The sequence below is a fragment of the Spea bombifrons genome, chromosome 7 (genome assembly GCF_027358695.1).
Source record: "Spea bombifrons isolate aSpeBom1 chromosome 7, aSpeBom1.2.pri, whole genome shotgun sequence".
Taxonomy (NCBI): domain Eukaryota; kingdom Metazoa; phylum Chordata; class Amphibia; order Anura; family Pelobatidae; genus Spea; species Spea bombifrons.
The window spans coordinates 9,471,521-9,615,699 of record NC_071093.1 but is presented as its reverse complement, the minus strand read 5'-3'; the positions used below and the strand labels follow the sequence as shown (position 1 = coordinate 9,615,699).

Genomic DNA, 144,179 nt, shown 5'->3' with positions numbered 1-144,179 from the left:
ATCTTTTCACTTGAAACATATTAAAAACGTGGCTTTAGATTATATGAAGTGCTATGCTTACAAGCTGCCTTCTTTTTCATGATGTGCATTTTTTATTTAGAATGCTCGTGCACACGGCAAGAAAAGTTACAAGGGATTCATTTGAAAGAGTGGCTCCCGCATTCTTTTGTGGAAGCAAATTAAGAAAAACAGAATTTGTATTAAAGATCTCTGATACTTGAACAAAGAAGCAAATGGATCATTTTCATAGCTTAATGCCTTAAGATAATTATGACGGTTTCACTGCTCTCTGTTGATTAAAGACATATTTTAATGATTGGTGATTGTAAGACTTTTATTTGAAGTGTGATTAATGTGATCTCCCAGGGGCTAACTCTAGGAGGCAGAGCTGACCCATTCTGAGCTTTGGGAATTGGAGGAGGGGGAGCAACACATTGTTGAGTGTTGCGTTGCATTGAAACTATGCAGAATGTGGTCTATTTAGTGTCTTAAACACTTAAATGTTTTTTTTTTTTTTTTAACGTATGAAAATGGAATATGTGAAATATTCTTCTGCGTATATTTTATTTGTTTGTTATGTGCTTGAGTAGAACAATGATACAAACTAAAATATTCTCCATTAAAGATTAATAGAATAGACATTTCATTCACAAAATGCATATTGTAGTTACAAATGTAATTTGAAAAAAAAGTGCTTTATTTCCTCTTAAATAGCATATAGCACTTGTTATTTTTTTTCTGGTATATTGTTAATGTCATCATTAAATCTGGTGATACTATTCATTTTTGTGTGTCAGGCCCCATATGGGATTATAGTGGTTGATTCTAAACCTCATATTCTCCTAAACATTTGTATAGTTACCATCTCAAAATAGTTCTGTCTGCTAAATATATTGCAGTCAGCCGATGTGTATCTTATTTGGTGGGATGCCCGCTGGAGCTGGTATCCCGGGTTGTCTGTTATTAATTTTTATTTATATAGTGCCAATAATTTATCAACTGATACATTAGATAAAGAGGGATTTGTTCTCAAGCTTCAGAGGAACTTTACAGGGTAGGCTACCTGTAAATCTCCATCTTCTGCAAGAGTTGCTTTATGAAAGAGTTTGGATAGCTGCTTGTTGCAAGTCTCCACTGGGACCATCTATAACAGGGTGCGAAGTAACAGTTTAGTAGCAGTACTTCTCAAACTGTTTTAGATGGGCTTCCGTCCAGAATGCTGGCGGCTGCATGGAACTTAAAATGCTGTAATGCAGAATTTTAGGCAGGCAGGGTTAGGTCCCCAGAAGCTCAGATATTGGTGCTGCAGGAAGGTTACCCTAATTGTCTAATTTTATTTCCTATTTGTGCCCCCTTATTACCTATCATATTTATTCAGATTCATCTAATTTTAGTCTATACTAATAATAGTTTTGTCTTTTTTGTCTTTGTTTTTCCTTTTGTTTTGGCACAGTGTTTATATAGGATTCAGTTTCTCTATTTCCAAATACTGGTTCAAAATTATTTAGAAAGGGCCCTTCCGTCTTGGACCAGACCGGTCTGGGTCGGAAGGGCCCTTTCTAAACTATTTTGAACTGGTACTGGGAGACACAAGCGGATTAGGGTCACTTGACCCGCCATGAAACCGAGGCTGCCAGCACAGTTTTTGAGCATGGATGTGTAATTGTGTGTGTGAGCATGGCTGTATAATTGTGTGTGTGTGAGAGAGCATAGATGTGTGTGTGTGAGCATGGATGTTTTCTTTCCACTATGTGAAATACAATCTCAATCATTAAAACAGCCAAAAACAAACAAGTTGTTCCATTCTGATTCTTATGAAATAAACTCAGTAAGGATAATTAACGACTAATTAATTTTACGTGAAGCACAGATTTTCCTGAGGCATCACAAATAGGATTCGGTTAGACTGTAAGTGTTACCATGTACAGTGCTGCATGCAACAGTTATAATTATATCAGCAAGGCATGCATTATTCTGAACAGCAGGAAAAGTGCTGTCTAAACATTGGAACATTTGCCTATCTTACTTTACATCCATGCGTCTACCTGGTGTTTTCCCACTGGGAGGTTTTTTTCACATATCAGTAAATCCCAGCATCAACATTATTTGCTAGTGAAGTGCAAATAAGGAAACATTAACATGATGAATGACAAACATTAGGCACTACAATATGTTTGACGCCTTTGAATATACCTACAAATTAAGATTTTTTTTTTGAACAATACATGAATAAAAAGCAAGGAGAAGGTAACTGACAAATAATACTGGCCTGTTATGGATGGTGTGATATGGTTGAAAGCTTTCAATCATAGCAGATGATGAATTAATTTACATTAACAGCTTAAGAATGTGATGTAAGAAAGAGAGAGAGAGCTGAAACAGATGGAGTGAAACAGCTGTTTCCAAATACCTTTTAAAAGACTTCAAATTAAGACCTCACAACAGTATTTTAGGTAAAAATGAGTTTATTCGGCAGTATGTAGGAAATACACCATTAGCTTTTGATAAATAATTGCAACGCATTATTATCCTCATGTTCTCTTCTTGTTTTTATCTATTTGTTTATTGAAGAAGACTTATTTTATTATTTTTTTTTTAATTGGTTCTATTTGCTTTGAAGTGGTTTACAATTATGTTTCGATGAACCCCAGCAGGTAAGTGACATAAAGTGATAGAGCATAATATGTAACATATCAATGTTCGAGTTATGATTTAATTTTTACAGTAAAATAGATATGTTAACTAACAGTGTTGATCGATTTTAAGATATACTGTAAAAATGCTATGAATGCAATATTCCGGTTATAGTTTTTTTGTAAACCATTGTTCCAAATCTCCGGACAAAGACAAAATGACCACAAAATAGCGTTTTTGTACTTGTGACGGTTCCCTATTTATACTTTGTTCACGCACAGGCAGAACCTGCAGGACAGAGTATGGTAATGAAATCAAATTAATTTATAAGCTGTTTTACAGACGCGAAGTGATAAATAGAGATTATTACTAATAAACACATTAGTTTGCCATATATTAATCAGAAAAGCACAATTCTCTTTCAGAATGCCAGCCAGAATACTAATGTGTTGAAAGGCTACAAAACACGCTATTTTAGTCAGTTTCCAAGAAGAGTTCATTAGCCTTCTCTATACAGTGTAAGAAGGATAGGAAGAGAGAGTGGAGTTATTCATTGTCTTATGACTCAATTCTAATCATTTCAGTCAGAGTGACTGACAGAGAAATGCTTTCCACTGTGATTGAGAGTATTGATTTCTCAACCCCTTTTGGGGCAAACTGGAGATACACAATCACACAACCTTCACTTTCAAAAAACCTCTTCATCTGCCTTAATCATCTGATCGATAATCAGCATTAGGACTTTGGATCTTGAGAAAAGCCTCATCCAATGTCTTTATTTTCACTCCAGCACCGGGTTACACATATGCCGAGCCAATGAGATCTGAAGAGATAAAAAAATGATTGACATATAAAACCATCGCAGGTATTCATATTTTATGAGAGTAGATTTATATGATTTTGTTTTCAATTTGTTTTAGAAACTTTGCTGACATTTTTTATTTTGTATACATTTGAAAAACAAAATAACCTTTATTCTAAATTTTATTCTATAATTATTTTTTTATTTTTGATATCTCCCATGTATTGATTATTTTTTTATTTAAATAGTGCTTTGCAAAATATATTTTTTTCTTTGTGATCAATACAGTTTAAAATGTATATAAAATTAAAAAAATACAAAATACAAGCATTTTCTCTATATTGTCAGAATTTTCTGTTACCGGATAAGTATTCCAGCACTATTTTCCAAAGCAATTTCTTTTCTTATGGAAGAATAGCAGTAACCTCGGAGAGAATTTGTATCTCGCAAGTGTGAAGTGTTTCCAATTAAAATTTCTTGGTGTTTAGCCAGTTTTGCAATTGAATTAGAGAAAGCATAAAAACATATAATCTAATGTACACTCTTGGAAGACTGAAGCCTTTATTCTTCTGGATTCAGAAGAGTCATTCAGTATAATCGCTGCATTCATCCCAATTAGAAGAGGAACATTCTGTGGACATCGTGTAGGTTCTCCATTCCGATGTCAAGAAACTCGGTGTAAAACACTAATTCTCAAGTAAGAGAAGTAATAGTTTCCCAGTGCAGCTTCTTGATTTAAATTACAGAGAACATTTAACATGCTCCTTTTCCTTTTAGCTGTGAAATACCATAGTACAGTAGTTTTGTTCTGACCCTTTCTCCAAAGCCCTTCCTTAAAGTGTGACTAATATAGCGGTAGATGACAGCTAACTTCAACATCAGACAACACAAAAATTGAAGACACTTTTTATCCTCTTACCAATCTGAGAGTGTCTGAATAAGCCTCGTCAACTTCATTACAAACTCATCATCTCTTGTGTAGATAATGATAGCCTAGACTGGTGGAGAACTCAGTTACGTGTTGTTTTTACTGACTCGTTCTGCCTTCAGGCCAGGCATCTGTGGGGATAATGAATAGACTCATTCTTTTGGCACAAAACAAAGGACCCTTAGGGTGAGGAAAGGCCTATGGCGTCAGTCTAGCTTTAACTCTCAGAGCCAAAAATTCTTTGTTATAAATTTGCTCTTGGAAAATAGTTTTGCAGTAACTAAGGAACTTAAAGACAGAGTAACTTCTGTCCTGTGGCATTAGTGGTTAGTATATTCAGCCGCTGTGTGTGTGTCACATTCTGCCTTTAGACCTGATTGGGCATTCTTTTTTAGTAGGAATTTTAAAGAATTCTTGTTTAAAAAAACACTCTGTGTAGGGTTTTGGTGCTTGCAAATTTTACAGGGATAACGGATGGATAAGTAATGGGATATGGGATATAGGATAAGTAATAAATCATTGTTTCAAATTATTTCGTTATAAATCTTAGATAAACTATAAAGCTGCATGCAATTAGTGAATATAGATACTTGTGTTCAACATTAGTGTTACCATGAATATAAACTAGTTTACTTACTGAATGTAATGCTTAATTGTGTGTCCTGTGTTCGGAAACCTGAAAGGATGATCCATGATCTTAATTATTAATTAAATACATTGAAATTATTGACAGCAGCTGCTTAGGTCAATAGAGTCACACCCAACCAGGGCAAGACCTGATGGACAACCTACAGCTACAATTCTACACGTGTCCCACCTCTGAAGAATAAGGAGATTATATCAATGTCAAACACAACACTGTAAATAGCTTCGGGTGTTAAAACGAGAAAATAATTGCTCGGAAAAGATGGTGTCCTTGCTACTGTAGTAGTCCTGCATTTTGGAAACATTGCTTTTTTCCACTCTATCATGGCATAGATCCATGATCTAAGAGATGGACTTGAAGTTCTGCTGGTGTAGTGATAGAGAATAGGACATATGTTCAAAAAAATCAAATTTGCAATGGAAAGGTTTTCAGGAAGCATCCTAAAAAATACAAAGTACAAATATGTACGTTTTACAGTATAGATATTCTATGTGAGGGGTGAGGTATTTTGGGCCATAAACAAAACAAATATTAGGTATCCATATGTAAGAACATACTAAAAATAGTATTAATGAGCACACATATATAAATAAATACATGACAGTGCTACATCCTTATCCATGATCTTTGTCAGGGTTGTCCATCCTTTGTAGCTGCAATAGGGTTCCTTAGATAATGTCCTTATATGATAGTGCTTCTTATCTTCCATGTTCTTAGACACATCATCATTGGATTTGGTTTGGAGGTTATTAAACAGAAGATTTTCATTGAAATTCGATATGTTTGATTGCCAAACAAAAATATATCCAAGGTTATGGAGTTTTCAGTAGAAATCTTCGTTCCAACAACTGTGCAAAGTAACTCATGATTACTTTAAATATTAAGTTCAGTCAAGTGGAATTTACTGTCAAAGGAGAATGAGATGGTAGATTCAGTAGATATTTTTCATACCTGTCATCTTCTGGAACAAAGAAATGTTTTTTCCAATAATATAAAAGAATTACACAATTTCATTAATAAACTTATTCTGCAGCATGTTTTGCACTTTAAGGATCCCTTGTGTAAAAATGCTTTAATTTGGACTTTTTGTCTGTTTTTTTCCCTAAGTGACTACCCTATTATAAGCATTAAACACCAATTGAATCAAACAAGATTACAATGTATCATCCAGGATAAACTGGATGGATATATGTATCCCGCTCCACCTCATTAATTTTGTTCTTACCCTTTGTTGAATTGGACACATGAAATTGTTTGCACTTAACAATAGATAGGATTCTTCAAGCCAATGACTTTAATAAGATCACAGATTAATAGGGTATAGAAATAGTCTAAATTTGCTAGGAGACGCTCCTCAACTGAAGTATTAGAATGGATACTGCGCCACTTGTAACCCACTCAGGGTCTGGCAAAGGCTAAATGTCTCCTTCAAAATACTTCATCGGTCTAGTTTTTAGTAAATAACAGTCTGCCCTCTAACAGGGTGTTGAAACACAGTTTTGCTTCCTTGTGTTGAAGGTATTCCTTCATTTGTTGCCCTCGTGATGTGTTTTCCCTACTTGATGATGAGTGTTGGAAGCAGATAAGAGGCAGAGATAAATGATACCTAGTGTTGGACACTGACGATGTCCTGGCCCATTTATTTAATCCTCATTCACCTCTATATTCTGTGCCCTCCTGCAATTATGGCTACATTTCTATCGTATTTCAGGATAAACGATCCAGGATCAAATGCAACTGATTTTCACCAATCTGGTGTAGCCATTTCTAAGTAGGCATCATTTAGAAGGCAGTGTCCCATTTACCACCTAAGGCCATGTTTCAGGTGTATCCACATCTGTGTAACGCTCAGGTCGCTCGGCAGGCAGCGGAAGGAGAGTACATGGGACAGCCTAGTGTCTCAGGCAACCTTCTCAACAATTAAAGTTCTTTAATACGCATTCTTCAACCAGTAGGAATACAAATAAACATGACTTGCTCCTAAACATCCCTGCATGGTGCCATTTATGTGCCACTGTTTTTAACTCCATGGTTCAGATTTTGTGTAATAATAAGCATCAAGAAAACACTGTCATTGAAATCATTGCACATGTGCACAGGGGGTCTTTTCAGATACCGTGCCGGAGCTCTCGCCAAGCCAGCTCTGAAGCTTACTGGCAGTGAGTACTCACCGCTGGCTCGGCAAGAGCTCCGGCATGGTATCTAAAAAGACCCCCTGTGCACATGTGCAATGATTTTAATGACAGTGTTTTCTTGACACTTAATATTACACAAAATCTGAACCATGGAGTTGTTCAGCACATCTCCTTTAAGCCAAGTACCTACAGGCTGGGGAAAAAGTCAAATGCATAGGGGAAGATTCTGCAGCATTTCTCCATTTATTTTCAACGGGGGTCTACACAAATTTTTAAAGGGACCACATAACCTAAAACTGAAACCTAAACTGTCATCAGTTATTGATACATTGTATCTATTTATTTTTTGATTAAATGTTTTAATAGGTATGAAGATTTGTAATTTTTTTCTAAAACAATACAATTTTTTAAGGTCCTCATTGAACCGTATTTGCCTATATTTCAGATTATGTACCCCAAGCATTTAAACTGTATTACTGGATTTTGCCGTCTGATCTCTGGGTGCTTGTATCATAACTTGCAGTATTTTTGTGTTAGGTAGTTACAAAAAAAAAAGAAATAACCTAATTGTTACGTTTATAGAATATTGTGCAAAATTAATATCTTATTCTGTGTTAGGTTTATAGAATATTGTCCCGAAATAAAATCTTATTCTACTGTCACAATTATATGACACATTTGAGTCTTTTTCTTAATTTTTAGACTGGTGTTCGTGTTTTCTCTAATTAAACAGTAAATGGTGCACTTTATTCAGAGGCCAAGCATGCGGTGTCTACAAACTGAACAGATTAATGTAATGTTGTGTTACCTTTGACCTTGCATCCTTGAGACACTAGATTTTGTGTCACCAAGCAATGCTGTGTAATAGAGTTGAGGTCTAGCTAATAGCCTGTCCTATTCTGACTGTCATGTTCCATCACGGTAACTTACTGCATAAAGGTCTCCAAAGTGGTCACAGTTTCTTTCTCTCACACATTCCGAATAATCTATACAGATAAAGAAATGATCTTTGCAGCAGAAATTCCTTAATAACATCCTATGTTTTTTGTTTTGTTTTTTCTTTAATTAACTTTTTAATCGAACAACTCAATATCTCTGTATTTCTTTTACAATAAATAAGATTTACAGGTATAACGATAACAGCATTTTTGCAACTGATAGACCAGCATTAGCATCATTTGTCTATACTGATCAAGAAAACCACTCTCCACACATTCTCATCCACTCTCCTTCCCAGTTATCACACTTTCAATGTTTAACTAGCCTTGTCCCAGCCATACGTCCATCAGTAGATGGAAGCTCTCTGGGTAGATGATAGTGGATAGTGGGAGTATCCTTCCAGCAGAAGTGGCACATGTCAGATCAATGAGGGAATTTAAGCCATTGTGGGATAGACTAAGACCCAAGTAAGAGTTGAGTTCTTATAGCCGGTACATGCATTGGCCGACCAATAGGCCAAATGGCTCATATCGGCGGTGAAATTGTAGGTTTCTATGTTTCTTCAACCTCTACAATGATTTGAGCAGTTTTTTTGGATGAAGTATAGTGATATATAATAAACACTCTACAACATGCAATTCCTTTTTGGTTTGGAATCTTTAATTTGGCATCATTTTCCAATTTCAGCTGTTGTAATACACAAAAGTTAATGTATATAATATCCTTTCCAAAGACCGTCTACAACCCAACACATGCACTATGACCCCCGCTTATTGTATCAAGACCTGTGCTTTTATTTCTCTTATTAAACTAGTTTATGTCATGTTTCAGTTTAAATTTAAAAAAGAAAAAAAAAAGAAATAGTATTTTTCTCCAGCCAACATAACACGAAAACCCTGTCTGCGCAGGTATACATATGATTTAAACAGACAATTCTGCCGTGACACCGCTTCTAATTCAGAACACCGCTTAGTCTTGGGTAGCAGAAATGTATCGCATCTGTATTCAGTGGGAAAAATGCTCTGTTCTTCCTGGCTCCATGTTCAATCAGCCTTCGGTTAATGGAAGCCCGTCAGTGCTAAGCAATAAACAAACATAGGTGGGCAAATAGTCTAAAATCAAATCTTCTATATGATGTGGACAATACATAGTTAGTTCCATTACAAGACTCTCGCTTGGGAAATGGAGCTGCTCCTGTACGCTTCTCATTACAAGCCAGAACCATCTATAGCCAGACAGAACCTTATTTGGGGATATATAAAGTACATGAAAAAAAATAAAGACTCCGAGAATCCTATTTAAAGTTTACATTTTGCTGGTGAAAGACCATTTGGTTCTAGTCTCTGCAAACAGTAGGGCTCATCACTCACAATGAAGTAAGCATGTAATACGGATTACATCAGAGCAGGGAGATTGAAGGTAATTGCTCGTTTCTACAGGGATACGTCCAGTGTGAGTACAGCCACACAAAGTTACGCACCGATTAACCAGCATACTTCTATCACACGGCAAATCACTGTCACATTCTAACACTGCATATACTAAATCATTCTGCTCCTATGTACTAGAATTAAACAAGTGGAACATACAGAGTTTGAAACGTTCAGGCTCTATTTCACTTCTTAAAACCTAAGGACCCCACATTTATTATTGGCAGAGCAAAGCAAGGCTTTCTTCTTTTTCCTAGACTCTCACCCCAAGTCATTTTGTCTAAATGCACCCTCAGCTTGGCCAGTGGGCATATGTGTGGTCCCAGGGCAAATTCCCACTGGTTTAAGAATTTGGAACCACCAGGTATTTTTTTTTTTAAACTGCAGTTGTTCAAATGGCCAACAGGGGCATATTTTTTTTACCCTGCATTAAGTGCTTTAGGCTACCTTTCCACCATGACTAGATCCTATTCTGCAATCTTTTTATTTCAGTCCTTTCATTGATGAGCTTGCTAGGACAGGGACATTTGCATCGATCTTGATGATAATATTATAGACCTCTTGTCAGTAGAAGATGTCATTTTCCGTTTGATAAATGCATTCTGTATGTAATAGTCCAGCTTGGAGCCTGACTCAGGGCAGAGCCCCAGCCTCAGAGCGCACTCCCCTCCATGCCGCCACTCTTTTTTTGCTGACATATGGGTTTTGCTCTATAGCAGGGAATTTTCCAATCCAACCCATAGTTTCATAGCATAGCACCAAATTAATGATGTAATAGGCTTTCTGCGTCTTTCTGCTTCTATATTACTATTCATTAACACAAGAAGTGTTTAACACGGTTAGGGGAAATAGTTTAAATGTTTACATACATTTTTAAAAATGTTTAATTTCTTTAATTGCATCGAATGCTTCTTTAATTATACCCTCTTGTTCTGGGGTGTAACACAGGCCCCGGCAGCCCTTGGGGTTCAGGGAGTCCCCCCAAGTCACAGGGCTCAAAGGCTTCTTGGCGCATAAGTGGATCCTTTGATGCTGGTACTAAGAACATTCGCTGCTAATTATTTTTGCAATTATTTATTTTTAGAATAAAGTGCCAGGTTTTGTCGTTATATTACTAACTTATTTCTATGAATAAATGGCATTTTTGGTGTTCTTGGCTCCATAATATAACTGCACATATTCAAGGACACAGGCATTCAAATCCATTATGCCATTGCCAGGAGGAGAGGAGACCCTTCAGAGCAGCTTGCGGGGGGGGGGGGCAGCATTTTGTGTTATGCCTCAGCTCCTACTAATATATTTTACCTGAATCAATACACATATACTAATATTTATTTTACATATTTTAAAATCATTACATTCTAATCGAGCTCTGCCAAAAATAGTCACATTATCGGTGCAGACTTTATGCAGCTCCTATTGCGCTTGTTCTAGTTACATCTATAGATGCAGTGAAACGCCTTTAGCATAGCCTCAGGTCTTTAATTCCCCCTGCCTTTACGTTATTGTTCTGATTCTACTAGGGGCAGATACATTATTAAAACATATATTAGCAATTTGTATCATGAAATAATCAACAGATAATCCTCCGATGACTTTCGGCTCCTAAAAAAAACTATGAGTAGTATCAGTAATGTTAAGATATGGACTCTGGCTATTTCAGGGCAAAAATATATATATTTTACAGGTTTTAAAAGAATTTTATTGTACCAAGCTAATTTGTTTGGGGTAGAAAATTATCTGCTTTTTTATATTTTTATTATGATATATAACACCTTTAGGTGGCAGAAGGATGTACAAAATGCTCATAGCCTGTTGGGTTTTAAAGAATATTGTATTTATTTTCAACCATATTGTATACAGAATTTCTCTTTTCAAAAATATTTAGATGATAAAATTTTATTTCGAGAACTAGTTTTTTTTTTTCCGTTGGAACTTTCATACAGATCCCATGTAACACACTTTAACACTTACTGTCACCATTCAAATGTCTTATAGGTAGGAAAACTCTCAAGAATAAAACATGAATATTACTGTGCGGCTTGTAAAAAAAAAAAAGAAAAGAAAAAAAAAAAAAAAGAAAAAGAAGACTATTATAATATATAATAACACGAGGGGACCATTTAGAGCACTACTCTAAATACATCATTTAATTACAATGGAGACATTACTTCATGTTTCTACTGATGTAAGTAATATTAGAATTCATGATATTCGAGGGCTACAGTGGGCCATTACATTGGCCATAAGCTATTGTATAAGATTTACTACTAAAGACCCGCAAGGGTATTTGAACATTCATGGATTCTGTGGCAATAGGCTTTTATCTAAGACACATAAGTGAGGGACAACTTAGTTATTATCTGTAAGAAACATAGCTTAATATTTGGGATTCTAAAGGTTAAAGTACTATAAATCCTGAATGACTCTCAGATATCACATAGAAAGACATTTTTATTTTATTCTACTCTTCTTTTTGCCTCTTAAAATATTTTATGATGTCAGTTTACCGAGTCCTACCATGTTGTTTACCTTTGGTCCCTAGATATACCAGAAGTACTGACGAGGCAGTTTTTTTTACGCCGTAATGTGACATAGGTTAAATGTATGCATGAAAACCTGAACATCCATTGGTAATTTCCATAGATTCTTGTTTCACCGGGCGATTAACCAGATCAATTACTTTGCTGTCTTTAGCTATCAACCAATCTATTACCCGAAGAGAATAAATATGGCACATTTGCAATATGCAAATAATTCTTAAAGCAATGTAGATTTTGCCTGTAATTGCATCAAAAAAAATGAATGGCTATGAATACAACGTGGTTACAATGCTATACTTCATGTTATACATTATTACACGGGCTGTTATTAGCTATTGTTTTAGCACAATGCATCTTGACTGATATTATGATAACTGAAGTTCACAGCAGCATCCTTATTCGTAGATAAGTGTTTCAATTATACACAAAAAATCTTAATTGCATGTTATGATATAATAATTCTAGGTTCTTGTTGTTTTAACCTTGTTTCTAGTGATATAATGACAATTTAGTGGATTTAAGAGGCAGGGTGTCCAAAGTATGACTATGTATGGGTTGTCCTACTCAAGGTTCTCCCTGATCTCCAACCCCCCACCCCAGAGTCGAATTAAAATGGTAGTAGACATTCTATTAGTTACCAGAAGCTAATCCAGTGGTGGAATCCAAGGGACTTAACTGACCCACTTGTTCCTAAATAAAGAGCCCCAAACAACATGCATGGGACAAGCCCAAGGACTGATGGATGGAGACTTTGAAGAAGGAACATGGCTTTTATTTGCCTTCACATACTATTGTTTCTATGCCAAACCTAGCAGGGTATGAAAAAGATCACAGGGCAATTCACATACAGTACGAATTTATGCCACCTACGTGGCATAAATCTCATTTTTTTTGGTATTTTGCCACCCCGCTCTTGCTTGCAGACAGCACCAGGTACAATATTGTATCTGCACACATTTTATGTTTTGCACCAGAATGTTTTTTTATTCAATACAACCCTACTGTATTTTGAGCAGTAGTAAAACAGCAAAAACATTAGGAGCTAGATGAAACAGATGCTAGAGGTCCCTACTTTTTACAAAGGGACTGGGCTACATTCATGCATTCAAGTTCAGTATTTTTTATTTTTTTCAATAGTTTGTGGTTTCTTCGGTTTCTCTAGTTTGTGGCATCTTCTCGAGTCCTATCTTGAGCTTAATTCAAGAGACATCCCAGCTGTTAAAAGAAACCATAGTAGAAACCTAGACAAGAAAAAGAAAACGTAATCTACAGCATTCATTTGAATTATCTGAAAAGCTACGCGATGTGCGAACATATTTTTTCGTATTTTGCGTGTCATAACAGTTCACTTTTGAAACATCCATTTGAAAGTTTATAAAGCAAGATTAACATTATAAACAGTAAATGCTTTGCACACAGATACAGTCATCTTATTTTATGTGGGAAAATTGCATCCACTTGGAATTAAACCAGAAGTCTGCGTATTATGTTTAGATAATATGCCGACTGTTCAAAAAACACTATCGCTAAATTGACACATCAAGACAAGCAATGGAGATGTCTCATTCAATGGACACAAATCCTTTCGGACTTTCACCTTTACAGAGCTGACTCAGAAATCTTATGTTAATGATGACACAGAAGCCGTAACCTCTGTAGACTGTATAAAATCACAGTATTGCATGTATAATGGTAAGAAGGCTTATGAAAGAACTCCATGTTTGTAATACTCTTCGGCAAGCAAAATAGATTGGCCAGATCCAAGATTACTATTTTAGAGCACAAATTTCTTGATTGTAAGCTCTTTTGAGCAAAGCTCTACTTATCTTTTGTTTCTGAAAATTGTTTGTTATCTCCTGTTTACCCATTGTACAGCACTGTGGAATATGATGGTGCTATATTAATCAAGAAACAATAAAAATAACAGGTGTACCATGGCTATTTCCAACTCTGAATACATTTTGTCAGGAATGGATCTTCCAATCCAAGTGCAGTCCAAGTGTAACACGTGAACACCAGAGCAACACTCTTTGGGAGGCAAAAGCTTAGTGGGGTCATATAATACAATCTACCATGAGAGGGAAATAAAGTCACCATCAGCATATCAAACCATCTCACAAGAGCAGTCTAGATCCTAAACACAAGGCATTTCAGGTTTTCCTTTCATCAGCATATGGGAAAACCACATGAAAAAGAGATTTAATCAATCAAAAAGAGATGAGAGAAGAACACTTATTGATGTGAATTAGAACTTCTCACCACTGACAGCAGACTAAATCCGCCAGGCCTCATCATAGACAGGCTTTGGACTCACCCTGCTGGTGTTACCTTTAAGCTTGATTTTGCCCATCATCCCAGCTTGGTCATTGCTAGTGTGGCAGTCCAAGAGGGAGTAATAAATAGAGACATGGGCTGCAGAAACATAGATCTCATGCATGTCTGCTATACATCAGATATGACAGTTGCAGAAGGTCAATGGTAGGTGAGGAATGCTTGGAAAGTAGATCTGTCTATAGGAAGTCACATTGCACGGTGCCCTAGGCCTGACACAGGACAGTCCCCCCAACCTCCACCTCAGCAGCCGCTGTCCTCACTGCTGAGCTTGATGATATGATGTCATATGCCAGCACACCATCTCTTAACCTCTAAAAGGACAATGGGCGGCCCCTAAACCCATTGAAAACAATGCATTTTGAGGGCTTTGTCATTAAGGGGGTTAAAGGTGTGCAGCATCAAGTACTGCATACTATCTGTCCCCAGTTTTGCAGCAGAGGGACTTGATGCCGTAGATCTAGGCCTAACCGGCCAACGCCAGAATACGTTGCTGACTATAGGGTATAGAGTAAATGCAGCTGGTCTATCTACCAAATGCATCAACAACATTTGGAAATAGTGAGCTGGTGGTCAGATGATGCTATGAATTTATTTTACCGTCACCACGTTCTATTTTTAAGGGAGATACCAAATACAAGAGTTATCCAGGGTTAACAAAACTTGCAATGTAAGTCTTTCATGATAAAATGTTAACTATGCACTAATAAAATGAATTAATCACTGCTAATAGAAGGACAAGGGAAAATAATATCAAAATATATCAGTCACCTCTAATAGACTCAGATCGTGGCATTTTGTCCTCAATGACACTTAAATGAACCAAATAATTATGATTACATAGAAACAGAGTCAATCAATTTGACATGTATTTGTCCGTCTAGAAATGATTTAATGCATTCTTTTCACAAGTGTGCATTATTTTTTTTTTTTTATCACACTGTCTACTGACTTATGAAAATAATTAAAAAATGTCTATTTTATGTTAGATGTGTTAGAACGGGGATTTTAGTCCCCCTGGCAGGGCAAGGTACAGCTTGAATCAACTTGGCCTGGGGAGACTAATGGCTTCAGCGTGAGTTAAAGGTCCATAAGAGTGACTATATTGGTCGCCACCAGGGGGCTTGCCTGGATCACCCAATGAAGAGCAGCTGCCCTTCATTGGTTAATGACGGAGGAGCCCCCTGCCGGCGACCAATAGAGTCGCTCTTACGAACTTTTTAAATCCTGGCGCCAAAGTTGCTGCTTATTTTTACCGCGTTAACAAGAACAGCGTACACAAATTTTCACCTAAATAGAACATGAGAATGGGCTAAATTCATGGTATACGAAGATTTTTTTTCCTATAGACAAACACAAAGACGAACACGAAGACTTGGCTGGTACCCAGGTATACTAATAAGCAAAGGTCCAGTATTTTACCGTACTCGTAAGAATCCATGACACCCACTTTGTTAAAAATCAAGGGGTTTGCATATACATCTCATCTGATTGATGAAATGTCTAATTATTCTTGTTATTCTTGAAATGTTTAACCCCTTCGAGACAAAGGCTGATTTTACTTTTTGTACCCTTTGTGACAATGGCCTTTTTAACATTTCTGCGCTGCTTGTGTTTAGCTGTAATTTTCTTCTTTCCCGTTTACTGAACCCACACACATTAGATATTGTTTTTTTCAGGACAAGAAGGGCTTTCTTTAGATGACATTGTTTTGATTGTATCATATTATTTACTATTAAAAAAATTATAAAATATGGTGAAAAATTTAGAAAAAAATGACTGTTTCTAACTTTTAGTTGAAAAATCTTTTACTCATCTATAAAAGGTAATGAAAAAACCTGCTAAATAGATTCTACTATTTGTCCTGAGTTTAGAAATACCCAATGTTTTTATGTTTTTTTGCTTTTTTCTACCCATTATGGGGCAATAAGTACAGGTAGCGTTTTGCTATTTCAAAGCCATTTTTTCCAAATCTGGTAATTCTTCCCCCCTTGTGCCATTTCGGGTATCTTTGAACCCGGCCAATGCAATTTACCCCATCAAGTCATATATTTTTGAAAACTAGACAGCCCAGGGTATTCCAAATGCTAGTATTTTAACTCTTTCCATGCACCATATCTACCACCAGTCTTTGTCAAACTTTATGGTAGTCATTTTTTTGCATTTGTTTTGTCATACACATTTTACTTCAGGTATGAATTAAAATGTTCTCGTTTATGTCACTATCACAAAACACCCCAATATGTGTTCAGCAACATCTCCTGAGCGCAGCGATACCCCACATGAATGATTTTGCCTGGCTGTTTGGGGGCAAAAGGGCCACATTTGGGGCATGCGCATTTTTCAATGTTGCACTTTGGCATTTGGGGATCCACTGCCCATGCCCTATTTGGTACATCTTTGAGCCGGGCCATTTCAGTGTGCCCAATAAACCCATATATTTTTGAAAACTAGACACCCCAGGGTATTTCAAATGCTAGTATTTTAACTCTTTCCATGCACCATATCTACCACCAGTCTTTGTCAAACTTTGTGGTAGTCATTTGTTTGCATTTGGTTTTCCACACACATTTTAATTCAGGTATGAATTAAAATGTTCTCGTATATGTCACTATCACAAAACACCCCAATATGTGTTCAGCAACATCTCCTGAGCGCAGCGATACCTCACATGAATGATTTTGCCTGGCTGTTTTGGGGCAAAAGGGCCACATTTGGGGCATGCGCTTTTTTCAATGTTGAACTTTGGCATTTGGGATCCACTGCCCATGCCCTATTTGGTACATCTTTGAGCCGGGCCATTTCAGTGTGCCCAACAAAACCATATATTTTTCAAAACTAGACACCACAGGGTATTTTAAATGCTGGTATTTTAACTCTTTGCATGCACACATTTTACCACCAGCATTTTTTCAAAGTTTGCAGTAATATTTTTGTGTGTGTATTTTTCCCACACACACCTACTTTATGTATGAATTTACAGCTCCTGGTATATGCCGCTGTCACACGACACTCCATAATGTGTTCAGCAACATCTCCTGAGTGCAGTGATACCCCACATGCATGGGTGTGTCATTTTTTGGGGGAACTAAAAGGCCACATTTGGTACGTGTGCATTTTTCTAATTGGAAATTAGATGTGTGGCCATCCTTCCCCCCGTGTTAATTGGGACGTTGTTGAACCTGGCCCATTCAATTTACCCCATCAAATCATACATTTTTTAAAAGTAGACACCCCACGGGCATTTAATATGCCAGTATTTTAACTCTTTCCATGCGAGAATTGTTTTAAGCTAATATGCTAATTTTAGGACTTGCTCACAAAAATATATTTTTTATATATATATTTTTTTTATTATTATTATTTTTTTAAAAAAAAATTTTAACATTTTTTTTCAACTTGGAGGTTCCCCTGATAGTGACATCAGTGGGAAATGATTTTTACATTTTACTGTTTTTTTACTATTTTTTTCTAATTATTATTAATTTTATTTTATTTTTTAATTTATTTTTACTAATCACACTGTGATTAGAAAGCTGGGCTCCATTGACTTGCATGGTGAATGCAGTACCTGTATTCAACCTGCAAGTGGAGCCAAAGTTCTCTAGATGGTCTGGACCATCTAGCGAACTTTTAAAATTTGTGGTTCCTGTTACAGGACGGCGGCCATCTTCCTTGATGGCGAAGATTGCCGGCAGCTGCGGCTGTGACCGCTCTCCGGAGCGGTCACAGCCCATCAAAAGGTTAGTGTTTGGTGTCGCTGGATGCCTCCTGATCGAGGCATTCCAGCGACACCATTTAAGTTTAGGAGGCGATCGTCGATCGCCTCCTAAACGCTTTTAAAACGGGCGTCCGCCGCCATACAAAGTATGGCGGATGTTGACGCCCCGTGGAGGGGCCAGAGATGGCCCCTTCGTGCCGATCGCGGCGTTGCTGAATGCCTCGAGGTCGAGGCATTCAGCAACGCTTTTTGGGTGCAGAAAGCGATAGCAGATCGCTTTCTGCACCCGTTTAAAGACGTGCCGGTCCTGGCACGTCAATTGTCGTAAAGCACATGCTTTTCCGTGCCGTGCCAGGACCGGCAATTGTCATTAAGGGGTTAAAAGAGAACATGTATCTCTACAGGCTGGTATTGGCCTGATTTGGGGACTCCTATATGTGAAATAACTTGCTGCATGAGTAAATCTTAAATATCTTAGCAAATTTGTTACATTTCTTTATTTTATTGTATTATTGCTGTTACTATGTTTTATTTCTCGAGTTTCGGTATTCTTACATTTTTTACAAAACTGCATCATATACAATGTGGCCAAACAAATAATCCCATGTATATTTTAACATTTACATTCCAAAAACTTAAAGTCTAAATAACATACAGAGCACCCAGGCTTTGGCTTGAGAACGACAGTGTTTATGTTATATTGTATATTAAAAAAAAGGAATCTAACCCTAATGTAAAATACAGAAAAAACAAAAAAAATCACGAGGATGACAAGGAAAAGAACTATAGGTAACTTGCAGCTTGTACTGAATGGGATATTAGCTTGATTTACCATTTGCAGAATTATTACCAATAATATGATGCATTTATTACCAGTAAAATCCATTAGTGGGTCATCTTGTTCAGTTCATCATATGTGTCTTGAGACACAATTTGGCGTCTCGCAGATTTTCATACATTGATGTCATGGAAAATAAGACTGTTTAAATCAGACTTTAATTGATTATTTCTTGCCAGACTACTTTGATTAAAACAGACTGTTCTACTTGCTTTCAATATTACATTTTGCACTTTAAATTTGAGTGCAGGAAAGACAAAATGCATTCTCGATTCCCCGCACCAGCCTCATTAGATGTGAATATTATATTCCTCGGTACACAAATATAAAAAAAAATTATTTTGATTTATTTTAAATCTCTCCAGGCAGAATTATATTCTTACGGTATTGTTTGTAAGGTCATTATATTGTTCTTACTGCGGCATTAAAGCTGCCCCACTGCATGATTATGACAGGTGTATCTTGAAGAATATTTATTATATGGAAGTATAAACAGTGCCACCATCTTCATATTATAAGTGAAATAAAAGTAAATGTGTTAATAAGTTTGTTCAGACCACCTATTTGCATTCTGCTTAGTTAAAAGGAAAATATTTTCTACTGTCAATATAGAAGCAAGGCCATCGTATTTGTTATAATATAATATTTCAGGCATTCCAATTATGGTTGATGTTCTAAGACATATATTGCTAGGAGGTGGCTAAAGGGTCTGAATCCATGAATTCTGCCAAACTTTAGAATATGTATGCAGAATGTGTAATGTATGTTTATGGAGTGTTTGATGGAGGGATGTATAAAACCCATGATTTTGTATGAGTTGGTAATGTTTTTTTGGGTAGGGTCATCTCACACACATGGTGGGCTAGGAAATGTCTATGTGTCCTGGAGAACAATGGCAGAAATGGTCACCAAGGTGTGGGGTTAAGCTTTGAATCTTCATTGAATCTTGCAACAAACGTGTTGTGTATGGCACAGTATGTTTTTTTTCTATAGTCGTTTGGATTCTGTCCCTATTGCTAATATATTTATACATAGTCAATTAAAACATGCATTGTATTAACCCTATAAATTCTAGTGCACTGCAAAGAATGTCTTAATCAACATTTCTATATTACATGATTGATTGTGTTTATTCAGACAGAACATATATATCATAGACCAGCCATGCTGTCACATACAGGCATAACGTTTGCGTCCAATCAATAATAAGTAAAACACAGTAGGCCTTAGACATCAAAACTTCATCCTTTTATTGGCACTATACTGTGTCACAGCATAGAACCAACCATGACTTGAACATAAAAGTATGATGTTATGTATGGAAGATTTGCTTTATTGAGAGGGTGGTAAATAAATGCAACAGCCCGTCAGCAAAAGTGGTAGAGGCTAATATGGTCAGAAAATGTAATCATGTATAGGATAGGCATAAAGCTATCCCGAATCTAAAATAAAACCACAGAGTGATTGAGTAAAAATGGGCAGACTAGATGGTTCTTATCTGCCATCAAATTCTACATAATGTTGATTTAAAACATAGTACTAAGAATCATGGCAACGGGAAAAATAGAATAGAATATTCATATTTTGTTAATTGATGCTTTATGGGTAAATATTTAACTTGCTGCATTATTAAACAGGTAACTGCACTTTATTATGTCCTTTTTTATGGTAAGTGGAAGGATTGCAGATTATAAAAGGAATCTATTTTGAAATCAACACAACTTTGGAACTGGCACTAAAACTAACCTTTACCAGTGATGATATAAACTTTGGGAATCATTTAGTTGCTACCAATTTGTATATATTTTCTCCTTTTGGGGATCTCTTGAACTTCTCCCCGAGAAGAACATGAGTCCAGCTGTGGAGCTCCTTTGTCACCAGTGCCTAAAGGAATGCTTGCTATACCCTACTGAAAAAGTTGAACTTAAATTGTGTAAAGAAAAGTTTATGGTTTTGATTCACTTGGTATTGAGAACAGAGCAGGTTTTAGTCCAGGACCGGCCCCTAGCTCTTCCAGTATTGGGTTTGTTCTTCCTCAGAGGAACAACATAACACGACCTTGGAATCCTGACAAATAAATGTCACACTAGGAGGTTCTAGGACAAATCCCAATATATTTGTATTATTGTTAAAGGCTATCACGCCTTGCAAATGAATACCAATAAATAATCAAGTCCTGTTATAAAATGTTGCTTTTTCTTACATTTTCCGATAAAGGCCCATGTAGAGCTCTAGAACACTATTTTGGCAAAGTGTGTCGATCTCAATATTTTGGCGTGATCATTCTGTCGGTTAACAATGAACACCCTATATAGATATGTTACATACTATATTTAATTTAGTAAATGAAGAAACCAATAATTATTGGAAATAATTGGTAGTGTATGGAATACCGCTGGATAGAATAATATAAGGATTTTAAGAAATTCTTGAGATTTAAGATTGAGTATAAGCTTTTAAATTGCAAGGAAAGTGGTAGATAAAATAAGTCTACGGTACTTTTACCCTCTGCTTTTCAATGCCTTGTTGAGATAATTGAAAATACTGCTGTAATCTTGAAACAAAGTTGTCCATAGAAAACAGTGTGGCTGAACGAAAGGGAGACAACAACCATTTTACTTTTTCTACTGAATACTTTGAATTATATTTTTCCCATAACTTGTAAAAATGTCTATGGGCATCTGTCTGAATGGTATGTAACTGTTACCCTACTTCCTACAACTCAAAATTATCAAATTATCTCAAATTATGCCCAAATTATCCTCCATGATAACCTTATTTACACCTCATTCGGGGTCTTCAGCTTCTTAGCCAAATATTTATTGAATTATTTTTGATACATTTATATGTCCTTTGTGTTTGGCCTATATATTTTCTTACACCTTCTCACTTTTTCTTGTTGAAAGTCCAAATGGTTATGTGATGCATAACTTGCTATGTCCTCTTTACTCACTGTACAGTGACATATAAACCATTAAATACTACAACAACTATTACTAATAATATGTTTTACTGGATGGAATCAGTGGCGGGAAACATAAAAAAAATGGCATTTTGTATTTTGGTGCATATCTTTAACACGGACAATCTGACAACTGGGTTTTCCCATCATTATTATTATTGTTGTTATTTTTAAACTTGAATCAACTAACACTTCACTCCATTGTGTTTATCGCCTGCAAACAAGAATATTTGCTGGAGAGAGTAGATGCTCATTATTTGTCATTCTTCCAATGTTTTATTGCTAATTCTTTGGTATTAGTTCAGATCCAAAGGACAAAGTTTTCTTGTGATCCTCAGTCTATGCTGTTATTAAAAACATGTTTTTGGTTCCAATGCAAATCCTTGACTAACATTGTCGTTAGATAAAATCACATTAATAGAAAATCCTTTAATTTAACCTTGTAAAACAACAGGCACTACACTACTAAGGTTGATTATGAGAGCAATACATTGGATGGTGTTTAAAAGATCTCATGGTACGACTTTAGTGAGTATTAGTGATTTTAAAACGCATGCTTTGTTACAAGCACAGAAATGATAAAACAATATAGAATATATGTTTTAAAGGTATGACTCATAAATAAATATATATATATATATATATATATATATATATACAACAGATGTATACAAAGGCAGTGTATGTGTATATGTGTTTGTAAAGGCAGGTGTGTGTAAGGGCAGTGTGTGTGTATATGTGTGTGTGTGTTTAAGGGCAGTGCACGTGTATATGTGTGTGTAAAGGCAGGTGTGTGTAAGGGCAGTGTACGTGTATATGTGTGCGTAAGGGAAGGGTATATGTGTGTGTAAGGGCAGTGTATGTGTATATGTGTGTGTAAGGGCAGTGCATGTGTGTTTATGAGCAGGTGTGTGTATGGGCAGTTGTGTGTAAGGACAGCGTATGTGTATATGTGTGTTTATTGGCAGGTGTGTGTAAAGGTAGTGTGAAAGGGTTCTGGGAGGGAGGATAACATTAGCCGTTTTTTTTAATTAAAAAAAGAATCTCTGCTGCTGCATTGTAAGGTGCAATTGCAATTGGCGAGAGAGATAAAAAAAAAGAAAAAAGTGTCCCTCTTTCACATTTTGAAATGTTGGGACTATGGTTTGGGTCCAGTCATATAGGAAACTAAGTCCCAGTGATAGATCTGCCTTATATTTTGGGTCTGGACCACCCTTGTGGACAGTTTCAAACTGATATCCCAATGGAGATTTTTTCCTCCAAGTGAGCTAAAACCCAAACAGGTATCAAGGTAGGGCAGGCTGTTCTTGGCTGAGGTTGTCTCATACATATTTGTACATACATGATTTATGGGAAACCTGAAAGGCTGCTGTATGCAGCATATGTGTTTATACAGACCAGTCTGGCATTGAAGTGACTTCCACACTTCTTATTGTTATTGACTGTTTTTTCAACATGATCCAGAACGGAATCTCAAACATGGACTTCTGTAGTTTCCTTCATTCTATTCACACTGAGAGCCAAACTTCAAAGCTACACGTCAGTATTTTATTCCCGAGGAAGAGAATGTGGTGAAATGTTAATGATATTGTATACAGCTTTTCATTCATCCCTCAAAATCATTCTGCATTCAACATATAACTTTAAAGGACAGTCCCAAAAGAGCCCTTCATGTCTAATACTGTGAAGTACTAACTATGGCTGTTCTGCATTGTATTGTATTGTATTGTAATGCCTACTGTAGTACATGATTTCCCTATTCAAGTCAAAGCGAAAGAAATAACAAGGCAAAATACAAGGACAGTTGAAGGAACGTGAATCAAGGTACACTGTCATATTCAGAATTCTCTTATTCTTCAGAGTATTAATATTTAATGAAAATTTTGATGTGTGACCACAATTGTAATAATACAAAGTACATATGTGTGTTTGAGAGTGCAAAATCTAATCTTAATGTGATCTAACTTCAGCATGTGCCAATCCGGCAAACACAACCAATGCCTCCCTGGGTCTATTCTTTGCATGGGTTTTTGGCTATATGTGTGCAGCAGTAAATCATATTTGCTAAACACAACTTGAGCCATGTTGAACAGTAGAAGCTAATCCTTAGCTTTGGTATTGATGAGACTTAATCCACACTGGTGTAGGCATTGGACCCAACATGGAAATTAATAAGGTAGAAGAACAAGGGAACCTATTTTCTTCTGTTCCCTAAACAACTCTTCCATCAAATCCCTGAGGCTAATGACCAGACAAAGCCAGGTTAAAGGAGCAGGGCCTTTAATTGCCTGACATTTATGAACATTTATGACATTTATACAAGTGCATACTTGTGTTGTCCGTTGACCAGAATAGAATTTCCATACTTATCTGTACTGCATATTTTTACCACCAGGTTCTGTTCATGATGGATAACTCTGAATATGAATCAGCAAGTGAATTTTAATATAAGTAATCATTTTCTATTCAAAAACATACTTTCATTTACATTTTGCTTAATTCTACATCTTAAAATATGGTCTCAAAAATATAAGCCAGTCATCATATTTAAATTATATGAATTTATTGGCTTCCTTATATCATTAACACTAAACTCTAAAGATTCCAGAATCACAAAGAATACATAACCTGTCTACTGATGATTGTTAAGAACTTCAACTACCACATCTGCATTTATTTGACGTATTAATTATTCACAACATCCATATTTTAACAAGATCATTATCATACAAGTCATTGTGTTTTTTTCTGACAAGTTATTATATATTTTGGTTCTCTATATTAAGCTGTCGTATATTATTTCAGATGTCAAAATTCGTTGTTCTCTAATAATTTATGGTACACATTAAAAGAAGAAAAAAAATATATCCCTTAGGTAATGTTCTATAATCTCATCTCATAGAACAAAATAGCTGAAAATTCTATGTTTCACTTCTGTTCACTATTAACATGTTTGAGTCAAGGATAACAGACAGAGCTAAAAATAAGACACAGCTGCCTTAGACCATAGAGTAGGTCATGATTTTAAATGATTCCATTATAGAGAACCTCTACTACAGCCTCCTTTGCTTCTGGCTAGAATGGTACGGAATGGTTTATATTTAATACAAATATGGGCATCTCACTCAATGGCTTAACACCTTCGGGGGCAGAAACGCTTGCAGTGCATAGCAAAATCCTGGAAGTCGTTGGTAACGATCTGCAGTGAATAACAAAATAATTGTGAGAAATCCCAGTTTGCTTAGTAAACGCGTATTAATGAATAAACATTAATTTCCATAGCAAATACAAAAAAGAATAGAAAAATATGTATACAGCAGAACATATAATAATAAGAAATAAAAATATATTATATATAAATATTATTTATATTATTTATATATATAAATAAATATAATCAGAAATATATATATCTAATATTGTACTGCACAGCATATGAGTATAATATTTTCATATATATATATATATATATATATATATATATATATATATATATATATATATATATATAGATCCCATGGTCAGTATATATATAGACTATATAGTATGTAAGAATAGTAATTATATATCTATATTATTATAGATAGATAATATCAATACCATATAATAATACAACACACCAATTATATTCTGCAGTGCTGTACTATATTACTTTATATGCACATATTGAAATATCCATTGATCTGCTTTGAACCCACCTCCCATTTTACAACTTTAATATGTTTCATATATATTTAATACATTATTGCTCTCTGTATGTATGTATATATATATATATATATATATATATATATATATATATATATACACTGTGTAAATTGTTGGTACTATATAAATAAAATATTATATATATATATATATATATATATATATATATACATTAAAAGCAAACAGAAACAAAGAAAAGAATTGTTTTCTGCTGCTGACAAATTAACATCTGTATTTTCTCTTGTGAATTTTGAATTTCTGTGGAAAATAATTGTTTCTGACATTATTTGACTTGCTTGATTCTTGCGGCCAGTAATTAGAGCCCTTAAGCTGTATTCTTTTGCCTGCATAAAGCCTGCATGTGTGGGAACTGGATGGTTAATTGCAAACAGATCTTGACAGGATATTCCTAAATTCACACCAGGACACAGCTGAGTAGTTTTATGATGTACTCTGAGGAACAGCATGGAAGAGATTGAGGGAACATATGTAACAGGGTTCATATGTTGTGAGTTAAAATGTAAAGAGAATGTGATAAAACATATGCCTACAACTACTGCTGAAATAACTGTTACATTAGTGTTTGATAAAGAATCCAAAAATATTGTCTTTATTAATTCGAGAATGGGAAATATTAAATAATACGGCAGAAGGTATGCTATTAGGATGGTGTGAAAGAAATTGTGTCATAGGGGATTTGTGAAGGGGTGGATCAGTTAGGGAGGAGTAAAAAGATGGTTTAGTTCTCAAAAAATTTAAGAAACAAAGGGTTAAAGGGTGTGATGCAATGGACAAAACAAAACAAAAATTAAACATGGAGGGAACTCAATATGTTTAAAGGAAAGCAAAAGGTTGGGTTCCCTAACAGGTCAAATGATTTCCCAGTCTGTAAACATTCCATGAAAAATACAGGAAAAATGCATACTAAAATAAGGTGAAGCCGAAAGGGGACAAAACTATAAATAATATAATTTTCTAGTCCTTGCATTTCTGTAAAAAAAAAATATTTTTGGAAGAGGGGACCCAATGATGTCTTCAAGGAGGGGTGGTGGCAAAAAGGTACAGACCACCCACTAACCGATAAGCTCAGTCTTTAGAGACCCAGCTCCACTGTGGTATTTTCTGTGTCAAAATACATTTATTAAGAAAACAAACAAAAACCAAACATGTACAAAACAACAAAAAAATTCCAATGAACCTTGTGAAATTGAGTGCCTCATTGGCCCCAGCCAGTAGCTGTTGTTAAATTGCTTCTTCTACCAATAGCCATACGCTAGGGCATATTTAATGAGGGAGAGCAGGTTTCAAGAGCCTGGGTACATTCTGGCATGCTTACCAACTCAAATCTCGTGCTGGAAAGTGCCTCTGCACAACACAAAAGGCACGTAAAGAATGCCCTAGCAGGCCAGACCAGGGGGCTCCAAAATGTACCCCGGGCTTCGTGAAACCTACTCGACCTCAAGGCCAAAGCATTGCCCATCTCAGAAGTTTGCATGCGATCTTAGCCAAAAACTACTACTTTTGTTATGGAGTGTGGGATGTTGAGAAGCAGTTCAAAACAGACTAGATAAGTTCATTGGGCATGGATGCCACCCATTAACACATATGGCTAATTATAGCCCACTATTCATGTAGGGAATTACTGTATTTATATCACCTTACCTGTGTTACATCATAGCATTTAAAAGGGAAGGTGGGCACATCATTAGGAATTACTGATGTCTGGGTGAAGTTAATGCTTCTTGTCTCTTGACCTTCCATAAAAATTCTGCCAGTTAAGTGTCCCACCATTGATCAACATCTTGAATTCTCCTGGCTATTGTCCGGTATTATTAAACGTTGCTCTGGAATTATTTACTACTACTAAAAATGTCAGGCTATTCGTGTTACCAATAATTTAATAGATTAACTAAAAGACACAGAACTGTATACAGTTTGTTTAAATTGAAAGCATTTTTGTTTTTTTAAGAACTGTTTCAAGTGAACGCTCAATGATTTCAAACAAATTGAAAATATTATTCTATGGTTATGTCAGGAGAGAAATAAACAATCAATCATCTTAACCCCTAGAAAACAATTTTAAATTGATCCTTGTTGATACAAATTTACAGTTAGGATTTTCAGCCAGTGACATATCCGGACCTAGGCCCACTAACTATGCCTAGGCCAAGAGCGGCGGTTTTGGCGGGGTGGCTTTCCCCCCTTCTCCAGTGTGCTTCTGTCCAATGGGCTGGTTACAGGGGAGATCTGTGATCTCCTCAACCGGCCCATTAACACTACGGAGGCTGAGCCGACTCAACACAGGCTCCACAGACTGCATTAAAAGATGTGCAGGGCCTTAAAGGCACGGATTGTCGGGATATGATTTTGATATGATTTTAAAGCAGTGAAGATGCCGGCAGCGTAGAGGGTGTCTAGAGATGCTGCTCTGGGTCGGGCCTAGGGCAAGCCAAAGGTAAATACATCACTGGTTTTAGCTACTGTACGGTGAATTTGTATTGGAAAAATAATAAAAAAAATAAGCAGATAACACCAGGGGCTTAATTCTGTTCAAAATCATGGGTCAAGCTCATTGCTTTTGATGACTCTCCCTGTAAATAATTGAATTAGCAAAATAAATGCAATACGTGTAATAAGAACCAGACGTTTCCTAAATTACTTTTTAGATTCATTGAGAGCGTAAGGATTGTATAGTTATCTTCTTTTTCACTGTTTGTCCATCTGATACACCATTTAGTCACTGATATCTGATTATCAAAATAAGGCATGCTACCGTAAATTATATCCTACAAATCAAACTTACAACCAGATGATATCATGGTCATGAAGATGGTATTCTAATAAGTTCAAATATAAGGTCAACACAATATTCAACCTACGTGAGTCTGTTGTGAAATACATAGTAGGCTTATATCATTCAAGGACATATGTATATTGATTATGCCCTGATTTATTTCTTAGTTCTACCTTTCTCCTGTAGGGTTCTGAATATCAAGGAAACCCATAACACTGACATTTCAAAGTGGATAATATTAAACTCTCATAAACCGAATGAATGATGAATGGAACTTAAGTTCACCTCCGTAAACATAATTCTTTGTTCCGTGTTCCTTTTGAATTTTCAAATTGAAAAGGAGCATTGATTCATGTCTTACACCATATGACACAAATTTGTTATAGCAGTGGGTAATTTCACCAGAAAACAAATGAAAACGGATTAATAAATACAAGGGCAAGCTTTAAGTAAAAAAATGATGCTTTTTAAACAACAAAAAACAAACGTATAAAACAGATAAAGTCAAACAATTATGAGACTAATTTAAGCAAGAACACACAGCCTAACACTGCACCCCTAGTCAGGAACATCCCAGAACTGGGTTCCTTGAAGCCCAAGGTACTTGCAGAGCCCCCCGGGGAGCACATTTTCTTTTTGCACTACTCACTGTATAGCACATAGACACTTAAATGCACCATATTTATATATATATATATATATATATATATATATATATATTCATTCCCTACTATGGTTGGTGAGTAGGGAAATGTTTTATGACACTAGCCACGGCACCCAACACATTTGCTTTTTTGTTTATTTTGTGCATGGGAGGTTTTGATTCTAGCTTTTTTTTTTACAGATTTGTTGTTCGCTGCAAAATGCCACAGAAGATCCGAATCATCGAAGATACGGCTTTTGGTGGGGGCGATTAGGGCTATGTCTTTTGGCTGCCATCCCCCGATGAAGATTTCAGTGGGTCCCTCTTCAGGAAGATTCAGCCCTTTCTAGGCTTCTGTCTTTGAGGGAAGAAAGAGGCACAGCCCTAGAAATAGAAGATTGTGAACCTGGTGTGGCCCGTCACTTTGGAGCACCTGTTCACCCTTTTTCCATCGATGACTAGAAAGCACGAGGCACCTCTGGTTTATGGGAAAAAAAATTGAAAAAATTTAAAACAAACTGGGGTAAAATCTACGGACTCATTTCTGGTGACATAATGAATGATCCATTGTAAAAACAAAAAAGGGGCTTAATCAGTGTTTTAAACCATAAAGGAAGACACAACTACTTAGAGGTCAATCTCTGCCTCATACACAAATGAAGAGAAACTCAGAAATATCATATTTATTCTCATTTTTATATGATTTATATGAGCCCCATTCTGCTTGCACAGCAGGCCCGTCTATGCAGTGTCTAGTTCTCACATTTACACCTCCTAACATACAAATAGCTCTGCTCTATAAATGCATCAGGGTTGGGTGTCATCTATGGATTAAAACCCACTGAGTGGAAAATACAATTTAATATTCATTCACCAGGGTTCACATTTTAAATAACCACCTACAACTCAAAACTCTGTGCCCAGCGAGAACCTATATTTATATTTCTTTCTAAGATCGGCTCCCATTTTTCAACTAAATTACTAAGCCCTTCAGACTTTCTAGTCAAAATATGACTTTAATTATGGGGATTTTAAAACTAATTACATAACTAAGGAGAAAGGTGGAAAGAAAGTTCTTAAATTGCTCTCTCAACTGAGATTTATTGTATGTTTGATTGACTGAACAAATGACTTTCAGTTGACATCTGAGCCAAGATGTTGGATGAAATAAAATTTTACTTAATACCTTAGCATCAATAATCTAAGCAAAGCTGCATTGATTAAGAAACGCTGATCAATACGGAATTACTGGCTGACTAACTGTAACATTGCCAGCCCTCTTTTGCTAATACTGATGACCTTCTTGAAATTGCATATAAAGCTTAGGATTTCCCTCCATTTAAAAAAAACCCAGATGTATTGACAGTTAATATATGTAAGCAATGGTCTAGGTGATACGCACCTCCAACTCTTAAAGGGACAGTCTAGTGTCCCAGGCGGAATTTACCAAAGAAGAATAGTTTCAAGCAGCTGGAGTAGCAATACAAACATAACTTCAGCTGCTTGGATTTATAACCATTATTGAAATTTGAAGGTAGGAGACAGCATAGAAAAGAGAGAGTGAAAAAGTGAAAAAACAAACAAAATGTAAATAAAAATTTGGCGCTCTTCGCTTCCTTTTTGGTTTTTTTTCATTGGGGTCTTTCCTCATTTTTGGACATTTTTGCCACATGATTTTTTTTTTCTAAATCTCAATGTACAAGTCTATTCTCTAATCCAGAAATTTGCCACACTGCTTTATTTTACTGGATTTTTTTCTCTTCTCCCATATCTTTGGTGATAACATCAAGATCTATCTCTCCTTTCCAGATCTATCTAGACTCTCTACACCAGTTCATTCTGCCTAAACCACGTTTTCCTAATCCCTAGAAATGTCAAGGGCGGATCCAGAGCCTTCGCACTAATACACACATCCAGACATACATGCTAACACACATGCACACAGACACTCAGTACTAACACACACACCCAGACACTAACACACACAGAGACTCAATACTAACACATGCACACATCCACCAGCACACACACACTCCCAGATACTCACACAAACATACCCAGACACACAAACTAACACAATCAGACACACAAACTAACATACCCAAAGACAAATGTTCACACACTAACATACCCAGAAAACCACACTAACATACCCACACACTTGAACAAATACAGACATACCCAGCCAAAGACACACATTAACAGACACACACAAAAACACATGTTTACACACTGAAATACTCACACATACATACTAACAAAACCAGGCATACACACTAACATAGCCAGACATACACATGTTCATACAGAACTAGACACACACTAACAAGAAAGTAATTTATCCCGTGAAGCCTTAGCCTGTCTTTCAAGCAGCTCACCACTCAACCCACCTACTCCAGGAAATTTGGGAGATAAAGAGGTATGTCCAGGTGTCGGGAGTTACCTCTTTATCTCCCAAATTTCCTGGAGTAGGTGGGGTAAAGATAACACCCTACTACCTGTCGTTTGTTATCCCTACTCCCTGAGCATCCCGACATTTATCTTGGTGGGGAGGCAAATGCCCCATTGCACCCCCAGATCTGCCAATGCTAAAAGTGAACTTTTGGTATCATATCTCCCTTTACCACAAGCCACAACATAGTATTTCACTTTTGGTTGGTATGTTATTGTTTGTTAAACAACTTCATAAATTATTCTTTTCTCAAAACATTGTATAAAATCAAGTTATGTTATTCATTATATCCTAGCTCAAATTCAGCTGCTGTAATTCCTTCTTCACTTTCCTTCCTTTCAACAACTTCCAAATTCTGCCTAAAATAAATCTAATCTAGCACGAGTATAGATTTATCACTATAAAAACTGATTTTTACTGTTTGGCTGAGCTTCTTATTTTGCATCAAACACCCCACAATTTACTTTAAACAACCAATTTGCACGGCACATGAGAGAATTCCGGTTTGGACTGAAGTTGTCTCTTAAAAATGTTTTCTTTATCTCCTGTAACTCCATATGTTTAACTACAAATCTTCTCGCAAAGCAATTTGCTTGAACTGCTATTAGCTGGACAGTTCTTACTGTTTTGTTATGATTTATGTGTAATTTTGCATTACTCCTAACACGATGCTAGTCCTTCCTGCTGTTGCCAGGGTAATGGTGATTATATAATGACACATACACGTTGATGTTGGACATATACAATGTCATTACATTCTCTGTGGTGGCCCTGTTGATTGGGACGTATGGTTTTGGACTTAGAAACGTATTATATTAAATTAATGGGATCCTCTCACTCTCTGTAATTCTACATTTTATAGCACATTATACTTAAAGAAACACTCCAACCCACATTTTATATAACCGTGCATATTGGTGTCCATATTGCCAGGACCCTAATGCATTTTACTGCATGGGTATCAGTCCGGTATGTTCCTTTACTAAGTCTCTTATTAGAAATAACCCATATTTCTGCCATGCACCCTGTACGTTATACAGAATCTGCAAAAGAAAAAAAGGATAGACTCCTCTTGGATATGCTTAAAAGGCTAAGAGAAACTAGAATGTACCCCGATATATTGGGCCTACTATTTTATTGATACGGCCAACCTTCACTCCTCACCATATTCTCTTGGTGAGGTATATCTCACTCCTCTAAATGAAGGTTATGTGTTTACCCGAACCCTTCAGTCCCTCTTTCCTCCTCTTTTGTAGAAGCTTCGAATGTTTGATGGGTATGTGGGTATCCTAGTGTTTTAAACAGCAAACAATAGCAATCAACAAGTCCCAAAGCATTGCCTCTGGCCATTTGCCACAGGGCTCCTCTATCGGTTGACCCATTGTGTTTAAATCTGGATGGAATCGCTTGTCTTATAGTCCATGTTTTATCAATAAATAATTTAAGTCCCCCATCATTCTCCCTCGTTGCTTTTCGCCAAATGTTTACTGTATTAAGGACTCTGTAAAACCCTAATTTTAATTATAGTGTTAAAGGTGGGTAAACCTGGATCAGGATATGCCACCCTGTATCACAGTTCAGTGTGACCGGAACAAACATACGCACACCTCAGGTTGTGATGTGACATTTAAAAATAAAATTATAGGTGCATAAATTAGCAATTTATCTATGGATGATTATGCATGTATTTTTGTGCATGTTTTTGCATATATAATTTCTGTTGATATACTTTCATTTCACCACAAATTTCAAAAGGTTAACTAATGTCAATTCACTGAATTAGCACAATTTTGTTTTTCTTACTCACTTTTCACACTCCGCTCCTTTTATTTACAAATTACAAAATATATTAATCTGCAAATATATATATATAAATATAAATATATATATATATATATATATATATAAGGCATCTAGAATGTTTTCACTCTTAAGTAATTATTTGGTTATTTGACAAATATATATTGTCTCTTATTAAATGTATCTTATTGTATGCTTTTTTGTATATAAGCTTTTAAGCTTTTATTGATATGAAAAGCTTTGAACTGAAGTAGCTGGTACTTGTTTAAATATTCTGTCTTTAAAACCAGAAGTGTGACTATAAACTATAGTATAAAATGTTATTAGTAGTTTTCTATTTAATTGGGTTCCTTTAATTATTTTTTATTGTTTTGTAGACTTATTCAAATGTCAAAGCAAGAAACAGTTTAATATCTCTGTTGTGGTTTGTAGTTGTGGTAATTGGTAAGTCGATTCTTGAGCTAGTCTGCACATTTAAGAGTTAATACATTATTATTATTTAATTTGTATATATATATATATATATATATATATATATATATATATATATATTATAAAACCAAATGTTTTACAGTCCTACATTTTTTTATGCCCCAAATAAATTTTAAGACACATGAACAGCTCCATAATTTTTGGAGACAGGAGCAGGTGCAGATGAGACAAACTGCAGATTAAGAGGGTCTACATTTTCTATTCCCTTGTTTCTGGTGGCCTAGTAGAAGACAGAAGAAAAACTACAATTTCTAGTAGTAATGACTGCTCATTTGCTAATCTATAAAAAGAGTTATATTATATTCTACCGTATTCTAAGCCCTCTGTTCACTCACATAAATAAATTGACTCTCAAAACTTTGCTTCCAGGTATCTCCACTTTTTGTTTCAAAAATGCCGTTTCAAATAAATATAACTCATCTCTGTCTTGTCTGGCTGTTGGGTCCTCATTCTTCTGGCCTTTTCCCTTCCCATCTGCCCGATCACAATCCCTTGGGCCAGTACCATAGCGTTAGCAGTCAGGAAAGTCAAGTTTATTTTCAGCTGACATATTTTGAAAAGGCTAATTTACAGAGGTGTCACCTATGTCAACATGATCTTCTAGAGGTGTTCTCAACACTTATTGCCTAACACCCATCTTGTTCCAGACTTGTATATGTTCTTTATCTTATGAAACAGCAAACATTTCCAAAGAGTTACGTAAATCTGTTATTCAACTTCTCCCAATGATTATTTTGTCAGTTTTACCCTTTCCAGATCACAATATTTTATTTTGATTACTATTAAAACATAGAAGCATCAAATGAACATCAATGCTGGTACCTTCTGGTTACCTTAAGCACTATGGATCTTCATAGATGCTAAATGTGTACTGAAATATATTTTGCATTTTATCTATACACATTTGGGGCTTTTCTGGGCTTTTTTTTAGAGATTTGAGAAGAATTTTAAAATTTCATGACATAATTATAATTTAACACATCTTATATATAAAAAATTCTCATACGTCTTTGGTTTTCTGCTCCTGGTGACCACTCCACCTGGGGAAACCATTTTAACTCCTGATGCCGTAACTCCACCTGGGGAAACCATTGATCTCCCCGCTCAAGGAGTTAAAGGTCTGTATGAGCGACTCTATTGCTCGCTGATGGACCTTTAACTCCTGGAGCGGGGAGACCAATGGTCTCCCCAGGCCGAGTTTCGGCACCAGGATTTTAAAAGTCTGTACGAGAGACTCTATTGGTCAAAGCAAGGGCTTTGTTTGGAAACCTTGATGTAGTTAAAAAAAGTGGCATATCTTACATCTATGCCTTTCAAATCTACTAAATAGATAGAGGCGTAAACTAAGAAACATAGAACTGGAAGGCAGATAAGAACCATCTAACATTAGCAGGTTACTAATCAGGAATAAATCTAGTTACATGGGGCATATGTCATTGACATTGTGGCTTTACCACTATATATAGAATGCAGCAGATACAATGATTTAAAATGCAGTGAATGAGGCGCTTGTGTAGCAATTATAATTATTAACCCTTTAAATAGTACAATTCTAAATGAAACACTGCTTATTATTGTCTTATTTCTATTTTAAATTTGAGTTGGAATGGTTCATTGGCCCACATTATTAGTAGTAAACCATAATAAATATTTTATTTTTAAAACCTTTGCAGAAGGCATCTAAAAGTTAATATATATATATATATATATTTAAGAAATATGGCTGCTAAAGACAGAAAACATTACCCATAAATACTAGTGTATTAATATTGACATTACAGAGCATAATGGTTTTACAATTGCAGGTATTTCATTTAAATAATGCTTTGGCATATTGACAGAGCAAAATTATCCTGTTAATGCTAACACCCATCTTAATTTTTTTTTGTGGATTGCACAGATGGAGCTGATGAAAGACAAAGCAATACATTTAATGATAATAAGCTCTTGTCTGGAAGAGAGGCAATCACTGATATGCAGAATTTATTTCAATGGTTACACTTGAATATTTAAAACAATCATGTCCTGTATAATTCAAAATGTTCATGATGAGCCTCGAAGAATGTCCTAAATGCTATATTAGTATAGTACACAAAGCATTTGCTTCCATTTCACAAAATGAATGTTCTTTCACTTTAGTAATTCTGAACTATATTCATTTTAATCACATTGTTCAAATCCGCCAGATAAAAAAGGAAATGTTTGAGTAGATGGCCAATATTATTGAAACATTCCATTGCACATAATATCCTGTGGACCAGATAAAAAGAAATATCATGGAATAAAATAATGATTAGGGGACCATAAATTTATATATCATTCACAGGAGTTTTTGCTTTTATTGCCTAAACACCATGGTTGACCTTTCGTTTCATCTCAAACACAACTGAGGTATGTTTAGTCTGTATCATATTGAGATCCTACAGCTATTCAAAGACATATTGGAGACCACACTTGGTTTAACAGGCATATTCACTCTCCAAGGAGATCCGGTGGAGCTCAATGTTGTGACTTCCTTGTTAGCTAAGGTATAAAGCAAACGAACACCACTTTGGAGAAAACTCTTGTGTGTAAGTACCTTTATGAGAAGTATGCACATGGGTGATATGCTTAATACCTGTATTCTTGTGAGATTTAATCGTCTGTAACAAAGTAATTATTTGTGTGACCGTCCTTAGGTCTGTGTTTTGTTCTGATAATCTCAACCTCAAGCTGCTCAGTTCTCTCCCCTTTTTAATCAGAATTCCTTCGTCCTTTTACAGTTGGCCTCTGTCCACCTGGAGTCGACATCACAAGCTTGACCTCCTTTCCTGGATGAGGTCATATCAATCTGAGAGCTATTCATTCGGCGGGTGATTCTGGAGTCAGGGATGGTGTTTACATGTGCTCTAGAAGAATATAGTTCAATATTACGAGCTTATTCCAGACTTCTTTCTCAGAGAGAAGACATGACTGCCCTTATTTTACCCAACCGTTGAGCTGTTAAATTGTAGATGTACTTGAAACCATGGGCAAGCAAGCTTTAATAGATGTTCCGTGATTGGTGTATTATTTAGCCAAGCATTACTACCCAACAGTTATTGTCTTTGGGTGATTTCCTTCTTAAATGTTCTTTATTTTTGTGCATGTGTGTGGTTTATTGGCACATCTAAGCTTTTCTTCAGATTCAAATGTATTTTGTTCTCTTCTTTTATCGTTTAAAGTAGCAAGCCACTTTGAATGATAAATGTACCATTATTAAGAAAAAAACATTCAGCTATCACATGGTTAATTAAGTGGAATAGAGTATATTCATTAAAATATTTGTTGCAAACAAATGTATTTAACATTCAGATACTATGCGGAATAGGGGACAATTGCTTATCTCCATGGAGATCAATAATGGGATTCAGATCATTGTGTAAAGAGTGCAAGTATAATGCAGATAGAATGTCATTATTATTTCTGTCTTAATGATGGTCATTATGCGCAAACACTGATTGAATTCCATTTGTTACCTGTGTTTGAGCTGAGAGGAATAATTACAATTTAAGTGTCTCCATTAAAATTCATACAAGAATATGAATGCAAAAATTATACTTGAAAATGACAAAATATACTCTGAGAATATAAATTGTATTTTCTAATCGACTTGTTAAAGTGTTAAAAATAGTTTTATTCTAATAAGAAACCATGGCACCATAAGCACCTTTATGTTAATTCCACTGCCATAGTACAAAAAGTACGGAACAGAGCTATAAGATGAAAATAACATAAATAACGTAATGTTACTGGTTTTCATCCTAAGGACTTATGACATTGGTAGAGCATTCACTAAATACCTATGTACAGCGTTGTTTTGTACATTGTATGTGTAGATATATAGAACTGTGTGGTTATAGAATATAGTCTTTGTGGTTTTCATTGTATATGTTGTCTTGGAATCTGCTTGTACGAACGTCTTTCAGTCTTGTCTTCAAAGATGTTCTTTACAGTCTTCCTCAAGATAGAACGCATAAGAAATATAATATATGCATCTCGTAGAAAAATATGCATTTTTACCAAGGTTAGTGCCATGTTGGTAGGGAAACAAGCACAATGTTCATTTTATAATTCAAGCGTTTCATGGCCTACAAGCACCAAGATATTCTGTCCATGTCAAGTCTACTGCATTTAGATACTCAGCTACAACAGCAACATCTCCTACGATATTTTTTATTATTATTAAAGCATTAAACTCCCTGTTTTTTTATTTTAGTTAACTTAACCTTTCATGCAAGCACTTACCTACCTGTGATCCTAATGGGCATCAAGTATGGGGCATCTGATGGTAGAAGCTCAGCAGATGGTAGAAGCTCCTCATTTACTCTGAAGTCTCTCTGAATAAGAAACCAAGGTCATACATTCAAAGCCCCAGGTAGGGTTTTCCAACACATTGCTTTACCTAACACCTACCTTCAAAGCATCACACACAAAAAATGGCGGAAGTGCCGCTTCATTCCAAAACCATCATATCACTCATAAGGAGCTTGGGCATTAAAACTCACTATTCCCCGCCCCCCCCCAAATGATCTGGGGTTTTTTTATCAAAATTCCATACCGAAGCAGCAATATGCATGTTTTTTTTGTAGCTCACAACTACAACGGCGGCGTACGTGAGGAGTTCGTGGAAATTGCAGAGAACCAAAAATTGCCTAGTGAGTGGAAACGGGGATCGAGCGAGGCCCAATCAATCACTGACAGATTACAGCTAAAGCCACTTCCATGCCCATTAAAGCAGGACAAATGCAGAATTGCAACTGAACAACTTCTAGTTTTCAGCCAACAGTGGGACTTCCTAGTTATTTATCAAAGTCATTGCTAGCAAGCAGCATGCTTCACTGCTCAATTGTACTTCACAGCACAGAGAGCGACTGATGCTTCAGCCATGAAAGAAGTGTTTATGCCCTCAGCTGTGGTTCTGTCAACCCTCTGGAATTTACTGTAAATCACGCTGCTTTTATTGCAAGATTTAGTAGCTTATCCTCTGTGGGTTCTATTCACTGCAAGCTTGTTACTATTTGGATATTAGCCTCAGTCCATAAAGGGACTTGCTACACATCATCAAACAGCGGCGAAAAACCAAAGGTTTCATTTTTCAATTTTCTAAACCCTAAACTCCTCAACAGTCATTGAATTTCATTGCGGAAAGTGGAAATCTACTTTATTATGGTACTCAATTTCCCCAGTGGAGTTATACACTAAGTTATAGCATTACTTTTATTTCCAGTGACAGGAACTCGCCATCTGTCCTGGTAGACGTTTCATAACACACCGAGTAGTTTTAACGATAAAGGAATTTCCCGACATTGCGCCGGGTTTGTGACAAATCTAAGACATAGGTATCAGTGACATCTTAACTATATTTAGCATTTACACGCGTTAGATACGTGTGATACCCTGGATACCCTGGAAAATATGGCGTTACTAAATTTAAAATGCTTGACTGTCGGAGACATGTGTATGGCAATATTTTTTAAAAATAATCTAGGAAAATATTAAATGGTTTTATAATTTAAAAAAAACAGCCTAATACGCTTTATTATTGAAATTATTATTATTAGTATTAACTATTCTTAAAGCTCCAACACATTTTTAAAGCTCTTCAAGGTAATGTCGGACCAGATCTCCTTCTTTGAGATATTTATCTCAAAAAATTTTGGTTAAAAAAATTCCCTGTCTGAAGGAAAAATATATTTTAAAACTGTCTGCATATATCCCTTTAATTTATACCATATTGCTTAATGAATTTAACCCTTAAATAATATATATGGCCACACTTATTCCCCCGATTGGAGGGAACTGGGTGTGAGGCTGTCCTTATGACTCCGCCCTTTTGCAGAAACTCATCTCTTTCTCTGCCAAATTGGGGAAATGGGCCGGTAGTGAAGTCTGAACACATGGGGACAAGCGGAAGACAGAAGACGGAAGGCGGAAGAAAGACATAACAAGAAGATACAAGAGAAGAAGCTGAGCCACAAGGAAATAGACAGGCGCATATAAGTGGTCTGCAGATAAGGTAGGGGGACATTGAAAATATCTAAACCCGATTATAGGCCGTGCCCCTAATTTAAAGCTCATAATTAGTGGGAAAAAGTGAGGCCTATAATCAGGACAATATAGAACGGAAAGGGTTTGAATGTAATGCTTACAATGCTACAATGCAATTAATGTTTGGCTTAAGTGAAATATACCCTTTAAATGTACAGAAGGGACGTATATAAGAAGGAGAAACGGCCAGAGGCCTTGCTTACCTCATTTGTCAGGGCTACCTCATCATGTTAAGTCTGGCCCTGCTTAGGGGTAAGGTAACAAACTATATCTTCACTTATAGAGTCGTACATAAGTGGAACGGTCTTCCAGCTAAAGTAGCAGAGGTTTATTGTGGAATAGGAATGTGGCTATCCTGAACATAAAAACAATGCCAAAAAACTAATAAAGTTTGAAATTTTATAGTAAATTTGAAAAAATTCGGCAGACTAGATGGCCGAACAGGACTTCTTTGCTGTGATCTATTTCTATGTTTCTGTATTTTAATTACCACAGAAGCAGCGGCTAAGATCTGTTCCTGTAATAACTATCTCGGTAGTTAGGTATGACTTTGTGCCAAACTTACTGTGAGTAATGAAAAGGTCGATTTAGCAAAATGTAAAAAAGGTTGATTTAGAATTTGCATTTAGCAATAATTGAAGTTTTGGATTAAAACCAGAAATCTTTCATAACCTCCAAAACATTTATTTTCTCTTAATTGACATAATTAATTTAGGCTGTCATTTAAACATGTTTTAGTCTGTTAGTCTACTGACACAGTCACAAAATGATCTAACCTTTACCTTAAATCTTTACAGACACTAAAACAGTCATACTATACTTTCAGCTTCATTTTATCAGACATTAGACATAATATATACAAAAAAACATCAAACGTAACAAAATAATATATCAATTCTACGCTACCATGTTGAGCCAGGGTTTATCAAGTTACAAGTAATATAAATAATAATATACATATAATACACAAGACATTTTGGCCTTATATTAAAGACCTTTATCAATGTAGTGTTGGGAGCCTGGAACTTCCAGAGCTCTCCTTCTTCTAGTTAAGTAGCTTTGCCCAGGACCTGGGCTGGAGGGGGAGAGTCAATTGAATAACATTTTATTTCTTTTTTGTTAATACGATTTCTTTTATTAATATTAAAATCATCCTTTTTTAACTTCAAAGCCCACCCTTGTGTTTCTTGTGCCCATCCAGGGCCGGCCCTACAATGGAGCCGAGTGGGGCAAATAAAACAACGACTAATAATAATAATACTACAGGAAAGAATGTGTTGGTTGCACCTACTACCACCTCAGCAATCTAGAGAGTCACCTATGTCACAGCGTTGGATAACGTGTCTGTCTGCTATATTTAAATAAGCTTTTTTATTTTTAAAAATCCAAAATCAAAAAGAAATTATTAAGGATCATATATTTATTAGGGACCATACCGAAAACATAGAGGCGTCAGGCCAATAAGAGACATACAAAAAGTCACATAATTAAAAGTCTTAAATTTGCTGCCTATAAGTTTGAGAACTGTTGAACTAAAATGTCTTTTGTAATTGAAATATCTTTTTTTTTCCCCGACACCTACAGCTATCCACTGAAAAATTCAATAGTCTTATACACTGTGAATGATAAGTGCTAATTATTGCTCATTTGACCTGATTATGCTCCGGGTCTAAAGCAATCAGGTTGAAATGAAAGTTTCCTCTTGTGTTTCTGCTTCTGATACATCTATGATTGTTGATAATATGTGTAGTGATACTTGTTCTCTTCCCTTAAACACTTTTGAAAATGGTATTATTAGTAGTGTGTTCTACAAAGATGTGTGAAAAGATTTAAGCCTCGAGGATCTATTATGATGGTCATCCATACGATCGTTCTGCATTTCTGCCTAGAGACATAAAAAAAAAATATCAAGTTAATTATGCCTTAAATTCTGAATATTTATGTGATTTTTTTTAAAAAAATCTACTTTGCTATAAGCGTAATACTGATAAAAGTATTCAATTTAAGGAAATTAAAAGTGCACATATATGTAACAGATACAATTGTATTACAAAATAATTTTAGCGAGATTCCAGCTGTCGTCTTGATTGGCCAAAGTGTATACAAACACGTTTCTTTTGATATAATTTCGGTAACTTTAGCCTTCGGATTTGTTAATAATAGCTACTTATGGACAAGGTTAAAGTTCAAAGAATCAAAACAAACATTTGAAAGGGTCAGCATTATTGTAAATATGCTTCTAATTATAAGGTGCCTGGACTTTAGAAGTAAAAGAGCAGAATTGGATGATGGAATGCGGTGGGGGTTTGTGATCTGTTCATTTAAGATGCATATGCTAAGAAAATGACCTTATATTTATTAGATAGTATAGATGGGTATCATAAAGTATCAATTAAAGAAGCAATATGTCCACATTTTGTTAGTATTTTTTTTTATTATGTATTGTTTACGATAATAATTTGGGATAATTGATGCTATTTATAAAGAAAAGTTTAAGTACTCGCTAGGTACTTAATCAGCCTTCCCTTTGCCAATAGACATGAATAAAAGCTGCAATTATTAATTTTACCGGACTAGTATTGAAGAACTACAATGGAAAAGAAATGTGTTCTATACAATTATTTAAAGAAAGTGACTATTAGTGAAATGTCTTAATTTCCAGCTATATACAAAAAGAAATGTAACTGAAATTAAATGTTGATTTGTATGCTACCTTATGCACCATGTATATAAATATATATATATATATATATATATATATATATATATATATATACTGTATAATAGATAGATAGATAGATAGATAGATAGATAGATAGATAGATACAATATATAAATATATATATATATATATATATATAAAGATACAGTAGATAGATAGATAGATAGATAGATAGATAGATAGATAGATAGATAGATAGAGTATATATCAGTTGTAGTGTGTTAGTTGGGGAAGATATTGTTACTGGCTAACCTAATTGCATTAGATTGCAGATTTTATAATCATTTTTGGATATATATAAAAATATCATATAGAGTGTAAGCATGTAGGAAGGTTCTCTTTACCTAATGTATCTGTTTGTCATAGCCCTTGGCTATACTTTATGTATTATATAAATAATAGATAATAATTATAGTTATTATCATAACATACCTGAAGAAGAGACCTAAGTAGTTTCAAAATCTTGTTAACCCATAAAAGTTATAATCTTTAGCGTATTCTGTATGCTAAGTGGGCGAAACAAAAATGGGTTAAGGCGGAACTAAAAAACACTTTTTCAAGGTTAGTAGATAACAATACACAATGATCCACAATCTTGTTAATGTTTTTTGTGTTCTGCAACAATCATATACCATGTTGCTTCAAAAGCCTAAAGAGTAAACAAAATTACTACGGTCACCTTATTTTGCTTTTTTCTATATATTTGTTGGCTAGGTGACGTCAAGCTTAAACACACTGCTCTGCTTAGATAAAACATGAATAATGCTCTCTGGTATCTATGTCAACATAGGGCCAGTTTTTGTGTCACATGGCAATTAAGACCCCCTCCAAAAAATACAATTGTAAAATTAAACATGTAAAATTGAACATTTAATTATTTTTTTGTGGGGGGGGGGGGGTTGCTAGGGTTTGGGTATTCAGTAGTACTAGGAGTAATGTTTTTAATGCTGCAATGAGTGCATAAGTGTTAAATTAAGCAGATAATCACACCTTTAAGTATAACACACGATTGCGAATGCTAACAAATTCACTGTTTGCAAAGTTGCTCACAGCTCTGCTGATTAGGGCCTGAGCACCTAATGATTTCTAAACATTAAAGTTATAGCCTACTGTCTCAAACCCCCTCGGCAATGATAAATGCCGAGTAAAAGTACTTAGTAATACTTTAATATCCATCCTTTACTGCCCCCTCGTCTCCTAGAGCCACGCAGTTTTGGCTATAAGAAGTAGCCAATCACTGGTCCATTAAAAATCAATGCCTACGGGGGGGGGTCTCAGTTGGAAACCTGGAAATATCCTGAAAGCTGTTGCGCTTATAGTAAATACATTCGGTAAAATGTATATCTCCTGCAAGCAAAGGAACATTCTTTAACGAGAGCGTGGTAGATAAGTGGAACAGCCTCCCATCAGAGGTAGCATACAGCTATTCTAAATCTAAGACGAGACCAATGACTGATTAAGGTCTGAGTCGCTACATGAGAAAAAAATGGGCATACTAGAGCGGGCCAAATGGGTCAATGCGCTTGCATGCAAAAGGTACAGGGTGGCATTCAGTTATAACAGGCATTGAAGTGCCTATGACGGCTGGAGTGTACTTTTAAACACCATATTCAGTGAAACGCATATGAACTCTTTACAGAAAACTAAAAGCAACCTATGATGTCATTTTCAGACGTTAATCCACTACAGTCAGTCACACTAAATAAACTCTTAAGCATTCAGAGCTGAAAATGAGATCTTAAAGGACCTTATTATCATGTCCTAAGGTCTCCTTGTAGGTTAATCTCAATAACATTCTCCCTGGAGTTAGACAAGAAGGTTGAAATTTGATTATATTAGAGGCAAATGTCACCATCGCTGTTTAGCGGGAATGTTTACGGTAATAAAGTCTTTACAAACATATATTTGTATACAGTAATATATATTGAAAATTAAATGTTATTGAAGGATCTCACTTCCTTCCTCCCATGTTAATGGTCAATGCCAGTAATACGAGTGTGGTATTTCTAAATAGCTATCATACAATGTCTGAAAACATTTAGCTCCTTTTCTTTATTAAATATATACTTTAAGATGGATGATCTAATATTTATTTGTGTAATTTTTTTTAACCCTTGTGTAAATAAAAAAAGCACAATACAGAAAGTCATCACACCCAGGCCCGGATTGACCATCTTGCACACTGGGCGTAAAGACGTAACATGTAGTCAGTCATACCCAGCCGCCGGCCGCCAGCCGCCAGCCACCAGCCCTGCTGACGTCACTAGGCGGCTGCTGACCTTAACGTGCTATGCCAGCCTCGTTATCCCGAGGTCCTGGTCACATCCTAAATAGTTTCACATATAAATCATGTTTTTTTTTTTAACTTAAAATGTCCTATCACTATCACTGGAACACTTCAGAAAAAAAATAAGCAAACCTTAGTTATATAAAAAGTACGGGTTTTTTTTACAATTGTTATGTTAAGCGATTGAATGTAAAAGAACCCTTGTTTATATACGGTGATCACTTCCTGCCGCCTGCTTTCTCTGCGCTCCAGAGTCGCCAACAATACAGACACTGATAGTCTCCATAATAACCGTCTGGACCCTCACGGTTGGAAGCAACGCAAATATAAATCTAAATAACCTAAAAAGAGGATATCATTGAATAAAAATAATAATAAAACAAGAGATTGCTGGCTTCAAATTTCTATAAACGTGTCTAAAATATGATTCCTTTTAATTTTCATGTTATAGAAAAGCAGGCAGTGATATGTTACTTCAATATAAACTGAAAGAGCTTCTTAAAAGTTTGTGTGATTTAATCAGAGCGAGGAATACAATGAGAGATCTGCTAAAGTTAATTTGATTGCCATACAGGAGAGGTCAAATAATATTTAGGCTAAGTGGAACAGCAGCTTTAAGATCATATAGCTAAGGCAAAATATATATATTTTTTATTTGTTTTTACTTTGGTAAATTTCCAGTCGGGAAACGTTGATACATGACCTCCTGTCATCCCATATGATTATCAGGCCAAGAATGTAAACTTCTTAATTACGCTGCTATGTATGATGGTTTTTATCTGAAACCGTGGAGTGAGTTAAACTTGACATTAATCATTAATGTGTAAAAAATGTCTATACGTTGTGTTAACATATTTTTACACACCATATGACTGATGACTGTGATTAAAGATTTTCACTTCTATTTCTCAATAAGTAGTTTAAAATATTTTATGACACCTTAAATGTGCTATATGATATTTTTTTAACATGATGTAGAGGAAATTTGGTATGCTCTTTGGATTGATATTGAGTTTATTTTTGGTGAAAAAACTTTGAATAGTCATCTCATCTCCAACCCTTAAAAAGAAAGAAAGGAATGTATTAGCAAACAGTACTCCGTGATACATTGTAATGGCTAAATTGGATTAAATAACCGTGAAATGTGCCCTCCATAACACTTGTCACCTGGATATGGAGGGACCAGGAGCCAGATCTAGTTTAACCAAGGGGCACATGAGCGGCCATTATGTAGTAGACTAACTGCCATAAACCTTGCTGCCTCTGCATTGATATGAGAGATGGACAATGTTAGCAGAAGGGATCCAGCTCTGCAGTACCCAGGCAGGGAGAGTCAGAGTGTGCCATAGAAAAGTAGCTGGACCAAAGAAATAAGGGTTTTTTTTAGTATAAATGCTCCATGGCCTTAAGCACCTTAATCTGCACAAACTGAAATGGAATGGGGTAGCCTACTGCTTGATATGGCCCAGGCCAAAAGCCGCTCGAAAGGCTGCATACATCCCAACTGTCCCATTTTTAGTGGGGCAGTCTTCATCGTCAGGTATTGTCCCACATAGCTGCTCCATTGTCCTGCGTTTTCACACAGTAAGGATCATGAACCTTTTGGGGATATCCTCTGATGTCCCGTGACAGGTTGCTTTAATGTGAAGCTCTGAAGCAGAGGGCCACAAGGTAGTTTTTTCAGTAAGACCCCCTTTTTAAGAATGAGGGTTTCCTACCTTTATGTGGAAGGCTACATGACTTAAAGTTCAAATTCACACAATCCTTCTGTTTGGTATGAGGTCCATGAACCTTTCTTCAAGAGTTTATAATCTATGCTGGCCAAAAATGGCTCAATCATTTCTACTGCTCAGAATCAGATACAAACGAGGACAATGGAATATGACGAGGCTTCTGTTCAGTAACCAAGACCTAGAAAGCAAAACCTGAAAATCATTCAGAACACAATCATTGACTCCATTGACAATTAACTTCAAAACGGCTCATTCAATCACAACACATTCTTTCTTTGCTATGAAGAGTTGTTAAGATGCTCTACTGACATTTTTCCATTGATGTATAAAGATAAATTATTTGAAAACATACAGGTTAGATTAAACTACATCAAAGTGTATTCACAGTATAAAAGAGTCATATGTATTCATTACACCACAGATTAGTTATGTATCTGAAATGTTAGATATATAAATATATCCATTAAACCCGACTTATGCTTTGAAAGATTAGATCACTCGTTTTGAAGCATGGAGATGGAAGAGAACAATGTACCGTGATCTTATATTCATCATTAATCAATACAGGACCTTAGAATCAATTTCAGGTGTTCGGTGGGAAAGAGCACTGTTGCCTCTGCAGACCACTTTACTTAATCTAGAGTAATAACAATTGTCAAATATTTTTGGGATGAAAACTTCATACATTACATCCTTTACACAGTAGAACGAGCAGAGAAGTGAAAAGTGAACTTTTGAGGAATAGAATTCTATTCAACCAGGAAGCTCAGCCAGTAGATAATGACCAGCTTGGAATGTGTCCAAAATGTGGACACAAGCTCTGACATTCTTCCATCTGGCCTAACTAATAGTTATAGCTCTGTTAAAATAGATGGCATGAATACAAGTGGAAAGAGAGAGGCCAAAAGAAGAATGGAATATTGTATTTTCTACATGATGCCGCAGTTCTATCTTGCAGAACGTTCTAATCCATTAAGGTTCATATTCTAGTCCCTTATCAAAAACTAGATATTTGTCAGAAGTGTCTCTGCTTGCACTCTCTTTATAAGTAATAAACCTAAAAAAATAAGGAGATGTTTTTATCTCTTTGCAGGTTTAACCATATGTTTTTTGAAATGTAATTTATTTCTTAGACCGTTATTGTGTCTGGATACAAATGACTAATGTATTTATTATGTATTTATTATTGTGCCTAACACCATCATTTCATTTTTTCCCTACTTTTTCATAATGTAATATTAAGGCTATCTAGATGCTAATTATGACTTAATTTCTTTCCAGAAATAAATGAATCAGTATCAGCATGATGATTATAATTAGTAAGGCTTATATCAGCTCCTCGCATCATATCCAATGCTCAGATTAAATCATTTATAAGCACTGTGTAGTACATGTTAATACACATGATACAATCTTTAAATAGTCAGATAGGATATGCGTATTTTAATTTACTTAACATGACACAGATGCAGAGTAAAATATGTATATTTAGTAAATATATATATATATAGGTTTTGAAATTTATATAATAATTATATCACTTAAATTATTATTAATTAATAATAATTATAATTAATAATAATTAATAATTATAAATTAATTATTATATAACTATATCACTTGTATTATACATTAAATCACTTACTTTTCTTTAAAAAATACTGTATGTACAAGTCAATAGCTGGAGACTATGAAATATTCCTTAATGCATCACTTTAAACAATATCTAGACAATGAATTCCCAATACACGTCAGTGGCATCATTCCGTGCTCGCGCTGGCTCTTGAATCGCAGTATCGTACTTGTCCTGACGTTAACCTTTATGATACAAACTTTTTCACCATTATTATTTTATTCTCCTTTCTAGATACCTTTTCTGAAATTTACAGGCTAAACAATATAAGAAAGTCTATGTTAATATTAATAATATTAAATTGTCATATGAATTTGCAATGAAGGATTCATAAAGTATTCTGCATTTGAAGGCACACATAATGTGTGCTTTACTTGCTAAGTCTATATATATAATATTAAGATCGACCTATTAGAATTCATATTGTTGGCTTACCTACATTTTTTATGAGAACATTTCTATACCGACATAACGATAGAAGAGATTGTTAGATAGGAATACTAAATAACATTACAATAATAATAAAAGAAATCTATCCTTAAAAGAATGTTTACTTTTAATCAATATATTATATTAAAATACTGAAGTCCCCCTCATTATTTCCTATGTTCTATACCTGGTGCATACACAATTCCAGACAAGCCTGATAAATGCTGTAACCAGATGCAAGGGAAGTTGAAAATGGTGGCGTATAAATGCATGATTCCTTTGCATGTGGATAGACACGGGCAACGAGAAAACATGCGCCAATCCCTGGGACTTCGATCTGGAGGCATCCACCAGGGAGTAACTGAGCAGCATGGAAACGGCGCTTATTGGACAAACTAGTTTACTTAAAGACACTTCAGCCATCATATGCGCTTTAATGAATGTGAGAGCTCAGAGGTCCTTGTAGATTTACGATTTTGCAGAATCTCCCCCATAAGCACCTGGCAACACTTTTCCGTTCAGATGTGTTCAGCTGAAGACATGTTCTGACACATATACCCACTGACTTCAATCTGAGCGCTTTCCTACTACTGATTGGCCGTGTCAAACCACCAATCAGTGGCGAGAATCGTCAGACCACAGAGGTGTAGCTTATCCCTATGTTAGGGGATTTTTTTTCCTTTTAAATAATGCATATTAAAGCACTTTAATATGCATTTTTCGGTGAGACTTTCTGGGACATTAAACTGTCCCTTTAACTAAAAGGACGGTTTGGACATGACTAATCAAATATATCCCAGATGAGTGACTTATATTTGAAACATTGTGACAACAGATCCACAAAGCTTAACTGAAGTTAGAAATTGTCAAGAAAGGCAAATTTACTTAACTCTAAAATATTTTCCTTTTTTGTGTGTTAGTCATTAACAAAGATTGTACAAGGCCATATTTAAAAGGTGTTTTTATTAACAAACCCACATTCTCATACCCTGTTCATGGATTATGAACACGAATGGGGAAGCCAATTATCAGAAACCATCAACAAACAAGATATCACTTTATAAATGGCTTAAATGGCTCTGCGTTTTGTTTTTTTAATGAGAAACAATCTTTTCAAGGATTTACTTGATACTCATATATATATAATTATATAATTGTACAAAGACAGGAATGCTGTTGGCTCACAATAGAAAAACAATTCTGTTTTAGCAATTCATTGGTATATGGAAAGCAGTCGTGACCCATCTAAAACAGTAAATGCTTTAGACATTAAAACATATTTCTTCTTCCTCATGATTGAGTCGAAGGAAGAGAAAAACTTGAACAATGAATTCCTTGATACTGTGCACAATGATTTACTTTTTCTAAATTGATTGAGGGATGACACAATGGTTTGGCTTGACTATAATGTAGCCATAATATTATTAAAGAAAGCTTTTCAGGACAATCAAAATGCAAGCATTGTGCTAATTTTACCATAAAAGCAATTCAGCTTTGAAGACGATCAATGCTGAGATATAGAATTATTGCTTAAAGCAGTCAGTGTCTGTGCGTAGAACAACCTTTGCCCATCCACATAACCTTTGGTTAGGATGGCGTTTGAAAACAATTGCAAATAAATCCCTATGTTGAAATTACAAGACATGCAAGTCCTGGAGAAGTGTGATGTCATCTCAAATTCTCTTTAAAAAATATAGTTCTTATTTCAAAATACCGTTTAAATGCCATGCGGTGAGAGTACAATCCACTGAATATCATCTTAAATCAATGATTTTTTTAAAGCAGTAAAATACATTAATTTTATGATTTAGTATGACAATTGTGTATGTCATCATCATTCTTAGAGCTACAACTTTATTAAAAATGACAGAACCACTTAATCTTTAATTCCCTTTTAAAATTTACATCCAAGTATTTGCATTTTTTTATTTAAAATACATATTGAAAAATATAGGTATATTAAAGGAATTTATGTACTGAATCCACAAATTCAATATTATCCTCTTACCTTTTTTCTGCCATTTCGCAAAGCTATACTTGGAGGGACGATTGCAATTTTGTAGCAAGACTTCAGACAGTTTCTGTTATTTAAGGAGAAGGCAAAAAAGGTCCTTCTTGACTCCAAAGGCAATATTTTTGATCAACAATAACTATGCTATAGTTAAATAATTCTAACCTTTTTAAAACATCATTAACTGAACCCACCCCAAATAATAGTTCTAGATGCAACTTTTCTCAGCGGTACATCTTTGAGGTCTTTAGGATGTATACAAATCATCAATTTAGAAAGCAGTCAATACCTTTGACATTACATTCATCAATAGAGTCACAGAATAAAGGTCAACGGCATAACAAGCAAGTTGTCAATCTAGCTTGTTTTTGATTCCTTGAGTTTGACCAGGCTAATCATTTTCAGGTAAATCATCCTGGACTTCTGCTGATAGCTGGCTATCCCATGGAAAACATCTATAATGGTGTTCATCCAAGGGAGGATGAGTATTTACTCGAAGTTGATAACATTTATAGGGCCAATGTAGATGGCGGTATAAATTATATAAAGAGTGGGTAATACCTGGTGCTTTAACTTTTCCACTAAAATCAAAGAGGTCCAGGAGTGTCTCTCAAATTTTTGTGAAATTCTCGTAACAGGATAGAACAAGTGTAATCACTTGACACGTTTTATAGACGATAAAACTATGTAACAAACATTCCTTATATGTTACCATAACTAAATTTCTAACAATTGATTCAAACCCCAAACAGAGTAACATATTGTTTGTGAATGAAGAAAGAGATTGAAAGCTCTCCCACTAATCAATGCATAATATGGGTGGGGTAGTCCAATACTAATAAAGAAAAGAACATGGGATAATATGAATAGTAAGCAGATTAATCAATATGGTATTTTGTCAGGGTTCATATGGCAAATGCTCAGTAATGAACCAACTGGCCCCGCCTGTAGAAACAATGTAATCCTCTAAAAATATAGGAGCAGTGTCTAGAGTCACAAAAACTTTTAGAACCAGGAAGGTCTCTTCTTGGTGGATGGTCATCGCCTCTGAGGTCACAAAAGCTTATGTGGCTCTTCATCTTTTTGTATGTAGGACAAAATATATCACCTTTGACTAAAGATGGCATAAGGCTAGCTAGACTGTTGCCTGGTGCAACAACTATTTCGGAGATACTGCCGGCTATAAAAAACTATATGGCCTAATGATAGCATCACTTATACTGGTTCTCATCTCTACACCATCTATAAATTATTTTATTTGACTTGTGTATTTTTTTTTCACTTAACCAGTGTCCTATGCCTGTTCTTCTTCATACATTGCTTAAAAATGTCACATCAATCAGGGATCTCACTCGGTGTTGTGCAAGTCTTTGTTTCCTTTTTACTTTGATGTAATAGGATGTGTATGACATTACAAATCCCGCGCATGCTGGGGTCAGGTATGGTGCTTATGGAAAGACAGTGATGTCTTTAAAACTCTTATTGCTGCAAACATGTTGTGGCTCTGTGCATTTGACCAACAAGACACCTTGCACCAGCTCTTCTGAGTCCCAAAATGTTGGCACCTCAATAAGGCTGGTTGATTGGATTATGCTTGTGAGTTTATTAGTACATAAGCATTTTTGCATTGGAAGATCGCTGAGCATGCCAGCCTCCAGTACCACAGGGTCAGGTTTCTTAAAGCTTAGAGTTCTTGAGATGCATTGTGGAATAAATCCTTTCTTGTATTTACTAGGCAAGGTTTTGAGTATGAATTTCAGGTAAATGAACATCCAAGTAATTGTGTTGTTTTGAGAATATTTTCATGAAAACCTCTGAATCATCTAAATCAATAAATATAATTATCACATTCATTAGAAACCAACTAGCCAGTATTGTGGTTAATGTGCACGGTACAAGAAGCATTTCCCTGAACTTTTTAATTTCACGTTCAAGTAAATTAACTGTGATTTTATATACAAATATCTATGGCAGGATAGCTATAAATGTGCATACTTCCAGTACAATTTTGTCTCCTCCAAATACCACAGAGGAGACGTAAAGCCTCCCAACCAACAGCAAATACAAACACAAAACGAGGGGTCCCCATACAAAGTATAAACATGGATAAGAAGAGGGCTATGGCTGGGGATGATGTTATTTCAGTTAGATTTTTAGGGTAAACACACACACCTTTAGCACCTGGAAGTCCTCTAAAGTCAGTTATGTATAGAACACCTGTTATAATATGTTTTACAGAGTCTTCAATTAAATTACTGGCTGAAGGCAGAGGAACCCAATACTCATGTTGAGTATACCAGGCATGTAGAGTGAACTCTGCTAAGGGCTCTAGATGTCCAGTACTTGGTGTTGGATGGAGGCTGCACCCATAAATTGTCACGTGGGAATCAGGGTATTGTAACTCCAAAAAGTTGTTGTGTATGTATGTCGACAGCCAGGTAGAAAATATCTAAAGTTGTATCTGGCCCTTTGTTGTTTTGGGGCCTTGCTACTTATAAACTTCCATGTTCCTGGTTTTTATTCAATTTGCGTTTTGGCTTCCAGCGTCTCTCTAATTTTTGGCTTATGCTTTTTTTTTTTACCTGTTCTACCTGCCCCAACCTATGGACTTTTTAATGTTGGATCATGGTTCTTCCTTTGGACTTTACATGGATTTAGCCTCTCCACATTTAATCTTTGTTCTAGTATATATTTTGGATTGCTGGTTTTCTACGTCTTTGCCATCGAGCCCAATGGGATTGTGATGGAATGCCGGGTATTAGTATCTACTCGGAAAGTCCGGAGCCCATGTGCTTAGAGCTTTGGAGGTCACACAAGCATTTCCTGTAAATTCTCTGTCTCTAGGGATAGATGAGATTTCTGCCATAAAGCAAAACAGAAAAATGTCACTTCCTGCCTCCTACAGAAATTCCTGTGAGAACATCTAAATTTCAGCATCTGGAAAATGTAATGTTTGTTAAAAAAGGAAATATACAAAATCATGTAAAGTTTTACACTTAATAATTTTCAGTAAGAAGGTGAATATTTACAATATCGATGCAAAAAATAGCTTTAAGTGAATAGTGAAGCCATATGTGTCATCTCTATACACGTCATCTCATCATTGAGCAGGTCTGGAGAAATCTGAGTAGAAGCACTAGATAGCTGCACATTGGGAGATTAATTTTAAGAGACAGAAATAGGTTCATCCATTAAGATCTATGGAAAATGTTAGTAGCCCAATCTAAAAATATAGGAGCCATGGCTATATTTGTCCAATCCGCGATTTAAACTGCCTAGCACAAGAGTCATAGAAGAAATCCTCGGTTTAATGCATTTGAATAGTTCTATAATTCAGGCTTTGAAGGTACATTCATAATCACCTGTGGAATCTCTTGATGAGCCTATTAACCCTGTCAACACCAATTCTCCCACGTACAGCACCCCTTGCAATGTGGTCTTTTCCTTATATGACTTATTTTCAGTTTACGACTGTAATAAAAAAATGACTTAAATCGGCTGAATCGAAGTGTTACAGTATGGAAAAACTGAGGAACAGTTGAAGTGACGGAGAGTGACCTTTTGGTTATCTGGATCTCTGGAAAGAGATCTTATTTCAAGAAGCATCTGGAGTCCTATAAAATGCCACTAAAATGGCAGGTGGAAGGTGAACTGTGTGCTGAAAACATTTAAGATCTGTACGTCTCTTGTTATATATGTACATGCCAGTTACATAGCAGGAGACAGTTGGCATTGGAGTCAGGTAAGCCTACATGGCAGAGATACATGATGCATATTTACCAGATGCGTAGTACACATTTTCAATAATTAGACTTTTGGGTGCAAAGCATTTGAATTACCTGATATGGAAAAGTCAGAATAAAAGGGTGCTAATTACCGTATTTTAAATATTTTAATTTAAATAGGTTTAGGAGATAAAAAATCAGGCTGTGATGGGTTAAGAGCAGGTTGGACAGGTTGTAGCCTCGGAGTGAGCAAGGTACCAAAGGGTAAGAGGGATAAGTTAAAAGACGAGGAGAAATTTAAGAAGGGGCAAGATTTCAAAGAGAACAGCAAAAACAGCTAGAGGCAAAATCGAAATGACTGTATATAAGGAAAGAAGGAGGCAACGCAGCAAACTGTGCATTACATAGAGCTAATAGAGCTTCTTAAACCACATAAGATTGTTACCCAAGAGCTCTACTCATAAAACACTGACTACAGAGCAGCTGAGTTGTGTTCCTATTATGCCTGGTTCACATGGATTACCCCAATATGCTCAATGGAGAAAGGACCCTGTTTCTAAAGTTATTAGGTAGGAACTTATGATCTTAGCAGCTCACAGCGCCATGTTGCAATTAACTCATCAGGAGTGACCCTGTTGCCGATACCCCCAATCTTCTCGACTAATCCCACTGTGGTTGCAGGCTGGTCCTGATTAGTAAAAAATAAAGATGAAATCATCACGGGAGGCAGTAAATAGCCAGCTCCGTTTTATTTAAAAGGTTCGGTACTAAAAGCAATTATGATGTGATTTTGGAGTAACTCCACAATTACATGATATGTATATTCACAGCACTGCAGAACACAAGCAGTATTTAATGGCGATGTCATTTGCAGTACTAATTAACCGTTTCATTTGAATTTATAAGTCCTTATGAGAGTGTCTCTCAGCTCTTAGATAATGTGAATAGCTATTTGTGATTTACAGTACTAAAACAGATGCTTTCTAAAGTACTATTTCCAATTATTTTACAGCAAAAAATGTCAAATTGTGGATTTTATAGACACTCTCTATATATGTGTTTAATATTTAACAATATTACATTGTTTAATATCCCGATTTATGTTACTGCATATAGTTAAGCATTCAAGTATTAACGTATGTATTTAGAGATTATCTGTGGTCCCTATTTTTAAAGGGTTAACCTGGTGCAAAGTTTAAACTGTTTTTATCACCATGGCAACTAAGCAGAACATTCCTACTAACTGACAAAAAAACATAAAGTCACCTATTCATGAATATATATATGTACATATAGCGAGGCTTTGACACAAGGAAGTCTTGATTTTGTAGTTTGAAAACATTTATCACCGTATTTATAATGTATCTATAATGCATCAACTATATCAATTATATTTACAATCAATATTTAAGTGTGGTGTAGGTTTATCCTGCTCTTTAAATCAAGAATGAGTAAGCTATCTATGATCACAACGTACTTTTCTTTTATTATTGTGTTGTGTGTTGTATATGTTATATGTGTTTTAGTTTGGATAAACATAACTTTGTAACATTTAACAAAAACTCTTCTACAAACCTTTTATGCTTAGCTTTCAAAACTTACCTTTCTGGCCATACCTTTAGCGTCTCCTTCGATGGAACTCGTTCCTCTCCTCTACCGCTATCTGTTCCTAAGGGCTCAGTTCTTGGGGATGTACTATTCTCCCTCTATACCTCTTCCCTTAGACAACTGGTATCCTCCTTTGGCTTCCAGTATCACCTTTATGTGGAGGACACCCTAATCTTCTAACGCACCTCTCTTCTAACGCACCTCAACAGCTGTCTTTCTGGAATTGCATCATGGATGGTGTCCCATTACCTCAAGCTCACCATCTTCAAGATTGAGTTTATGGTTGTTCCCGACATCTCTATCACTGTTCACAACTCCACTATCCACCCAACGGACCAAGTTTGCCGCCTTGGTATCACACTTGACTTTTCTCTCTCCTTCATCCCTAACATCCTATCACTAACCAAATAAGGTAACAACCAGAAACAATCAAAATATTAATCCACTCCTTTCTGATATCCTGTCTGGATTTTTGCATCTCTCTATTAACTGGTCCCCCCTTCTTCTGCCTTTCACCACTCCAAGCCATCCTCAACACTGTGGTTGGAACAACTTTCCTTTATCACTCCTTCATCTTCTGCCCCACTTCTCCATTGCCTCTAGGATCAAATTCACGCTCCTGACCTATAAACCCCGTAACAAACCTGCACCCCTACATCTCTACCCTCATATTAAAATATACCCCTAACCAGCCTCTTCAGCTCTCCCATGGCTTGCATCTATCTTCTACCGTCAGTACAAGAAGTACTTACACATTCAGTATTTCCCATGTGCTGTACCACTCACTAAAAATCTTGAAAAATTTACCATTTCGGAGGACTTATAACTGACCCACTGGGTAATAGCTAGTCACCTACCTACTAGTGATGACAATCACAGAAACTTTTAAGACACATCCTCAGTTTATATTGTAACAATCTATCAGTGCCTGTTTGTGCATCACATGAAAAATAAGTATTCTGAATGTGGCAAAATGTTACATGATTGTTACTGATTGAAAAAATTGGGAAAGTTTAAGGCATTTAACAGTACTTGAAATGATGTTTAAAATGCTGCATTTAGTTATGAATGCGCTACCTTCAAAAGAGTAAGTACATCAGTAGTTTTTAAAATTAGCTTTAAAGTTAAGAAAGTTCCATCCACCTAACATTTTTTCTGCACATTATGTCTTTTATTTTGTACATTTATACTTCTAGACTCACCTGACACCCCAACCTTTGCTTATCATGCAGCTCCAGTGACTATTAAAGAGAAAGGTCCCTGGAGGACCCCAATATCCACATAGAACTGGGACAGTTTATGCCCAGGGCTGGACGTCTGTCACTGGTCTATCAGTAAGGGGAGGAATTTCTAGAGGGCTAGAATGCCCTCGGTACTGGTTAGGATGACTTCAATGAAATAAATTCACTCATTTTGACAATTGGTTTCAAAACATCAACATTTTAAAGATGTTTCTACTAAAACAACAAAGGGATTACCTACTCTTAAACATACAATCTCTTCCTATCATAATTCTTCAGATTAAGCAAATTAGCAAAAAATCAAGAAACTAGTCAATTTACTTTTCCTGGCCTATCTCTTAGGAAGTAGATTCTGGGATGACCTTCTTGTAAAATGCTGTGTAATCTGGTGGATTGTTGGTATCACTAAAACCCTTGTTTAAATAACACAAGGCAAGCAACGTTATCACATGAGATATGATCTGATTTATTTGTAACTTGAGATAACAGCACTCACCCTACAACAGCAGCTGTACTCTAGAAAGTCAAGATGCCTGCCCCACGTAAACCTGATTTACAGGTTTTAATCATAAACACCACATTCTCTTTAATGGCACCCATCGCAATATCTAATAGGGTAACTATAATTGTAATTTTACCTCTATGAGTGCCATGTCAATCAGTGTGTTACCCCTCTGGCACTCACATGGTAAATCATTTTGGCAGACAATGAGTGTCAATTTGATAACCTAAAACCACTGCTGCTGCAGAGCTTCTTGTCAATCCCAGCTTCCTCAGAACTAACAGAACTGCTGCAATCAACAGCAAGGGTTTCAAATGAAGTTCTGCAGCAGCAAGGGGCACGTTCTATTTCACAAAAGAATATTGCTTCCCCTCCACAGTGAAATTGCATGGACCGGCACTGCTTGCTAATGGCTTGACCACTGAGCCAGCAGAAATCATATGATCCCTTACAAAAACAACTTGCCCCATCTTCCCATATTTACTGCAGGAAAGAAAGAGACAGGGGTAGGAGAGGGAGAGACAGAGAGAGAGATATTAAAGAGAAAGGAGAGAGAGAGAGAGAGATGAGAGAGAGATTAAAGAGAAAGGGGAGAGAGAGAGATATTAAAGAGAAAGGAGAGAGAGGGAGAGAGAGATTAAAGAGAAAGGAGAGAGAGAGGGAGAAAGAAAGAGAGAGAGAGAGAGAGAGAGAGAGAGAGAGAGAGAGTCTGAAGCCATCAATCAATACTGCTGTAAGCACCCCCTGCTGCATGTTGCCTGCCTCCTGTATATCTGCTGCCAGCAGTCTTTTCTCTCCCAGTAAATGGAGATCACAGGGAGAAATCCAGATATTCCCTCTCCCTGCACAATACACTGGCTGTGATAAATAGAGCTATAGCTGTGTGAGATGCAATGTGTGTGTGTGTGCATTAGCAGAAAAGAAGGAAGTGCTTCCAGACCATGCATACCCCAGGCAGTGCTGGAGAGAGGGGTAGGGACAAGGGGAGTGACCACATCACATTCATCAGACGCTAGCCTGATGATTCCACCAGTCCAACCCCCACCTACAAGGAAAACAAGATTGCCATTCTGCTGAAGGTCTATTCCAGAAACCAAAATTAAAACTTCAACCCTTTTTTTTTCTTCTTATTCTCAATTTCTTCATCTGCAATTGTTTCTTTTTTTTATATAAAAAAAATAAGGATCTGCAAGAAAAAAAAAAAACATTCCAGATTGTAGAGCAAGTGCCCTCCTTGCATTACAGCATGTGCATATAACTATCTGCTTTGAATCATGAACTGATGCCTTCACTTGAAGCGATCGCTCATTCATCAGCTAACACAGCAAATCGATGTTACTATCACCTATTGGAATCTTGTGCCAGGCATCCAGGTAAGTGCTGACTTCTGCTACCCTCCTCTCGAGGAGCTGCTACCGTTTCGACTCTAGACACATTGTAAATATTGACTTTATCTTAAATATAAATATTTATTATGTTATGAAAACAGACCATATGGTGCAGTGTTCCATGTCATTCTGTATCATTGCAGTATTCTATTCTCTCTGTGTTCTAACAGCTACAGCTTTTACACAGGGGTTGGTACCTATGGGCACCGACTTTAATCAACTTGTAATATGAATTTTAATACTACAAGAAAAAGCAGGTCTTGGGCTCAAATGTGACAACTAAGTTGCAAGTGACTCCAAAGTACACAGTATATCATTGCCACGAAAGTTGATCACTGGGATCTTCTTGTGATCTGCTAAAATGGGGGGGGGGGTCAGTATGCCTGGTTTACTGTTGCCTGTCATCAGGGGTATGGGGGTGATAATATTTAATCTAGTGATTGAATTACTATTCCCTTTGGAGATCTTGTTAGTTTCAATAGGACTGAAATTGACATAGACTTACACTGCATTTTTCCCCACTCCCCCCCCTCTTCTTTCCTTGTGATCTGAGATCTTTTTTGTTGATGTTGCTTTCTCCCTTAATTATATGCATGTAGGTTAAATGAATACCTGAAGAAAAAGGGCCTACATTTCAAGGCAGTGACATTTGATAGCTGAGTGGAAAAGTGACTTTAATGAAAAGCAACCCTTGGAATTCCTGCTTGTGAAAAATCCAAAATCTGCTTTTTTTGTGTGCTGCCTGCAAGCAATGATCAGCAGCAGTGTCTATGGTAGGTTAGTTTTTGGAATCTTTGTATGACTGTAATATAGTAATGACTCTTAAATTGCAAATGGAAAACTATTTAAGAACCAAGAGTGTTTAAAATCCAGGGATCTGTGTTATTAAGCGATAATAAATTGGTTGTTCTTTAATTTGTACACAAACTATTTTAATCTTTCGACTTTGACAACTTTTGCATCACAACTAAAATGTTAAAATAGAAGAAATTTGAGCTGTGCAGAAATAGTTAAAATCCTAGAATTATAATATGTTGGCTGCAGTAATTGGGCTAATATGCTATTTTTTTAAAAAAAAATCATGTTTTTTTCCCCTCTCTCGGTTCAGTTTAATTCTAACAATATAATTGGCAATTGTTTGCATAATACAAAAATACTTGCTGATCGATTGCTTACTGATTTGCTTGTCAAAGGTTATTTTTGAATGCTGCTTTCTTTTGATGTGTTTTATTAGCACTTTTTAATTGTAGTTTATAAGAATATAGGAACTGACATTTCTAACCTTATTTTCTTTTTTCTCACTGCCTATTCTCCACCTCTCTATACCAAAGGTCAGAGGAGATGGAGCACAGAGGATTTAAGGAGATTTTTGTTTTAGTAATTTACAGCATTCAGTTTGTGGGAAAATAAAATACAGGATAATAATGATAATAAAACCTAATTAACTTAGGACAGTATAAAACAAAATCTGCTTGTGGGGTTGAAGTATTAAGCTAAAGATGAGAAGTTGTCCAATTCTTTAATTATTGGTTTTATTTTTAATGTTGATTATAAAATAAAAAGAAGAAATTCAGTAAGCAGTGTTAGAATGCCTGTAAATATTTCTTGTTAATTCATAAGAGGCTATAAATGCACACTTGATTGCCTCTTGCATTTGTAACTTGTTGACTTGGATAAATCAATAAATAGACTGTTTATTTTGTATGCACGTAATCTGCACTGGGAAATGTTTTGTTGAGAGCAAACCTTTTCCCGGAGCTGTTGAAGCGAAATTTGATTGCCAGATGGAAGACTTTCCTCTGTGATCTTGAAGCTGTAATATATATCCACAGCAGATTGGGCTTCTGTTGGTGATGGGGAGGATATTACGTTAAAAAAAAATTAAAATCAGGGCAAATGACATTGTGGAATGGGTTAGTATTTGGTGCCCCTTGGACGGGAACATTTTACATTTTGGTAAATAAACACCCTCTTTTTATATTTTGCAAAAAATAAGTTTCACTTTTTTTGTAACCATATGGTTAACATTTACAGATGCAGCTGTCAGCATAAGCTTTTTTTTTTTTAAATGTATATATATTGCACTCTTTGGTTGACCATGCATTTTAACAATAATAGTCAAAAATACACATCATTCTTTCTAATATATTTAGGATTAAGGAAACTGAAGTTTCCCAAGGGTAAACAATTGTTGGAAAATGGACTGCAGGTTTGGTATTTTGTTTTGGGTGGAAAAGCAAGCAATTGAGGACTGTTTAAGACTCATGCCTGCTCTGCTGTTGCAAATTAAAAGTGTGTTGTGGTCAGGAAATGAAAGCTACAGTGTGTCTTTTGAACAAGTCGTTTATCAAGAGAAACATCTATCAAGCTGCGACTTGTCACTGTGATCCTCTAAAACTTGGCTCTAATGTGGACACCGCTTTGATGTTTTAATCCTAAATTTATAAAACAAGTTAAGAAAACACAATAAGGAATCTGTGTGATATGTTTAGAAAAGTATTTAACAGAAAGCACGCTGTGATTTACAACACAAGACAAAGTACAAAACTTTGAGAACATTTTTTAAGGCTTTTTTTGCTCAATTTTTTTTTTAATCTGAGCATATGGTGTGTTTTGTATATATTGGTTCAGTGTTTGCCTATAGATATGTCATGTTTGTTTGTGATTTACGCCATGCGTCATGTTAAGACCTTGTGTGTTTTTTATTTTATGTAAACAGTGATTTTTTTGTAATCACTGTCAGGTTTAATATTTTTTTTAGCTTTACGTAGTAGGTAGAGAGAAAATATTTAATTGCATTCATAGTTTTTTTTTAATTATTGGGATTGTATTTTGTGTGATATAAAGAAGTGTAGCAGAAGCTTTTGTTTTACATTTAAATAGCTGTGAAACAGGCAAATTATGAGCCATTTATCAAAAGGGCAAGCAGTGGCACAAATTAAAACCACATTTTGTACTGATTGTCTTAAATACACAGAACTTGTTAGTAGTCCCTGCTTATTATAGCGTCCAAACCTAAATTGCTTTGCAGTAGGCTTGCAAAGGGTATATGAGGCAAGGGCAGGAGCTAATTCTTTGCAACTTTAACTTTAGAGTTTTATTTATTTGTTGGTGGCTGTCTTTAAAACAACAAACAACATATAGGAGAATTGTTATCCTGTAATAAAATTGTAAAATAGGATAATGGTTATTGTGTGTATGTTAATGACAATGGAAATGCATCTGGAATAGGAGCAAGGAAACAAAAGTAATAAAATATAATGTATTTTAGTTTTACCTTTTTTAAATTCTACCTATATATATATATATATATATATATATATATATAGCTATATACATATATATATATGTGTGTGTGTGTATGTATATATATATATATATATATATATATATATATGTATATATATATATATATATATATATGTATATATATATATATGTATATATATATATATATATATATATATATATATATATATATATATATATATATATATACTTTGAGCCACACTTTTTGGACTATGTGATAATATGAAATAAAAACTAATTTAGAATTAAGGCCTTTAATGTTAGATGTCGAAGGTGTGTTATAACATGTACATAAAGTTGGTTCTATTAACATGATATTTATTATTATTATTATTTCTTGATTTATAAAGCTCCATCGTATTCGCCGTGCTGTATAATGGGTAAACAGGGCATAACAAATAGTATATAACATAATAATTTTCACTTACAGAAACAAAAGATAAGGAGGGCCCTGCTCGAAGGAGCTTACAATCTAGAAGATCCGCTATTATTTTAACAGTTGGAATCTCTTTGTCTCCTAAAACAGAGCCCTGCACGCAGTTCAGAAGTTGTCTGAACTATAATGATGACATCAGTTTTGTACCTATATGTGTATGTGATGAGTATTGATGGCTAAAAAAAACCCTTATTTCTAAACGCCTTTTTGTCTCCAATAGTTGAGATTTCTTGTTCTTTGAGATCCCTCTTGACTGTTGAACTCGTTTTGACCACAGCTCTTGCTAGGGACCTGCATGTGTTTGTATTTTAAATTTTAGTGGAAGAAAAATTCTGGTCTGTCAGATTCAATTAGTACCAAGTAATTCCTGCGGAGTTGGAGAAAATGATTGATCTTGCCGCATTCCTAATCAACAATTATCAGCTAATCAACATAACCCAGAAACAGTCTCCATCACAAAACACAATTTATTTATTTCTATTTTTTTCATCTATTCTCTCTTTGAGGGTTTGTCGCCTTCTCTTCTAACCTTTTAACCATTTAAGCGTTGTATTTAACATACTCTGACATCCGAAGTGTTAAAAATCAAGTTGGTGTGTGATCACTTGTACAATTTCTTTAGGCTAAGGAGAAGTTAAGAGGATAAACTTTGCATAACATTCCCTGGGGGACCTTCCTTAGATTGCAATCCTTATTTTTGTAGGCTGGGAGAATATTAACCATTTTGTTGCCGGTTGGGTTTGAACCACATACACAATAAGTGTAGTTAGCGGTAGATTGTGGAATAATTACAAGGATAATGTAAAGATCTATTGATTTTTGGAGGTTGAAGGTGGATTGGTAAAGAATTGTAACCTCCATCAGATACTATGGAAAGACATTAAGGCCCAGTACAGTTCTGATTAGCAAGAGCGAAATAAGACATTAATAATTAATCCATCTGAACATTGCCTTTCCAGAGTTACTCACAAACTATTTTAAAATTGAAAAGAGATTTTCTACAGCATTTGAAATAATGTCTCCTTTTATAAAAATATATTATAATAAAAACTTCACACATTCCTACATAGCATATTCCCAGTTCATATCACTCTCTATTGCACATAGCGGATGCATTTATTTCTTTCATTTAAAAAATATTTTTCAATAAAATACTACGTGAGATTTTCACATTTTAATAGTAAATGACAGTTTTACGAGTTTACAAATGACATGCAGAAATTGATTAAAGGTTGCCTTGAATCCACTGGCTATGAAGCAATTTGTAAAATGATACCCAAGATGCTCATTCATAAAATGCACGCTTAAATTCCACACATTTCTGACCATTTTGATCGGTATGCACGAAGAATTAAATGAATAGAACTGAATAAAAATCAGAATTTTATGTTACCTAATAAAAATAAAAAAAATAATGAAAAACAATACATTGTTTGAGTGTAAAAAATATGACACAAGAATTTATTTTAAGAAGAAATTAAAGTTAAAATATTTAAAAAAAATCTAATATTTTGGATGGATCAAAATCATCCATATAGTATGTTTACCAAAAAATGTTATCCTTTTTTTCCACATGCCCATCAGCAAGTGTTTACTTTTATTTAATGTTATTCTTTAAAGGTGTGCATTTGCGTTTTTTTTTCCCCAAATTGTGCCAGACGAGCGTTTACATAACAGTCATATAACCTTAATGTATGGGAAAAAGGAAAGGCAAATGTTATTTATTTCCATAATATATTCGGTGTGCTAATTTATATAATGCAAACTGTCCTATTTACTGGTAGAAGGAAGGTAACATTAATATACCGCTAATTGCTGCCATGGATTTGCGAACTGACGTGACCTAAATAAAACTAAAGTTGAGGAATTCCGGTTTCGGTTTAAATGAATCTTAAGTCTTTGATTACACTTAAAATATATTTTACTTTTACGTCCAAATTTAAGTAAAGATCCTAAAGTAGATTTATTTGTTTTTATGCAAAACGATAAAATGATTTTTTTATGAAACGCCTGTCCTAATAGTGCTCGAGTCTAATTTCCTGCAATTAGAAAACGCTAATATGAAAATGTGCACTAATTACTTCAGTATGAACACGGTGGCTGCTGCCAGAGACTTTTGAGAAATCTCATCTCCAAATAGCAGTGGATATTAACTTAAGTTCACAACAAGACACAAACTGCTTGTAATTCTTTGTTTTTTGTTTAGCTTGAACAATGGGGTTTTTTTTTTTCTTTTTTTTTTTTTTTGACACTGCACTCTATAAAAGAATCATTCTGAAGTATAGGATTTGACACATAATGGGAGTCGGATGGTAGACGTCTTTAGTGCCAGCATGTTTACCCCTGTCATGGGTTTTAATCCGTTATGACATAAAGGGGGGGGGGAGGGTTTTCTGGTCTGCTGGAGATGAAAGGGTTAACTGTGTTAATTGTTTGCAACTGTTAGTAACTTGCTTTGAACGCGTGATTTATTTTATATATACATCCAATAAACAAACCCCCCCCACTGCTAAAAATGATCTCTCTACAAAGACAACAACAGAATACTAGGTCAACCTAGCACTAAAAATCATATTATTATGATATCATTATTTAATGATTTCCCGGTATTTAGTGCCATCATATTCTGCAGTGATATACACCGAATAATGTTTTTTTTACAATACCTACTAAAAGAATTATTTGGTATCAAATGAAAAGATTTGGGGGTTTTTTGGCTTAAAAAAATGTTTCTTCTTATACCAAATGCATTTTTCTTTTAACAGATTTTAAGGTTTTGCTCAATAATGGATTGGAAAGGCCAGTTTTTTTGCCTTATTGTGTGCGGTGACTGCTTTGAAAGTTGCTCTGAATATTTCATAAGGAAAATACTTCTGCATGATACCTGTTTGTGGGAAGGAGGTTAAATGGTGTCACTTGCAGAAGATCTTGAATGACTTCATTTAACCCCATCCAGACAGATCCGAGACTATATTGCATAATAAAATATTAACAAAGCATATTTCATGTATGGCAGCACAGTTGCGGATAATGTACAGATGGACTTGAATTCCTAAACATCTAATTTCTGAGAATTTGTTGACTCGTCTCCCCAATTATGTTTTTCATACGGTTTTCTTGCCTGTGTTACATTAAGGAGACTCTCGATATAAAAACAGAACCTTTTTACGTTATTGGAAATAAGTACTCGTGCTTTCAGATGCGATGACTATAGTGTTTTGCATTTATCTTTTATTATTATTGTTATTTAAAAGGGCAATTCCTAAGTGCTGTTCTAGTGAACTGATGCCACCAATGTCTTGTTTAAGGCATTACATCTGTGCAAGTGTTTTGACTCCTTTCTGACATCTCTAAGTGTTGTTTAACAATATTTTACGTTGATTTATCGACCTGGGATATTGGTTTAGTCTCGATTGATATAACTACGACTCTTACAAGTGTATTAGATTTAGGCATGGACTATTGAAAACTCAAGGGAATTATCCTGTTAATTCTATCAGTCTGATGGAATTTTTTTTAAAACTTCTTTACCCCTCTCCATCCACCAAAGTGCAGAAATTGCCCACCCATGATTAAAACTTTTTTCATGTTTTTCATTTTAAAGAAAAGAGGAAAATTGATGAAATGTTATCATACATTGTCGTATTAAGGGTCAGCAGTGGATGTGTTTGGTATATGACATATTTCATAGCAAAGTCATGTAATAGATATTATTTTAACTAATAGAAAATCCAGCATTGTTTCGTTGACTGGTTGTTGTTATTATATTGTTTTTATAAAGTATTCTGGTGATGTTATTTTTATAAAATGTAGAGCTGGCTTCTATGCAGTTATTATCCACTTTATAAATATCAAGTAACCATGAAGTAATAATGTAGGCGTTAAAAAAAATACTGTTTTTTGAATTGACAAAGCGTGTATCTTTGAATATCGGTTTATGTTAAATGGCCTATGCTCCTGACTAGTGAGTTATAACTAAAATAATATTAGGCTTCTCTGTTCCCCGTCTGGTATTCACTTAGAATGAAACTCCTTGGATTTTGGATCTTTTAGTTTTTTTTATCATGGTGGTTGAAGTTTGGAATACTCATTGGAAACTATAGTCATCAGAACACCAAAAACACCCTTACACCAATTTTACTTTTTAAACTACAGCTCCCATGATTCACAGCCAAAATGTCATCGGCCTATCGCCAATGACATTTTGGGTGGTGAATCCTGGGAGCTGAATTTTTTTTTAAAAAAAGCTATAAGGTTCATGAGAACTGTGGGTGTTACATTTCAAATAGCTGGAATGTTAATAGATAGCTTTTATTGTATTTTTTTTAAGTATATTGTAGATGGCGTGTAAGCATGAAAATCCCTATTGTCAAAGAAGTACCCCCTGTTTTGTTAATGTGTTACAACACATGCCAGTGTATTGTATATTTCATGTAATACGAGTCGCAGATTATAATATTATTATTTATTGATTTATATTTCAGTTTGATGTGTTGTTTTAACGGCTTGTAGTTTTTACCAGTTGGCACCTACCTACAATAAGCACTTTATCTATAGATCTGAAGATATTTCACATTTCGTCCTTCTTTCTTTCTAATGAGGGTCGCCTTTAATTTTTCTGCAGTCCCGTATGTCGGGGAAGTAGTGTAATTGTCTTTGTCGGATTTCTATCTCTTGCCTCCCTGTGCTTCTCACCACAAACCATTTGCTAGCCACAGCCCAGTAATAACAGTCAACCGACGTTATATTTGGATTTATTAAGCATAAAGCAAGATTTTTGTTTTCAGATTTTTTTTTGGAATTGATCAAATACTAGTTATTCTCCTGCTTTTGTCATGTTTGTAAATATATGTCAAACAAGCGAAGTGTACACTTTTCTGGTTCATTCATTCGGAAGTCCTGCTTTAGCAAAGTGCAATTGAGATATCTGTTAATTTATTTTAATATGACAACATAAAGCCCCCCAAACCCAACTCTGAAAACCCAAATGCTGTGCTTTTCAAATGTAACCTTTCTGAGTTTTGTGAAATGGACTCTGCAAGTTTAACTCTTAAATTATGGAAAAATTTGACAGCGAAGGACATTTTAACAGTCAGTGGCTGTGAATTTCCCATCTTTTCCCTGGTTCCTCCATGTCCTAATGCCATTCGCTTCTGAAAATGTTTTATTTTGATACTTTCCCTATATATGATATATTTCCCTTCTGATTATGAAGCAAAAGTTAAACGTCTATCCCTTGGCGCATGTAGGATTCATATAGCTTGTAGATTTTACAGAAACCTCGCTCTTTCCCCCCAATACTTTAACAGACTATTGGTATCAGAAAATGCTATTTAAATAAAGCAGCCATTTCAAGAAATATACGGGTAGGTCCAACAAGAAGATATATATGAATGCACTTGTAGGTTCACCATTTATTTTCAAAAGCTATTTTTGACATCACTCAAGGAAGGCTTCTCCATGAGCAGCCAAATCAAAAGAGCTTAGAAATGTAACTAGATTCTTTTATGTCCTTTGGAAACTCAGATGCTTACAAGATTGTTTCACGGAACAGAAAGAATTCAGCCCACGTTTAATCTTCTGTTGCTGTATGCAGTGTGTAGGAATGTGAGAAAAAGCCTTCATAACACAACGCTTGTACAACTGAATGACAAATCATGATAAACAATCTAACACATCTGTAATCATGCAGCGGATACCTATTTAATTGCTACAGAGTATATGAATGAATGAGATGCCAGACATAAGATCGTTGATTAAAAAAAAATATATTTTTGAAATATTGAATAATTAAAAAAACCTTATATACCGCTAATGGTAGAAATTTGGAGAGAATAAATAATTATGCACAAAGATAATCCTTAGGTTAATGACCCTTTAAATATAAAATAGACTGCGAGTAGACCTATTGATAAGAGAATCCCTTTTTGACTCAACAAGTCAACAAATATAGCGTTTTACCAAGTTTTTATTTTTTGCCAGGCGGTGAAGTACCGTTCATCCCCTTGGTACACAAAGTGTGAAGTCACATTTTCAATGTATGTGTAAATACTGTGCGTGTTTAGCATGTTTATTTATTTTTTGGCCTTTTGTTTAGACTTTTTGTACAAACATGAACTTTTTCTTTTGTGTAAAAGGTCAGGTTTTTATACGTGTTACTTATTGAGCCGTCTTAATATTTTTTTTTAATGTTTCTTTTTTTTTTTTTGCACGTATGGGAAAAAATAAATAAAGTATAAAACAAAAATAACAGGTGGTTCAAATGCCAAAAGGCAACTTAACAGGAGTTCTTTTTCAGTTCTGGAATCCTTGTCCACTACAATGAGGCAATTAACAGCAAAAAATCTCAGTAGGGAAAATTCCACCCCGAGGCTATTTAGTTGATGGAAACAATTTGGCTTCTTAGTCCGAAATCGTCAAGAACAATTTTCTCCCTTCTATTTATTTTTTTTTACCTTTAACGGCTATCCCTTAAAAAAAAATCCTTTTGTTTTGGGAAGTTTTTGATTGCAGAAAGAAAGCATTGCTGACATGCAGAGTCTTCATCTTTATTATTAGAATAAGGATTCATTTATCTTTATGATGCTGTCCTTCTCTTAAGGTTAAATTTAGGTGATGAACAAAATTCTTGCACGAATCAGTACAACTGGTTTTTTTTTTAACAAAACGTTAACGTCTCCATGACGACTGAAATGCTTTGAAGTGTTTGTTCTATCTGTACCTTATCTCTTGTGATAACACTGTTTGTAAACTCTTATATGCGTGGAGATTGTTCATCAAAGAAAGATTTTTCTGTTTGACTAATGATGGAAATGTAATTTGTTTAGGTGGAAAGAACAATTATCAGTTCATATGTTGCACATTTGACAATTCGCAGACTATGGCGCAACGTTATCTAGTAGCGTTCTCATTATGCTCATGGGTCGATTACGGAACATACTTTAAAATAATGCTTACATTGCTTACTGCTTGAGACGGTAATGCCCTAAAGTACGAACAAAGCAAATTTTGTCCCAAAACCAATGATTTTTGTTGCGTGATGTGAAATCAGTCATCTTGTTAATGAAGTTGACACTTGAGATACATTACAGAGCTTTGTTACTATATTTCTACAACTACTGAGTTCCGTATGTATAGAGAAAAAAATGCTTATATTATATAGGTCGAATAATAATTAAGCCTTCAAGTTTTGAATGAAAGTTTTAATATCACTTTTTTAAATCAATATTGAGATGTTAATTCAATCACCGTAGAAGATGCAGTTAAAAGGGATAATTAAATATAAAGAAGGCGCTCACGTTGACACGGCGCAGATGTGTTTTTACATACTTTGAACATATGTTAAAGAAAGTGTTATTGGTGCTAAGATATAGCTGGGAACCTTGTATCACATTTAAAGGTGCTATTCTACTTAGACAAAATACGAACTGACATCTCTAGCACGCTATGCAAATAAACCCGAGCAGATCTGTCATTTTTTATATCCTCTGAAGGTTTGATCATGTGAAAGTAAGACAGAAACTTTTAAGAAGCTTTTTCCATTTCTATGGCAACAACCTATCAGTTCCTGCTTCTCCTTCACATTACAATTTGGGGTCATAAATGTGCGGAATTTTCTGTTTGATTAATTATTTCTTCGAAGGGTTTCAGCATTCAGCTGTATGGGGAATAAGGTTTTTTTTAACGCCTAGAATTCTAAAAGTGTTAATTTCAGAAGAATAGGTGGAATGGCAGCTTTGAGTAGACGGCGATTAGATGCAACCTTCGGTAAATTCTTTGGCTTGTGTCTGTATAGCCTCCTGGACTGTGTATTTTCAGGTCTGGCTTTCGTTACATAGCTAGCGTGGCTCATTAATGATTAAATGGCTCGCGAGTCATTATCAGAAAGTAAACCAGTGGGAGTTAATTTCTTTCAAAATATAATGTAGTGTCTAAATTTTCAATATGCTTCTAGTAATATTCCACATTAACTGCGCTTATAAATAATATTTGTTGGAGTAAAACATCCATTTATTTCTTACATAATCATTAGATGAGATATAAAGGTTTTTGCAAATGGAACTACAAATCTAAGCTAAATATTCTTATAGACTTTGGAGACAGCTTTCCTGGCATTCGGTGTCCTTCCCATTACATTTCAAACACTGTAGGCCTTTATTTAAACTTTTGATTATTAGCATTATTAGCAACATTCAAATTCTACCCAGTAGTTAAATGAAAGGCAATAGTGAGGTTTACTTACCAAACTTTGAGCTGTAGGTGAATTGTAGCTAAGTATGCAGAGAGATATATATATTTCCTGAGAGAGAAAGGTGCCGATTCATCTGTATTATCCTGGCCTCTATCCTGGCCTCTTGGCAGAGCCATGAGGACAGCCTCTTCCTTATTCCAATCGGGGGAGAGGGTGTGGGCAGAGGCTCGACTCTTTTGTGGAAGTGCTCCTGGAGGCCTGGTTAACTGAGAAGAAAGAAGACAGACAGAAGAAGACAGAAGGGCAAGAAGAGGGAAGAAGAAACAAGACAAGTAGGCGAGCTATGGAAAAAGAAGACAGGGACATGGAAGAGGTCAGCAGAGAAGGAAGGCATTAAGAGAGAGAGCATGAGAGAAAGTAAAAGAGAGTGTGAGAAAAAAGTGAACGAATGAGAGAGCATGAATGAGGGTAATTCACAACAAATTTCATTTCTGAATGGAAAAAGCCCTCCACATTTCGTCCAAACTGAAAGAGCAAGAAACAAAATTTGTTGTCTGAAAAATGTTTTTTGGTCCATTTGCCGAAGTCTCCTACCATCTATATGGCCATGAAAACTGGGGTTTCGAATACACTGGTGCTGTTCTAGAATAAAATCTTTTGTTGCGCGACCATAAGATGTCTGCAGAAACTAAATATGTCGAACAGTTCATGCAAGAGTACATTATCAATGCGGAGTGTCATCAGTGTGTCGGGTTAAGTTAATGATGAGGAAGTGGTGACCTGGTAAGAAATATTATAAGATCATGATCTCAAAAGTTGGTAAGTATGATTACAATATAGTTTGGAAATTACATGTTTCATATTTGAGGGACAATGCTAGTCTACAATCCATTGCTAAAAAGAGTGATATAAGACATATGTCATTTGGTGGCAATTATATTTGTCAATAAATCAATAATTCTTGATTCTAAACCTGTTACCTAAATTCTAAACCTATTACCTCATGTACCTTGCACCCATAGCACTATATGCGTACTTCAACTGCTCTGGTTACCTGTTCTGCATTACAAGTTTGTCTGTGGTGGAAAAAACTTATGAAACTGTCACCCTCCCCCCCAAAATTTTAAAAAAACTACATTAAAAACTACATTTTCTACATTAGGCTGAAAAATAAATGTTCTACCTATGTTCTTAACATATTATAACACACTTGAACAGTTTTTGTTCGGGATGATAATAATAGATTTCATCCAACCTGCAGAGGAAACCGGTATGCTGGGGTCAGCCGGGTCACACATCTTACCCTCCTACTGTCCTATTTTCTGCACCAATTATGACAACATGCTATGATTTCAAAAAGGCAGAATGAACAGCCAATCGGGAGGACTAGCTCTAGTAAATTATACGTTCCAAGAAAAATTACTTAAATTCTATTGAACAATTAACAAAGAAAAACAAAAACACTCAACACACCACCTGCTGAAAAATGTAAACAGAAATTTAGCATCCTGTTGAAAATATAATTATATTTTTTTATTATCTGGCTTGCACCTTTCAAAATATTTAATATATTTCATTAATTATGGAGTAGCTGCCATAGATTCACAATTTATTGTACAATTAAATGTACGACAGTAATCAAAATTTTCTGTTTAAATCGCTCAATTAAATTGGTTGAAGTTTTAAAATATCTTAAAAAAAAATATAAAGAATTTACATGTTAAATAATTACTGGTTAGCTGGGCGGTGCTGGAGAAACAATAATAATTACCAATTCCAAGCAACATAAGTGAAACCCAGTATTTTCCTTTCTTCTTTTGAAAGAATTTAATGTGCATTCCAAGCATTGCAGATGTTTTCTAGAACAAATGAAACCTGCATTGATGTCATTCATTTGCTTTAATCTTCTGTGTTGGTATCTTATTGTGTAAAGGTGTAGAATACTCAGCAGTAATCACTTTAAGATGAGGGCGAACGCTAAATCTGTTTCCAATAATAACAGTTATTTGAATGGGTTGAAGCTGTCGTTCGGAGTCATGTAGACTTTTAAGAGCCAGATGTAAAAATTGGTATTTATTGAGTGTCAGTGATCATAAGATGTTTGATTCTTTGGTGGCTAAGAGTTTTAGCATATTGTTGATGGAATAGTAGTCAGAATTCTTAAGAGTAGGCTAAGTACCTTTATCCTGATGTCGCTGTATTATGAGAGAACTCTTGAGTTGTCAGAGCTATTGGAGTTGTTATTCTTTTATGTTTTATTGTGTGCGGGAATCACTGTTTTCAAACCTTCCAGAAGTGGCTGAAGATATTGTTATTTTGACCCATACCTTAGCTATACTGTTATACCGTGTTCTTCATTGCTCCTAAAACCTCTTTCATGCCATACAATTAAAATGCCTTAAAGCAGCTTGCCCCATGCTGTTCCATGGTCTAAATGATTAGACGAAGTTAAGATAGCTGGTCCTATTAGAGTGATCATAGCGGCCATTTTTTAAGGGACACATACATTTCACATGTTGTGGCGGGTACATGGTAAGTGTTACCCCTGAAAAAGGTAAGAAGTATAAACTTGCAGAAGGGAATCAGTTACTTCCCCTTTTTGCATGTGAAAATTGAATGTGCCCCTAAAAAAATAGCCAATAATGGCAACCCTACTAAAGAAGTGATAGCAGCCATGGAAGCAGCCATCCTCCCGCCACATTAAGTTTCCAAAAGGGGAGGCAGGAGCTCTGCCACATAACAGGGTGTCTGATCGCCTCTTGTAAGGCTGGGCAAAAGGGAGGCCTCTCCAACTGGCCATTGTGGAGGACTGTGCTGAGTGGATATGACATCATAACTTGACACCCAGAAGTAAGGAGAGTGGTGCGGAAGGGATGGCGCCAACCTGGGTTCAGGCTGCCTTTTTCCTTAGATCTAAACTTCCTGAACTAAACCGCATACCTCCAAACCATTTACAATGTTTAATAAACAGAATACACCATCCAATGTTTACAGTATTACATTTATGATAATGAACCAGAGGTGCTTTGCAAAAAATACGCATTTTGGGGTAGCAAATGGAGCATTGTTCAGCCCTGTTTATGCGTACGGTTGCCGTCCATAATAATTTTGTTTTTCGCTAGGCTTGCACGGGAAGCTAAATGCCTACAAACCCTTTGGAGAAATAAAACTAATAAAAAATACACCATTGAAATCAATAGGAAAATGAATACTTTTATCACTTGCTATTTATCAGATGAATGTACGATAATCTGTGTATGTGAATTGTGAGTGTACTTTTAACATAATTTATTTTGTGATGTTTACTCCTGTGTAAAGCCTGAACATAAGCAACATAAGTGCGAACTTAGTAAGGATTGATGCCTCTATAAACCTCTGGCTTATAAAAGCAATTTTTCTGCTAAACAGAAAGCAGAGATAAGCATTGCTGTTGTAGGTGAAGTGGTTTCTGCAGAGAGATTGGGATATAGCACCAGCCTTAGGCTGGGAGAACTAGAACACATTTACAAAGCGTAAGACTCTTTTCCCAAAAGGAAAGAATAAAGAATTGCGCTGTTCTATTTTACTCGAATTTTCACCAATTTTAAAAGAACCTTTTGCCCATAATAATACTTAGCAGGGGAAAAAAGCACGAAATAAAAATGCGAGGGCACAATGAAGTCAAATTTTCAGATAAATAGGAAGAAATGTACAATCGGATACAGAGCGTTCCTTTCTCTGTACTCTACATGTGGTTATAATTAGCTGACAATTGTATTTATTTTATGTTCCTTAAGTGTGGTTTATATTGTCAACATATTGGAAGATAAAGCTATCAGTGGTTAATCTGAGGCCGGTTAATGAGATATATACAGTATCGGAGTGGCAGTAAGGTTAACCATGGGGCACTATTAGCTACTGGCCCACTGAGCATATGCCCAGTCCATGCATGCTGGTAACATGTAAAGAGTCACCATAGACAGGTAATTGGCTTGTTTATTGGATTAAACCTGATGTCGTTTGGCCAGTGAAGACACAAGTTATATTCTACAATTTAGTATTCATATTGTACCCCATTATACAGTGCTACAGAACATGATGGTGCTATATAACACAATTCATAATAATTATGATTATTTAATATCTGTACTTCGCACAAAGCATTATGTGTGGATTTAGTATTTTATAGATATATAGAATCAGTGGTGTTATTATCTTATATTTATATGGCACCAACATATGCAGTGGGAGGTAAACATAATCCTTATAATATTTTAACAAAGGGAGAGATACATCAGAACTTAAAATCCTAAATCAGAGACATATTTCTAATGCAGCGTGTGAAAAGGGATCTTATTACCATAGCAACCGACAGACAGGTCCATAGGGCTGGGTCCTCTTTCCTGTGTCCTGGGTGGTGCCACCTCTCCATTGATGTAGTGGTACCTGGGTATCTAATTTGTCCTTTTTATACTAGTCATATAAGACCCTATGAAGCCACCTGAGAAATATATTAAGTCCTGGCAGGTTAGAGGTTTTATTGGGACCCATATTAGAACCAGCTGGTTATTGCAGGTACTCAGGAATGAATGCAATGAGTATTTGAAGAAATACTAGTTTTTAGAGATTTATAAAGGTCTCAGGAACCTCATCAAGAAAGTTTCATCTTGACTTTTTTTACTTTCCAAAAGAACATTCATGTACTGTTTCTTACCATAAAGCATCTTAATTTTGGTTATTTGCAGCTAAACATCAATGTTAAACTTCTTTCTTCTATCTTCTTTCTTCTATCTTTTTTGATTCTCATACATTTGAGATATATGTATTATGGGCAGCATATCTGTACAACTTCAGCTTATAGTGCATAACTGTGGGTTAATTTTTACTTAAATATGTCTATTTGTGCCACCGTTCCGTATATGTATATGGACAATATTCTGAACAAACGCCTCTTTTAAAAATGTATTTTATGGATTAGGAGTTTGTATTCTTAATCATTTTTAAAATGATGCTTTTAGAATTCAGTGTCCTTAATTGGAAATGTGTCCATCTCTGAAATTAGGTAATCAAGTGACTGGCCATAAATATATATAAATGCAAAGGTTGCAAATAAATGAGCACATAAATGAGGAATTTCATTGGTGTTCCACTGATCTTACATGTCATTTGCATGTATTAAGAAGAATGATTAAGAGGGGGATATGCATTGGGGGACACGAGCATCGACTCATTCCAGTAATTACCTGTGTGGAATAAATTATATATTTTTAATCTAGATAATAAAATATAAGGTTAAACACATTATTTTGTAAACGAAAGGGTATTTGCTATTAAAATATGGCTAGCAATATAATTCTTTAAAACAATATGTCCTATCAGGGCTTGTTTTTAGGGGTACGATGGTAGTTGAACAGCAAGGGGTTTAATGGTGACTCCATCCAGACCCTCATGTGCCCATCCAATTCTACCAACTCTGTTTGAAGCATTAATGTCCTTTATGGTTATAACCTTCTGGCTCTCTACTATGCCATGCATACAACTAACTGGGGAGGGGGTTGCTGTGGTCTCTGTGTGTAAAATTTACATGCTACTTGGCTTTTAACTGTTTCCAAATGGCCAAAAATCTCTTTCACAGCTCCATCATGGCTACCACCGTGTAGAAGCTGTGAGACACATGGTGGCACCTGGCCTGCCAACAACCATTCTTCCACCCCTTCCTTTTTTCGATGACCCTTAATAATGGTGTCCTGATGTGGACACCTAAATTGGTGTGTGGGTAGGGGGTAGTATAAGACGGTTATACTAATAGTATAAGGACAGTGATAACCAAGGTGTGGTCATCCTACCTATAATGTTTGATTGAACATGTTTTTACATTAAAGCCATTTATAGAACTTCCTTTTAAGTTTATGTTCATTCACCTTGGGGGTCACATTATGTTTTCTTTACACTGGTAATTTCATTTCTGTTGAGAGTAGAAGAGAGGGATATGTTTAGATTTATGCTTTTAATGAACTCTTTTCTGTTTTGGATACAGAGTTCAAGGGACATCTAGTCCTCTTTTATTTATGACAAAATGTATATGATTAATTTTTACGATTTTTTTCAAACTAAATGAAAAAAGATATTCTAATGTACCTGGCTTTTTGATAAAATATAGAATGTTCAAATATCTAATTAACATTTAGTGGGCTTACATCGAAAAATAATTTTTATTTGATTGTTATAATTATGTGAACACGATATCGTGTGCCAAACCAAGACTGGACCTTTAAAACCAGTGTTTTTGATGTGTTACATTTTTTATAGCTACGCGATGTAGATAAATTTGTATCCTAATGATTCCAATCATGGAAGCGAATACACGTCTAATAAATGTCACTTTTTACATCAGTACTGCTATTAAATTTGCAAAAAGACCAGTTGACATGCTCCTAATTTGCAGTCCTTCGTATAAATTAAGGTATTTACTGTTAAACTTCACGCAGAAGCGATAGATCAGAATAATAGTTGGGTAACCTTTTAGGAAACCTGTAGACTATTTATGTCGAAGTAGTAGAGACAAACATTTTGAAAATTAGATTCATGCAACTGCTAATAATGTTGAACTGGACAGTCCTACTGGAAATACATGTAATCTGCATTTAATTTGATAGATGCTGAAGGGATTGCGGGGATGTCTTTGATGTCAGCTGGTAACATTTGCACAATCCAAGGTTGACAAGTTCAGATCTTCACAACTTAAAGGAAGCTGGCTTAAAGTGCCTGCTAATCTTGCTGCCAAGTATTGTCGAACACGTTCTACATCTTCGAGGCTGATTGTCCATTTCAAATTGTCTGCACTTTACTGTATAAATAGGCTCCCTACTTAAATACTCTGTACAAGTGGAGGTACTTTAAACTACTAATATTTATAAAACATGTGTATTTCTTTGAAATTTTAAAGAAATCTACTTGAAAGAAAAATATTTCTTTAAGTACTAAATACTAATTTATGTTATTCCAAAAAAACTTAATTTGCTGGAAGCAGCTATTGTTGTCAGTCATGTGATATTTTGGGAGACTTTCTCTGCGCAAACATATATAGATTGCAAAAGTGGAAAATTGGGAGCTAAACCAGATGTATGGTCACCATGTGGAATTGACAAGCTCATTAGAACCAAGGACTATGTTGAGAGCATCTCTGGGCTCCCTGCTGCCAAACCCACAACTGTTTAGGCAAACGTGGCATCAGGCAGGCTGACCAACAGGCATAAATGCATTGAATGGATGGCTATTTGTGGAGGCCTCCTGCTAAGTACAATTATGCATGCCAGGGGGCTGTGCAGATATAAACACTGTCCACAGTGCGTATTGGAGGAGGAAACAGTCCTTCACTTGTTCCCGCAGTGCCGGTTTGCGCAGACTTTGTTGAGAGCCCTGGAGCAGGAATTCAAGAATTCTATCGAGAGAAAGTACCTGTCCTACAATTCTGTAGCTTACACACCGAGAACACACACAGAGGGTGCCATTGATTGTGCTTGGCGTCTCATGTGTTGTGTTAGGGAGGCCGTATGGTTTGCCAGGAACTGCCTGGAGTTAAGGATGGAGCAAGTCTCAGTCCATGATTGCCACAGGCTCATACACAGCCTCCTGAGGGTCTACAGTCTTGAGGAGGAAGACTAGTCCCACTCCAAACCTTCACCCCTCCCCCACCCTAGTCAAAATATCACCCTGTTCCCCACATCCGTTCCCAATGTTTTAAACCATATATGCGTTTTCTAAACTTCCTGTAAGTGTGAGCCTATACTGTTTGTGTATTCCCCTACGTTGCATCACAGTGCCTGTAATAACGTTCAAATGATTTAATCTTATCTCTGATATTAGTTTTTTAAATCAAAATTCTGAAGGAAAAAAGTAGGTGAAAAGTTTATAATTACAAACCCTCCCAACTTATAGGGGGGACTATAGCCTGTAGTTTGAGCCCCTTATTTGTAATCAACTGTAATTGTTTATCTCAGAGGAAACATGTGATAAAAGATGAAAGAATTAGCATTATCTAATCAGCTTCCTGTTCTGAAGTTCTCTCTTTTCCTCTTACCTGCCCTTCGTTACAAAGGCTGCCTGAACCAATCAACAACAACCAAAAGCATAACAATAGGGGAGAGATAACATAATTGGTGAAAAGTGCGTATCCTGGCAACAGGAAGTACGAATGGCTGCTCTCACCGCGTACGAATAACGTGTGTTTCAGAATGTTGGAACTGGGAAATGTCACAGATCCATTTTAGTTTTGACTAATACCAATACTATTACATTTATATGAGAGGTGAACCTCTTTTAAACTGTAGTTATATATATAAACCCATGTTGTTTGTTTCATAATGTATTATCCACTTTTCTTCACTGCTTTGATTTGGCTAACTATTGCTCTAGCCATGAACCGCTGCGAGAAAAGCAGATTAGAGGTGAATTGGGAAAACATATAATGCAAAAAACAGTCATCGTTTCCTGTGATGTTAAGCTATTAAATCAACAAATGTACTTGACTTGACCACAGATTTGTTCATCTGATACTTTTAGCTTTTGTTCCTGGCTGACATGCTGTAACATTTTAATGTATTTTGACAAAGTAGAGCTTTTTAGCTTTAATGTTATTTGTGTGTTGCTGAGACTATGGCCCTAATGCAAAAAATATTATTACTGAAAAACTAACATATATTGTTATCTATTTTTTCAGAATGTATAATGCATGTATTTTGTCTTAGTTCATATGGTTTGTTTTACCATTCTAAACATTTATAATCAAAGACCGGTTATTTAAGCTCTTTTCACTAATAATAACCTTATTAAGCTTTTTTTTTTAGCTATATAAATGCATTTAATGTTTGGGGCACATACCTCAGTTAGGATGGGTAAAGGGAGAGCACTCAATTTTGAATTTGTAAATGGGTTCTACGGAAGGAACATTCACAATACTGTTGGCATTAGGTCAAAACAATGAACTTTATGAAGAAATCGCTAGAGCTGCTACTAACGCTAAAAGAACACATACTCTTTCCATGTTTGCATGGGCATGTTGTGAACAAATGGCGCACGGATAGATCAACAGAGGAAACTATGTTAATTTGAGCAATTACATTTAATTAACTGATTGTTCCCTGCCCTACGTTTCCCATCAGTGGAAAAGCGGACCTGGTGGGTATGAGAGTAATTGCCTCCAGGGCAGGTGAAGTGTTATTGATTTTGACCACCATGGAAGACATACATCCATCAAAGGGATCCGTTGTTCCTGCAGAGCCGGTTAGGGAACGATGCTTTGGCCAAATAATGATCTACAACATAACCTTTCACGGCAACTTGTCCTAGAATAGTGTATGCATTTAGAACTAAGAAATGAGATTCCTGCTTCGGTTGAAATTTTTGGTGAATTTAATAGCAATGTGAAATAAAAAGAGGCAACGGCCCACAAGCATATCTCCAGATTTAAAATGTTATACTTTAATTTACTGTGTTTTTGTTCTATATGTAATATTTTTTCTGGATTTGAAAGAGATCTCAGTTCCTATACCTGAGTCGGCGCAAACATATCTGTAAATATCTAATATAAAATAGATTTGATTTCATTTCTCAGCGTGATTGACCTAAATGAGCTGTAATTGCAGCAAACAAAGGCTCGGATTTATGTTTTAATTCTGCCTGTAACAGCTGCCATTGTATAGGATATTCTAAGCTATATTTTGTTATTTTAATTTGGCCTATGTGTGATTTTTTTTTATTGCAGCCTAGGAAAATAGTGTAAATTATTCAGAAGAGGACATGTTGATAGTCCTGTCAAGTCTCATTCATCTGGAGTGAGCAAAGGTTAAACTGTTTATCATCCCGCTCTTGTATATTCAATTTATGCAATAGTCAGTAGGACATAATGTCTGATCAGTCATTTGCGTTTCCCTTTCTTTTGGGATCATTATTTAAAAAGTGTGTTTGCACTAGACATTTACATATGTGTTCATGGGTGAGATAAGTGTTGCCGTTTGTTTGAATCTACAACTGTGATCAATTAGTTGTCAAGACTAGTAAGCAGAAAATTGGTCTTTGACAATGTGTGGAAGTTTTTTCCTGCCTACCGTTGTGTTTTATATTTGTCTTTTCTTCTACATTCTAAGAGATCGTTTTGTTTAGTTCTTCATAGAAAATAGATATTCCTCTTTGTGAACAACAAATTTGTATATTTGCAGAATCGCCATGCTTTTCTAGGGCTTGCATTCTGGAATTTTTGGGAAAGCACATATTACAAACTATCTTTGTTTCTGTTTTGCTCTATACATTTTTCATAATCCCTACTGAAACAAACATATTTTATCTTTTATTGATGAGATTTTTTTTCTTATCCCGAACGAGTAAAAATGTACATTTTTGTCTTAAGAAATCTGTAAGGCAATCCTGGAAAATCACCTACTGAACTGTCTTAGTATGCAGAGCAATACCCCATGTCATCTCTGGCAAGGAGGTTGCACACTATCAATATTCATAGTTTGCTGTATCATAATTAGACAAATTGTGGCACCAACAGATAAACAAACCCAGCAAAATTCATAAATATAGAGGAGATATTTTTATCGTTATTTTTCAGATGTCATACCCATAATTTTTAAATGGATTTACTAAAACACTTCTTATTTTATGGATTCCTCTTAGGATGTGCTTTCTGGTATTTCTGATTTGTTGCTATGCTATGCGGTACTTGCAAGCCACTTGGAAGCATGTTAAAGGAACACTCCAGCCATCATATTCACTTTAATTTATATGATAGCTGAATGGTCCCTTGGTGAGCCTCTTACAAATGCATGGAGGGGTTTTGCAGAACCCCCCATATGCATTTGGCCTTCTCAGAAATTTGCCTTGTAGGAGATGTGTTCAGCCAAACACACCTCCTGACTCGTGATATACTTACTGCCAACTCCAGCGTTGGCTCAGGGAACGTCAAAGGAGATTCTAACCTCTGTGCACATGGGCGGAACCTGCCCCATATTTATTTCACAGAGAGCACTTTCCTGCCACTGATTGGCTGATTCAAGCAACCATTCAGTGGCACAACTCATCAGAACATGGCGGAGGGAGCTGGAGTTATTTCATTTACACAAACGCATATTAAAATACTCACATAGTACTTTAACATGTATTCTTTTTTGGTGATCTAGGATACTAAACTGTCAATTTAACTACACTGCATGTATTTTTGAATGAAGATATGTTTTTAATGAGACCTCTCCCATCAGTTTGGGTGCACTTTTTTTTTATTCAAACAAGTGTGTACTTATATTCATGAAAAAAAAAGTGTTGATCCTTTGTTAATTCCTTTTTGTAATGGATCATATTTTTACGTACTACTATGGAAATGCCCAATGAACAATATACATACATGCTATATTTAGTGATATCTGGGTTATTACAAGTCAGCTCATTATTCCAACTACAGCAAAGTTTTAACTAAATTGAATTAAAAGCATTTTGCTCCACCGACTTTCAATCAAATAACAAAGCAAATGAAATTGTGCTGTTCATTGAGTGACATTTCAAGATAGGACACCAACTCAGCCGAACAGCATCTCATTAAAGGGTAATTAGATAACGATTCCAGCAGTTGGTAATTTTATGATCACAGTACCATATTGCCGTAGATTGGCATCATAATTTTAATTTATCTTTTTCCCATTACCGCCAGTGAGGCCAGTAAATATCCTGACAGGCGACAAGCCTAATGCTAGTTCTGGTTTTATTTTTCTTCCAGGACTGTGTTATTTCCCATGTTTCAGTCGTTCTTTTTTCAATAACTGTTGAATACTCACATTTTTTAAAAACGAAAATGGTACAATTTTTTCAATTTTTTTTCTCCATAAAAACTGTTTATTTCCTACTTTGAAACAAATCTGTTTTTGTAGACCTTGAGCACAGATTAGCTATTTTTTTTACAGAGTTCACCTTCTGTATGGCTCCTTCCAAAGCCTGTTTTAATAGGAATAGCAAGTTATAAATCATCAAAGCAATTACTAAGACATTGTGGGAGTAGGATTGGTTTGGGCTACAGACCCAGATGTTTCTGTGCTTCAATAATGGCGCTGCCCAGATATTTACAGCTTAATTTTGGTGTGACTGCACTTGTCCATTACAGGCTCTTTTTCCATATAGATGTATGAGACGGTTACATGCAATTTCAAAGGATTTTTCCAGCCGTAGCTAACCTCTGAATATACACGATAATTTGCTCCTGGAAACACATAATAAATTATGATATTAACAGCACTTCTTTCCTACAAAAAAAAGACCAACACTGTATTCTAATGTAATATATATTCATTCCTCCTCCTTAGTTTACATTTATTTCTATAGCGCCATCAGATTCCCTAGCTATATATCCCTAGATATAATAGGGGATATTACAATATTTAACAAAGACAATTTAGAATGACAATTACATTAATACACGCTAAAACTAGTACAGAAGATAGGGTTCCTTTAGATTTTGCTAATTATTTATTATTATTTATTGTTTTATATAGCGCCATCAAATTCTGTAGCGCTGTAATTACAGACATTGCATTCTTATTTTCCCTACCTTATTACATAGTAGTTTCACTCTTTATTCCTTTGCTTAACTGTCAAATTGAAACAAGGATTGGTAATTGTTGGCAGCACAAAAAATTCCACGTGTGGCCATATTTTTGCCACACCAGGTTAATGTAAGAAATTAGTCGCTAATTCTTTCGAACCAGTAAATACAACAGCAACACATATTAAAGTTTGCAGAAAATAGCAGGTTTCGCTTAAAAGACCGTCTATTGGGAGAAAAATCTTATTCTCCTGGAATAGAGCTGGATATTAAAGCTCAAATAAATATATCATCCATAGTTAGATTATTTCAAATACAATAAACTGATAGCTTTGGTACATTCTCAAACAGAGGTCTTTGTCATGTATAATTTGTAAATAACTGTAGTATTTGATTTTTTTTGTCTGAAAATATTGAGACAATATCTTGTGGATTTTAGCAGTGGTAACAGGTACAGGGTAAGGATATTTAACGGTGAATTTTATTTCACATGCCAACATACAATGTTACGCATTTTATTTTTTACAGCACTTTTTTTTTAAAGCGATGCGTCCGCGACACGAAAAAAAAAAAGTTGAAAATAAGAAGTATATTAGCTTCCGAGGATCCCCACAGTTCATAAACTCTCTAGTGGCTTGTGGATTTTTCATCGGGGAGACTTCCAATAAAAATGATGTATTTTAGAAATAATATTGTTTAGTGGGTTGAAATGCGGTGTAATAAAATTAGACCTTCAGTCTTCTAAAGTTACTACTTAGACAGCACCCTTGGGAGAATAAAAAAAACGACACATATAAGCACATGAATGAGACAGTTCCACTGATGGATACGTTCGTCAGCTTGTGTTAGAGATATAATGTATTCCTAGAACTGTAATCCTGACACAGTTACATCCAAATGAAATCAACATGAGGTTGTCATCTTTAAGCAAATATGTTAAGTGTTGTCTTTTGTGCTTTGGATATGAAAGGAAGGGGCCCAAGGGAGCCCGCATCATGCAAATGAAACAAATCCCATTTCTTCCGAGCCGGGCTGTATTCCCCCAGCCATGGCAGCTGACTGTGTTATCTTTGTGTGTTTCTCTGAGTGCTGACAATTCTTTCAGTGATCTAAGTTAGGGCACATTAGAAACTGGAAGCAGCTGTCTATGCGATACTGCGAGACGTGTTTGCTCTACTGCAAAGATGAAGGACCAAAAATCCTTGACACACACTCTACCCCCCCCTTCCTTCACTTTCCAACACGATCAACATTCAGACACACACACATTGTCTGCTTGGACAGTTTTTTGTTCTGACTGACAGCATCTGGCTCAGGCAAATTTAAAAAATACATAGTATACCCTGCCTGGAACTTAACCATTCCTTCCCTATTAATCTTCGGCTTTTTAAAGCGTTCATTTACATTTCAATAGAGATTCGAGACTAATAATCCCGAACCATTTTTTTTTTTTATAAAGCAATAACATAATCAAATGCATATTAAAAAAAAAAAAAAAAATCTACTGCCGTTAACTACACTGATACCCTATTAACAAACCGACATAAAAAAAACCCCGTTATATTCTCATTATTCCAACCACATCCTGAATGAGCAAACATAACCCGCGTCTGGCTTTACGATAGATTCCAACCAAACTCCCCACTGCACTGTGTTGTGCCATGGGCGAGAGTTTAGATCGTTAAATGGCTATTTTATTAGAAAGAATCCCATATTAATACCGGTCTTTATTATTTTGCATACTTTAAACCTAAAATAAAAGCTGTTTTTTTTTTCCCTATGATTTATCCTTAAAAAATCTTTTTAAGTCAGCTATGCTTTACGCAGTTAAACAGAAAACAGACCCTGGGATCCTGCTTTTTTTTTTTTTAACGTTTGATAGTCACTTATGTTTTTCCGCAAGTCAGGTTAGCTTAGCAGACAAGCTTGTCTGGCATTTATGTAAAAATAATATGAGGGTTGGTTCAAGCCGTCAGATTGTGGACTTTGAGACCTGAAAGAGAAAAAAAAAAATCATTCTCTCACTAGACATCTCCAGTTTCTCTTGTTACTAAGGATTCAGGAACTGTATCGCTGCACCTATCATGCCATATTATTTCTAGCAAAAATAACATATAATCACGCCGGCAACAAACTAGAACGCAAGCTTGGTTTTTTTTTTTACAGCAAAGGTATCCAGTTAGTGGTCGGGTGTATTGATTCACAATAGTCCAGCGTCGAGGTGGAAGTTAACAAATAACCTGTGAATATATGGATCGGTATACCTGAGTAATCTGATGACACATGTCAGATACATAATATATCAATTGCTTGAAATATTTTATCGTATATGGAATGTTTGTTACATTACATGCATATAGCTTCAAATGAGAATACAATTATATATATATATATATACACACACATATATATAAATATATATATAAATATATGTATATTTATAAATATACACACACACACACATATATATATAATTAATTGTTTTATATAGCGACATCATATGCCGTAGCGCTGTACAATGGGTAGACAGGACATAACTAGTAGTATATAACATAAAAATTTGAGTTATAGAAACAACAGGTGAGGGGGCACTACTCAAACATATAGATAGATAGATAGATAGATAGATAGATAGATAGATAGATAGATAGATAGATTTAAAAATGTGTGCAGCATTTTTCTAACTTTCTGTTTAAATGTTTCAGACCAAGGGTGTGTTCATTTTTCCTATTAAACCTTGAAGGTACTATGTTTTTTAAAACATCAATTAATGCATGTATATATATATATATATATATATATATATATATATATATATATATATATATATATATATATATACAGAGGCCCCAAGAAACCCAAAGGGTTAATGGGTAAGTATATAATCAGAAGGTCGAGAAACCACCGAATAATCCAATCCATCCCATTATTGTATCTATCATACATTGCTCTGTTAAAAGGATTGAGCTGCAATCATATGCCTAGAATAGGTTAGAGACCGGTTTTCCCTAGTGTAAAAAAGGAGGTTTAGCCATAATACGTCTGATCTGGACCTGCGTGGAATTCAGGAGAATTTGTGGATCTGCTCCAGTAATTACCATACCCCAAGTGGCAAGGAAAGAAACGTTTGCTCAAAAACCTGATGTCTTCATTATACAGTTTACATTTTAATTAGAAACACGAATATTGCTTGTTCACTTGGACAATTATACTTAAAAGGATTAGTTTGGGGTACGATAAATTGAGCAACATAGACAAACATCTGTTTAGGCTCTGAAATAATATCATATGTGTTTAGCTTAATAAATGCAAAAGCTGTTTTTGATTAGCAGAGGACAAACACTTTCATTTTTTACTATGGCGGGGATGTTTTTTTTTCCGCGGGCCCTCGAACGTTCTTGACTCTTCTTACGAGTCACCAGAACACAAAGTATACAATGTGTTGACTTGGCTCTTGGTGTCTTCGTAGTCATCTTTATTAGACACTGAATCGAGGAGTTTTGTAGGACAGCGTTTAGGTAGATGCCAATTTTTTGTAGTTGAAACCATACTTTTCCTTTTCATTTCATCAAACTCACGCTATTATTATTATTTATTGATTTACATGGTGCCGATTATATTCCGCAGCGCTGTTAATGCATTCACCTGCAGTGAATTCTTTATTCAGTTGTTGATTGATATGCAATCACAATAAATACATTCTGGATGCCATCATCTTGACAGTGACAGTGTGAGAAGAGCGACAAGTTGTCCTGGGCCCACAGTTACACAGGATCTATGGCTCATTTTTTATTAATATTCTATAATCATGATCATTCATTCATTCATTCATTCATTTTTGTAGTTTGTATACAATATAAAGTATGTAAAAAAGAGTCCACCAAACTTGTGTGTATTAGTGTGTATACGTATATAATGCGTATGTTGGCTAGTTCCTACCATTTTCTATATACCTGTCAGCACCAGTGGTTTATAGCAACTCCCAAAAGAAGCCTCGGCTGCAACAGAGGTGCCAGTCAGTGACCAGTCCTGAGTCAGCAGCATGTCGACGGCTTGAACTCTGCGACAGTCACTCATTCAGCTGTCTCTTCCCGGGGGGCGCCCACCACTTTACTGTGACCCATCTGTCTGCCGAGCTCGAGATCCTGAGATGCTCCACCTTGGTGTGCAAATTCAAATCCCAATTCCTTCAAGCAGAGCTTGGATTCAAGATAATGAGTCAGGGATACAGCAGGTCAATGCACTGTTGATCTACTGAACAGACCCATAACATCGACTTAGTTGTGCATTCATTTCCATCGTCCTGTTTTCCATTATCTGCCACAGAACGCCATAGTTTATGCAAACTCTTTGTGTCTCGGAATCATGTAAAAAGCGTTGCGGAAATATCTATACTCTATTTTACAAACAGTAGCATAGACCTAAAACGTGCTTGTGTACATTTCATTAAATTTAATTCTAGGTTTATTTATCTTGGATTTAGTCATCCATAGTATCTATTCATTTTATTCCCATGTGGTCTTGGAAACACATACAGCCATTTCTCGTATAAATAAACAGACGGGGTTCTGGAAAATGTCTTAAGCACGCAGAAAATGAGATCTCAAAAAAGAATCGTATATAAGTATATAAAATGTGAGTGTAGACATATACACAAACACAAAAAAGGATATATATATAATATATATATATAAAAATACAGTATATTGCCATTTATTTCAGACAAGGGTCCTTGGCAGGTAGGAATGTATAATTTTGCTACAGGTAAACCATCTATAGTATTTATAAGGGTCCGTTTGAAAGGGCCATTACCTTTAAGACATCCAAGCCAGTAGAAGCGCTATTTTATATTAAAAAAATAATAATAATATTATGAGCAGTTTTATGTAAAAAGGGACTTAATTACAAATTTGAAGAACAGCATTTGGTAATCTCATCTGGTTGATCATTTGTTTTCATTGACGTTTCTGATCAAGAGCAAACACGTGTTCAAACTCAAGAGCTTTTTTAGCCACATGAGATAAAACCTCAGACTTATCACATTTGGTACATAATAAAATATTAAACAGAATACCTTTGGGGGTAATTCTTATTAGTTATTAAAATGGGTTACGGTGTAAGGGGGAGCAATCTTGCTTGAAATTTCAATAAACAGTTTAGTTCTGCTTTAGAAGCGTAAGTTAATGGTGACTACAGGTCCTCGGCATCAAAAATTGCTAAAATTCGAAAATTCAGGTATGGGCAACGCAAGATACCACCTAGATGCTAATACATCCCTTAATCAACTTCACCGCTTTAACCCCCTCTTATCTTCCAGTTTCCTGACATTGCCCCATACCACCTCGCTCTGCTACTTCCTACATTGGCAGCAAATACCTGCCATGATTAAATTTAAAATTCTTAAACATCTCATCTGAAAAGGAGACCTCTGAGGTCCTGAAAACGTAACCCCCAACTGCTGACGAGGTTTCTTATTCAGTTACTAATTTACAGTTTAAAATACGATGAATCAATAATGGCTTAATGATTATACATTTGCTGTCACTGGGTATGTGTTTATGTGAAAAGCATGTTAAACCAGATATTAACTTTCCTTAAGTCAAATATAGTAATAATTCTGTGACTGGTATGCGCCTGCACTGGAATATTCTACTACAATATATATTTATACAAATGTATTTACAATTTTACAGCGTGGATTATTATTTTGCAATGTTTGATAACGTCCAAAAACCACTAAATAATAAATAATAAATAATTCGACATTAATATGGTTTATTTCAAATAAGTACATTTTTGCGAGCAATCCCCTTTTTACGTAATGTATCGGTTTGTCTGTCAGTTATAGCTGCGCATATTGTTGGCGCTATATTAAAAAAAGATAATAAAAATAATTTTCAAGCAAATTATATTTCCATTTTATTACCTTCCCCCCAACCGTCATTGTCATACCTGGGAACTTTTCGGCTCCACCCACCTGGAATCCTCCCTTCTTGGGGTGATCCCACTGACATTGGGGGGTGATCCCGCTGATGTCGCATGAAAAACTGATCTGATTGGAGTAAAAGTGGGTGAGGGTGGGGCATGTCGTAACACCGCTCCTGCGACCCAGTGTTTATCACTGAAGACCAGGAGAGTTCCCGGGTTATGTTCATTGTCCAGACAAACAGAATGTTAAGCAGAGGGATTTGCCAGTTATTGAAAATTATTTTTAACAATGTCAAAAATTTAAAGAAATTAAACGAAACTAAACGAGACGAGGGAGCCTCAGGTTGATTAGTTAGAGATGGAGACCCAAAAGGCCTTTTGTATCAGTTCAGACGGCTTCCTAAAGATACTAGTTGGCTAAACCAAAGCCAGAGTTCCCAGTGCTAGAAGAAGACTGGCAAGCAGACAAGAAATTTTAGTCTGGAGTCTTCAGACAGCAATTCTAACCTGCCTCGAGTCACCCTTTCCTCCCATAAAGATCTTTGTTCATCTCTGAAGATTGCTAATATGTTTAGGCCATCTGTCACAACCCTATTTTTTAAATGAGATCTGCTAAGTTCTAGGGTCTTAAAGGGTCTAGGGCAGTAGGCGTTGGTAACATCAATATTCTGATGAGTTGTGACTTCTTTTTGCAAGTAAACATTAAAATGTCCTCAAAACAAAATCATAAAAGCTTAGCTTCAAGTTGGATCCCTCTGTGGTTATGGTCTGGCCCAAGAGTGACCAACCTAACTATCTACTAACTTATCTCTGCCAGACCCAGCTAAGCCAGGCTCCGGAAAACCTTCCCCAGAAAACACATACAGGTCGAGGCGATTTTACCATAATTTAACAATTTCCTTTATTGTTTTTTATTTAATCTCCTTTGCCGTATAGGAATTCACACTCCATTCTTCATTTAAACTATTTAATGACTCCGTATGAGCTTATGTTGACTTTCCTGCATCCATAATATATAACAAGTAAGCAGAGTAACGGAAACCTGAAAACCATAAAATAAATTGTATTTTTAACCCATAAGAAAAAAACAAAACAAAACCAAGAACATAATTTCTTTTCAATTTGTATTACGATTTTTTTAAGCAACAGATTTTTTTTTTCTTTGTTCACGTTCCCAGGGAAATGAAGAATATACATTAACAGCGAAGTCTCTTACTTTTGGTCTTATTGCTGTGATCCCTTTCAGACACAAATACTTTTTATTAAAACCAAATTCAGAATTTTAAAAGAAAATATAAAAGGGTTGTCTTTTTTTTTTCTTTCTTTCTTTCTTTTACGATAATGAGTTCTTTTCAGGAACCGCAGGTGATATGGAACACAAATGAGCTCTAAATGGAAGGATTTAAAGTCCTGGTAAAGCATTTAATTTCTTGAGGATAGGTTCAGTTCAAGGTTACTGTGTTATTGTTGTACCAGCATCTACCTTCGCTTATTCCTGTGTGCAGCTACACGGCACAAAAGGCCGTCATTTTTATCTAATACGTAGGGAGGTATTAATCACTGCGGTATTTTCCCGAATAAAGCATTTTGTCAAATTCATGGTTTCACTGCACTTGACAATAATAAGGTGTTTAATTACTCAATAAGAACGCTTTATAGATTGCATTTTTCTCCATAGCGGTACAAATGGTATTGATTTTCTTCTTTGATACAACATGAAGTTAAATAAAACACAATTAGGGTTGTGATGCTAGTTTTCGAAAGAATATACACCGGAAAACTGGGACCCTGAAGCTAAATGGAGACCTTTTTTTTTGAGAATTTTAAGAACGACACCATTTAGAACTGATAAATAATAGTCTTTAAAAAGCTTTCAAGGCAACTGGATTTCTGCTTTTTAACACTATTCACTAACCACATTCCTTTTTTTCTAAGTGTCTCTTAACTATTAGCGTATTATTAATTAAGACAGTGTCTTGAGCAGGCAATGGAGATATGGTTCAGGTTTTATTTTGTTCAGCTGTATGCAAAAGACTATGAATTAGGTGGAGAATGGGTCTGCAAGCAGCGTAGTGTACGTGCTTTTTAGAATGTTTTTGAGTACTGGTAAATATTTGTACTTAAATGAACCTGCGCCAACCAGTTTAACCATAGTCAGCTGGAAATTCCAGGCATCCCAGTCATTTCGTTAAAAAGTTGCACCTTTCAAGTTGACGTACCTGACAGCCAGGAAAAGGCTGATCACTCGTCCTTTTGATGATTAAATCGTTTAAATTACAGTGACCTATAAACAAGTGATGGGGGTTAATGGGACGAGTTGAGCCAAAGATAGTTGGGCCAAAGATAGTGATTTGCGGTGACATTTAAGTAGGGCAGTGTAAGGCAGATGTTTAGTGTCCCTGGAGGCACGGACTTGCCAGTGCGCAAATGCCCTTAATCCCCTGCAGTAGAACTGCCTAGGTATGGGTAAGATTGGGAAATGTCTTGACTGTTCAGATGCTGGTGGTAGGTCTGGTCTGCATTGGAATGGACTTCAGAATCAGTAAATGATTTGGTTTCCGATTATATGTATGTTAATTATTACGGAACAGGTAGTCACTGGTGTCTCTATGGAGGGACGTGGAGACCAAGTGATGGAGCCTGAAGAAGCACTTCTGCCAGTTCTAGTTTGGACTTGGCTCTAGATCACACACTCCATGACAAGCCAGGCCGAGACAGACTAGTTTGCAGTTTCCAATGCACGATGTTCTATGTACAGTCTAAGAGAAATAACCCATGTTGCTTACATGACACATTATTTCATTGTTCACATTGCTAGATGCATACAGTCAAGAAATAAAGACTCAAGCCAACATTGATTAACCAAGCGCTGAGCACAGGTTTGAGAACCATTGATCTACTCCACTCGCGTTATGTAGACTTACAAAAAAAAGACCACAGTGCATTTATCTTAATTTACTATTAAGTGCGCAAAGTACTAATGTAAATTCTGTTATTGTTGGAAATTCTCCTTTAAAAATAAAATGAATCCTATTGGACTCCACGTGTAAAGGCCAAATTAGAAATTACAGAAATCTGAGATAACTGGCAGCATATCCCACTTGTAACATTGTCAGATAAGAAAATGCATATTTGGTTGGCCTGGCCTACTTCTTAATCAGTGCGTGTGCTTCAATTTGCATATTATCATTCATTTTATATGTGCATATTTTCTTACAAGGATTTTGGATATTAATTTTCTTTTATCATATATTAAGCCCTAAATGCAATACTTGGTCAACAGATTTAACATGAATGCATTGCTTAACTCTTTGAGTGCTAGTAGAGTGAAATTGAAAGGATTTGTAATTCAGGTTTAGTATGTGAAAAATAATAAAACACATAGTACAAAATAAACCTATAAACATTATACACTTAAGTGAAGAATCGCATGCTATATGAATGAAAGGTTTTGTAAGTTTAATCAATCACGTGTGTAATTCAGTTTCTTAACCAGGCTTTTCCAGCTACTAAGCAGCAGATTTGTTTTAAATAAAACAAATGACAGTTCTGTTAAATTGGATTTAGAAACATAAAAACATAAAATCTGACGGCAGATAAGAACCATTCGGCCCATCTAGTGTGCTCATTAATCAATCCTTGGGCTCGTCTCAGATTCAGGATATCTTTATTCCTATCCCATGCGTGTTTAAATTCTTTTACTGTATCAGCCTCTACCAGTCTTGAAAGGAGACTGTTCCTTTTATCTACCAAACGCTCAGTAAAGTAACATTCTAGAACGCTCAGCTACTTCATTAACTTGGGCAAAGTTCTCCCTCACAAATTTACTTTTTTATATAGCAAATTTTTTAACTAAATTAGTTCTTGAAAACTACCTTTACCATGTGCTTTTTGTTCGTCAATCACTACATCAATAATTGTTTTTGTTTTAAAGTAATAAAAATATTTTATCTCAATGATCCAGATATTTTATCTCAGATACACAAATACCAAAAACACTTTGGTTATCATGAAACGATTCCTTGTGTAGCTTGTTTTTTTTCAACAAAAAGTAAGACGATTGTTAGCCTATAAATTGTAAGTTCTGTTTTAGAATAACACAACTGATTTTATATGAGTTACTCATAGTTTATTTTTCGGGTCCTATGTCCCTTAAACATTTTAGTACTTGTAAGATCCATAGGGCAGGGGCCTATAAAGTTGACATATTTACTGTACATCATATTAACACTAACACACGTTAAAACATATTAGTATAGAAGGAGAAGAGGGCTCTTCTCTTGTGAACATACAAGCTATCCTATGTATACTGTACACTATATACATATATGTTTTGTATACTATAATACCTACTGTAAGATGCTAACTCCACTTTTTTCCTTAATTTTTTTTAATCATATCAAGATGTACAGTTTGCCTTAAACTATTTGCTTGACATTTACACACACACACACACACACACACACAGACACACACACACATATATATATATATATATATATATATATATATAATATAGATTTTGCAAAGTAATGTGTAGGTTATTTTTAAGTTCGCCACATGGTAATATCTGTAGCAAAAAGACATTGGCCTGGTATTGCAGGTGGGAAATGTGTATAGATCTTTGATAGGGTTAAATAAAATATACATTTCCATCCCAGTTTAGTGCCATATTTTCCCCTAGGTAGAGTAGACATGTTCCTAGAGCACTGAGTTCTTAAGGGTGCTGCTGGTCGCAAGATATTTGGTGTTAATGATAGTCCTGTCCACTCCTGCATGTTCTTCACTAACCTCTTCACTCTACCTGCATCCACCCGTTTTCTGTAATGCCCAACTTGTTATTCCTATGCCCTTCCTAGGAACCCTCAATTCAAAAGTTGCTTGGAATATATATCTGGTCTTGGTCAAGTTGCCATCGAACTTAAATATTGCTATTCGATGTTTACGCCCCGGTGATGTTTCATCTTCCTTCACATCGCTCTTACGTAGTGTCCTTAAGCCATAACCCATGCTAATACCAATTGATGCACCTGATGTGTCCTTTCTGTTTCATTTATTAAGTGACTATTTCCTCATCTTATCCCGAGTTACACGTTCAATATAAAATCCTTAATTATCATTTAATGCTTTGTGAATAGAGAGATAGCGGGAATACACTATATAAAACCATTCAAACTGATTAATAGGCTCTGTATTAAAGAAATCTCAGGACAAAAGAATACTTAACCAGGGTCATTGATTTAATAGCTCAACAAAAAATGCATTTTGTTTTGTTCCCCCATCGTAGCTCTTTGTAATAATTGAAATAAAATAATAACCCAAGATTGGCTTCTCAAAGAGGTGTTGATGTTTTAAAGGCGCAAATTAGAGAGACTATTGACATGTAAGTGGCACAAAAACTTTAAGCTCATTTGTCTCAATATGCAATGTATTTCTTGGGGCTATGGATTTTACCATTAGTGGGTTTCGACATTTTTATTGACACTTACCATTGGAATGCCTTACGTTTCTTCCTCTGGCCAATAAAATGTCACTGCATTAATGAGTCCTTTAATTAGACAAATTAGAAGCATATTTAGTATGTAAATGGGAGCGCAGCGGTGAATAGCATATGCATGGTAAATTAATTTAACAACTATGCTTTTTTTTTTAGAAGCACAAATTTGCAAGGATTATAGTAAATTTAGTTAAAAAATGATTTTGTGCGCTGAAACAATTTTGGCTCCATGGCTGCTGTCAGGGAAAGTTGTTTTTATTAACTATTTTATTCCTGCCTGTAGCTGACTACAATACCATAATGCAATCCGCAGGTAAGAGCTATTTATATATCAGGACAGACGGATCAGGGTGGGGTAAAAAAAAAAAATTATATATATATATATATATATATATATATATATATATATATATATATAAAATTGCAAGGTCAGTGATGTCAAAGCCAAAGGGATCTCTATTCATACGGCACTGACAACAGTACAAAGAAAAGAAGGGAATAAATAAATAAGTAAATAAAAATAAATATTTTCCAAAAATGTGCCTCAATCTGCCTTTAATCCTGACACTAAAAGTAAAAAAAAAACATAGTAGTATATGCCCGCCTTGCCATCATATTGGTCAATTCCATGGCCAATACTAGCTCTTTGATTCTTGTCTATTGCACTAGTTCATTGCACACATGTCTTTTCTGTAAGGGAGAAGAAAAGGACCTCCGGATAGGACTACACCTCAGCTCCCAAACATGCATAAAGCTCTCCGTTTGTAGAATTGGGATTGATTCCGTTCTTAAAAGCCGATGCCTACTCATTAAAAAAAAGAATTCATGGGGCAAAGACTGGATCATTGAGACAGATATGTGCATAAGACTACTTTTCTCTTTCCATGAGGTCTGTCTATCTTCTAAGCCTTTACTAGGGCTCTTATATCAAAAAAGTTATATGTTGTCCAGTAAGAAGGCATGTTGGGTAGACCTGTATACAACTATTTTCAAACCTATGGATCTAAGAGCTTCTAAGTGTACCATTACTTTGGCTTGTGAGATAACTCAATATGAAATAGGTTGCGTACAGGTAACTAATTGAAATTGTCAGGCTTGAAATTGTACGTAACATTATATTATGTTATTCACAGCTGAAGCCACTGAGTGCCAGCATTGTCAGTATTGCTCACCCCTGGCACTCAACGGGTCAATATCAGTCTACCCATCGAGAATTACTGTTGCAGAGTAAAATCCTCCTTCAGCAATCAGTTGATTTTCCCAAAGAGACTCTCAAATCATGGTCTGCCTTTGATGTGTAACACTTAAAGGAAACAAATATAACAATTTTAGGTTTTGGATTTACTCTCGACCCCTCACCTTGTGCTCAAGGTGGTATAAAAAGGTCGTAAAGGATTGCAACATTATTAGCGAGCCTCATTCTCTTCTGCAATATTCATAATTCAACAATTTTAGGTAGAAATAAACTGACATACACATATTTACATATGGGAAAACAGCAGGCATGAATACTGTGTGAAAAGTGACGCATACATAGCGCTGTCTTCTGCTAATTCCCATTGACAGCCACGGGAGGTAATCAAATAGGCGACGTAGAACGCTAGCTATGTTATTCTGACTATTTAACATTATATTCAGTCCATAAAGTAAGTTTAAAGGGACACGCCAGCCATCATATTCATATGAAATCTGCGTGGCCCGTGTGGGGGGATTCTACAGAATCCCTCTATATGCATTTTACCCTTCTTCCACCCCCATGCATGTGATATATTCATGTACGAGGCAAGCATTCCTATTGATCTCGGTATGGATGACCCCAAAATTCCAACTGTGCATTCTAATTTTTTACTGGCTGCCTTTAATAATTAAAAGCGTCTGAAGAGCTGGCAATCGGTTGTTCAAGGGAGGTAATGGTTGGCTCTGGGATCTCTTAATGTGAATTCAATATTCACTTCTATAATCCTACCATCCAACTAGAAATACATTATTTTTAGAGACAAATCAGGTGTCAGTTTCATATATATAATATATAGAATACAAATTTGATAAATTTCCCAGTAAGTGTCTAAATCATAATTACGTAATTAGCTTCAACGGCTTACTGCTCATTTTTGGCCTTCTCTGTTATGCCAGTAGCTTTATGGATATTTATTGGCCATTATAGACTAACATATATACTGCAAGCATTTTATTCAATTTAAAGAGAAGATATATGTTATTGTAATGATGGCATGCACAGCGTGTATTAATAATAGCGGTAATAGCTCTCCTCTTGGCTATTATTCAAATGCTGTAAGTGTGTTTTAACTATTTGTTGCCACTAACATTCTGTGGATGTTTTTTTTTTTGACGTTGGAAAAAATGATCAACATGTGAGACTTTAATGGATAAGTTGGCTGCTGCAGGGTAACACAATGCAAAGGCGGTTTTGTTTGTAGAACATGGAAGGGGCCCAAAATCTGCATGCCTAGGGGACCCAGGGGGCTTAATCTAGAATGATGTAGGCAGTTACATCTGCCCCAAACACAATTGAAAAGGGACAGGGGGTGAGAGAGAGATCCCTGGCATGCCCATATATTTATGATCCAATGCACTTAAAACATCAAAATGTTGTTAAGTTTCTTCTAGATTGCAAGCTCTTGGAGCAGTACCCTCCTTGCCTTTTTGTTTTTTTCTGGAAGTGCGTGACGCACAACTTGTTTTGTCCTGTTTGCCCATTGTACAGCACTGCAGAATATGATGCCGCTATAAAAATGAATAAAAAATAATACGTAATTCCCTTTAAAATACAGGTGTTATAGTTGTATTCTTTTTCTTCAGTGTAAATAACAACTTTCTTTAATTCCTGCTTTATTTAGAAACATCTACAGTTTTATCAGCATTTGTAAGGCAAATATGCTTTCCGACAGATGTAAAATAATGGAGGCATTTTATGGAATAATTGCAATTGTTTACTGTCTGTCAAAATTCTGGTTTCGGCATTATGCAGTGACAGTGACAGTTTTCCTTTTCTTAGCAAAATGAGCCCAGATGTACTGTTGACAATATTTTTTATAATTGGCGGTGGTGCAAACACATCCATAATTGTTAACATTTCACAGCGCAGAGAAAATGGTATCGCTTATTAGCAAAGCACAGCTCTGAGAATGGCAGCCACGACTGTTTTCTGTACAGTACTTTAGAACTATTGACCTGTTTTGACTCCAGGGTCTCGCAGTATGTTAATTGTGCTGTTTGTAAACACTTATGGCAAGTGTCTAGGTCTTTTATAACTTTTTACATGAAAACAACAATCATTTGCTGATTTCTTGTTGTGAACCGTAAGGATCAATTGATTTCTAATTGGATGCTCGGCTTATTCACAGCTACCTCATTCTGATATTTGTATAAGAATATGAATGCTGCATGTGATGTAGCCATGTTTCCCCCCTGCTTTTACCCCTTTCAGTTCCATTGTGACGAGCAGTCAGTGACACTCTGAGGTTTAACCATGCATGAATCATATATTATTTTTCTAAGGGCACGTCTTAGGATCGTCTTAGTAACGGGAATCCCTGGCAGCCAGGCCTAGGCTGTAGGGAGACCACATTATATTTCTGCCATTCAGGAACACAGTATGGAGCGGATGAGATGGCACACACAGGCGTATAAATTATATATTTCACATTCACTCTGATTAACACATGCACACACCGTCACATACTTATAAAACATTTTTTATTATATAAATGATTAGAGAACCATGTTGATTTCAGATCTGATAATATATTTATAATAAACATGTAGTCATTACCAGACATAAGCAGTTTCAGAGATTTAACCCTTCTATTACAAGACATAAGCAGTTTCAGAGATTTAACCCTTCTATTACAAGACATAAGCAGTTTCAGAGATTTAACCCTTCTATTACAAGACATAAGCAGTTTCAGAGATTTAACCCTTCTATTACAAGACATAAGCAGTTTCAGAGATTTAACCCTTCTATTACAAGACATGAGCAGTTTCAGAGAATTAACCCCTCTATTACCAGGCATTAGCAATTTCAGAGAATTAACCCCTCTATTACCAGACAATAACAGTTTCAGATAATTAACCCCTCTATTATTACACAAAAGGCAATCACAGACACATACACACATACACACATATCACACGCACACATACACACAGTGTGTTTCCTAAATGGTGTTGGCTGCTGCTTACACTGCAATCTGTGTGAAGGAGGGACTGGGGCAATCAGAAGAGTTGAGAGGTAGCAGAGACCTTCTTCACTCAGAGCTCTCGTTTCTTAGACTGAGAACACCTGGGACCTGGGACATTAAGTCCCAATGCATGACTGTCCCGGGACATGTTAACCCATACTGGACAGCATTCGTATCAGCTGGTGGCCGCACTCATATAATTTGGCTAGGGCCACCTAGTGATCCCCAGTATGGCCCTGCCTAGTGCTGCATGTGATGCTCAGTACACCACATATGAAGGTACGTAGTAAAACGGAAGTGTCATGTGCCAGGTCTTGTATTAAACATAGGGTTTTTTAAAATACAAATGTAGGAATTCATTTAACTCTTTCAGAGCTAAATCAGCAAGCAGTGTATAGTTTATTAGGACACAATTCACCGTTTAGACTCAGAAATAGTTACTTTGGTTTTAAAGGGACAATAAATGTAGCAAGATACCTTTAACTGTAACAAAATGTCTGCTTGCAAAGTGTATGAAAACTATTCTTACTTAATTTCATAAATTACCTGTCTCTGAGACAGATTTGGGCTAGGCAGTAGTGCTTGTATTACATAACTTGCCTTAACTATAAATGATTGATGACTTTCCCAAATAGTATATATAAACTGTATGTAAATTGAAATTTGGATGCTTTTAGACCTCATAAACACCCTGAATATGTGGTAAGAATTTTGTCTACATATAAGGATTTGGATTCCTTATAGCGATGGCTTTGAAATATACATAAAGCCCCTGGCTAAACCTAGTGAATTTATGGAGGATATGCATTCCCATACCAATTGGGAAAATGTCCTAGATTTGTCTAGAATTTAATATAGTGTATTATTGGGTTTTTCTATATACATAATTTTCTTGTGGTCTCGACTAGCTCTGTTAATATTATGTTTTTTTGTAACCTTTTGAAAATAACCTAAATCCTACACAAGCAGTTTTATTTCTATATTAAGTACACTATATGACATAAAAGAAAATAAGAAACTTTAAGAAACATCTTTACGTTTTTTGGCAACAAACTGTCGGTGCCTGCTTTTGTGTCACATGGCAATATAATTAATGGCAATTTAATAAATGAAGTAAAATATTTCTGGGAAGGTTTAGGGCACTGAACAGTACTGGAAATTATGTTTATTGCAACATTTAATTCTAAAGGTATCCAGTTGATCACAATGAGTGGGACTTTTGGACCATATTACGCTGTCGTTACTGAGCACTATCGGCCATTAATTCAACAATAGCTGGATGGAGGATACTATGTTCTTGGTTTATAGAGATTTTGGTCATGCACTGAGATTTACAATCCCATTCTAACCATTCATATTATTAATATTATTATTGGGCTGACACCTGTGTCCAGCTGCTTCTGGGTCTTTGATGCTTTCTTTATTATGGTTTCTTCTCATTCTGTGTATAGTGCTTTCTCACGTCTAAGTTAAGACTTGACAGACATTGAAGCATATTTTAAAACTAGCAAGTCAAGAAGACAAAAATCCTAGTCCTGATAGGGTACATAGAGGACACCCATCAAAAATGCCTGATATATTACCCTATACACCCTCTCAAGAAGCCATCTTATGAGCTGTCGCAGGAGACCGATTGAAAGGCCTGACTGAATCATACTTTATGGCTTCAACGACTTGCATAAAAAAAAGAACACTAGAGTTTAAGAAGGGAGAGTAGGGAGGTTTTAACATATTGCACTCAAAAGTTTAAGTGGACAAGATCATATCTAGCTTTATTTGGACAGGTTAACCCCTTAAGGACAATGGGCGGTCCCTAAACCCATTGAAAACAATGCATTTTGAGCCCGTACATGTATGGGCTTTGTCATTAAGGGGTTAATATCTGGATTATGACGTTTAGCTTTACTGTGGCTATTATGAACATGGTGGCCTGGCTAGACTGTTGAAAGCGGCATGACTTGCTACTCGCGCTTGCCATCTGGATACTCAAATTCTCTTTGACTTTCCTTTGAGAAATTTCTCCTGTAATAGCAAATTTTGGAATAATTGAAATGATGCTGCGGTGTGCGGAGTTTTATTATAAAGACTGATTTGGGGCTGGTTTGACAAATACATATGTAAATAATTTTAGACAGGCCAACTGTGTACTCGACATCCTTAAACAAACCCCGCTGTTTCTTACAGGGAGAATCACAGACAAATGGGTTATATGCAGTATATATCTCACTCACGTGTTGTGATTACAGCAAACATTGGGCTAGATTCAGTGAAAGTCTACCAGTATTCAAATAATAATGCTTGATAGTGTGCAATGGAAAAAAATGAATGAATATATACTTAAACATTTTATATCAGTTAATACATTTGAGCCATTATGCCACAAAAGTTTGGGGTCACTTAAAACTTCCCTTGTTTTTGGAAGAACAGCAAATTGGTCCATTAAAATAACATGAAATGGATCAGAAATACAGGGCAGACAGTGCAAGATGTTGTTAATGACTATTGTAGCTGGAAAGGTTTTTTAATAGAATATCCTCATATTCGTACAGAGACCCTTTATCACTCCCATCACTCCTGTGCTCCGACGGCACGTTGCGTTCGCTGATCCAAGTTTGAGTTTAAAAGGTTAATTGATCATTTGAAAAACCTTATGGAATTATGTTACCATTGTTAGAAATGTCCTTGTTTTCCATGAAAACACCCAAACTTTTGAACGGTAGTTTGTAATCATAAACAGCACTTATTTTTCATGGAAAATGCTGAAACAAGGTTGTGTCCTTTTGCAGGTTGCTATGGTAACAACTCAATCCAATGTTACGGTGTAATATCACTTCATTTTTTTTTAAATATTCCAGGAATGGTGCAGTTGGCCCTTACCATACTAAATATGAAGCGAGCACGGGTACAGCTTTCTGGGTATTTAACTGTTACATTTCCATAAGGGTTAAGCACACATTTAACCCTTTAACCCAGGTTCTTTATTAAAATGTTAAAACTAAAGTACCCTTGGCACAATTTATTTTTTCTCACACCAAATATTCTCTGATTTGGCACAGGATGCACTAATTTTTGGAAACTTTCATAGGCAAAGAAAGACCTTCTCTATTGTTTAGATCATGCGACACGTTACACTTTTTGATGGTAGGGCAGCATGAATGAAGTAGCCATCAAAGGCCGGTTAAAGAAACAATACCATAAACAAGTAGACTGCTCCTTTTACTTAAATATTGCTGTTCCTCCATCCAATTACTGCTCGGCGGTGTTCATTTGTAGACCATTTTTCCGATCTGCTTGTCCCATTCTCATGTCCGGCAGTCTTGCATGTCTTTATTATATCCAGATGCCTCCAGGGATCTATCCCGAACCCAATTTCCTTCGCTAGTCACCAAGGAAAACGCATTGGCCATTACCGCCCCTCTAATTTTTTGTAGAGTGTTGACAAGTAAAGGCTTGTGTGACTCCTATATACTGTAAATATGTATACTGTAAACTGTAGTCTCCCATCTATCTTTTTTCTTCTCTCAGCCATTTTTTCTTTCTCTATCTCTTTTAGCCATAGTTTTCCATTTCTATTTCTCCATTTTTTTTCTTTATTTTTAATCACTTTCCGAAAAATGAAAAATAAAATATTTTCTTTCACAGCAAGGGGCAAGCAGTCTATTTCTCCTGGGATATATGTTGTCTCTTTTCGCTGGGGTTACAGGTGCGCCGGATTTGTACCTATCCAAACCATAGGTTATTAATAAAATCATTTTTATTAACATTTACTGAGTTATAAACTCTTTCTACCACCAACAATTTCGGTTAATAATAATAAACAAAAATTTGTGCCAGAGACATAATTGTACACAGGAAAAATAATAAACTATATAATACCTTTAACATATGAATCTAGTGACTAGTGACCTGTATGTGAATTTTTATGTCTACATCAGAAAATGGGTTTTGTTTTTTTAAAAAAGATAAATATAAATGAGCTTTGACAGATGTATATTTCATGCTATATCTTAGCCAAGAATACAAATATTTTATAGGCAAGGTTCCATAAGCAGCAAGTTATACTGAAGTGCAGATGTACCGTAGGCTGTGTTTTTCTTTGAGATTTGACTTAATCCAGAAGAGTGTCTGGAAAACATATTTTGTATATAGTTAATGCATAACTATAATTGACACCAACAGATATATATCATCTTCTTATCATTCTGGCTAAAACTGTACTATAGAATCTGATTATGTCATTTTTGTAATAGTTTCTAAATTTGTGTATAATATTTGATGTGTGTAGCTGTTAGATCATTCAGTCCATCCAGATTTTCTTTGATAGGCATACACATATACAATGTATAAGAAAATAAAGAAAATAAATGATGCTTACTATATTACTAGAGTTATTAAGTTAGATACATATATATATATATATATTTCATTATTAAAAAAAAAAATATATATATATATATATATATATATATATATCAGAGTCATAATAAAGGAGCACAATGCATTAAAAGTAGGTAGGGGAAAAAAAAGTAGGCCAAGAATCTTTGACCGGCCCACTCGCAGAAGCAAAAGGGCAAAGGGGTCATGTAAAATGACTATATGCCACCCTGAGATAATAGAGGGCCAACAATGTGCCAGCACCTATGAAAACAGGCTTGGGGCAAGGTAAGTGTTTGTGCTCTAAGAAGTACAAACAATAAAAAAATCTCCCACAGACCCATGCCATGAGATTGTGGTGACATTAAGGCTACAGCCAAAATAAATATTTTTCAGTAATTTCACCTGAAACATGCAAAATCACATAAACATTACTGGTAAATCGTGTTTTTATATATTTATGTAAATCCATACAATGTTTAATGTAATGTAGACAATTCTCATATTCTCTATTGTTGCATTAAAGCTCCATTGGTTACATCTATTTCGTTTCGATTATCCGGCAATAGTATTCTGCTGGCTTTCTTTCCTTGGCTTTGGAATCCTCTTCTAGGAGGAAAGGAGTTTTCATTATCTGGGAAATCAATTTCCTCACTGGAGCTAATGGGATTTTTTAAAATGGTTTTAACTCTCTTAGGTGTAAAGCTTCTGTCGCTCTTGCTTCATTGTCTGATCTTGTTACTTTCGGATTTTGACACGTAATATAGCGAGACAATTCCTTCCCAACTGATCCCCATCAAACAAAATTTAAGATTATAGAATTGGAAATGGACAATAAGAAGTTGTATTACTCAATAAAGTCATTTCATTCGCAAATGGGATCGTTTTTAAAAATAATTTCAAAGTGTTACACCAACAATTTACGTTAACGTGTATTTTAAGTTTCATATCAATATTATTTTAATGAGAGTAAATGTTAGTACGTACCAAATATTTTATCACAGTTCTGGATATGTAATAAATGGACCTGGCACTTTAAGGTCAACAGCCAGAAAAATTACTTATGTGCGGCCACCAACTGAATATGCGCGGCCACATGTTACGTCTTTATATTCTTGCAGTGTATAGCTGCACCAGTCCACACTGTTAAGGTATACATTTGCACCGTGTACTGTAGCCAATTGAATTCAGTGCTTACCCAGCGAATACCATTAAAAAAACACCTTATCTAAAACATAAATATTTACCCCAAATTTGGCGAGTCCTATATCCCCAATATTTATGCCTTTATATTTATTACAACTTTCTCACTTTTATAAGTTTTGACAGGAGGTAAGTATCCGTTATCTTTTTAAATCTATATACACCATTTCTTAAGCTTATACGGTGTATGTTGATCTGTATATATTCTGGTTTCATAGAGGGAGATTATCTTTAACAAATGTCTACTTTATTTGTTATATCGCTAGCCTCTGGGACAGGATCATAGGGCTCTGGTTCCCCCAAGTGTATTTTATAAACCATCTATGTTCCTGTGTTTTTTTATTTAAACCCAAAAGGTCCCAATCTTCTGAGATCTTTTTCTTCTCTGGATAGGAAACGTACCCAACTAAAGTAAAAAAAAAATAACGCGGCAGTAAATATGTTATTATATAAAATGTTTTATATAAAATGGTTTTTTTTCCAAATATAATGGCACATACTAACCAGGAATTTATGTTGATTTTTGTATTAGTATTCACAATTTAAAGAATAATATTAAAGGAAATGAAAGGGTCTTCCCTGGTTCACTATAATAATTCTTGCTTCACTGCACAGTTGATTGGAAATCACCTTGATAAGATCAGTATTTCACATCACTGCATGCTACATCCTACAATTTCAAATTTAATTGATTCAGCTGTAGTATCCGTATTAGTCCATTTGTGACAGTGAAATAAGAGATCAAGATTTTTTTTCCCCACCTTTTTTCTTATCTACTCCTTTCTAAACTGTGAATCGTTAGCCAAATACAAGTAGTATGACTTTTTATTAGGGTAGTACTTTTTGCAGCTCATTTGAAAGGGTACATAATGGTAGTATATATATAAAAAATAATAATAATAATAATAATGAAACAATGAGACGCAAGCTGCTCTCTTAACACATTACCATGTGTATCTTGTTGGCCGCACAGTAAAGGACAGGATCTGCCACGTGAGCGGCTATACGTGGAGGTGCCCTGGGGAACTTGAAAGCACTTGCATGGCAACTTGCAAGCTCTTACATCAAGCTGCATGCAAGTAACAAGCACTTGGCAATGGCAACTTTCTTCCTAAGAATATGGGGGATGGAGTATGTGTCAATTTTTGAATAGTGAATATAACTTATTAAGTTACTTCCTACCTATAGAACATTCCTTTTGAAGGTTATCTGCGTATAGTTGGTATTTGCAGCAATGCGTTTTAGGCCAACACAAAAATACATGGGCTTGGTCGGTATTTAGAAATTTAGGACTTCTCATTTTAGTACAAGAAGGCAGTGGATATTCTTATATCACATCATTTAAACATTCTAGAGCTTGGATGCTAAAAGCTTGCTCTCCAGTTATAGTATAACTATAACAGAGTTAATCTTGAGACAATACATGGTTGTCTTCTGGCTAAGACATTCTTAGGATTGTTTCCCATGTTTTATACATGCCAATATCTTATTGCCTTTGCAGCTCTTGACTGACATTGTGCACTGTTGTCTACAACAATTCTTTAATCCTTTGTAGATACCATTTAAAGTATATGATGTATTGTTATTATATTTACCATAATGCATAACTTTACTTTTGTCTGTGTTGAACTTTGCCACTTGGCTGTCCAGTACCCCACTCTGTCTAAATTATCCTGTAGAGAAGTAACATCAAGGCTAGACTGTATTACCCTACCTAACTTTGGGTCATCAGCAAACACTGAGACATGACTCTCAATGTAACATGGGACATAATTAATAAACAAACTAAAAAGACCCAGGACAGACCCCTGGGGTATTCCACTTAATACCTTGGTCCAGTTTTTCATTTACAACAACTCTTCGCATTATTTTAGCCAATTTACAATCCAAGTACATACATTTGTCCCTAAGCCTATTTCTGACAATGTATACAGTAACCTTTTTTGTGGAACCGGATCAATGCCTTAGCAAAGTCCAAATAGATCACACCTACTGCCACTCTTAGATCTATATTTTTCCTGACTTCTTCATAGAATGCTATTAAGTTGCTTTGACAAGACCTCTCTTTCACAAGACATCTACTAATTATATTCTGATTCAAGATGTATTCTTAAATGTATGCCTTTAGCAACCCTTCAAATAATTTCCCCACTACAGATGTCAAGCTCACGGGCCTGTAATTGCCCGGATTAGCTTTTGATTTCTTTTTAAAAATTGGCAGCACATCTGCCTTACGCCGGTCCATTGAAGTGAAAGAATCCCTAAAGATCAAAAATAGTGGTCTGACCAGAATTAGGCTTAGCTCCTTAAGTACCCTTAGGTGTGCACCATGTGACCCTGGGCCCTTGCCTACCTTAACTGGGTTTTATTGCTTGTTGTTCCTTGGTGTAAACAGAAGAAAACAAATTATTTAAAATGTCTGTTTTCTCTTTGCCCTCAACAACCACATTTCCCATGTTTCACTCTGGTTATCAATCAGTTTCTCATTTTACGATTTAGCCATTTTAATCGCCATTTTGCAGGCTTTGTTGGCATCTTTGTAGTCTATAAATGATGCGGCCGATCCCTCGCTTTTATAATATTGGAATGCCATTTCTTGTTTTTTTTTTTTATTTCCTTATGTTACTGGTAAGCCACATTGGTTTTAATTTGCGTCTTTTGCATTTGTCTCCCAAAGATATGCATTGACGTGTGTAATGTTGTAGTGCGTGTTTAAAGGTATTCCATCCCAGTGTATGTGTTCAATAGATGCCCTTAGCCTGTCAAAGTTGGCGTTTCTTAAATGAAGTGTCTTGTAGGCGTAGTTACCAATTTGCTTTTTTTTTAAATGAATCTCAAGTGAAACCATGTTATAGACACTATTCCCCGAATGTTCTCTTACTTGGATGTTTGAGATAAACTCCTCATTGTTCGGTATTACCAGATCTAGACAGGGATCCATTCTAGTTGGGGTTTCTACTAATTGTGACATAAATGTGTCGTTTAGCAGGTTGGGAAACCTGTTGCCCTTCGTGGAATTAGTTGTTCCACAATTCTAATCCTTACCTGGGTAATTAAAATGTCCCATGATTAAAACTTTACTTAGAAAAAAACTAATCCTTCCCATCAAGGCTAATGTTTGGCGGCTTGTAGCATATACCTATAATTAATGAGCGACCCTTTATAATCTCTATGCTATTCTCCACCCGTAGGGTCTCATACCGTGTTTCCCCGATAGTAAGACACCCCCGATAGTAAGACGTATCGGGAGTTTCAGAGGGGTCGGCTAATATAAGCCGTACCCCGAAAGTAAGACATATGTCTTACTTTCGGGGAAACACGGGGGATTTGCTGGAGCAGCAATAATGTTTTCCGTGGTCCATCAGGACCAGGGCCGGCCTTTGGGGTGTGCGACCTGTGCGACCGCACAGGGCGCCACACTCCAGGGGGCGCCGCCGCGGGGTCCGCCGCAGCGCGGTCCGACGCCACTGCCGTCGCGGGGTCCGCCGCAGCGCGGTCCGACGCCCCTGCCGCCCCTCCAGAGACGGACAGTAATGTCCGCCGCTGGAGGAGCAGGCTCGCAAGGGAGCAGTATCGGAGGTCTTTAACAGACCTCCGATACCGCTCCCTTGTGATCCCCAAGGCAACAGCTGCTGTGCGCCGGGGTTTGCTGCCAGATCCCGGCGCACAGCACTGAAGCCGCGCCCACCGGTCTCCGTGCCCTCTGACCCGGAAGAAGAGAAGACAGAAGAACTAAGAAGAAGAGCGAAGAGGCGGCAAAGAAACTGAAAGAGGAAAGGTAGGAAAGCATAGAGTGACAGTGAGAGTGGATTGGTGTATATGTGTGGATTAGTATATATGTGTGGATTAGTATATATGTGTGGTTTGGTATATATGTGTGGTTTGGTATATATGTGTGGTTTGGTATATGTGTGGATTAGTATATATGTGTGGATTGGTATATGTGTGTGGTTTGGTGTATATGTGTGGTTTGGTGTATATGTGTGGTTTGGTGTATATGTGTGGTTTGGTGTATATGTGTGTGGTTTGGTGTATATGTGTGGATTGGTATGCGTGTGGATTGGTATATATGGACAATTTTTTCCCAATATAAGACATACCCCGAAAGTAAGACATAGTGGGGCTTTTAGGGATAAAAAGAAAGTAAGACACTGTCTTACTTTCGGGGAAACACGGTAGTACCAGAGTCTAAATTTGCTCTTATGTTAAGCTGCTCAATATTTGGACTTGCCTTTTAGAATTTTATAACCCAGCGTACTCTTAAATCCCTTTTTTATTCATTCATACCATCTATCTCTACTAGTTAATTTGCAAATTATTGCAACTGGTTGCTCTATAAATAGGTTTACAGTTTGGTAACCAATAGCCCTGCAAGGCGCCTTCAACAAAACTACTTCTTTTTTTATTATTTTATTTTTATTTATTTTTAATTTGTTGAATTTAATGAAAGATGGGCGTTTATTACATGCAAAATGTATTTGTTGATGCATAATTAATTATGTACTAGCAAAAGAGTTCACATGTACTATTCATAGTGTTTTTAACAGAGCAATAACATTTAACAGTTCAAAATACTAACCCTATGGAAAAAAAAACTACGAAAAAAAGCTTGAAATGGAGGCTATGTTTATTTTATAAAAAATTTAATCATCCAATGTATTTATCTTTGCAACATCCCTGTATTGTAGATTTTTACCTTGTATTATTGTATCTTTGGTTGTTTTAAACAAAATATTTTGACAAGAGAAAAAAATCCAATGAGAATACTACAATAATATGAATTCTTTGCAAGGAAATAGAGAGGATATCAGTTATTTTCTTGTAGTAAAGGAAGTGTGATTGATGAGAAATTAATTGCTCTCAACAGTAAATGACAATCAGTAATTACTGAAAGATTAACGTTCCTCATCCAAGCCCCGCTATTGTGATAAATTCCAGAAATGTAAATTTTTCTTGCATTATGAATTTAAATACAAAGATAGTATAGCAAAAGGGGGGAAAAAAATATAAAAAAACAATAGTGGTCTTTATTAAGTGGTGTTTTGTTTTTATTACACCATAAACAATAACAATAATACAATAATTACATCGCTGATTGCTTCTTTAATGTTAGATATATATTTTTTTAATTGCTATTTTTTATTATACAGTGTGTGACAAAACACTGTTACCGGAGGGCCTGAAGTGTCACCTTTAGGGTTCTTCTCATCCTCTAGGGCAGTAAGGCTCAGGAACACCAATTTGTAGCAAACTGTGATTTTATTTATAGGTGCAGATGAAAAACCTGGAAACAAAATCAGAAAAGTAAAGCCTAGCTTCCAATTGGAGCCATCTCTGTCTATTCTTTACTGGTCCAGGCTGACCAGCATAAACACCCACTAACTATACCCCCCCCGCCAGATCCAGCAAAGCCATGCTCTGGAACCTACCCTAGACAAAACACTCCGGGGGGTAATGCCACACTTGGCTTAAGGATCTTCAGGGCCTCTCCTTGCTCGTGGAGCACAGGGGGACTTCTATCGACAGTCTCCCCGATTGTGAGCCTTAAAGTGAGTTTAAATGTCCACTTCATGCACATGATGCAGGCTTCATCAAAGTCCTGGACTGGAATTCCAAAATCTGGTATGGATTTCCAGTCTATTGCAGCACTGGAGTTGGAGCATTGGGCCGCCATTATTTGGGAATATTGGTGATATGCGAGGTATGGATGGCTGGTATCCATGCCTGGAAACTTTGTAAATGAGCTGGCCCGAGACTATTTACATATTAACCTTTTAATATCCCCTATAGTGACGATACCCAGCATATAGCCATAGCCTGTCACGCCAATCAACAAGTTAAATTTTACATTCAAAGGGTATGACAATGAGAGATGTTTTAATTCTGGCACTCAAGGGGTAAACTCTCCAGGCTAATCATAAACTATTCCAACAAAATGTCATAAAATTAACAGAGACACTACTTCTGGATTGCATATAATTAACACGTATTAAAGTAACAGCTAAGACTCCATTATCATGATGTATATTACAGTTTATGGATGTGGATCTGATTATATTCAATATGGTGCACAACAGTGGATTAACGGTTTTAATGATTGTGGAATTGGTGTCGTGCCAATGATTTGCTATGTAAACATTCCCATCTGTGCTTGACAAGTTTGCTCATTTAAGGTGTTTTTTTCCAGAACATTAAATAATGAATACCTGAGTTTAAGGAATGGAGAGAATAAATTGAGTTGACTTTGAAGATCTTGTACGCTGAATAAATGCGTTTAATTTGTCTGTTCCAGAACACTCAAAAAAGGGGAACTGAAATGCAAGTGAGCATGTAAATATATATATATATATATATATATATATATATTATATATAATATATATATATTATATATATATATATAATATATATATATATATATAAAAAATAGCAGCAAGATCATTAATGAAAAATCTGAGTAATAAAAAACTATACAATGCAACCAAAAATGTATACAGAATAAGGTAATTAAAGCTATATCAGACTTTATGTATTCCCCTTAGGTGACTGTATTGATGTTGCTTGGTATGTATTATTTCTTCTCAGGATACATATATTGTAATGTGTCATACAAAACACACGGTAACTTGGTAGCTTTAGGCCGTCGTGAATTTCTATAGGGCTTTTATCCTACGTAAAGGCGATATTCTGCCTACTTTGCTAAGTATATCAATTCAACACTTAGAACTACATGGAACATTAGAAAAATGATTCCTTGCGCTGCCGAATGCCTAAAACACGTCATGTGTTGCCTCATTATGATATTTGATAGAATGCTTATTTTTCATGTGACACAAAAGCACTCGCTGATAGGCTGTTGCCATAGAAACAGAAAAAAAAACGCTTCATACAGTTCTTATGAGATTTAACCTTTAGATGGAAGAATACATGTCTTCTAAGGCGTATTTGCTTAACACGTTAATGTTCTGTTTGAGTAGAACAGCACCTTTATAATAAGAGACTGCGGTCATAAGCGTTCTCTTATGACTGTGCCCCCTTTAGTACTCGTGCCATTTATACATTTCAGTCCTTACGTTGTCTGTCTCTTAAATGTAATGTTTAGTAACTGTAAAATTCACCGAATGGCATTTAAAAGGATTGGTGGGTTGTTGTTTTTTTTTCTTGTCCCTTGGGAGCAGCTGTCTTGCGTCTCTTCCGAGGACCCCTGTTTGTCCCTCGACTCTTTCCACCATGTGTCAATCCAAGCCCGGCAAATGTATTCGGTTTTCATGAAGAAATTGAAGGCATGCTGTGTGTAATTTAGATTGAAAACAATTATCAGATTTGATCGCGTGCGGGTTATTTCTGACACAATTTACTTAACGTGTTTATATAGCCTCTAAGCATCGTTTTGGCATATATAAACATTTCAGATGACTAAACCTACAATTTAGCCTGTCTCACCACTTATAATATCCTGCTCTTGAAAGTCATCGGAAGACATGTGCTCCCATTACATCTTAAACGCCTCCAGTCAACAGCGTGAATGGCCTTTCTCCCCAAGAATGGTATGCTTTGTGCCGGAAAAAAAAAAATGCAGTAGATCAATTTAAATTGCAAAGCTCCAAACTCGCCAGTGTGCGGTATGAAGCTTTGTGTTGGAATATATTTCAAGAAAAGTGGCAAATGAAAAACTTGAAATATAAATCGTGTCTAAGCCACGGTTCCTCTGAAAGAAAATACATTCTATTCCAATCCATTCTTTGACTTATGCCAATGGCATTATACTGTCATAACCCGCCTCCCAAATCACTATTTCATAGAACTTTTATATGTGTTTTATACTTTTTTTTTCTTTATATTGCACTTTTTTTATAGTGAGTTAGCATCGGTGGGACCAATAATAGCTATGTCAGGTCCACATTGATCAATAAGGGAATCAGCTAAAATAAGGAAGAGAAGGGTCTGTGCAAGAGTTACATAGATTTATCATAATGTTGCAATTCTAGTATTTTTTGTAAAATCCAGAGCCATCTATGCATATAATCCCTACGATCCAAAAAAATCGACTAGTTTGTTTTATTTTATGGGGTAAATATGAGACACCTATATGTAATTAAGGTAGCATATAATCTTATATACCGTATATTCCGGCGTATAAGACGACTTTTTAACCCCAAAAAATCTTCTTAAAAGTGGGGGGTCGTCTTATACGCCGGGTACTTACCAAGCCGGAGGTTCCCACGAAGCCACCAATCTCTCTAATCACTACGCGCCGGCTATTGAGGCCGAGCGCAGGGATGCCGTCATGTCCCGGCGCCCGGCTTTAATTGCCGGCGCGTAGTGATGAGGGAGCAGGGAAGCCGAGGTCTGAAGTGCCATCATGTCCCGGCGCCCGGCATCAATTGCCGGCGCGTAGTGATGAGGGAGCAGGGAAGCCCGAGGTCTGGCACTTCAGACCTCGGCTTCCCTGCTCTCTAATCACTAGGCGCCGGCCATTGATGACGAGCGCAGGGATGATGTCATGTCCCGGCGCCTAGTGATTAGAGACCACAACTGGATGGAAGAAAGAAGACAGAAGATAAGGTAAGAGATAGGGAGAAAGGGGGGAGAAATATATATATATATATATATATATATATATATATATATATACACACACACACACACACGTGTGTATATATATATACTGGTGTGTGTGTGTGTGTGTGTATATATATATATACATATATATACACACTGGTGTGTGTATATACACATATACATATACATGTGTGTGTAAAGGCAGGGGTGTGTGGTGAGGGCAGTGTATAAATGTGTATGTATGGACAGGCATATGTGTAGATATATATATAGATATATATTATGTGTGTGTGTGTGTGTGTGTGTGTGTAAGGGCAGTGCATGTATGTATATGTCAGCAAATCACCGGTAAGGTACATCGATTGCCGTGATTGGCTGGTTGTTGTACGCTGGGTAGAGGGGTAGTCTTATACGGCGAGTATAGTCCAAACTCTATATTTGGACTGTAAAAGTTGGGGGTCGTCTTATACGCCCAGTCGTCTTATACGCCGGAATATACGGTAGTAGGGTAGCCATAGATCAGCATACATCATCACTTTTCTGCAACAGTGCTACGCTGTATGTAATGGAAAGCTAATGCTGAAATTAAACAATTATAAGTTATTTGATAAAGTTCTGCTTATATATCGATGGCATTATTGAATCTCTTCACATACTGTATGTTCCAGATACAGATGATAGAGCTAATGCATAAAAAATAGACATAATGTGTAGTGGAAATGTTTTTAAAACTACAGTTCTCCTTCAAATGCCCATTTTGGCAAATAAACCAATGGCCGTCCCAATGAATGTGTCTGGAATGGACGGCATGAAAGTATATTTGACAAAAATGCTTCTTCTAGCCCTATTTTTTTTACCACATATATATCATAAAGACATATGCACGGTATGTTTTTGTCACTCAATATGAGTTTAAGTTGTGTTGGCCATTCCCAGGCGTTCACCTGATGTCTAAGATGTGTTTTATAGTTTCTGCTTTCCTGTTTAAACGCTGGATGACAAGTTTTTCCCATACTGGCATAGAAAAAATAGAGTACCCTATAATAAGAGAGCTATGTATTCTAAAACATCATCCGAGAAGAACTTCTAGCCTATTAATCACAGCATGAAATGCCCTAACATAGCACAGCACTGGCTTCCCTCAAATACTATATCATTCAAAGCACTGTGAGAGACACTTTAATCATTCCGAGAGTATGCCATGTAACTGATATTTGAAATATCCAGTTCTCACCAAAGATTTATATTAGAAAAACATGGCCAAGATTACAGTCTTTCTCTGAAAAACATTGCGTATATTACAAACGCATTCAAGCTCAACAACTGTTTTTAACAGAAGATTTAGGTCATCCTCCTTCTTAGCTGTGTAGACCTTTTCTACATGTCAGATCTCATTTTGCTTAATATAAAATGGGCCATCAAATATTCTTACTTATATATCACTGTTATTCCCTGTGAGCATGTATGGTCAAATGTCAATTGGTAAGAGTAGAGCCTTAGTTCAAAGCAAGGAGTTCTTTTTAATATACCATGTATAATCCATCCTCAAAATGAACATTTTGAAATACAGATAGACCTATATTTGACATATTTATGCAGGCTATAGATTTTTCTTGGTCATTGTGCATTTATACAGACATTTCTAGCTCAAGCATTATTGGGTTAATATTTGTTTTCGCAACAAATTAGGAAGTTTGTTTTGAGAGTGTGGAATTAAGATCTACATTGGTGAATGAATGAAGGGAATACGCAAAAAAAGAGAGAATGTTATCCTAGTGTAGTACAAACAGATTGCAAACTCTCTAGGGGTAAACATGAGAAACCATTGATCTTGTAATCAGCCAATCAGATATAGACAACAAGCATCATTTTATATGAGGAACTCTTTAGTATATCATATGGAAGCTAAGATTGGTGGCACAGCCAATTTTAATAAATAAATTAAAAGTTCTCTTCCTTCTCTTCACCCAACTCTAAAAAAGCTGATTGAACAATTAACACAATCAGCAACTTCACAATAGGGCAGAGACCCGATAATATGAAGGAATAATCATGCAGACCCGGAGTAATTAATTTGTATTATATAACACTGTTATACAGGTTTATTTAGATTATTGAAAAATAAGGATTTAAGTGTCAGAATGACTTAAAAAAGAATATGTTTTATAAACAAAGCAATCTATTTATATTATTGTTGAAGTAATAGAATGTGTTTATTGAATATTTGGATGTATTTGAGCATAGAATATATTCAATTAGTTGTTGCCTTATTACAATATTTCTTTTAGATTAGTTCCAATAGAATGTAATCCAATTAGTTAAGGATTAAAATTCCTCAAAACTAACAATTTGATTGCTTTCAGAAAAAGGTTTATTTAATTTACAGTCTTGTATAAAAGCTCTTTAATGGTGGTTTTAAAATATCTATTTTACTCAATTCTCCAGATGTTCCATTGCTTCTTGTTGGTTGGGTTCGCTTTTCACGTTATACTTTCCAGGTGTTCAGAAGTGGCTAAATTGTAAATGCTCTATTAAAATTATTCTCACAACTCTGGGTTTTAATTAGGCCATACAACTACTTAATGATTTTTAGTCATGTGAAAATAAGAATTTCTAAGAGGTTCTTAGACTTCTTTGAGCGCATGACTAGAAATTGTCAACCTTACACATTTCATCAGCTCTGGACTACAAGTATCAGTAATAAGTGTCCAATGAGCTTTTGTGAAAAGCTGGGTGAAGGAATTCATCAATCTTTGAAAACGGGCAGAAAGTACTCATATTTCAGCCCTGTGGACGCATCATGTGACCACGCATGACCTCATCAAGCACAATACGTTTCAAGAAACTTCACTTGTGCTGTAAAGTCAGTCCTTCCCTGCTACAGCCATAAAAAACACCTTTTTAGGGTATATTTCCTTGTAGTATTTTCCGAAAGTTAGCTCAGTTCTGCTTTTGAGATAGAAGCCAACAACATCTTAAACTGGCACACTGATGCTTGATGATGCTCCGTCATTCTCCACGTACATGAGTAGATTCAGTAAAAATATTAATGAACACTGTGCATCTGTGTGTACCGTTGTAGAGGAGTGATCCTGTGTATTGTCTGTTCTCTTAAATTCCCAGGTCTGATGGCGAATAATTCATTTTTGGATTAACTGTTAATTAAAAAAACAATTTAACACTTTTTTTTAAAAGAAATTGTAACTGTATGTTGCCTTTTTAAATAACATTCAGTAGTTTTATATGTTAATAAGCAATATTTTAATTCAACTCAACTCTGCATCATAAAAAGCATTTTTTGTCTAATCTAGATCTTGCATATGTTATGGAGTTGCTATTTTAGTAATGTTTCCTTTACTATAAAACCAAAATCCTAACATATTTCTAGTAGTTCCTTATTATAATGTTACTGTTCTTGATAAGCAAGCCAGCCAGAACAGATCAATATTATTATTGAAGAATATGAGTCAAACAAATGTTACACTGTGATTTCTTTGTTTTAATCAAATGAACAAATGGATGAGCTACTTTCAGACATTATGAGAGCATAAACGGTCCTTATTGTCCTTATGTTAGTTAATGTTAAAAATATGAGATTCATCCTTCTTTCTGTATTTGTATTTTTTTAACTTTTTTAGTTATTTAAAGCAGTGCCTGCAATACAGATTGTACAAGGCATATTGATCTGGGCGTTCTGTTTATGAGAATTTTTTTTTAATCCTTTATTTTTGTTCTGGGTTAAGTGTCTCGAGGGAAAGAAGGCTATCAATAGTCTTAAAAAAACCTTCTCGTTGGCTCTAGTGTGTCTTTAATGAGATAATCGCACTCAGTAATAGGAGACGGTGCTTTGTATGCTGTTAATAGAGGCCTTTTGCTCAGAAAGGCTATTCCTTCTCCATGGGGAGTAAGAAGCCTCATGAGGCTGACTTCTGCAGAGCACAAATAATACTAAGCGGGGTTCTTGTCCCTGAAGTTTTTTTTAAAGCCAATCGCAGACACACTACTACAGAAACCGAGTATCATTCCTTCTCTCCCTTTCAGTTATTGGTGATATCTATAGCCCTTCTTTGTTCTGCTTTGATCATTCACTCACCTTTTTTCTGTAGCAGCAAAAAGTGCAAAAAGTAAGAGCAATAGCTATCCTTAAAGAAAGAAAAGGCAAAGAGACAAAACAGTGACTTAAGTCCAGATTATCAACGTTGAATGAAGTTGCAAGGAAGTTACAAGAAAGTTTTTTAGTGTCAACCTTTTTTTTTAAATGAAATTATTACATTAAATATTCTGATACATTTTAATGAATCTAATATTCTAATGTTTCTGATAGTTTTACTTTTCTAAATAATTATATGTAAGAAGGATATAAATATAGCAATAGCAATATAATATAAAATGTGTAGTAGATGTCATGTAATTCTTTCTATACTGGTAATATGGGGGACCATGAATTTGTGTTTGATGGTGGCATATATGCCCATAATGTAACGACAAATGAAACGTGAAAACTGGGTGCCATATTATCTACTTTTTTGTAGCAGAAGCAGGAAAGCGTTTTTACATCAAGAAAAAAATGGTCGAACTCAATTTATGTTCTTGTATTTTAACTGGTAGGTACCCGTAATGATAGGTACGGAAGTCACTGATTACTATTTATTGTAAACTGTTCTGGAGACCAAAGTATATACCATAACCAATCTACTATATTTAAACAATACAGGTTGTAAGGACAGAATTGAGATCTTAATATGTGTTTCTTAGAGAAAAGGCAAGTCTAGGATGGGATAAAACATGAATTTACATAGATGTCCGAAACGTGATAGCACGAGTCAGATGGATATAATCAGCAGGAATATTCTGTGGTCATCGGTGCAATTATTACTACCTTGCATGCCATTTAGGGGGCAAAAGGTTTGGATTTATATATATATATATTTTTTAAAAAAATACTATAGCAATGAGTACAAAAGATAAAAGCTGTCAAATTCTATATTTTTATATGACCACATATCCAGAGTTTGAATCTTGAAATCTGCATAGGTTTTCTCCAGGGAGCTAAAATAGCACGTTTTAAGTAAATGCTTCAGTTATGCTCAGAAGGAGTAAATATTCTTTTCAAGGAAATGATTGCCTATAATGGTCATTCACTTTCCAGTTCAAATATGCTTTAGCGTATATCGCCTAGCTGTTTGTGTAAGTTATTCCAGCATGTACCTTCTATACAAATTTCTGGCTTGATTATGACACTACTAAATGTGAAAATCAATTCAGCATCAGTAACACTTTTTAAATTACATTCACACCGAGGATTGACCGTTAAGAGCTCATTACTGTTATTTTTCTAGAGTGTGGTTTATTAAACACAGTTACCTAATAAGCATCTTTGCTGGTGCAAATTGCTGAAAACAGTAATGAGTCTGATTAGACTTCATTTCAATTACAACGGCTTGTCAAGCAAGAAAAGAAAAAAAAAAAGAATAAAATAAAAAGGCTATGGATGTTACCGTGTTTTGAGATTTTTCTGCTCAGAAAAGGAATGATATTAAAAGAAAAAAAAAAAACCCTTTACGCTGTCTTTCTAAAGGTCTGTAATGAGTAGAAAATTGTCCTTGCAGTAGGCCAATTTATGCAGTGGAAAATTGGATGGACAGAGTAAACGACGATAAAGTTTTCTTACAAAATGGAATTGTCCGCTAGAGCTATTAAGGAAAAAGAATACCCAGAATTTTTAAGTAATAGTAGTGCTATTCTTGGGATGGGCATTGGCTTGATGTTTTGTGTATTGTAAGTAAGCAGTATAAGTACTAGATTTGTTGATCTTAAGTTAGTAATTTCATCTGAATATGACCTTTACTTCTTTTTTTTAAATTCTTTGTAATATATATGTAGACCTCGAAAACATAAGGTAGTGTTAATAGTACGTCTCATACTGCCATACCTGGGAAAGGACCGGCAATGTCGAGTGTGCCCGATGGCTGCACATGTGTGGCCAATGGCTGCATATGTGTGGCCACACACTACGCTTTCTGCTCACATACACCTAAAGGCAGAGGGAAGTGGGCGGAGAAGAGGCAGGAGTGGGTAGAGAATGGGCAGGTCCTGGGCAGGAAGTGGGTGTGACCAAACACTTCGCAAACCCCACTGCTTGGAGTCTCGGCCAAGCAGTGCTTCACATGGAGACTCTTGGCAAGTTTCCAGGTACAAAACAGTTAGAATAGAATACTTAGTAGTTTTTCCAGTGTGATTTAAGGTTTTCTATAACGTCATAATAACTGGATTTCTTAGGCTAGCCATATCTTTTTATTTTTCTATTTTTTTTTATTATTATTCTTTCTCATTTATTTAAAAATTGTGAAATAATTCAACTTTTATCACATAGAAGCATGTTCCAACAGTCTGGAAGTTTATAACTTAATATCTAAATATCTTTTATGTCCATAAGAACTAGAATATTATATATTTTTTTCAGTAGCCCTTTTGGATGGCAGCAGAATAAGTTTTATTCTACTTTTTTAAATTGTAATAATAACTGGATTATTGTGCCTAAGAGGCTACTAATATCTCCTGAATATTATTTCCTTTTTTAATTTATTATTCTTTCTGATATATGTAAAAAATCGCGAAATAATTTAACATTTTTATTGCAGTTTTACACCTTGAAAACATGTTCCAGCAGTCAGGAAATTTGTAAGTTAATATTAATAGATATTACAGTCAATTTAGGTGCAAAATGTAGGTTATTTAAGAACGTTAAATGTCTAACCCCCATTAAATTATTCTGAGACATTACTTCTCAAATTGGAAAAAACGGTTTTAATGCAAAATGCTTTATGGTGATTAAGCTGTCATTTTTCATCAATTGGTTACTTTAGTAACATTTTAATGCTTTTGTGAGTTCTGTGGGCAGCATGTACAACTCTTTGTTTTGCAAAATCTTCACAATATGCCTTCTGATCATACGATTTGACATTGAAATAGATGAGATGTTTTTAAAACATATAGGGTAAGAAGAGAAATGTGACATAAAAGAATGTACAGAATAAGAATGTCGATTGACAACATGATGTCCATTGCATTCCGAAGCATAAGTATAATATGTATTGTAGGTATGGCATAAATGGTAATGACAGTGGTATATGACTTAATAAAAAGGAATAATGAAGAATGTTTAATATTTTTCCATACGTTGTTATGTCAAGTGTTTACAAAGAGAACCAATGTGGCTCTTTAGGGTTCATGGTCCTTAACTAGAGTTCTGCATTTATTTCTGCTCTTTGTGTTGATGATATTATCACAGACGCATGGAAATTCTCAAGGTGTGACCCTGAGCTTCATGTTTGTTGCCTCCGTCTTAGGGCGAATAGGCAGATTCTCAGGGTCACACAATCTAGAGCTGACTCCATTTGGTAATATAATTCAATTATATCTAAGTATACTAGCTGCTGTGTTTTGAATGGTGTATCACAACGGAAATCCTTATTTGAATAATAACGTAATCCAGACTATCTTTACAAGTAGATTATTAGAACCATTGGGTTGCTGCCATTAGAGACTCACTATAAAAGAATTCTTCTTGCCAATTTTTGAAGGGATGATTTTTTGACGAGTCTCAAGGCCAGCCCATTCAGAACCTAAGGTTCATTAGTACGTATGTTACTGGCATGTATTTTGAAATTCGTAGTGTTTTGTTAGGTTAGACAAGGGAAGCTCATTACTAGGTCAATTCCAAGACTACAAAACCTATCTTGACGTAAATTATTATTATTTATTGTTATTTACCATATTCTGTAGTGCTGTACAATGGGTAGACAGGAGATAACAAGTAGTATATAAAATAACAAAACCTGTTGGCATGATTTACATAAATTAGATTGCTACTACATATTTTCATTACCCTTACTACAATCAAATCATCCTCACCCGAGAGTTCTTAAAATAAAGTAACCATTTTATAATGTTTGCATATATTTGCATACCGATTGATCATTTAATGTATAAATATATAATTCATGATGAAACATATGATCATGTATCTAGTAGGTTGTATTAAGCCTGTTGTCAATTAGCAGCCAATACAATAAATCTACCCGACCATATAATAAGTTCTATAAATGTTTTCCAAGTGTTATAAATGTGTTGTGTTGAAGACACTTAATCTTAATACAGTGCCTTGAATTTTATATGTAGCTTTTTCCACAACCATCAGATGCAGGAGTGAATTATACAGAGGTCTCTAGAGTGAAGGACATTGAATGAATGCACCCTGTCTTATCAACATTTTTTTTTAGAACACGAAGGTACATTTTTTTATGATAGCATTAATCACGGTATCCTGAACAATACACAAAAAAGCATCAGCTATGTTCTATCATGTTCAGATAAAAAGTTAATATTTATAGGACATTGTCATATGCATACTGTACATGGCATCGTTAAATGTAGCTGTATTTATATTTATATATTTATTCATTTTCTTGATCTAAAATAAAACTACGGTAAATATATATGACTCGGTGCTTAAAAAAAGTTGAATGCTGAAAGACTCTTAAAATACTGGATTGCTTGTTCATTCAAAACTAAGGCCTGCAGTCATTAGACCTATAAATTTGTTTTTTGACCCCTGTTAGCTCAGTCTATTGGGTCAAAATTGAGTACAGCTTATTTCAAATGTACTCAAACTGATCTTTTCCTTGATGGAATGCTAAAACGAACCCCATATAAAGTATGTGCATTTATAGGTCTGTGTTTGTGCATGGTTAAATGTGCAGGTTTTTATAGGCAATAAAAAAGCAGATAAGAAACCAGCAGTGGTTTAGAGATAATGTATTGTGCTCTGCTCGTGGCGTTTGGAAACCAGAACTATCTTTCCATAGACCTGTATCCTAAGTATTATAGAAAATAGAGCTTTTGTTCTTGTATAACTCATCGGCACCGAGGAAAACAAATGAGTACATAAGACCATATTCCTCTTAATTTATACATAGACACATTCTGAATGTCCCCAAACAAGAGAGTCCGAGCCTGAGTAAGCACCAGCTGAACCCCCTTCGTTGGAGATAGGTTCCTGCTTGATAAGAACCGACTTTCTTTCTACTAATGCCAGATCAGACATTGGGAAAGGATGGAATAGATCCTCAGGACCTACACACCGTATACAGTATATGGTTGAGGGATATACCAGCCACATTTTTAGGTTTCCACATTTTCAGGAGAAATTGGAGTAACAGGGTCATGTTTAAACTCGGTTTGCATAACAGGAATGTGAATTTCTATACAAAGGGTGTCAGACTTGTACTTAATTCGCCCATAGATTCTTTAAGGTTTCCCAATTTAAAATGCACTCAAAGAGTTAACAGTGTGCCTCACTTAACAATCTGCTAAGTATTACTGTGTCACTAGCCTTGAAAACTGTTAGATGCCCCTAGCCTAATTCAGCACTGGGCCAGTAAGAATGGAAGATTTAGGTCTTCAAAGTTATCAGAAAACAAGATTGTCCAAAGTCAAACCTTGCAGGAATCCATAAAAAAGTGATTTATTAAATTAAAAGTGCTCAGAAATGTTATCTGCACCTTACCGAAAACCTTACAAGAAATTGCCTTTAAGTGAACATCATTCAGTTAAAGTGTATATCCCCTTTTTGGATTTCCAATTTTCTCACTTGTGATATTTCACTTAGCAGCTTAACCTTTTTGAAAAAGCTGATGCCTCTGGCGGTGAGTGTGTTAATTTGACCTTTTTTGCAAATTTTGCATATGCTTATTGAAGGCGGATGACATTTTATCACCCGCTACATTTTCACGTGCACTGACTACACATCAGCCAAACTTGATTTTGGAATTAGGAATTTTTGGTCCTTGTGAGACGAACTAGATGAAATTCGTTAGCTTCGATCGTTTTGAGTGCTGATGATTTTGTACATAGTCCATTTGCTTTCCGTCTCTTGGCTTGTACGTATCTGCTTAAGGTCACAGATTCCTGCTTGGCTGTAGGATTTCCTTACAATCTTTTAAAAGTCGACCAGCAGAATAACATTGCCAGTGGCCATATGTCCAACTTCAACTGTCTTGGCCAAACAGACATTGGGTGAAAAAGAGAACATTAAAAAGGCGAAATTCCACAAATTTTGCAGAATTTCAAGCACAGGATATATATATGTATATATATATATATATATATATATATATATATATATATATATATATATATAGTTTTAATGTAAATGCCACAATAATTCACTGCCAGCCATATCTCCAATACAGAAACGTACGCTTGGTCAATGTGATCTCAGATGTGTACAGATCTGAGCTCGTGTACAGATTTATTTCTTCTTGGTTCTGTATTCCTTATTTAGTCTGAAGCACACCATTAACTAACAACATTTGGCTTAAACAATCTGTGCAAAATGGGGAATAAAGCCTTGTTCATGAGTATTGACTTTCTGCTTATTTCCCAGGGCTGCTTGCGGTAGGACTTTTTGCAGGCACTTACCCGTGTGCCCTAGCCGAGGTGTCATCCTGGTGATGCTACCTCATCCAGCTTGACAGCAGAGACCCCAGAGGGGCTTTGTTTAAAGATTGTAGAATCAAGCAGCTCTGGGATGCAAGATACTTTGTGCAAAATACATTTTTTTAGTTCTTGCTCCTTTTTCGCATCATTTTCCCCACTTCCTCTTTAAATAACACTAGGATTAGAGCATTCTCATACAAGGTGAAACAAATGTGTTTTACTGCAAATAGTTACATTATAGTTATCTGTCAAAGTCATGTAGGACAGGGCTTTTGCGTTGAGATTCTTTTCCCCCCAGATCCTTCTTTTAAGAATTTAATGTACTTACTAAACTAATATAATGCCGTTTAGAAAACCACATTATGTGTTTTCCAGCAACTTCCTGTTCTCCAAATCTGTGTAAATATTCTCCTCCATTAACTTATTACTCTTATTTTGGTGTAAACTACCGACATGGACTAATTTCAAGTTTGAGTCCTTCTAAACCCCCCCCCCCGTTCCACTGGTAGTTCGGTTCTTGTGGGTGGACAACATGCAGAGGAGTTTTGTTATACAGAGGGCTTGGCCATTTTAGCCCAACCCTTGTTTGTCTCATATTGTACCATAGCCATCTTATCACCTATACAGAACAGTAGTACATGTCTGTAAAGTATTACTTTCCTCTTGAATACGTCTGTATGAGAAGCCTACTTAAAGCATCAGACTTGATTCTCTATGCAAGACTAAAGCACTGCTTGTGCATTTTAGCTTTTTTTCTTTTTTTTTTTTTTTTGTATGTAGTTCGCACAAAAACCTAATTGCACATCAATGCAATTGCAATAACCTATATTAGGAATCGAATCCTGCTGTTTAATTCATTTATTGTGTAATTGCCCCAATCCTTCCCACCTTGTTTTTGGTATTTCAAAGTCATTAAGTCGGAAACATGACAGCGGTGCCAGGCTTGGCATGATTCTCTTTGACTAAAATCTTGTAAATTAACACAATTAGCGCAGCATCATCCTGCTAATTAACTTCCAGGGTCTGGTGCAGAAATTTTGCAAACAAGGGAAGAAGAAATCCGTAGGGAATGAATGTGCGAATTCTGTTAGCAAACTGTGTTTTGAATAGGGTTTCTTTTAGTTGGGGGCGAAATGAAATATTGGGTTCCCAAATTATTTTGATACACAAATATTACAATGTCACAATAGCTGCTTAAAATGATTTAATTATAAAAAGCGCAAAAGGCCTTGATAGCGTGAAAGGGCAATAGTAATTTGAGTTTAATTAGATATAATAGAAATAAAAGAGTCATTTTGTCATTTTTGTTGTTTTTGGGGAGCGTCAGTTAATTTCTACATAACCAGTTAATAGGTGCTGTGCAAAACACTACAGTCAACGTGACATTAAAACCACAGCATAAGAGTGGTAATACCTGATACTGGGATTTAGTTATAACTTATTTTGCATAGTTCTTGCTGCCTATCCGTAGAAGGGTCATTTTTGGTAATTCATCGGCCCTTTTAATTTCTTGGCACTTTAGAGGCTAAAAAGCAGAAATAGAAAACCGGCCGAAAAGTGATGGTTTTTTTTGTGTGTGCTCGTGTTGTTCCTGAGGTTCTACATCAGAACTCAGGAGCAGGGAGAAGCCAGTTGTAATTCATACCGAGTTGTACGCTTTGTATGATGAAAGCGACGGATGGCTGCGTTAGAGATTGCCTTGTTGCACTTCACGAAGCAGATTTGAAACTGTCGTGGACCACTTTAGATGAGAGTTGGATTATGGAATGACCTGCAGTGTCTGTGTCATATTGTGCATTATGTAACGCTAACTAGATGTTCAGCACCAAATAAGAGAGGTATCCTAGATGTGATCCGTCAGCTGTGTCTCACATTTTTAGATTGAGGAGGGGAAAAAAAAAAGAAATCTGAAACTGATATCTGAAAGACAGAATAGTGGAGTACGATATTATCACCCAAGACGTGTATTGCGTGTTAAGGGCACTGTAAAGATAATTAATAGTTTGGTGAAAAAACAATTGCGTTGTTTCTTAATTTTATGGATTCTGTTAATATATGACATGTTATTTATATAAGATTGCAAAGTATAAGAAATATTTACTTATGTTTATCAAAATAACGTATTTTGTCCCTTTTTTGTTTCCTTACCTTTTAGGCTTGAAGATGCAGTGGACGCCGGAGCACGCACAGTGGCCGGAACAGCACTTTGATATAACTTCAACTACACGGTCCCCAGCTCATAAAGTTGAAGCATACCGTGGCCACTTGCAGCGTACATACCAGTATGCGTGGGCCAATGATGACATCTCGGCCCTTACTGCATCTAACCTGCTTAAGAAATACGCAGAAAAGTATTCTGGAATCTTGGATGGTTCCATGGAGAGACCTATATTGGGTAATTACACTGAAGCTCAATCTGGCCTTGTCAGTGGTCGAAAAAATGAAAGCGAACCTTGGCAGAGCTCTTTAAATTCTGAAAGTGTTTATCCTATGAACTGTGTCACCGATGTTATTGCAGCTAGTAAAGCTGGGGTGGGAGCAGCTATCCCACCATCAGATGTCTCTGCCAGCATAGGCAGTTCCCCTGGAGTGGCAAGCAACCTGACGGAACCTAGTTATTCTAGTAGTACATGTGGTAGTCACACGGTACCCAGTATTCATTCAGGACTACCATCTCAGGAATATGCCACAGGATATAATGGTTCATATCTGCATACCAGTTACAGCAGTCAATCCACAACTGCACTTCCATCTCCCCATCCATCCCCCCTTCACAGTTCTGGAGTTTTACAGCCCCCTCCACCACCTCCAGCCCTGGTGCCAGGTTACAATGGGGGCTCAAATCTTTCCAGTTACAATTATCCACCTGCTAGTTATCCCCCTCAGTCCTCTGTTGGGTCTGGGTATAGCCCTGGAGGTGCTCCTCCTCCCTCTGCTTACCTTCCTTCAGGCATCCCTGCACCTACCCCTCTTCCCCCCACAACAGTACCAGGATATAGCTATCAGAGTCATGGTTTGACACCAATCGCACCATCTGCCCTCACCAACAGCTCAGCTAGTTCACTAAAACGAAAGGCTTTCTACATGGCAGGGCAAGGAGAAATAGACTCCAGTTATGGAAATTATAGTTATGGCCAACAGAGAAATTGTCATAGCCCAATGTATAGAATGTCCGATACAGGCATTTCCAGTTCCAATAGGGGAAATGGTTTTGACAGAGGTTCTGAGACATCTTTAGCCTTTAAGCCAACCAAGCAATTAGTGGCATCTGATCAACAACGAAAATTCAACAGTCAATCCACAAGAGCTCTAACACCACCTTCTTACAGCAGTTCAAAGAATTCAAGATCAAGTGAATCTTTTGGAAAGTACAACTCCACTGGAATCAATGAACACAGTGACGAGCATAGACAGCTCCTTCCACACCCATTACAAGGCCCTGGTCTTCATACAGCTACCTCATCCAACCACTCTGTGGACGAACAGCTGAAGAACACAGACACGCACCTCATTGACCTTGTAACTAATGAAATAATAAACCAGGGACATCCAGTAGACTGGGATGAAATTGCTGGTCTTGATTTAGTAAAGGCTTTCATAAAAGAAGAGGTTTTATGGCCTGTAATCAGATCTGATGCCTTTAGTGGACTCACTGCCTTGCCTCGGAGCATTCTTTTATTTGGACCCAGAGGAACAGGCAAGACACTGTTGGGCAGATGTATAGCTAGTCAACTTGGTGCCACGTTTTTTAAAATTTCTGGCTCAAATCTTGTCACAAAGTGGATAACAGAGGGGGAAAAAATCGTCCATGCATCTTTTCTTGTGGCTAGGTGTCGACAACCATCGGTGATTTTTGTTAGTGACGTTGATATGCTCCTTTCATCTCATGTGAGTGAAGAACACAGTCCAATAAGTCGGATGAGAACAGAATTTCTAATGCAGATAGACACTGTTCTTTCTTCTCCAGAGGACCAAATAGTTGTTATTTGTGCCACAAGTAAACCAGAAGAAATAGATGAATCTCTAAGGAGATATTTCATGAAGAGACTTTTAATTCCACTTCCAGACAGCACAGCCAGACACCAGATTATTATACAACTGCTCTCACAGCACAATTACTGTCTCAATGACAAAGAAGTTGCACTCCTAGTCCAGCGCACAGAAGGTTTTTCTGGACTGGATGTCGCTCGCTTGTGTCAGGAAGCCGTGGTAGGTCCTCTCCATGCCATAGCTCCATCAGATCTTTCAGCCATTATGCCCAACCAGTTGAGGCCTGTGACATATCAAGACTTTGAAAATGTATTCTGCAAGATTCAACCTAGCATATCTCAAAAAGAACTTGATACATATATTGAATGGAACAAAATGTTTGGTTGCAATCAGTGATAATCCTCAAACATTGGCACATAAAACATAAGGGACATGGGGAACAGAGCTCCCTTTTTGGTAGTGTCCTAATTATAAAAGGTACTGAGGCAACCACGATAACCTTGAATCTGAAGGTAGACTTGAAAGAAACACGCATCAGTTCTACAGAATTAAATCATATATGACAAAGAACATACATTGGTGTTACGTTCCGTTCAAGCTAGTCAGCTCCCGAAAAAAGAAGCAGAATGGAAGTGGGTTGACTTGGAAGGATGTGAACCCTATTTGTTGATTCCATTCTGCTGTTCTTGAGGTTTAGTTGCTGTCAAGTGCCTGACGTGGTGCTTTTTGTTATTTTTATGTTATTTTCTTTGTTTTTTTTTATTATTAGATTATTTTGTTTGCCTCACAATTACGTTGGTGGCATGTGCTAATATAAAGAGCTTTAACTTCAAAAATTTACTGGACTGGGATGAACGGTTGAGTTGAGAGACGAGAGAAGCCAGATTTGCCATTTCTGTGAGCAACCGTATTCCTCAAACCTGTCTGTTCTGCATAACAGCAAACAGGGAAAATATAATCTGGACCATAATTTCTGCAGTTCATTTCTGTTAATGTGCTGTCTGCAAAAACAAACCAACAAACAAACAAAAAACTCAGGAACGTGATTGATTTGTACAGTACCTCAAAGGAATGTGTTAAAAGCACTATATGTACTGCTGAGAAGGGGGGAAAGGGGTGGGTGTCAATGTTACTTTATATTAAATTGTATGTTTACCTCAACAATTGGAAAGTGGTATGGAAAATTAATTTTTTATGTATTTGGTTAATTCTAAAGGAAAAAAAAGGCTTCACACTGTGTTTATTTACAGAATGGTAAAGTGGTCACTGAAACAGTGAAATGCAACTGCAGCCCCTCTATCGTTCTTGCACTATAACACCCTTAATCCCAACCCGTCCAGAGTTCGGTATTGGCGGTTATAGTCCAAGAAGAGATACGGGACTCTGAATTTTCCTACCGTGGTTCACAATGAGCAGATCCATTGTTTATAACAATCCCTGTAATTATGTTCATAAAGTGCAAATATTCTTTACATATCAGTATTTATTAGATGTAACTGGAATAATCTGAAATTTGAAAACACGTCATCACTTTAGAACACACAATTCTCTTTCCACAGCCGACTCAAATGGCTAGACTTACAAAATGTCAAATGCCTGTTTTGAAGAGAACAAACCTATCATAGGCCTGGAGTAATTAATAAGTGGACAAACATAATAAAACGTCTGTGTTTACCTTATACATATATGAGTATATATATATATATATATATATATATATATATATATATATATATATATAGTGTATGACTGTGGGAGTATATGTATGTAATGTGGTATGTAATTAGACCTTGCATTATATATAGCCTAGTTACAGCCAGGTAACATATAAAACACATTTCCAAATGATTAAGAAACAACCATTTTTAATTTAAAATAAAAACAAGTTTAAATTAAATTTATATTTGTGGATTTAGTTGCACCCAGGTTGAGTGCTAGAACATTGAATGAGTATATATATATATCTATATATATCTATATATATATATATATATATAATACATGTGTGTGTGTGCGAGCGCGCGTCTGTCTTTATGAGTATAAAATATAAACTCATACGTCTAAAACATTATGTTTGCCTATTTAAATTCTTCGGCCTGATAAACTAGTTCATATATATTATGTTTTTCAATGCTGCCAAAAAAACACAGCAGATTACAACCAAAATATGTATTACTTGTTTTAAACCATAGTTTGGGGATATTGTGGTGTACACTTGGGACATGTTGCTATACACAAACATTCTTAAAATGTACAATTATATTTACTTTTACATCCCTGAAGAACATCTTAATGCCGTTTTCCAAACTCAATGTTTAGCTTTATTGTATCGTTTTTCTCTTTTTCACCAACATTTAACACCGTTATACATACTGTCAGCCGCCCATATTGGACACATGGTCATTGCTGGTTTTCTTTCGCTTCATTTTCCTGAATTATACTGTTTGTCATTAGAATAATATTTCCCCATGCTCTTCACTGTGAATTTTGTTATTTGAAGGCTAATACCTGTGGTATGCTGTTATTATTTAAGCTTGTGCCATCTTTCACTCTGCTTTTTGTATGTTTTTTTTTCTTTTATTGTTTATTTCATCATGTGCTACTCTCCTTTTGTGATAGTTTTTCTATGTTGGGTAAAGACATTTATTGACAACAACTATCCCAAATCATAAGCAGCATGGACAGACTAGCCTGGCTTTTTGAATGTATTGTTTTGTTTACTTTACCAGAGACAGTAACAAAACTGTTTCGAAGCACTGGCATTTGATGTAAATTTAAGATGTAATAAATGCACTGAGCGTCGTATCAAAGAAATTTCTCTAAATCCTGATTTTTCTGTTTCTGTCATGTATGGTTTGGAACATTCCACTCATAGACGTTCACAATGAGAAGAAGGGGAACATGGTGGTTACAAAAGGCAAATATCTGCTGAGTTGTTTTTTTTTTTCCTGGGAATAATACAACATCACTATATAAACAGAGAGGACCAGTATATAGATGATAAACATCCAATAAAAAAGGATATTGTTGGCAACGGCACAAGGATCATCCCAAATACCAAAACAGGCTTTACCCTTTCATTGATGTTGGATGCTCGCTTGCCTTTTCATTAAAATGGTTTAATTGTGCTTGGGATTAGGGTATTATTGTAGAGTATATGATATCTGGTAGCAAGGAAAAGCTGTCACCTCCTAGCACCACACACAGATTAACACACACTTAATACACAGACTCACACTGATATTTGTTTTGCAAGAATATCTAAATGCCTCCGTAACCAAAGATTCTATGTCTTCTTAGATTTATTTCTTATACAAAGTATACATACATACAGCACCAATTGAGGACAGATGTTAGTAAGAGGATAATGAAACGTGGGTCCTGTAGGCTCTAGGTTTTTGAAATGATTTTGGAAAAAGAGAGTAGAAGATAAGGTAGGAGCAGCAAGAAGACGATAGGAAAGGAAGAAGTTTGCCACAAGTCTTTATACCTTTTTACAATATTGGTTAGGGTGACTTTTACCTTCTATAGCAATCTCTATAATGATATGATACAGTATGTACAAATATTATGCACCTACTATGTCATACGAGAGTTCCAGGGAGACCTTCTAGTGATTCTGCCACATGATTAAAACACATGTTCCTGGCACTCATACTTAGAGAAAAGAAAACAGATTTCTTACACACACACACATACTCACTCTGTATGTCTCTCTTCAGGGCTGCTCGCACATAGTCAGGGGTACCATCTCCATGACATGGAGAGACCAGGCTCCATGACAAGGCTTGTGGGATTGCTGCTTATGGCATTTAGTCAAACGTCCTTTACAGACATGTTGCTGCCTACCCTTCCACATGGTGCACGCTGCCACACTACTACTGCAGGGTGACATAACTTTGTGTTTTGGAGAATTAAGACCCACCAGGGGGGCAATATCCCATCTTCCTCCCAGGCCATCTCATCCCAGCCTGCTATACTTATTGCTTAATACTAAATACTGTTGATTTTAATGAATTGGAGGAAAGAGACCTAACATTGCCAGCCAGAAAAAAGAAAACAAAAATGTCATACTTTTCTTCTAAAATCTTAAATGGCAGTGCATTCCAACCAGACCCACAATATTTACTGCATACACATGATAGTAGTTTAAAAGCATTATCTAAACTTTTTCCAGGCCTGGGAGTACTTGTAGTAATGCTATAGTAACGGCTGAGGAATACTGCCTTAGGAATGCTTTTTTTAAATAACACTAAAAAAAAGGCTACAGAAATGCAGTGTTAAGCCCCCCAAAACTCTTTATACAAACACCTTTGTTAATATATAATATCTTTCATATATATAACCAAAACATTGAGCTCCCCACTCAGAACGTACCCGTAAATACATTTTCAACACTAGAAATAAAGCAGTTTAATTTTACAAACATTGGGTTTGTGGAAATTACATTATTTTGTTTGTGTTTTCTTTATTAGACATGCCCGAAGTTAACATGATTGCTTAAGGGCTGTTAGGAAAAGGTGATCAAAGTCACAGTTGTGTGTTTTGTGCACACTAGTAAACGTGCAACATTTATATTAAAGAACCATATAAAAAATGTGTATCACAGACAGCCAAGTACTTATGTTAGGCACTGTCCTGTGTAAGGGCCTGCTGTCCAGTGGACACATATTTAAGCCACTGTCCTTGACGAAGATGAAAAAGATCACAGTATATATCAAGTTTATTTAGACAAAATATCATTTTTATCTCTGTTTTTTAAACCAAAGTGATCACTGAGATAAACTTTTCCAATAATTCTTATACCGGGCTATTCTGTAATCTCTTTGATAGGCCAACTTTGGAACAAAGTGGAGATGAGTGAGGTACCTTAGTAAATCAAATGCAAACTGCTCTGAAAACATCCCCCAAAATAATTAAACACATATATTTTTTTTTTATAGATAAAATTAGGGGACAGTGAATATTTCCACAAGTATCTTGGAGCTATCAACATTAGAGGAGACACTTGTCAATTACTTTTCCTAGTTTTTATTTTAATTGTTTTTTTTCCTTTATTATATGCACATTTTGTAATGATGAAGGAACGTTGAAAGTTCATGCCAATCCTGGTCTACCTTAGACAGGAATTGATCAATGGAGATCCCTTTGAATTTGGCTATGGAGTATTTCTTGATGGATTTTCACATTAGCCAACCCTTTCCATTAGTACATGACATGTGCATGCCCCAGAAAATCGGATACGTAAATTAAACCAAAGGTATTGATGATAAGCTTTACAGTTTTTTGAAACTTGAATATTTTAAATCTTCCTTTTGAGATTTCAATTGATTGTTATTATCTGACATATTTGGCACTTTTCCTCCTTAGAACTAACAGAAACCTAGCATTACACAAGTCCAAGACCTATTATTACATAATAATCATTGTAACTAGACGTTCTTCCAAATGGAAACAAAAGATTAAGAAAATGATTGCCGTGCGTGATCGGAGACTTACACTCAGTGGGTTTTAGCATTTCTACTTGTTCCAATTATGCAGTGTTAAGGGCCAACCTTAGAGAACATCTCTTGGAACAAAATGTGCTTGGATCATGCATGGTTTCTTGGAAAAAAACATGCCAGGGTTGGTCCTTCCTTACAGCTTTGTTCCAGCTTTGAGTCACCTGGAAACGCCATTTTCCCAGACAAACTAAATCTATATCACCCATTTGTATGAGACCCTGCAATTACCAAAGGCAATGAAATTGAGGGTAGGACAGAATCGTTTAGGAATATTTCAATCAATATTCTATAACAAGGAATAGGCAACTCGCATGTCTACCAAAAACTGAAAATATAATATAAAATTGTAAATTCCCTACTCTTACATCGCCCCTAGTAACTTTTATAGTTAATGTTCTAGTTACTTATAGTATTCATATGCATTTTTCTGTTTTTGTTTGGTTTTAGTTTTTTACGAATTCTACCTCATTTCAACATATTTTACTTTCGGTATTTATTTTTTCTGTTATGTTTTGGTTTAAATGATACGTAATTCAATTTGAACAGTCTACCTCAAAAAAAAGACTGTCCCTATGTGAAGAAAATACGAGAAATTATTTAAACAGATACCAACTTAAACTGATTAAATGCGTTCTCATTTGCATGTCTCCGCCCGGTAACCCCAGCTACAGGAGTAGAACAATAAGCTAAGAGTTCTTAACAGTGTTTGCAGCCAATGAGAAATTAGCAAACCTTCAACAGTTTTTTCACACTTCCGCCATTTTGCCTAACCTCCCTGCCAGTGGTTGCTGATGGTTGACATCATGGCGAATCATTTTCGGAACACAATATTTGTATCTATTATTGTGCACTACTTAATAATATTGGCATTTTAAAGAATGTCATAAAACCCAACGATTGTCAGGGATATAGTAAAATAAAATACTAAAATATTTGAAAGCATATACTAGAGCACCAGACATGTCATAATACTTCTGAAACAAAGACAGCATAAAGGGCAAAAATGTTCTCAAAACCAAAAATGGAACTCTCCAAAGGTTTTCAAATATTTAAGGCATCAAAGTCTTTACATATAAAAGCATTTTTGTGGTGAACATGATCTTTTATTTCTTTAGAAATAATTGTATTGCCAGCAAGACTTGCTATCTCTTATCACCATTCTATCATCGTCCCACTATTTATTATTAATGTTGCATTTATATCTATGCCAGTTTTACAATTCCTTACACACGGAATACTCCTATTTTGTAACAAAAAGCTTGCAGTTGATTGCACTCAAGTATTTTGCACTGCCTTGTGACATTGATAAGCTGAACACAGCGGGAAAAGACTGTTAAATCTGAATTAACATGCTTAACCAATCAAACTTTAGATTGTTAATAAGCATATTAAAAGTGTATGACATTGCTACTTTGTAGCGTCTAACCAAAAAAAGAAAAAAAAAATACAATCTGCTTTTTCATTATTATTACCATTTGATTTTATACATGTCCTGTGGGACCTTGTAGAGGACTAATCAGCTTTGGACCTTCAGCAGTTGTAGGCCAAGTTGCAGCTGGACAACGTCATAGAAAAGTCCTGCCCACTCCCTGCCCATGTTCTGCCCCTCTCCCATCCTTTCAAGTCTTTTTGACATAGCCCTGCCCCTATATGTGCCTACTACCAACATTAGGAGCTGTTGTTGAGCCCCTTGAAAGTTGGAGTGAACTGTTAGCCAAAATACGATTGTAAGGCCACAGCTGAAGAACATCATAGAAGGGTCAGGTCCAGGGGCCCAGTGCTAGGAAGGTCGCGGGTGTGCATATAAAGAAAAACCCTGGACACATGTGATCTACTGTGTACGCGCACATCCTTTATTAAAAATTAACCTGATGAAATATTTGTGCTTTTCTTCCATGCCCACTTAAATGTAATCCCACTAGTTCCAAGGTTTAGGATTTACCAATGTAGCCATCGCCCGTGCTGCCCACTCATTCTCTTGTACTTGGAAGATGGGCTTCTATCTCTCCCTACCCACAAATTCAATGGAGCCCCAATGCTACCACCAAGCCCCCCCCCCGTTAATAGGTCAAACAGGACAATATAGTTCCTCTAGATGAATGTTGGACTCACATCTACAAATCCGTTTAAAATGTTTATTTGTTCTGATATTTTAAAATTTATTTTTTTTTACATCTGCTGCAACTAAGTGTATCATCATTGGACTCATTAAAAATGAAATAGTCCATTTCACTTGTAAAAAAAAAAAACAGGCTTTACATGATGAAAGCTTAAATTATCCATCACTTGCAAAATGAATTCATATAATCTGCGGACATTATTAATGTAAATGAGACATTTCTGCTTAGATTTTTATGTTGATGGAATCATTATATGATTGATCATGTGTGTGTAGAAGGCTGCTGTACAATTAACTTGGAAATCTGAAAATGCTTTTTTTTGTCCTCATTTCAATTGTAATCCATTGCATCTCATTTTCTTGGGTGTCAGCGCTGTAATATAAAAAATGAAACCAGTGCTCAATATTGTAACTGTCCCTGCTGAATACTCCTTTTCATAAATACTTGCTACCACTGGGAAATTACGTTTTTCAGATAAGATGAACTAGTTTCGGCAGTGACCACTGAAGAAAGCAAAAAGGCAGATAAGTGGTTCAAGGCAGATATTTTTGTGAAAAAGTTTTCTCTATTGTAACATTTGTTGTATATGGCTATGCTACTATCCTGAATTAAGAAAAGAACAAGCATACCTCAAATAAAAACAGTTCTGAGTTAAAATACATTGATTGTATTATTTCTAAATTGTTTCACACTATTTCTAAACATTCAATCCTTTTATTTAATACACGTAGATGATTCCTGGGGGTGCTAAGTGTGAACATACTGAAACCGATCTAGTATTGCGGACTTAGTACATTTCCATGGTTTCCCTCTTTCTCTTCCCCGGTTAGTATAACATTAAAAGGACATTGACATTAACAATGTATAATCTCATGCACATTTAAACGGAGACTGAAAGGGAAACTATTCTGTTTTTTTTTTTTAACTACTTAACGTTCATAGGTCCTTAAAGGTACACTCATGCACAAAGTAGTATTTCTTGGCAAGGGAAGCTCTAAGGAAATACATACAATAAAGGAGACAATTTTGAAACATCAGGAATAGATTTAGATAAAAATATATTCATACTTTTTAATAAAAAAAATAAAATAAATAAATACACATATATATATATATATATATATATATATATATATATATATATATATATATATAATTATCCAATGTGATGACAGATCTCTCTCCAACTTTGCATCATGGATCATGGATTTAAGCACAGGGTTTACCCTATTTATGCTCTACATAAACTTTTAGTCTTATATAAAGAACACAATACATACAAGGATTCTGATCTTAACTTTTATTTATTTATATATATATATATTTTAAATTCTGACATTTAGGTTATAACACAAGACTATGTGTCATTACCACCAAGAGAAAAAAAGTTTCCCGTGATAGTTTTGCTTTAAAATTGAACGTCTTATCCTTGGGGAAAGAAGACATAATACGAGGTATTATTTCTTTGGACATTGTTCTACTTTATATAAATCTGCCAGAATCTTTCTCCAGCACAAAGTACTGATCTGACATATTGCTACTGGCGAAAAGCAAGTTCATTGTAATTTGTTTTACGTTTTTAAGAGGCCAACACAATGCTGGTTCACAGAAAAAAAAAACTGCAGTTCTTTTCTTTATAGGTTTATTCTTTAAGGCTTTGACTTTGAAAAAACTGTTCACATTTTTGTTATATCCTGCATATCAGTGTGTTTTCCCTCAAAAATGCATTGTATATGAAGACAGGACCTCTGATGTCTTGAAAGATTAGGTGATGCAACCTCTTGTTCTATGAATATATTGGCCCACTTAAAGTTATAAACAACTTCTAGAGACTGAGGGCTTTATCCACCAACCATCAGTTACAGGTGACTGGAGATATAGTGGGATATATTATTTTAGCAATTTACATCCCTAATTACATAAAGGCCTACTTTGCAGAGTTTCTCCTTCGACAAGGGTCAAGTTGACCCTCCATAATCCATATCTAAATCTAAAAGATTAGCTCATCAATAAACAACAATCAAGTCAAGGGGAAAAGCACCCATGGTATTAAAGAATAATCAGCCATTGTCATTTCAGAAAACTGAGGTCAAGAGACCTGAGACCTCAAGGTTTTCCTCATGAGTAAACAAAATTACTAGGAAGAACATGGACATTTCAGTTACTGCAGTCTTGATGATACAAATGAACGGAACTTTCCAAATGATGGCACAAGAAAGCAAGGCACAAGAGAGCAAGGTACAGCCTACCTTAATAAAGCATTAGAGAAGGTCAAGTGACAGCGTCCATTTCTAGAATCATTCCATGGCCTTTTCTTTAGTCTGACCTAAAAGACTGTAGTCCACTCAAAAAGTTAAGTAGCTAAAATGCAGGTCTGGATACGTTTGCCAAATGATAAGCCATGCAACACAAAAGGCTCATTTGACAACACATGAACAGAACATGCAAACTTATGAATAGATTATAAAGGGAGAGAGAACAGTATAAGGGGTATATGAATTAGACTTAACTCTGGTTAGTGGTTACTTCTTAACAGATATACAATATGAACATTGTACCCATAACCACTTACCAATAACTAAGTGGATTTAAATACTTTGAAGGAACCATAAAGAATGCGCCACAAAGTAGAATTCAAATAACCAGGTTTGGCTTACAGAAGGCTGGATTTATTGCAACGTGTGATGCCTTTAATTGCACAGGATGAGAACTCTTTATAGATGGTGTTATACAAGAACTTACAAGATCTTGCGCATGCTAGGGAATGCAAAGAATGACTGTGCAAATTGTAAAATCAACTACCGGTAATTCATCATCTAACAAGACCTTTATGGCTGGATCCCGCTATTTCAAATTTTAATTACGGAGATCATGAAGTATTTGTCTATTATATATCATCACATAGAGCGTATTTCTTTATTTTTAATTTATTTTTTTAAAATTTTAATTAAAGTTCATTGTGCCTTCAATCCAAAGTCAAGAACAGCTAAAGTGCTAAAGTGAAAAATTATTTCAATGTACTTTGACACGTTTTCATTATTACAGGAAATAATGTGTAAGGGCTGAAATTATCAACAAGAAACAAAATCAGCAGAGTAGCTGTTAATATTCTAGCGTTTTAATGTATTTTGCCTATCATAGACTGAGTGACATGTTTACTTGTCTGCTAACTAAGAGTTCAGTTCCTCTGGATTGTTGGGCACACTCATCTCTAGAGATCCTAGAAGGACTCACGGAACGGTTGAGCTTCTTTACACTGAGATTAAATAGCTGGAAGATTATCTACGATAATGGAGAATTTGATGAGCAAAATTCAGATATGGACTTAACTTGGAGAACTCAGATATTAGTGAGGATACATTGAGGATGAGCACCTATTAACAAAACAAAAAGTGCTGGCATTTTACACCCTAGACCACATGACCTAAGATCGGGATTCCAGCGGTTAGCCTCGTAGCACTGTGCCTGGTATTTTCTGGACGTCATCGCCCATACAAGAGTTGTAAGAATGGATCTCGGTGCCTGGGCAGCTTGAGCGTACCTTGCAGCACCTGGGGCAGCGGCCTCGCTTGCCGCATAGAAAGTGACGGAAGATAAGAACCATTTGGCCCATAGAACCATTTGGCCCTGTTATAGATGGCTGAGCCTGTTTGAGATAGAACAAAGAAATACATTATTTTACTAGCATCTTTTAAGATTTTCAGAAGTTCTTGAGCCATTACGTTTTCTTCTTTACATTGTATAGAGCTATTACCCTTAGGCCCATGATTTTTTTTTTAGTCAGCTTAAGATTTACACAAGGCAATTCTTCATTTTTGATAAACTTCTGAAGGCTCCCACAGTAGCCGCTTAAGGTTCATTAAAATGTAATTAATTAATGATTTGCTGCTGAATAGCTGCTGACTGTGGTTTTCTTTTCACTTGTCCAACAGCGTGAGTCACAGTTGCCAAGCCGACACTGAAACTATTCGCAGACTGTAGCACCTATTGATGGGTTTTTCAATCTGCAGTCATTTGCATAGAAACGATGCCGGATTTGTGTTTGTGCTGGAGATACCTACACGGCTGCTAATGACTCGCCGGTATTGGTCATTTTTATCTGCTACTCCGTGAGCTGCGTTACCGCCATGAATATTAAAGCCGCACACTCCAAGTTCTGAAAGGATTCAGACCCCGATGTGACTAATTGTACAGAGTGAACAAAGACAATAACTGCAGGGTTAGCAATTACCTATAGACTGGAATATTTTTTTCTCATATTACTGATAAACGCTTCTCTGTTTATGGTTTCTGGCCAGACATAGTATGCACTTGTTTAATCCCCCAGTATATATATATATATATATATATATATATATATACACATAATCACTATATATATATATATATAGTTCTAAAGTGGTCTCATTATATATATATATATATTGACCTATAGTGGTCTCATCAAAGCTTAAAGCCTAATACTCACACGAGCATGAATAATGTGCTTTTAGAAGGGCTGGCCCTAGGAGCTGTAATGGTCTAGGACTAGGTGATCTATGACCACTTATTCATTATTGCTTGCCGACATGAAGGACAACGTCAATGCACCACCCTAACCAAGTTTGTTTGCCCATATCTTGGGGCTGACAGTAAATATTATTTTCATCTCAGGTAACAGCTACATTCTTTACAACTGCGCTATTACAATTAATGACACGGGCAGAGCCTGTTTTTTGTAATAAATACAACTTAACCCCTTAATGACAAAGCCCTTACATGTACGGGCTCAAAATGCATTGTTTTCAATGGGTTTTGGGACCGCCCATTAAGGGGTTAATGTGCAATTCTCTCATCATTCCTCATATTTTTTGTGTAGCATACACGATGTTTTCCAAAATGTAATACTTTTAGAAAGTAAATGGATTGTCAGAATTATGAGAATTTGCTGAAACCCTGTAGAACTGCGAATGGCATTTGGAAAATATACACTGATTTAAAAAATTATTTTTTTTATATCGATTTTTTGTAGCTTTACATGACATTCACGCCATAAAAATATAGTTGCAACATACATTGTGCTGCTTTTCTAAGCCACAAGTGTGGTAGCGGTAATTTGATTTCGGAGCAAAACTGTTGTATCAAAACAAGCCTTTCTGTGTATTCATACGCGAGCCCCTATGAGAATAATTTAAACCAGTGGCTGCTCCATTGCTTGAGGTAGCCAATAAAGAAACACAGCCTCCAGGCATTTAAATCCTATAAACAATAGCCAGGCAGCTGCCCCATCTCAGCTTGGCTAGCTACAGGAGCTTTTCTGAACACTGCTTATTACCAGCCGGGCAGAGGTGAAAGTGCTTCTGTCTCTGTGCCTTACAGAATAAACTTTTTTTTGTTTTTCCATTCCCCTACCATGAGTAATTATTACTTATCCATCTACCTGACTCGAAGCAGCTGCACATGTGGCTTGTATAAGGAAAACGACAGAATTGAAACCAGTAACTATATTAATTCACATGTAAATGCCACTGGGCAATCTGCATTCATAGCTATGATATATTCTAAAAAAGAAGAAACATGGTTATGATTTATGAAGCTCCGGCTCAAAGCTTATCAAACCCTTGCATTAGAAATATGTACAGTGCTGTATTTGCCCCCTTGCGGACTTCTTCTATTTTTGCTTATTTGTCATATTTAGATTAGATATGTTTCAGATCATCAAATTTATTTTAATAACTCAAAATAATGATTTAATGTATGGAAGGAAAAAGTTTCATTGGTCTCGATATTGCTAGACACAGACGGGCATGATTACTACCAGCCTACCAAGACTGCATCGCCGACTCATCCAGAGTAACATGTAAAGAACTGCAGGCCTCACTCGACTAAGTTAAGGTCAACGTTCAAAAAGTTGAAAGGTGAAAAACCATGCTAACCAAAAATAACACAAAGGCTTTTCTCATATTTGCCAAAAAACACCTTGATGAGACACAAAGACTTTTGGGATAATATTTTGTGGACTGGTGAGTCAAAAGTGAAACTTTTTGTAAGACGTGTCCCATTGCATTGAGCGTAAAGCTAACACAGCATTTCACAATAATACCAATATCATACCAACAGTCAAACACGGTGATGGTATTATGATGGTTTGGGGCTGCTTTGTTGCTTCAGGATCTGGGCAACTTGAAGCAACAAAGCAGCCCCAAACCATCTGCTCTCTATCAGAAAATCCTGAAGGAGATCCGGCCATCGGTTTATGACCTAAAACTCAAGCGCCGTTGGGATATGCAGCAGGACAATGATGCCACAAATAAGTAAAATATACAAGAAATTGGGAAAGGACAAATACTTTTTCACAGCACTCTCTATAACTGGCACATTTATTTTTATGAAAAACCTAGGATCTTGGGAATCAAAACATCCAGCAAAACACTGTCTCTTTGTGAGTCCCATTGAGAAAAGAAAGAACCTTAAGATATATTAAATATAGTGGAATTCATTCAATGGCCAATGTGGAGACTTGAGCTGATCTGTCTTCATGGCTTGCTTTACATGTATGTTTCTTTTGGTGCTGTCATTCCTTTTCCAGACAAAGTCCTCCATGTACCTAACAAATCAAAGTGTCAACTTATATTCTGGATCCTATTTCTAAAAACACGATCCCGTCTATGAAAGGTTTAAACTCTTTAAATATGTGGCTAAAATGCACGCACAGTGGATGCCACAATTCATTGACTAGTCCCTCTAAATAATTGACAGCTATTTGGCATCCTATGGGGTTTTCAAAACTCGGAAACCTTTGAAATGATATGCATGGCTCTATAACCCGAAACACTGTCAAACGAGGTGAAATTTCCATGAGCCACGGTTAGAGAAATGTTGGTTTTTATTACAGGAAGTGCAGGGGGTGAAAAGGCAGACAACAATCTATCCCCTCACTAAAGATTATTTAAAGAGGACTGCCATAAATAATCTAGAACTTGAACTAGGTAGTAATAGACCCTTGCCTATGGTTGTGTTTTGCAGACTGGGGGGAGGCCACTTCATACTGGGTCCAGCAATAGTTATAAGAATCTCAAAGGACAATGGCAGACAATGTTAGGTGTAATATATGGCAAATAAGTTTATTGTAGGCATTAGAGAATGGCACCTTTGGTTTGGGGTCAAATCAAGTTGACACCCGAGGATTCTGCCCCCCTGTATGTATGTATACACTCACTCTCTTTTTCTTACTCACTTACTCACTCTCACGCTCTCAAACTCACACATCCTTATCTGGAGCATGTTTTGTGCCCTACTGTGAGCTACCATGCTGCTATTGTGGCGTCACATTATGTTCTGCCCTGCTCCACTCCCATTTCCATTGCAGGCAATGCTGTGTTTGAAGAATTGTTCCCTGGACCAGGCTCCCTCTGAATGTAAGGTTATTGTATTACCAAAATTATATTTTTATCATATGCAAATGTGTTGCCAACAGCCTTTGAGAAGGTGCAGGTTTTAAATCCATGAACGAGGAAATTCCTTGTAGAATGTTGGTTCAGAACCAAAATGGTGGCCGCGTTTACAAGTTGTTTTATCAATGTTTTAACACTTGATCACTTATCGTTTGTGACATTTAAGCAAAGGTACAACGGCAATGCAATTTACTCTTTGGCTGGTTTTAACAAATATAAAATAAAAAAAAAAATCAAGAAACACGCATACCGACTTTCTTCTTACTATACATCTTCTGAGTGCTCGTTGAAATAAGTGGCATAAATTGTTTGTGTTTTTCAATTGCTCCCATTTGTGCTTTTGAGCGTCTTTCAATGAGCTGTGAACAAATGTGGCGATACACTTATATCTGTATATGCTTTTTTATTGGTGCTTGTGTTCAGTGATGTTGCAAAAACATTGCAATAAAGAACACTCTATGTAAATGTTTTCTCCTCTTTTGATGCTGGAAACTTGGATCTTTGTCTGACCTTTAATGTTTCTTTTTTGTGTTGCTTCATATTTTTTGGCGTTGCTCTGATGGCTTTTGTGAGCTTAAGTCTATTTCACTTTACTTTGAAGATTAATGTTGGTCTAGTGTTTACAATTCTGTGCTCTATTCTATAAATGCTGCACTTAAAAAAAGAAATTGGATCATAAAAATGACCAAGGGCTATGGGGCAATGATAATTTATATGTCTGTAAAGCTACACTAGGCCCTCTAATGCACAGACCCGGATTCTAGCACTGCCAACATCAAAACAAACTTCTACGACTTTCTGCTTTTTTTGTATTATTTCCCACTTGGAAGTAATTCAGCTGTTCTCTTTACTATCCATTTCTGAAATCACAGAAAATGTTTGTAGTTGTAAACATTCTACAACCAACTAATGGGGACATCCAGAGGGTTCCTCCATCACGGGTCACAGACTAGAAAGCTGGACCATACCAACATCAGAGGGAGGTAGCTATGTCATCAAATGCTTTTATTTGTCATCTTGCCTTTGCAAGCTCATCGTCTAGTATGTGGTTATCTTCCGCTTATGAAAATAGTATGACATCAATAACGTGGTTTAACCATGAAGTTATGCACACTATACTAAACAAAAAAAACCCACAAAAAAATATCAACACCATAACATTGTGTTTAGCTCTAATCTTGGATGTATCAATCCCTTGATGGATAGTAACTTTGCAG

The 144,179-nt window shown here is 35.8% G+C and overlaps 1 protein-coding gene across 1 annotated transcript; it reads left to right on the top strand.

Moving 5' to 3' along the window:
- The first annotated feature begins 58,537 nt into the window (after nucleotides 1–58,537).
- Nucleotides 58,538–128,532, top strand: FIGN (fidgetin, microtubule severing factor). Its single transcript, XM_053472321.1, has 3 exons — nucleotides 58,538–59,131; nucleotides 59,746–59,919; nucleotides 126,071–128,532. Exons 2-3 carry the CDS (start codon nucleotides 59,898–59,900, stop codon nucleotides 128,299–128,301), a joined length of 2,253 nt encoding a protein of 750 aa, XP_053328296.1. The 5' UTR covers nucleotides 58,538–59,131; nucleotides 59,746–59,897; the 3' UTR covers nucleotides 128,302–128,532.
- The last annotated feature ends 15,647 nt before the right edge of the window (nucleotides 128,533–144,179 follow it).

Bases quoted from the DNA above. Each gene is read 5' to 3' on its own strand.
- FIGN (XM_053472321.1), top strand. From the start codon at position 59,898: ATGATCAGCAGCAGTGTCTATG. The intron at 59,920-126,070 runs GTAGGTTAGTTT...CTTACCTTTTAG, and splicing joins GATCAGCAGCAGTGTCTATG to GCTTGAAGATGCAGTGGACG.